The sequence below is a fragment of the Dendrobates tinctorius genome, unplaced genomic scaffold (assembly GCF_039654945.1).
Source record: "Dendrobates tinctorius isolate UK_male_01 unplaced genomic scaffold, ASM3965494v1 ptg000051l, whole genome shotgun sequence".
Taxonomy (NCBI): domain Eukaryota; kingdom Metazoa; phylum Chordata; class Amphibia; order Anura; family Dendrobatidae; genus Dendrobates; species Dendrobates tinctorius.
In genome coordinates, this window is record NW_027361719.1 from 14,256,202 (window position 1) to 14,375,622 (window position 119,421).

A 119,421-nucleotide genomic window follows, 5' to 3' on the forward strand; every position below is an offset into this window, starting at 1 on the left:
GGTTAATGCAATGGAGCGGAGCCAGAAGACCTCAGTGTCTGGTTGTTCCTACTACGCTGAGAAGATGCACTTCTCCAGTGTATTAAAGGTGTTTATTCCAGCAGGAAAGGGGTTAATTGGCCATATTGGAAACTCCTACATTCAGCTGTGCTCGGTTAGCCACTCCTTTTCCCTAGGTATCGAGCCTAAATTTTAAGGTCCTCATCAGAATTAACATTTGCTGCATGAAACTGGAGTGGGAGAAGTTGGTTTTGAGAAGGAGAGCTGGAGTTTATTAGTGACTGTTGTCTGGTTTGTAATTATGCTTGGAAATTCCTTATCCTTCCCGGTTTTGTTCTCTTGCCCCTGCCTACACACCCTGGTGAATACCTCTGCTATATGTGAGAATATTTTGTGTGGGTGTGTGTGGAGTTTTCAGTTTACTCTTGTCTTTGTTAACATGTCTGTCGGGTTGGTGTACTGCGGTGCACAGAGCCTCTCTTCCCTGGGTGGGGGAACGGGACAGGCGAAAGGCTGATGTAGGAGATAAGGCAAGGGCGGAGGCCTCGGCGTCTTTGCTATCTGAAATATCCCGGGGAACAGGGCGAGCTAGGGCCCAGGTCACTCGCCAGTCGAATCGTGACATATATTGTCAAGACTGCAGTATAACTGCTCCTCCCTCATAAGTCTCTGAATGCTACAGCGGTCCTTTTGGTACCATGATTAAGAATAATGGTGCACATTCACTCTTGTATTATTTCTGCTGTTCTGCTCTATTATAGGAGCACAATGGCAAAAAAAGCAGTGTCAGATCTGCCATAAGCTGGGAGTCATTAACTATTAGGCTATGTTCTCATGTTGTGTTTTTCTTAATGCAAAGTTTAAGCTGCTTACAAAAAGCAGGTTTTGCGGTGTTTTTGCTGTGTTTTATCAGGGTACATTTGTCTTTTGTGCATACTGATAAAGTATAGGGCATAAATTTTTTTTTTTTTCCACAGACTTGTACAGACTGATGTTGAGCATGGTGCCTAGCATGCTCACGAGAATCTCATTCATTCCTCGTGACATTACAATTTGCTAGGGACAGGAGGGAGGATGTCAGTGGACATTTATGGTGCATATTACTGATACACAAGCGTCAGAATTTCTCTTTTAATCACTATGTAATAATGAGGATCTACAATTGTCATTAGGAAATATTTAAATTCCACCCAAAATTACCAAATCAGGAGCAAATGTTCTTTGGAAACTTTATTCTACTTTTATTCATAATTTTTTTTTTTTTTTTTTTTTACAATAATGGGAAAATACTGTAACTGGCTGTTACCATTCCACAGGTGGATACAGACAGCACTGACTGTACCTTGTCAGCCTGTTCAGATTCTCTTTTAAGAACACCTAAAACAGGGTGAAAGGGAAAGACTAAAAAACCCAAAAACAGGACATATCACAAAATGTATTTTGTAACATAAAATAGAAATACAACATTTTGTTCCAGTTTTAGCGTTGTGATTTAATTGCACAATTGAATATATTTGTAAAGAAGAAAAGAAACTACTTACAGAACGGCATAAGGCACTTATATAGAGAGAACATTAAGATTGCCACCATAAACACTAACAGCAGGCTGCAGAGACATGTTTCATGGTGCAGTGCATAAAGTCTGGCAAAAAAATGGTAAGAGCACAACAACCTGCTCAACAGAGCAACCAAGGCATATTAGGGAATTACAAAAGGTGAACCAAAAAGTGGATTTACACAGCTGTAACTTAGACCCTATGTAAATATATACTTTTTAAACAAATGATTGAAATCAGAAACCAAATATTTGTGTTTTTTTTGTCATATCTACATAACCTTAAGATTGTTATATTGGCATAACAAGGAGAACTACTTCTCTTTTAGTAGTATTTCATCTCATACAGCCCCATACCTTACATAAAGAACTTCTGGAGTATTCAACAATGTATACTTGACAACATATAGAAATGTTTTGTTCATGCACTGGGACTTCTCCATCCACATGGATGCTTATTAATGATGAGCGAGCGTGCTGGGATAAGGTGTTATGTGAGCACACTCCTGTCTTAATCCAGTATTTTTGGCGTGCTCGAAAAAAAGGCTTCAGTCCTCATGACCGCATGTCTCATGGCTGTTTGACAGCTGCAACACATGCAGGATTTCTAAACAGGCAATCCCAGCATGTGTTACGGCTGTTGAACAGCCGCGGCGACGCAAGCATTTTTTTCGAGCACACTTGGATAACACCTTATCCGAGCACGTTCGCTCATCACTAAGCTTATACATCTCAGGATTTCCTTTTAAATGTGCGCCTTCTCTATTGCCAAATGCATCATAAAAAGGAAACTGCACATTGCCATTTTATTCCTGGTTTATTAAGGCAACCATTCTTAATCTTTGCTTGACTTCACTGAAATTATATTGTGATACACCTTAAACCACCACTTCCCTTGTAGACACATATATACTGTCAGTAGCTGAGGGGTATATAGACTGTATTCATTTGCAATGTATGTCAGGATTGGTAAAACATTTTTACCAGTAGATATGGTAATTAACTCACATCAATTAAAAACAAAGTTAGGTGCCAGCAGTAAGCTGGGAAGTTACGGCTGCATGGCAGGTTTAGACAGATGTGATTTGGCTGCTAAAAGACAAGAAAGTCAGAGCCAGATTGCAAGCAAGTTGCAGTTAACTACAAATTTCCTTGGTCGTCCATGTGGTAAAATTTGCATGCAACTCAAAATGAATGAGGTTTAGAAATTTGGGGATTGTTGCATTTTGCCAACCTCATAATCATTGGATGTGATGTTATATTGGGAGTATCCATATTTGCTGTGTAGCCCTAGCCTTCGTTGTATTGGCTACTAAACTCCCAGGGAGAAACCATGGCCTATAAATGAAAGATTTCAACAAAGAAAAAACATTCTTAATAGTCTTAAATATAAAACCCAGACTCCGCATAAATATAGGTTTTTCTCCTCTAAAATACAGCACAATAAGTCAGCTCCAAGTATTGAACCCAAAACAGGCACACAAAGATAAATTATGAAACATGAATGTGTACATCTATATAAACAATAGTAATAACTAATAACCTATGAAGGAAGAGGATTATGTTTCCTTTTACCAAACCCCAGTGCATGGGCACATAAAAACCCCTGAAAACTATGGGAGCATTCATAGAAGGTAACGATGTGTATACAGCTCTATCTTTGGCCCTTGCTCCCATCCTTTTTATTTTGCCAAAAACAGAACTGCAATCTCAGCAGAGAGAATATGGAAAAGTAAGCGCTCACCCAAAGCAAAATGAATAAAATCAGAGAGGTAGAAACTACCTCCCATTATACTGTAGTGTTTCCAAACACGGTCCCTCGATAGGTCATGTATGTGGCCACTCACTCCAAAACAAAAGAAACTGGATATACCATGTACAAAAATGGCAGATTCAATTCACGCACATTGCTGCCGTCTTGCAAAAAAATGGTGGAAATGTAAGGGAAGTGTGAAAATACTTTAACTGTGTGCATAGTGCATTTCACATGTTCAATGAACATTTTTTTCTCTTGCTCCAACTCTAGTACCCATAACAGCCTCATGTACTGATTTATGGCTATTTTGCCCGTTACTGTGATAACATCCACAAAGCCTCCAGGACAGCATCTAAATTGGGGGTGAGCACAGAGGAGGAATCCATGTTCAATTTCATCAGACCAATAAAATCCACGTGAAAAAAGTCTAGTTTGACATTTTATGCAAAGATGTTTGTGACAAACTCCAAAAACCGCTTTCCATACTGATCTGGATGTACAGTAGAAATCTCAGCACCAGCCTAGACAAAAAAAAAAAAAAAAAAAGACAGGAAAAACTTGTAAGATATTTTACAAAGGCAAAAACAATAATTAAAATAAATAAATGAATACATGTCTAAACTGAAGTGAAACACCGTAAACAGCCTATACCGCAAACTGGAAGCGTTCACAGTCAAAGGATCCCCATAGAAAAACAAAGTTGACTTCAACAAACATACAATTTTTTAAAAATTTTTTTTAAAGAAAAAGTATGGTCTGGTGGGGCATTCCAGCATGAGGCATTTTTCCCCAAACTCTCCAACCCCCTGTGGTGCCCATAACTGCCTCTATGTAAATCTGGTTATCTCGTAATTTTTGTCTCCAGGGATTTATCATTTCTCTAGCAGTTACAAGGGAACATGGACGGTCCAGCACAGCTTGCCATGTGACTACTAATGTTTATTTTGGAAACCACAAGTCCCAAACAGTAGCATGTGTCTCTAGGCAGCAGGAGGCGCCACACTCCACAATCATTCGGTGTCCATGGTGGCCGCAATGGTCTACTCTGTATCCAATAAGGATAACAAGTTCCTTCTTGGCACACTCATGTCGCTCCTCAGAGGGGATTGCATCTCCCTCAATTTGTGAAGTGCTTGTAGCTCTGATGCGGCTAAGCTCTGCTGTACACAATATGGTGCTGCTGCTGCTCTTTCTTTCATATCTGCCCAATAGCACTGCAGGGATACAGGGAGAGAATGACCTTTCCTCTATAACCACTGCTGCGCAATATAAGATGGGTGCTACTAAAAATAGAATTAGTCTTACCGGTAATTCGGTTTCTAGGAACCTTCCACGACAGCCATATCGGAGGATGTCTCCCCGCCATAATGGGGGACAGGAAATGCACAAGAGGTTAAATAACCCTCCCCTTCCTGCTATCTCCAGTGTTTTTTCTGGACACACTAGCATGTATAGTTACCACCAAGGTGTAGGAATCATCCAATAAGAGTATCAGATAGGGAGGGAAATTAGTGCTGTCGTGGAAGGTTCCCAGAAACCAAATCACCGGTAAAACATTCTATTTTCTCTAGTCACCTTCCACAACAGCCATATCTGAGAAATACCAACAACTAATTTCTTAGGGAGGGACAACAGCCTACAGAACATATCTGCCAAACGTTAAATCCCTGTTGAAATTTAGTGTATAGTGTCTGGTGAATGTATGTACAGACGACCAGGTGGCGGCTCTGCATCTCTGCTCAGAAGATGCGTCCCCTCTTCCTGCCCATGATGTTGATACTGACGAGTGGAGTGGGCTTTCAGAGATGTAGGAGGAGGAACGTTCTGTGACGAGTAGGTGAGGCTGATAGCTTGCCTGATCCAATTCGCGATTGTAATTTTTGCCGCCTTTTTGCCTTCATTCCGACCGGAAATTTGAATGAATAAAATCTGGTCAATCCTCCAACTCTCCGTCTGCTGGAGGTAGAAGAAAACTACTCTATAGACGTCGAGGGTGTGAAAGACTTCTTTCGTGTTGGAGGGGTTTGTACAGAAGGAAAGCAATACAATATCCTGGAACCTATGAAAGTTTGAGACTACCTTAGGCATAAAGGAGGGATTTAACCTTAGAAAGATGCTATCCTCTGTGATGGTCAAGTATGGCTCCTGTATTGAAAGGGCCTATAATTCTATGCGCCTTGCGGTAGTAATTGCTACAAAAACACAGTTTTTAGTGTTACGTTTTCCAGAGCCGTGGAAGACAGTGGCTCAAACGGTTCCCTGGTCAAACCTTTGAGAACTAGGTTCAAGTCCCAGGGGGAACCTGACTACGGAGTCTGGGACGGATTCTAGTTGCTGAGGTTATGAATCGCTTGATCCATCGATGGTTTGCCAGATCTTGATTATAAAATGAACTAAGAGCTGACACCTGAACCTTTAGTGTACTAGAAGTGGGCCCTAGAACTAAGCAGTCTTGAAGAAACCCTAAGATCTGTGCGATATTATGATGGAAGGGGTCCAGGGCACTTAGGGAACACCAAGATGAGAACATCTTCCAAACCTTCCAGTAAATGGCGTTAGTCATGCTCAGCCTCGAATGGTCGGTGGCCCTGTAGAGTTTGGATCACTTCCTCGGAAAGGCCATAAGCCTTTAGAATTGTGGCTTCAGTAGCCAGGCCGCAAGGTTCATTCTGTGGGGGTCTGGGTGTAGTAGAGTCTTAGTAAAGGAGACTGGCCCTCTAGGGGCAGAGGTATTGGGCCTTCCTGAGCCATGTTCCGTAGGGCTCCGTACCAGCTTCTCCCTGGCCACAAGGGAGCCACTAGGATTGTAGCAACTTATTCTGCAGTGTTCTCGTTACCATGGGAATCGGAGGGAAGGCGTAAGCCAGACTGAACTGCCACGGATGGGAGAAGGCATCTAATCCCCACGCTCCGTCAGTGAGACAGAGAAAAAAAAGTTTCCATCCTCGCATTTTGACCGCTGGCAAAAAGGGTCCACATCAGGATTTCCCCACCTTGACACCAGAGGCAAAAATACTGTTTGGTCTAGGCTCCATTCCCTGGAATGAACGTCCTTCCTGCTGAGGAAGTTCGCCTGCTGATATGGACAACAGATGTTTCTCTGCCCAAGAAAAAATTCTTGCAGCCACCAATTTTTTGGTTGAAGAATTTCATTCCTCCTTGGGTGTCGGATGTAGGACACTATAGTCGCATTGTCTTGGCAGACACATACATGATGATTTCGACAAGGGATGATGCTGCTTTCATTGCTTCCTCCACAGTTTTCAGGCCTCTCACATTTGAGGAGGTGGCTCTGACGTCTGGGGGCCATACCCCCTGGAAGTGTGATTTCTCCACTATAGCACCCCAGACTCTCTGACTGGAGTCTGTGGTGACGATTTCCAGGGAGAGCTGATCCCAGCTGACGCCCCGCTGGAGGTTCTGGTAGTCCAGCCACCATAGGAGAGACTCCTTCATATGACCAGGAAGAGGGGTTCTCTTGGTCAGAGTATTCCGATACTTCTTCGAACACCGGAGTACATAGGACTGAAGGATCAGAGTATGGGCTTGAGCCCAGAAACAGCTTGGATGCACGTTATAAGCGAACCTAGGATGGATATTGAGTCTCTCAGGGTTGGTGCTCTCTGGTTTCTGAACCTGGAGAACCTCTGAACAAGGTCGAGTTGTCGTTCCCTGGGTAAGAAAGATGTTCGCTTTCCTGAGTCCAGGAGTATCCCTAAGAACTTCTTCCCGGACGAAGGAAGAAGGTCTGATTTCTCTAGGTTGGGGATCCAACCCAAGGACTGCAAAATCTCCAGGAACTTTTCTACGTCCTGGTTCAGGCAAGATATGGATGGAGCCCTTATTAGAAGGTCGTCTAGGTATGGGACAATGCAAATCCCCTGCTGGCAAATGAAGAGCATTGCTTCTGCCATTGTCTTGGTAAACACTCGAGGGGCTGATGACACCTGGAACGGCAGGACATTGAACTGGTAGTGGTGGACCCGGGGACCCTGGGAAATAGCAAACCTGAGGAATTCCCTGTGGTCTGGATGAATCGTGACGTGATATTAAGCGTTTCTCAGGTCTATTGTGGCCAACACCCAATTTGCCCTATGAGGGAAATTGCCAACTTAACTGACTCCATCCTGAATCATCTGTACTTTACCACTTGGTTCAAGGGTTTTAAGTTTATTATAACCTTGCTTTCCTGAGGGTTTTACAATCACGAAGAGGCGAGAATAGTGGCCTCTGCCTATCTCCTGTCGTGGAACTGGGGAGATCGCCTTGCAGAAGTCTCTATGTCTCACAGCAAGGATTTTTGGAGGTACGCCTGCAAGGACGTCACTCTTAGGCATTGAGGGGGAGGACGCTCGAACCTCAATCTCAGTCTATCGTGAAAGGTGCGAATAACCCATTGGTTTGAGGTTATGGATTGCAACAATCTATGAAATTAAAGGATCGGCCCCCGACCGGAGAACCGTGAATTCTGGGAGGACTGGTCAAGGGGAGTGAGACGAAAAAATCGTTTCCTAGGTTTCAGGAGCGACCTCTTTTTATCAGTAATAATAATAATAATAAATCTTTATTTTTATATAGCGCTAACATATTCCGCAGCGCTTTACATTTTTCACACATTTTCACTGTCCCTAATGGGGCTCACAATCTAAATTCCCTATCAGTAGCTTTCTCTAGGATATCATCCAGAACTGGGCCAAATAATAATTCCCCTGAAAGGGAAACGTATAGACGTTTGACATAAAAAGTCTCCTCCCCAAGCTTTCCGCCACAGAGTTCTCCTGGCTGAGTTGGAGAGGTAAATGCATGACCCGTGACCTGCGATAGCTGGCTGGTCCCCCATTTGGGTCCCGGCCCAGGCTCAAGCTGCTTAGCAGCCACTACCTGACAAATGCACTCATGCTCAGCCTAGAAGGGCCGACGGCACCGCAGATTTTGTTGCTACCCGGACGGACTTAGCGGAAGCATCTGCTTGGAACCCTGTCGCTTTTGTAATTGGGAAAGAGAGTCAAGGGTTTCTTCCCTGGAGGTCCCCTGAGTGAGGTAATCCTGAGGTAGTCCCGACGCCACTTCCGGTGTGTGTGAGCGCGCAGCCCCGGATCACATGCAGCCTGGGGAGGAGGACGCTGAGGAGCTCCAGGAGGACCCTGGCCGCACAGCACCGCCCCGCTTTACCTCGCTGAGGGGGCGCAGGAGGGGCGAGCAAGGGTCCCGAGTACCACCAAAGTGGAGACGGGAGCAGCCTTCCTACAGAGGAGAGCAGAGCCCCCGACCGTTGACTGCCCAACGTTACAGGTATCTGATGTTGCAGTGCCTCGGTCGCCGGCCACTGCAGCACTATCAGGAACTCTTCATGCCCCATAGGGGACAGGAAAAACACTGGAGATAGCAGGAAGGGGAGGGTTATTTAACCTCTTGTGCATTTCCTGTCCACCATTATGGCGGGGAGACATCCTCCGATATGGCTGTCGTGGAAGGTTCCTAGAAACCGAATTACCGGTAAGACTAATTCTATTTTTAGTAGCACCCATCTTATATTGCGCAGCAGTGGTTATAGAGGAAAGGTCATTCTCTCCCTGTATCCCTGCAGTGCTATTGGGCAGATATGGATGAAAGAAAGAGCAGCAGCAGCAGCACCATATTGTGTACAGCAGAGCTTAGCCGCATCAGAGCTACAAGCACTTCACAAATTGAGGGAGATGCAATCCCCTCTGAGGAGCGACATGAGTGTGCCAAGAAGGAACTTGTTATCCTTATTGGATACAGAGTAGACCATTGCGGCCACCATGGACACCGAATGATTGTGGAGTGTGGCGCCTCCTGCTGCCGATATGGCTGTCGTGGAAGGTGACTAGAGAAATTATAGCTTTCTCCTCATCATTCTGCATAGGGACAAAGCTGTTAATGAGGGGAAGAAATGCGCATATTGGACTAAGATCACAGCACGCACAGTGTCACAAAATGGCCTGATGCAGCTTTTAGTCACCACAGTACAGTATTTTCTCATCGGACAAGGAACCGTGTTAGCAGTCCACAACTGCACATGTGCTGTTTTTCGGTGTTCGGCAATACAATGAATGGGGAGATTTTGCACTTGGTGGTCCTGCCTAGAACTGATACAGATATAGAGCACATAATGGTGACAGTGTACAAGCACTGGTAAGGATTTTTTTTTCTGGAGGGGGTGCGTTGACTACTGCTGAACACCACAAATTGCCTAATGTTCTTTTCGGTTTTTCGCTTCCCTCCTTCCCAGAGCCGTAACTTTTTTATTTTTACGTCAATATGGCCATGTGAGGGTTTATTATTTGCAGGACAAGTTGTAGTTTTGAACGACACCATTGGTTTTACCATGTCGCATACTAGAAAACGGGAAAAAAATTCCAAGTGTGGTGAAATTGCAAATAAAGTACAATCCCACACTTGTTTTGTTTTTTGCTTTTTTACTAGGTTCACGAAATGCTAAAACTGACCTGCCAATATGATTCTCCAGGTCATTACGAGTTCATAGACACCAAACATGTCTAGGTTCTTTTTTATCTAAATGGTAAAAAAAACAAACTTTGCTAAAAAAAACCCCAAAAACATAAAATTGCGCCATTTTACGATACCCGTAATATCTCCATTTTTCATGATCTCGGGTTGGGTGAGGGCGCATTTTGTGTGCGCAGCGCTGACGATTTTCGTGATACCATTTTGGTGCAGATACGATCTTTTGATCACCCATTATTGCATTTTAATGCAATGTCGCAGCGACCAAAAAACGTAATTCTGGCGTTTTGAATTTTTTCTTTCAAATCAGGTTAATTTTTCTTTTATTGATAGATCGGGTGATTCTGAACGTGGCAATACCAAATACTGGTATGTGTGTTTGATTTTATTTTTGTTTTATTTTGAATGGGGTGAAAGGGGGGATGATTTCAACTCATTTTTTTTTGCTTTTTTATATTTTTAAACACTTTTTTTTTTACTTTTGCCATGCTTCCATAGTCTAGAAGTTACCACAACTAGATCGGCTCAGCTACATAGAGGCGATGGTCAGATCGCCTCTATGTAGCTGAATTACTGACATGCTATGAGCGCCGACCACTGAGTAGCGCTCACAGCAATCTGGTACGGACAACCATAGAGGTCTCCAGGAGACCTCAGGTCATGCCGAAACACCGGTGACACGCGATCATGTGACGCGGGTCACTGGTGTATTTCCGGCCCAATGGCCGGAAGCGCATTTTAAATGCCGCTGTCAGCATTTCACAGTGGCATTTAACTCGTTAATAGCCGCGGGTGAATCGCGATTCCACCCGCAGCTATTGTGGGCACATGTCTGCTGTTCAAAACAGCTGACATGTCTTGGGAAAGATGTGGGCTCATCCCCAGAGCCCACATCAAAGGGAGGGATACTGATATCGGCGTAATTATTTCTCTGATGTCAGTAAGGGGTTAATTTAAGATCTGAGTAAGAAGTGGGCAATACCATTTATGTTAGATATGTAGGAGAGATTTGTTAACATGTGTGAACACTATCAGTATGTGTAGCCTGCTGGCAGGAAAATGACTAACAACAGAAAAGTAACCCAGGTGCGATAGAGGCTTAACTTTGTAATAAGCAAAGTCTCAAACGTCAGCATTTCAATCCTACTCACTTTTCCTGATATTCATATATTAAATTGGAAAAAGTGACAATTGCTTCTTTGTAAATATGGCGCTTACCATAAACCATATATTTTTAAATTTACTAATGCTACACTAGATAACAAGCAGGTAGTGGTTACGGATCTGCCCGTTTTGCCCGATGCGGTTCTTTTCCGGCACAGAGTAGTCACAGACCACTCCTGCCAGCGATTCTGCTCTCTGCTGACAACACGTCGACAGAGTAGCGGATTCTTTTCCACTCTGCTCTGTCGATGGGGTGCAACTGCTGACGTTATGCTGATTGACAGCAGATTCTCCCCAGATGCCTACTGCCTATAAGAATGATGTCGATAGCCCTACCCTGTCAACAGAGCAGAGCCGAAAAGAAGCTACTCGATGTGGTGTCAGCAAAGGCAGCTGAATTACTGGCAGGTAGGTAGCAACTACCTGCCTGTTAGTGCGTAGGCACTTTTTTTTTTTTTTCAAAGGATATCCCCTTTAAGGGGAGCAGCCACATTACTCAAGCAAAAATCACATCACAATCCTCGGACTGGTCGTCTGCTCTCCTGTCCCAAATGTGACAGCTGCATAAAAACACGTGCTGTCGAGCTGAGGTCGGGAGATCCAACGATCAATCTGAGGGTTGGAGATGCGATCCTTGCTCGTGCAATATGGCAGTCTGACAAAGCTCTTAACCCCTTATAGTCAAATGATGGACATAGTCCGTCATTGGACGCCTCCCCGTTTGATGTGGGCACTGGCGATGAGCCCACACCTTTTTCGGGACATGACAGCTGATCTGATCAGCTGACATGTGCCTGGAACAGCCGCGGGTTAAACCGCAATTCATTCGCGGCTGTTAACATGTTAAATGCCGCGGTAAAACTCTGAACGCGGCATTTGACATGCATGCGTAGGAAGCACGTCCTTTCCACCTCCCATTGGCGCCCATGTCACAAGACCACGGGTCGCCGATGGGTTGGTATGACAACCTGGGGTCAGGAGAAGACCCCTGTGGTTGTCATTGCTGGATCGATGAGCGCCGCCTGGTGGTCGGCGCTCATAGCAAGTGAACATTTCTGTTACATAGAGCAGGGCTGCAGAGGCGATCGGACAAGTGCAGCTTCTAATCTCTCATGGAGACTATTGAAGCATGCAAAAAGTAAAAAAAAAAAAAAAAGTTTTAAAATATAAAAATAAAAAAGTCAGCCCCCTTTCGCCCCATTCAAAATAAAAAAATAAAATACACATATTTGGCATCGCCGCGTTCAAAATCACCCGAATATAATAATAAAAAAAAAAAAAAAAAGAAAAAAAAAAGAAGAATTAAATCGGTTAACGGCAAAGCGAGAGAAAAAAATCGAAACGCTAGAACTACGTTTTTGGTCGCTGCAACATTGCAATAAAATGCATTTAACGGGCGATCAAAAAACGCGCTGCCAAACGCATACTGCGCACGGCCTGCGCCCCCAGTGATAAAGATAGGGGACACAGGACGCATGCAGCGTCGAGCGCCGGTAGGCGGAGCTACCGGCGGAGGTGCGGCAGGGGGCAGGGCTTAGGCTGGTTTCACATTTGCGTTTTTTTGCGCTGGAAAAAAACGCATACGTGCGCATGCGTTTTTTCCCCTATATTTAACATGGGTGCGCATACCTGCGCGCTGGTAAGCGCACGTATGCGATTTTCATGCGCTGCGTTTTTTTGGGGTGTGCGTTTGTATTTTCCAGACGCAGCATGTTGCATTTTTTGGCCCTGCAAAAAAGCGCATGCGCACGTATGCGCACGTTTTGCGCTAAAAATGGCCATTATAGCCTATGGATGCGCATACATGCGCACTGGCATGCTCATGTATGCGTTTTTTTGCACATGCGTTTTTTTTTGTTAACCATGGAATTTAGGGGTTAAGGGTTAGGGTCAGGGTTAAGTATGGTTTGGTTAAGGGTTAGGGTCAGGGTTAGGGTCAGGGTTAGGGTTAAGTATGGTTTGGTTAAGGGTTAGGGTCAGGGTTAAGGTCAGGGTTAGGGTTAGTTAGGGTTTAGGGTTTGGGTTAGGGTTAAGTATGGTTTGGTTAAGGGTTAGGGTCAGGGTTAGGGTTAAGTATGGTTTGGTTAAGGGTTAGGGTCAGGGTCAGGGTTAAGTATGGTTTGGTTAAGGGTTAGGGTCAGGGTTAAGTATGGTTTGGTTAAGGGTTAGGGTCAGGGTTAAGGTCAGGGTTAGGGTTAGTTAGGGTTAAGTATGGTTTGGTTAAGGGTTAGGGTCAGGGTTAGGTATGGTTTGGTTAAGGGTTAGGGTCAGGGTTAGGGTCAGGGTTAGTAAAGTCATGGTTTGGGTTAGTGTGAGGGGCCACCTAATGTTGGAAAAAACGCAAACGCGGTAAAAACGCACTAAAAACGCATAAAAACGCTGCGTTTTTTTCATGCATGCTCATAAAAATGCTTGAAAAAAACACAGCAGTTGTATGCTTTTGTATGCGTTTTTTCAATGCGTTTTTTTGCGGGAAAAACGCGCTGCAAAAAAAAGCAAGTGTGAAACTAGCCTTAGCGGCGGCCATCGCTGCGCTCAAAACGCAAATGTGAAACCGGCCTTACATGGCTATTTTGACCAAAAAATAAAAAAGCTATGGCTCTGGGAAGGAGGGGGAGCAAAAAATGAAAATGCAAAACCAAAAATACCCCTGGTCGTTAAGGGGATAAGCTGTAAAGACATCTATAGAAGATTTGTTCTCCTGGTATAGGCTGCAAGAAAACACTGGCTATATACCCTGAAGTGAAAAAAGCAGTGCAGCACTCCTCTCTCTGTAAGCGCCATAGCTGATGCATGGTCTGCTGATTTGAAAATCACTACTATTGAAAACAAACAAGAGCATATGCATTGTTTATTTTTTCATGCAAAAGACCCAATTTGCCTTATTTATTAAAACTGTGTCAGGACAATCAGCATTATCACACATGGCAACCTGTTCCTGTGCAGACTTCATTTTGCCTGATCAGTCATAAGACATGATTGTTTCCTACTGCAACCAAATAAAACCTTCTGGTGAACAATTGTTTGGAGAAATGAAGCCCATTAAGGGAGGTTTCTTTATACTGGTGCACAGGAATGGTCCAGCCTCTGCCCACAGCAACCAGTTTCTAGAACTAGGGTCAGATGGTTTTGGGGCACAATTGCTCTTTTTTTTTTACTCTAGTGTTATACTAGTTTTTCCCAATGTCTTTTGACTTTACATGCAAACTGTCTGCAAAACATCAGATAAACCACGGACATCAGTATGGACCAAAATGGGTAAAGACGACGTGTCCTGGTACAGCACCCCTGGGAAACCATTAGGAGCACAGATTCACTAGTGATCAGCCACATAATTACCCCATGCTTCACGGTTTTGGCTGCATGAGCGGCTTTCTTCTTTGCATCATATTGTGTGAAGATGTCAATCAAACCCATGAAGTAGACTTCTTTTTGTGGAGCACCTGAATAAAGACAGATAAAGTTGATTCAAGGGTTTTTATAAAGAATAAAACTTTACAAAAAACGAAGACTGAATAAGGGAGCTTTTTTCCCCTGAAGAAAAAAAAAAAAATTGTTGCATGGTCTTGCAAATGTACATGTTTAAATTGTAACCATGTACTTTAAAAGGGAATCCGACAGCAGGGTGTTGCTATATAACTTGAGAGCAGCATACTATAGGGCAATAAAGTCTGATTCCAGGGATGCATCACTTACTGGGCTGCTTGGTGTAGTTTTCATAGTATCCCTGTTTTGTCTTCTTTAGATGTAGCAGAGCTAAGACTTCTGGGCTGTGTATAATCCTGTCCACATCTCTGCTAATCAGTAGTGGGGTAAAGGCCCTGTCACACTAAGCGAGATCGCTAGCGATATCGCGTAAGCGTCACCGATTTTGTGACGCAGCAGCGATATTGCTAGCGATATCGCTATGTGTGATACTTACCTCCGACCAGCTCCCCCCCCTCTGGCTATCGCTGAACACGCGAGAACGTCCTGGGCCGTTTCTCGTCGTCCGCTTCCTGCTGGCGCCGACAAGCGACGCGTGGACTCGGGCGGGAGGAAGTCTTCATCGCCGCGTCTGACAGGTAAGTAACGACTGCTGCTGCATCGCTGGTGAGATCTGCATGTTTGGCAGCTCACTAGCAACCATTTAGCAATGCACCAGCGATCCTGACCGGGTTGTATCGTTGTCAGGATCGCTGGTGCATAGCTAAATGTGACGGTATCCTAACAGATCATCACTGCAGGACTACAGCTCACATGCAGACCAGTCAGTCAGGCTAATCTCCTGATAAAATACTGATTGCATTGAAATTACAGCACACAGCCCGATAAGTAACATCCCTGGAATCATGCTTGTCCTACATTATTAGAAGGGCGCGAGAAAGACATTGGCGGAACGTGATTGGACTCACACCAATGAAAATATGCCTTCCACGTTCTATAGTATTTTTTGGAAGATGAAGGCTTCCTAGCCTGGATCAGTGTGAATTACCCGATCTGAAAACCCTGACTTTCAGTACCGCGGTCTCAATAGCCACGCCGTCAAATTGAGCGACCGAGAATTGAGGTGGTAAATCGGACCCCGAGACAGCAGATCTGGTCTGTCTGGAAGTGTCCAAGGAGCGTCCGCGAGAAGGTTAACGATGTCCGTGAACCAAGACCTTCCGGGGCAATCCGGGGAGATGAGGATGACTGGTACCCCTTCTGCCTTGATCTTCAACAGCTTGGGAAGAAGAGGAAGAGGAGGGAACAGATAAGGGAGCGCGAACTGTGACCAAGGATAGGTCAGAGCATCAGCGCCCACCGCGAGGGGATCGCGGGCCCTGGATACGAACCGTGGAACTTTCTTGTTCAGATAGGACGCCATCAGATCCATGTCCGGAGTACCCCAACGAAGGCAAATCTGTTGAACGACTTCCTGATGCAGGGACCATTCCCCTGCCGCGAGGCCTTTGTGGCTGAGAAAATCAGCGGCCTCATTTTCCACACCCGGAATGTGTACGGCGGATATCGCTGGGACTGACATTTGTGCCCAATGAAGTATCTTGGATACGTCGGCCAATGCCGAGGAACTCAGAGTCCCTCCCTGGTGGTTGATATATGCCACTGCTGTGGCATTGTCCGTCTGAATCCCGATTGGCAGACCTTTGAGCAGCTTGTACCAATGAATCAGGGACAGGAAAATAGCCCGTATCTCTAGGACTTTGATCGGAAGAGTCGCTTCCTGCCTTGACCAACGGCCCTGTACTGTGAGATGGCAAAACACTGCACCCCAGCCCATAAGACTGGCATCTGTCATCACCACTTGCCAATGTACTGGAAGGAACGATCGGCCCTGGGCGATGAGGAGATGTTAGCCACCAATTGAGGGACAGCTTGACCTGAAATGAGAGTCGAATTGGAAGATCCAGTGAGAAGACAGACTAGTTCCACTGCGACAGAATGGCCCACTGAAGCGCTCCTGAGTGGAATTGTGCGAAGGGAATCGCCTCCGACGTTGCAACCATCCTCCCTAGAAAGAACTCTCTTGGCTGATCAGAGGGAAATGAGTCGAGGGCCCTGAAGCAAACAAAGTTACTCTCTTGTCGTTGGGAAGGAAGAACTTTGCCTGACGAGTGTCGAAAAGTATGCCTAGAAACACAAGGCGTTGTGTTGGAACTAGGCAGGACTTTTTTGTGTTGATGATCCACCCGAATCGAGCAAGAGTGTCGCAGACAATGGTCAGACTTTCGAGAGCCTGGGGCAAGGATGGAGCTTTGATTAGGATGTCGTCGAGGTAAGGGAGCACGAGACCTCTGATCCTCAAAATGGCCATCAACGCTGCCATGATTTTTGTAAAAACCCTGGGGGCGGTGGCGAGCCCGAACGGCAAGGCGACAAACTGAAAGTGATCCTGATGTATCGCGAAACGCAGGAATTTTTGATGACCCAGGAAGATTGGGACATGTAGATAGGCGTCTTGAATGTCTATGGAGCACAGGAATTCTTGTGCCTCCATGCAAGCGATTACTGAACAAAGGGACTCCATCCTGAAATGTCACAGACGGAACCTTTTATTCAGTAGTTTTAAGTCCAGAATGGGCCGAACCATGCCTCTTTTTTCGGCACTACAAACAGGTTCGAATAGAAACCTGTGAATCGCTCTTTCTGGTACTGGAACAATCACTCCCGACTTGAGAAGAGAGTCGATGGCTGTAAAGAAACCCGGAACCAAGGCGGGGTCTTTAGGGGGTCGGGATTCGAAGAATCGATCCCGAGGACGAGAAACAAATTCTATTTTGTATCCTGAAGATACAACTTCCCTGACCCAAGCGTCTTCCACCGAGGCAAGCCGTACGTCCCTGAAGGCAAGAAGACGGCCGCCCACCTGGGAGTATGCTCCGGTGTTCTGATTCCAGTCATGCGGAGGAAGATCTTCCAGGTCTAGGTCTGGTAGATCTACCCTGGGAAGAATGAGATCGCCAGGAAGGAGTGGGCCTAAAGGAGACTTTTCCTATCTTGGCGTGGTTGAGGCCTCTGCTGGTGGGAAGACGTATCTGCTGTCGTGAAGCGTCGAAAAGGCCGAAAGGGTCGAAACTGACGTTTCGGAGGAGGTCGACAAGATTTTGCAGGGGAAGAAGGGAGCTTGTGCCCCCAGTGGCATCCTTAATGATCTGGTCCAGCCTATCGCCGAAAAGACGCGATCCCTGAAACGGTAAACTGGTGAGGGACTTTTTTGACGATAAGTCCGCTTGCCAAGCCTTAAGCCAAACTGTGCGCCTAATAGCCACCAAGTTGCTCGATGCCTGAGCTGCGCAGGATGCGGCATCCAGGAAGGCAGAGACCAAATATTCGCCTGCATGCGAAATTTGGTCGGCGAGATCCGCCAGCTGCTCTGGCTGGTCTCCAGCCAAAATGCCTTGGCGGAGGTCCTTAGCCCATTTCACTATGGCCTTAGAAGCCCAAGTAGAAGCGAAGGCCGGGCTTAGAACAGAAGACGCCGCTTCGAAGGCTGACTTAGCAAAAGATTCTATGACTCTTTCATTAGTGTCTGCTAGAGATGCTCCCCCAGAAATCGGAAGGACCGTGCTGTTAGATAGTCTTGAAACCAGAGGGTCCACGGTCGGTGAAGCTGACCAGTCTGCAATGAGTTCCAGCGAGAAAGGATATAACACCCCAAGGCGTTTTCCTCTTTGAAAAGACCTGGTCGGATTTTCTCTCTCTGGAAAGAATTTTCTGGAACTCAGAATGATGAGCGAAGACCTTGGAAGGTGGTTTTGACCGTCTGAAAGAAACTTCCTTGTCCGCGGGTTCCGCAGGAGAATCTTTGATATTGAAGGACTGGTTAATCGCTGCAATGAGGCTCTGAACTATATCCCTCATATCAGCGATTTCGTCCGAGTCCAGCTCCAAAACATCCTCGGAGGGTCCATCCGAGAAAGTCTTGCCTGGCTCAGTAGAGGAAGGTCTATGGGGCGATGCGGAACGGGAAGAGAAACCGGACATTTGCTCCAGTCTGGCTCTTTTCCGGCCAATATTAACAGGCTCGACCGGAGCATCCTGTGACCTGCTGGGTCCTGCAGAAGTCTGTAGTGGCAAATTATCCAGTACAGACACCAAGGTCTGGGACACCTTGGTGAGATACGCCACAGATTGAGACAGAGAGGAAGCCCACCCTGGGATAGGGGCCTCAACCTCACTCGGGACAACCGGGGGCTCCTGGGCGGTGGGTTCAGTGGGCTTGCTGCAGTCCTGACAGAGGGGAGAGGACTGACCTGATGGAAACTTGCATTTGCAAGAAGAACATGCAAAATGACTGACTACCAGAGGAAGAAGCAGAGCGAATTGGTTTAGAATTAGACATTATGAGCTAACCCACTAACAGTGCCAGACGGTTAGGGGACGGAGAGCTGAGGAGGGTGTCAGTCTGCAGCGCAGAGCTACTCACGGAACCTGTGTACACAGTACGCTGAAGCGGAGACGAGCAGCTCACAGGCTGAGGAAAAACTGTGAGGTAAATACGCGCTCCTGAATGCTGTGGGCGGAAATCAGCTCACCAGAGAGGGGGGCGGAGCTAACCGCTCTGTTAGGAGCATAAGAAAACTCCACTCCCTCCTATACTGGGAGGAGTGGGCGGGCCCCTGCTACGCCTCTAACCCTCAGAGAAGCGGTGGGCGGCACCAGATGGGCGGGACTGTTCCTCAGAAGAAAAAGCCTGCCTGAAAATAGGGGCGCGGCCTCGCCTCAGAACTAGGCCCGAACTGAAGCCGGGGCCTGGATTAGAAACGGCAGCCGCCGGAGAGCGCGGGGCGGCGCGGAGGTCTAAAGAGAACTGCAGATTCGCGGCGCTGAGAACGCTAAATACAGGTAATGCCACTTAAGGAAGCTTGCCCGTTTCCCACCGCCCAGGGGGAATACTATCATGGGAAGGAGAGAGGGGTTCAGCCTGCTGATACTTACCTCCTGCAGTCCTGACTTACCCCATTTCCAGTTGCAGACCGTGTCTCCATCCACCGACAGGCTCTGGTAGGCGAGTGGGTGAGAGACAGAAGGCGAACACGCATACGTGTTCCAGGCCGGTAGACATGAGGATACGGGGTGGCAGTACAAGCCGTACTCATAGTCTCTTTGTGGGAGTACAGATGTGACTATTCACTCTGTATCCCTCCAGAACCTGTCAAGAAACGAAGCACACTGAGGTAGATAAGGGTCTAATGAAAGACCCGTGTCCACCTCCTACTGACACTAAGCTAAACTGAGTAATTGAGCGCCAGTCGGTGGGGTGTATACTGTGGAGGAGGAGATAACTTTCTTATTTGCATAGTTTCAGCCTCCTAGTGGCAGCAGCATACACCCATGGTTCCTGTGTCCCCCAATGAAGTGATATGAAATACAAACATGTTTTGCCACAGGTAGATTAATTCTTTTTTCTTTTCATCGCCACACAAAATAAAAAAAGAATAGCTCTACCTGTGGCAAAACATTTTTGTATGCCTGATCACAGCAACACGGATATGAAATTACTTGTACTGAAAGGTAACTTCACATCTCAGAGAGACAGAAAAGTTTGGGAGTACAAGCTCATGATGACCTTTGACACTTTCAGTGCAGGAATGAATGTGTCGCATGGATTTATGTCTTTTTACATCAATTAAGGAATTTTCTCCTAAAACCTTGTGGGGGCATCACATTACCAGACCCCAATCAGAGGACACAAACTTTCACTTCTTATCTATGAACTGGTCCAAAATTTATGGCCATAACTGTCTATCACTCCCCCATAATGACAATTCTGCTTCACGTCACGTCTTATCTATTGCATTTTTTCTGTGCTGTGTTGTGCATAAATATGTGACTCTTCAGATTTTGTATTAGTCAATGCCTGATGAAGACACCTGAGTAGTCTCGAAAGCTTGCAATTTGTTACCATCTTTTCAGTTAGCCATTAAAAAGGTATCAACCACTCAGGACTCTTAATTCTAAATATTCTTCTAGTTTGTTTTAATAATTTATCGTACATTTGCAAAACATCTGAAACTGTGTGGCTGGAAAATCTCTAAGACATAATATAAAACAAAATAAAAATGTAATCCATACACTCAGAGCTTTTGATGGCATAAACATCAATGCCGGGTTCAAATTCTCCAGGCCCTAGAGGTCTATGGGAGTTCAGGTAGCCAGCTATTCCTTCAGGAGAGGTCCCATAGGAACCAACTGTTCCATGAATCGCTCCCTCATTGTCAGTTTCTTCCTCCTCAATCTCCTCTTCCTCTTCTTGCTCTGCACGAAGGACATCATGAATTCCCAGCAAAAGGCTATAGTCCATGAGCTTTAACTGCACCAGAAACTAGAATATAAATGCCAACAAGTGATTATTAGCTAGGATCATAGCGCTGACACCACATTAATGTCTTTGTAATGTATATTGGGGTATAACAAGAAAGGACATACAATGCTTCACAATTACTACACGCACACACACACACACATTAACAACAAGAACAGCAAAATAGAGAAGCATAAGAACTAACAAATACCAGTTACTAAAGGTGTCCATGTGAACGAGACTAGAAGAAACAGAAGTATATTGAATAACAGTGTCTACAAATGGAAAAGGTGAAAAAGTAATAAATAAAATAATAATGAATGCTGCTAAACAGGGCTGTGGAGTCAGAGTCCGTATAATATGAACTGACTCCAACAACACATAAATTGGGCACAGTAGTACAATGCAGGATGTTTCCATAATAATTTGGGAGCATTATGAAATGTCCTATAAATGTCTGTTCTGTTCCTGATCTAAGGATCATGGCTTTTAGTGGAGAATAAGTTCAATAGAATCACTGCACACGTTAAATATGCTTAAGGTGAGTATTTATTAATTGACGGCGAAGACGCGACAGCTGACGTTTCGGCCTGATAGCGGCCTTTATCACATAGTCGCCCTTTAAAAGTAAAGGGTCTGTACAGACCCTCTACTTTTAAAGGGCGACTATGTGATAAAGGCCGCAACGTCAGCTGTCGCTTCTTCACCGTCAATTAATAAATACTCACCTTAAGCATATTTTACGTGTGCAGTGATTCTATTGAACTTATGATTAAGGGACCGCTGGTTCCTTTTCACTAGCACCGTATATTCAACCCTTCAGTCGAGTGCTAACATTTCGATTATCTTTAGTGGAGAATAATCTGTGCTGCACTTTATGTACATGCTCAGTAGTGACCAGTGGTGTGGAGTCATAGTGGAGATGAATCTGTGCTGCACTTTATGCACATGCTCAGTAGTGACCAGTGCTGTGGAGTCGTAGTGGAGATGAATCTGTGCTGCACTTTATGTACATGCTCAGTAGTGACCAGTGCTGTGGGGTCATAGATGAGATGAATCTGTGCTGCACATTATGTACATGCTCAGTAGTGACCAGTGCTGTGGGGTCATAGATGAGATGAATCTGTGTTGCACTTTATGTACATGCTCAGTAGTGACCAGTGCTGTGGGGTCGTAGTGGAGATGAATCTGTGCTGCACTTTATGCACATGCTCAGTAGTGACCAGTGCTGTGGAGTCGTAGATGAGATGAATCTGTGCTGCACTTTATGTACATGCTCAGTAGTGAGGCAAGTGCTGTGGGCTCAGAGTCAGGGAAATTGAGGAGTCGGAGGTTTGGCTTACCAACTCCACAGCCTTGGTTGCAAAACTAGATACAGCCTATGGTCAAAAGAGTGGCCATGTTTTCTATTATTCAACCTTCTAAAAAAAAAATAAAAAAAAAATTCCCATGAGAAGACCCCCTGTCCCAGCCAGGCTTTACATGGTAATTCTATATATCTTCTTGCTGTTCCTCTCCTGCTTATAACTTATTGCCAGGGTTAAAAGATAGCAAACCTCTGTCACTGGACCAACTCTTTATTATACGTTGCTTATATAGCGCCATCATATTCCACAGCTAGGTTCTTCAAAGTAGCCACCTTTTGCTTTGATTACTGCTTTGCACACTCTTGGCATTCTCTTGATGAGCTTCAAGAGGTAGTCACCGGAAATGGTCTTCCAACAGTCTTGAAGGCGTTCCCAGAGATGCTTAGCACTTGTTGGCCCTTTTGCCTTCACTCTACGGTCCAGCTCACCCCAAACCATCTCGATTGGGTTCAGGTCTGGTGACTGTGGAGGCCAGGTCATCTGGCGTAGCACCCCATCACTCTCCTTCTTGGTCAAATAGCCCTTACACAGCCTGGAGGTGTGTTTGGGGTCATTGTCCTGTTGAAAAATAAATGATGGTCCAACTAAATGCAAACCGGATGGAATGCCGCTGCAAGATGCTGTGGTAGCCATGCTGGTTCAGTATGCCTTCAATTTTGAATAAATCCCCAACAGTGTCACCAAGTAAAGCACCCCCACACCATCACACCTCCTCCTCCAGGCTTCACGGTGGGAACCAGACATGTAGAGTCCATCCGTTCACCTTTTCTGTGTCGCAAAAAGACACAGTGGTTGGAATCAAAGATCTAAAATTTGGACTCATCAGACCAAAGCACAGATTTCCACTGGTCTAATGTCCATTCCTTGTGTTCTTTAGCCCAAACAAGTCTCTTCTGCTTGTTGCCTGTCCTTAGCAGTGGTTTGCTAGCAGCTATTTTACCGTGAAGGCCTGCTGCACAAAGTCTCCTCTTAACAGTTGTTGTAGAGGTGTGTCTGCTGCTAGAACTCTGTGTGGCATTGACCTGGTCTCTAATCTGAGCTGCTGTTAACCTGCGATTTCTGAGACTGGTGACTCGGATGACCTTATCCTCCGCAGCAGAGGTGACTCTTGGTCTTCCTTTCCTGGGGCGGTCCTCATGTGAGCCAGTTTCTTTGTAGCGCTTGATGGTTTGTGCCACTGCACTTGGGGACACTTTCAAAGTTTTCCCAATTTTTAGGACTGGCTTACCATTTCTTAAAGTAATGATGGCCACTCATTTTTCTTTACTTAGAATTTGTATTATGGCAAGAAAAAAAGCAGTTAACAGTCTATTCGGTAGGACTATCAGCTGCACATCACAACTGACGGTCCCAACCCCATTTATGAAGCACGAAATCCCACTTATTAAACCTGACAGGGCACACCTGTGAAGTGAAAACCATTTCCGGTGACTACCTCTTGAAGCTCATCAAGAGAATGCCAAGAGAGTGTGCAAAGCAGTAATCAAAGCAAAAGGTGGCCCTATCTCTCTCTCTATATATATATATATATATATATATATATATATATATATATATATATCTATATCTATATCTATCTATCTATCTATATATATATATATATATATATATATATATATATATATATACATATACATATACATACACACACACATTCCTCAAGATGAAAGCAGCACACCAAAAGAGTTCTAGTCAAAGTGCTACTCCCTGGATTGAAACGTCGCTGTATGGGCAACAAGCCAGATGGGCTAATAAGTAGCACTTTGACTGGAACTCTTTTGGTGTGCTCCTTTCATCTTGAGGACTATTTTTGAGGTTTGGCATATGCCTGGAAGGCTTGCAACCGTATTGTGTGTTCATTTTTTGTGCCGCTTTTTCACTATAGAGATAAATATAGATCTATCTATAAAAAAAGGCGCTTGTTGCTATAGATTAAGACTACGCTCACGCCATCAGTATTTGCTCAGTTTATTATATCAGTATTTTCAAGTTAAATACAGAAGTGGAACAATCAGAGGAAAAGTTTAATGAAAACGTGTCTAATTTCTGCATTTTTGACCCACTCCACTCCTGGTTTTGGCTTACAAGTAGTGATGTGAAATACTGACCAAATACTGAAAGTATGAAAGTAGCATTAGGCTATGTGCATACATTGCGGAATTGCAGCGAAAATTTCCGCGGGAATTCCATTCCGCGGGAAATGAGAGAGAAAACCGCATTTTAAATTCCCGCCTATTTCCCGCGGAAAAACTAGCAATTTGCAAGCGTAATTAGCTTGCAGAACAATAGCGTTTTCCAAGTGATCTGGAGCATCGCTTGGAAAACTGACAGGTTGGTCACACTCGGCAAGCATTGTGTTTGACTAGTGTGACCAACTTTTTACTATTGAGGCCGCCTATGCAGCATCAGTAGTAAAAAGATCTAATGTTAAAAATTAAAAAAAAATAAAAAATCATGTTTTTCTCACCTTCCGACGTCCCGCGCAGCGTTCCCGATCATCGCGATGCTCCCGGCAGGTCCCGTTCCCAGTGATGCATTGCTCCAATGACCTTTAATGATGTCGTGGTCTTGCGAGACCACGACATCATTAAAGGTCATTGGAGCAATGCATCACTGGGAACGGGACCTGCCGGGAGCATCGCTGAGACCTGGGGACGCTGCGCGGGACATCGGAAGGTGAGAATATGACGATTTTTTTATTTTAATTCTATTTTTTACAGGGATATAGTACCCCCAGCCTGGAGACTCTCCTATCCCCCAGACCGTGGGTACCATCCACAAATGTTCTGCTTACTTTTCGCATGGTGGGCACAGCCACAAGCGCAAAGTAAGCAGAACAATGCATTCCTATGTGTGCGGTTTTCCCACGATTCCGCACAAAGAATGAACATGCTGTGTATTTTTCTGCGATGCAATTCCGCCGCAGAAAAATCCGCATTAGCACAGCATGTGCGGAATGCCATAGGATTGCATGGGATGCTTTTTTTTTTTTTGCGTTTTCGTTGGGATGCTTTTTTTTTTTGCGCTTTTGTTGCGAAATCGCGCGTTTAAAATCGCTGCAAAACGCAAAAAAAGCACTACGTGTGAACACAGCATTACAGCAAGTTTTGGATGAGTTTTTTTTTTTATAAACTATTGACTATGTAAATGCCTATATGGACAAGTGGGTCATGAGAAATGCCAAATGACAAGACCTTACAATCTTTAAATTGCAAGGATATAAAAACCTAAAAGAAAAAGACTGCAGATACGCATATGACATCCATTTCCCCAAGGGCAGAATTGACGCATCAGCATCACAGGACTCGATAATCCAGACTGTTGTATATTAAGAACATTTTACTTGAAGGATAAAATGTCATGTATAGAAACAAATTAGCCAGAGGACATTGAAAAAGAACAACGTAAATAAGCAATGTTGTCTTTCACTGCGAGAAAAATCCACTTGTAGCATTAATGCAGAAAATATAAATGACTATCTGTGCTGCAACAAGAGATCTAACCTTCATCTCTGTACTTTAGCAATTATGTACCGAGGCACTTTAGACCACGAGTTATTACCAGCCACGTGGTATAGACAGAACTCGAAGTGTTCACACACATCCAAAACAGCTGCAGGTTATTAAACATTATATCGCCTAAATTATAATTAAAGCTCTGCAAATAGCTTCTTTACAGAGAGGAAGAGGACCAGAACTCTAGCACCACCTATTGGAAGTAGCAACCCTAAAAGTCAATAACCCTTTAAGAAGCCTTGCCACATAATTTAGGACAAGAAGCAAACTAAACTCCATTTTCAAACACGTTTCAGTGTGTTTTCCCCTCACCAGTGCAAAGCAGGAGAAGTGATTTGACTGAGTGTTTGTTTTTTTTAATATTTCTGTGTTTTCAAAGTTCTGAATCTTTGTGATGTAATCAATTACCTTATCTTGCTTCCTGTTCTCGCAAACTATGCTGAAAGGGCAATATGAACTGCTTTGTTCATTCATTTAGTGTAGATGGTTTGAACTGTAGGTCTAGCAAAGTTGGTACCCCAGTGTCAGCTTCCATGCTCAATTGCCTCATGCTCAGACAACTTACAAGACTCGATGGTCACAGTCTGGGTTTACTTTAAGTTTCTCCTTGTGTAGAGCGCCAGATAGTTGTAGGGAAACTTATAGACCATGCAATGTTCCCCTGGGAACTTAAATATGCAAATACTCTTCAGAAAGGGAGAAGACTAAATCTAGTGTCACCTATAGGAGTTAACAACCCTAACGATCAATACGGATACTTTAAAAAGGGCCTTACTATATGACTTGGGATAAAAAGCCAAATTGGGACCTCCATTTGCAGATAAATGTTTTGTGGCATTTGTCCCCCTTAGAAGCAAAGCATAAGAACCGATTTGGCTGGATGAGAGGTGTGTAACAGGGGTTCCAAACGGTTTAGTTTTTCATTGTGGCAAGTGCCAGGTTCATTAAAGCTCAGGACATACTGACACCATTGCTCCATTTCATATGGTCTTCATTGCTCCTCAAGGGCAGAACGGTGTAGTCTGCGGCACTACACTGCCCATTTCCAATGTCACAGATCTTATGTGAATTGCAATGGGTAAAATTGATGGATTTGAAAATGTGCCCAGGTTTTAAAAAAAAAAAAAAAAAAATTCCTACACAAAATGTGCCATAGTACTGCAGGTTTTTGGTTTACCAATCATGTGACCATGGCCCAACACAAATATACTGTATATACAAAAACTGCATTGAGCGCAGATTCACACTACCTCAACATCCCGCTTCAGTTTCTCCATGAAGACTTTCTTTTGTTCCTCATCCACGTACACTTTCTGGCTCTTGTTTAGGAAATCCATGTCCTTCAGAGTAGGGAGTTCCTTTATCTGATGACAAAGTGAACAATGAGCACCCAATAAATAGTGAGGTGACCAAACAACCTAAAAAGTCCTAACAAGCAACACTCGCATGCAAATCAGCTCTCACCTCTGCTAAACAGACCTACATTACATCCCTTGTATCTTCCTTAACCCACAACCCCAAACAATTGTTCAACACTTAACTCCCTCCTCCGCCCACCACTGCCACCTCAGATGCCCCTAATTTTGTCTGAGGACTTTGCCACGCACTTCAAAAATAAGATAGACCAAACAAGGCAAGTCCTTGTTGTCCGACCACCACAACCGCTTTGTATACCAGACCAATGCCTCAACCCCATAACTCCCATCTCCAAAATCACTAAAGGAGAGCTTGCTCAGCTCTCCAAATCACACTTCACCCCATCCCACCTCCTCCCCACTACACTTATACTATCCCTAACCTATCTCTTCAATCTATTTCTAACTTCTGGTACCTTCCCCACTGCTGTCAAACATGCCAAAAATCACACATATCCTCAAAAAGCCATCCCTTGACCTAAGCTTTATGTCCAGCTATCGACCCATATCTTTGCTCCCATTTGCTTCCAAACTCCTTGAGCAGCACGTCCACGCTGAACTTTCCTCTCACTTTGCATCTAAGTCGCTCTGCGAAAGTCTACAATCTGGCTTCCATTCCACTCAGACTGCCCAGACCAAAATTACTAATGACTTACTTACAGCCAAAGCTAGCAGACAATTCTCTATACTCCTTCCGGACCTGTCCTCTGCCTTCGACACAGGTGACCACTTCCTCCTACTACAGATCCTCTCTTCCTTTGGTGTCAAAGACCTTGCCCTATTCTGGATCTCCTCATACCTTACCAACCACACATTTAGCGTTTCCTACTCCACGCTACCTCCTCATCTCACCCTCTCTGTTCGTGTCCCTCAGGGCTCTGTCCTGGGACCCCTTCTCTTCTCAATCTATACCCTTGGCCTGGGACAACTCAAAGTCCTATGGCTTCTAGTTCCATCTATATGCGGATGACACTCCGATCTACCTCTCTGGCCCAGATGTCACCTCTCCGCTGTCCAGAATCCCAGAGTGTCCATCAGCCATATCCTTCTCCTCTCGCTTCCTCAAGCTCAATGTGGACAAATCTGAACCAAATATCTTTCCTCCATCTGGTATACCTTCCCTACCTGATCTATCATAATAAATGACACACTTTCCTCTGTCCCGGAAATCCGCTGCAAAGGAGCAACCCTTGACTCTGCCCTGTCCTTCAAACCGCACATCCAAGCTCTCGGCACCTCCTGTTGCCTCCAGATCAAAAATATTTTCAGAATCCGTCCCTTATTCAACTCTCAATTTTACCAAAATACTTGTGAATGCCCTAATCATCTCCCGCCTCGACTACTGCAACATCCTCCTCTGTGGCCTACCTTCTAACACTTTTGCATCCCTCCAGTCCATCCTTAGATCTGCTGCCTGACTAATCTCTCTCCTCGCTACACTCCTGCTTCTTCTCTTTGCAAATCCCTTCAGTGGCTCCCAATTTCACAGCATATCCAGTTTAAACTACTAACACTGACCTACAAAGCCATCCATAACCTTTCTCCTCCGTATATTTCAGAAATAATCTCTCAATATCTTCCTTCATGTAATATCCGGCCCTCCCAAGACCTCCTCTCCTCCACGCTTATTCGCTTCTCACCCAATCGCCTCCAAGATTTCTCCCGAATATCCTCCATCCTCTGGAATTCTGTGCCCCAACACGTCCGGCTATCCACAACATTTGGATCCTTCAAACGGGACCTGAAAACCCATCTCTTCAAAAAAGCTTACAACCTTTAATGACGACGCAGCCACCTCAACACCATCGGAGCTACTGCAACCCCCCAACCTAATATAGCCTTCTCATCATCCTGTAGAATGTAAGCCCGCAAGGGCAGGGTCCTCTCCCCTCTGTATCAGTCTGTCATTGTTAGTTTGTTTACTGTAAGTGACATTTGTATTTTGATGTAACCCCATCTCATGTACAGCACCATGGAATTAATAGTACTATATAAAATAATAATAATAATAATAATAATAATAATAATAATAATATTATTAAATGTGGGTGTCCAGATAAACCCATGATAGAGCACAGATCCATTAACCTAATAGTGGTGGCGGCTGGATGCTGCCAATCCCCCCTCCATTTTAATCAATAAAGGTAGGATGTGCAGTACCCAGCTGCAGCCACTATGTAGTTGACGTAGCTGTGTGGTGCAGCTCAGCCAACGCCAGGAACAGCGGATCGTCAGGGGTGCAGAGTGTCACACCCTAACAATAACATATTAATGACATGGTAATAATAGGACATCAACATAAAAGTCCCAGAAAACCTTTTTAAGGTGAATTTGCTGCATTTAAAGATGTTACAATATTGTCGATGATTTCATGGGCAAAATAAAATTGAAAGAGCTCTAAGGATGGGGAAATTGTCAGGTTCGCTATAACATCTAATAACTATAGCTCTCATCTTGTAGAATTTAAATCAAAATTTTTCTAAGGAAAAAAGAAATTCTGATAACAGACACAAGGGAACTGGAATATAAAGAATCTTATCAGAGAACGGAGGCAGTGTTTTCACAACATAGAAACGCTGCAAAAGGGATTTCTGGAATTTCTGCAATGTTACATTTATAGCGGAGTGTCCTCAACCTCAAACTGAGATCCAAATAAGGCTCCAGGTCACTTACTCCAAGATCAGATAAATAGGAATAGCATGCCCAGAACTGAGCGAGCAAAGAAATACTGGCCTGACATAATCATAACACAAACAAAAGAAAGGCTGCATTTTATGCAAGAAATGCATCAAGCAGGCTACAGCTGAAAAAACATTTATTGTGAATTTACACCAGTAGTTAATCGTCAAATGAACATTCGTAAAAACATCAGTTCCCGATTATCAGTCCGCTGTAAACATCTCGACGATCACCCGGCCTCAACTAAAACGCTCCTTATCAGGATAGTCAAATCATTGATGCCGGCAAAAAGAAAAATGGTTACAGCAGGAAATTGCCCCATCTAAACAGGGGATGTGCTGCTGATCAAATTATATATTTTGTAGGAGCACAGAACGATCAGATCAGCAATGATACTGTCATCATTATTCGCTGGCCTGTGTAAACAAAAAAAAAACCCATTTTGCAGGGAAAAATAAAAATGGCCAAATTAAAATAATGTGGATGCAGAAGTGTGAGCGCTGAGCGACTGGTGTTTAGTTGATCGGCACACTTTAATAGTGCATTGATGGGCCGAAGTTGCACGTCTTAATGAAAAGTGTATTTTCAATCTAGTTATTTTGGATTTTTATAGAACCTCTTTATGGTGCTGGATTTTACCATTTATATTCTGGGGGAAAAAAATGCTTGTACGAATGACCTTCACTGGATATAAAAAGCAAGTTTCAACCCAATAGTTATGTACAAATGGAAGGAAGACTAAAGAAAATGGTTCTAGAAATGCATAGCTTGATCTCAAGTGGAAAGGAAAAGAAATGTACCTTCTCTTTATCACTAGCCTCTCGAGAAACCAAAGATCCCTGTGAATGATAAAGAAATAAAATCAGAATGGTACAATGCTCAAATAACATAGTGATATCGGAAGTCAAATACAGTGCAAAACTTTAAATAAAAAAAGGCATTACCGGAGGTCACACTGCATATTTTACAGTAGGGTAAAAACAGTCCTGTTGGCATTTTTGAGGAGTTATGTTTTTAAGCCAAATCAAATCCAGGTGCTGTGTATTTTCCAAAGTGCTTTTGGCTGGCCTAGAAAGACACAGACAGGGCAGGGAACAACAAGTATATATAGACCATGCACGTGACATCAGCTCCTTGACTTGATATGGCCTAAAAGAGGTTGTCTGTGCACAGGAGTTGTACTGCAGTACTTGGTAGCGGATTCCACATATTGAAGAGCTGCAGAGCGCAGCTACAATTAATATGTTTACGGTACATTGAGGGGGTGCTGGGCCCTCCCCAATCTGATGCTGGCAATATAGCATAAGGATTTATCATATCAATTCCCGGACAAACCATCCTATAGGCTGAGTACATACGCTAACCGTACTGCACTGTACACTAACTGCAGCCTCTTCTATACGGAGCTCGAGTGCTTCACCTCCTTGCAGGGAGGTGGGAAGGGGTTGGAACCACTTTTGCCTTAAGTCTGGAAAAGAGGACAATAGATCGCTGTGCAGCAAATCACATCCCGGCACTACCACCTCCTCAGGGATCATGACCCTCTTGTTCGCCGTCACTGTCTGCTATCCTAATAGTTTTATTAGCTCCCATTGATCTCCCAGTAGATCCTCCGCTGAATGTCTGCTCTTCATTCACTTTTTAGCTCAGACACAATCTGCAACAACATGGAGGACATTTTACAGCAGAGCTGAGCTGTGTTGACCTGAATCAATGTGAGGTAAAACACTTGTTACAGAGCTCTGCACAACTGTTTTCTGTCTGTGATCAAGACCAGGGCCATTTACCTCAGTGATGACCAGGCACATTTTCAGATCTTTTTGTACATACGGTATAAAGACAAATAAAAATTTTTTTTCCAGATACTCAAGTATTTTATTCATCTTTTTGGATACATGGGGCTTTATTTTTGAGTCACTGTCATGTATATTTTTTATGCCCACAAAGAATTACTATAATACATTTAAAAATGTGTTTCCCATTCTATAACAACTTTTTTTTTATATGTAGGACTCTGTTTTGAAGGAGCTCTGAACAGTGATGTGGATTGACAGTGGCATAATATTTTTTTACATTTATTTTGTAACCTTACTTGTACTATTATTCTTTATGTATTCATTAATTTGTTTTTCATTTATTATCCAGAGAAAACGGACTCCAAAACTTATTATGCAGTTTCTCCTGAGCATGCAGATACCTTATTTGTGGGAGAAATCTACTGTTTAGGCGCATGGCAGAGCTCAGAAGGGAAGGAGCACCATTTGACTTTTTGAATGTAAAATTTGCTGGAATAATTAGCAGATGCCTTGTCGCGTTTGGAGAGCCCCCGATGTACCTAATCAGTAGAAACCCCCACAAGTGACGCCATTTTGGAAACCACATACCTCAAGGATTTTATCCAGGGATATAGTGAGCATTTTGAACCCAGAGGTACGACACAGAATTTGCTAACATTAGGTCGTCATAATGAAAGTTGTAATTAGTGTTGAGCGCAAGTGCTCGCTACTCCATTTTGCGCTGGGTGTTCGGATAAGCACCGAATATCGCAGGTGATCGAGTGACATGCTCGAGTCCCTGCCCTGCATGTTTAGCGGCTGTTAAACCCCCCCCCCCCAAAAAAAAAAAAAAAATAAAAATCAGGGATCGGCAATACTCCATGCATACTCGAGCACCCAATGCAAACTTGAGTATCGAGCACTTGCACTCAACACTAGCCATTATATCGTCTTTTTGTTTTTGAAAAAACCCGAACCCTAATACCAACCCTAACTCCAACCCCAACTGAAAAGAACGGAAAAAACAATTTTAGAATTTTGTCTAAGAGGGTGACGAAAGGGGATTTGATTTACTGTTTTTTTTTTTTCTTTTGATCACTGTGATATGATCCAGCACAGTGATCAAAAGGAACCAATAGGAGAAATATCCTATTGATGCCAGGTACCGGCCCGGTAGATTACGGCAGATGCACTGCACATGCCATTTCTTTTCAAAAGGAAGATGACGCCAGGCTGGGGGACAGACCAGGAAAGCCGGGGATGGCAGAGGTATCAGGGGGTCTCATTTCTCTATCCTCTTACATGTATGTTATGTCAGAAGAGAGAGATCATTGAAACAGCGGGCATACTTTTTTTGTGAAAATCGGGCCCTGACCATGTTGTTCTCCAGAGACTTTCCGACTCTGGGGGACGCTACAGCCCTATTACCGATCAGTTTTAAAACGGCAATGAGGGAATAACTACCCCTAGCGGCTGCCGTTTTAATGCGTATCGGCGGTTGTTAAGGGGTTAAAGAAAAATAAAAAAAATATACCTAAAGAGTATTGGATATTTTAAGAAAAGTTTAACCCCCTTTAACACCGTTTTTTTTGAGATTATGTTTTTCACTCCCCTTCTTCCCATAGCCATACGGGTTGTACTTTTGAGTGACACCATTGGTTTTGCCATATAGTGTACTGGAAAAAAATTTAAAAGTGCAGTGATCTTGGAAAAAAAAAAAAAATCAATTGCACAATTGTTTTTTGTTTTGCTTTTGTTTTTTTTCCCCCATGTTCACTAAATGCTAAAACTGACCTGCCATTATGATTTTCCAGGTCATTACGAGCTTGAATATACCAAACATGCATACTGTAGATTCTTTTTTATTTAAATGGTAATATATATATATATATATATATATATATATATATATATATATATATATATATATATATATATATATATATCGTGACCTGGGGATGGGTGAGGGCTTATTTTTTTGCCGAACTGACGTTTTTCTTGATACCAGTTTGGTGTAAATACGATCTTTTGATCACCCGTTATTGCATTTTAAGGCAACATTGTGAAGACCAACTAACTAACGACCCTTGGAAGCAATGGCAACGGGGAAAACAGGTATGGAAGGCGAAACTGGTTCCATGGTAGGACCAACGCATCCACATCGAACGCTCGTGGGTCTCGTGACCGAGCGACAAACACAGGCACCTTGGCGTTCATCCTGGACGCCATCAGATCCACATCCGGTGTTCCCCACCGTTGGCAAATTTGCTGGAAGACCTCGGGGTGCAGGGCCCATTCCCCAGCCATGACCTCTTGTCGACTGAGGAAGTCCGCTGCCCAATTTTCTATGCCTGGGATGTAGACTGCCGAAATTACCGACTGGTTCTTTTCGGCCAAATGAAGCACATGTGCTATCTCGCGCATGGTTGCCCTGCTGCGCGTGCCCCCTTGATGATGATTTACATAAGCCACCGCCTCGGTGTTGTCTGACTGTACCTGAATGGGCCGTCCTCCTAGGAGGTGCTGGAAATGCTGCAGCGCCTGCCAGATCGCTCGTATTTCCAACAAGTTGATCGGGAGACGAGCTTCCTGTTGCGACCACCGGCCCTGGGCCGTGTGGTGGCGAAAAACTGCTCCCTCTGAGGAGACTGGCGTCGGTCGTGACCACTAGCCAGTGGTCTGGGGGAAACGGTTGCCCCTGAAGAAGGGAGGATCTGGTCGTCCACCACTCTAGTGATTGCCTGACCTGAGAGGATAGCCGGCACCGCTGATCGAGAGTGAACGGGTTCTTGTCCCATGCTGACAAGAGAGCGTGCTGTAGGGGTCGAAGATGAAATTGAGCAAACGGAATTGCTTCCATTGCTGCCACCATCTTCCCTAGTATCCTTGTCCCAAACCGAATGGTGTGAGGGACCGGCTGCTGGAGCTTCTGGACTCCTTGTTGGAGCGCTAGGGCTTTGTTTTGAGGGAGAATTACCAACCCTTGGGAGGTATCGAAGACCATTACTAGAAAAAAAATCCTCCGAGCTGGGACCAGAGATGATTTCTTCCTGTTGACCAACCAACCTAAGCGGGAGAGTGTATCCAGTGTAATGCGGACACTCTCCTTGCATGCCCGAAATGAGGGACCCTTCACCAAGAGGTCGTCTAAGTATGGCAAGACGACTATGCCCCGCGAGTGTAAGACGGCCATCACGACTGCCATTACCTTTGTGAACACTCTGGGTGCGGTGGCTATCCTGAAAGGGAGTGCTGCGAATTGAAAGTGTCGGCCATTGATGGCGAACTGAAGAAACTTTTGATGCGGAGGAAAAATGGGAACGTGCAGGTAGGCATCCTGGATGTCGATCGAGGTTAAGTACTCTCCCTGGTCTATGGCTGATAACAGAACGGAGAGATTCCATCCTGAAATGTTTGACTCTGAAGAACCTGTTTAGGAGCATCAGGTCCAAATCCAGTCTGACTGTCCCGTCCTTTTTGGGGACCGTGAACAGATTGGAATAAAAACCCTGAGCTTTTTCGTGCTCTGGTACAGGAACAATGACTCCATTGTTTTGGAGAGAATTGATGGCTCCTAGCAGCGCTTTCGCCCGGGGCTCCACCTTGGGAAGTCGGGAGAGAAAAAACAATGTTGGAGGGTACCTGATGAACTCTATTTTGTACCCTGACGTCACCAGTTCTACTCCCCATAAGTTGTGTGCTACCTCGGCTCAGATATGGCAAAAAAGGAGCAGGCGGCCGCTCACCCTGCTGCTGTCGCCTACCAAGGGCTCCGAGTCATTTGGCTGAGGGTCTCTGGGCCCTGGCTCCTCTCGACTTGGGCTGGCGAGCGCGCATCCTTCCCACCGGAATAGGTCTATATGAGACCTGTCGCTCCCTATCCTGGTTGGAGCGAGGTGGGCCAGCCGAACTGGCTGCTGCCATCTATCCGGTGTTGCGGAAGGCTCGAATACGTGTCGGGACCTGGCGAAAAGGCTGTTTCGCCTTTTGCTGCGGGAGGAAGCTGCTTTTCCCTCCTGTTGCATCGGAGAGGAGCCGATCCAACTTCTCCCCGAACAGGCGGCCTCCCTGATAGGGCAAGGAAGTCAAGGACTTGTTAGAAATTGAATCGGCTCGCCAAGTTCTCAACCAGAGGGCTCTCCTAATGGCTACCGCGTTAGCGGCTGCAAATGCCGCACAATTAGCCGCATCCAAAGAAGCATTAAGTAGTCTCCAGCCATAGCAATCTGACTTGCGACCTCAGACACCTCCGCAGGTAGGCCTCTATCCTGCAAGGCGTTATTCAAAGACTCTTACCATGACACCATGGCCTTCGCTACCCACTTCGCCGCGAACGAAGGGGCGAGCGCCGAACCTGATGCCTCAAAAACTGATCGCGCCAAGCCCTCTATGAGCCAATCTGTGGGGTCCTTAATGGACGAGCCGCTAGGCACCGACAACAAGGACTTTGAGGCCAGGCGCAAGACTGGCGGGTCCACCACTGGGGATTCCGCTCATTTCATACAGAGTTCCGGGGCAAATGAGTATCTTGCCTCTATAGACTTCTGGCCCAAGAAGCGCTTGTCTGGGCGTTCTCGGTGGCGCTGCAATATATCCTCAAATTCTGGGTGAGTGCCAAATACTCTATGCGGGTGCTTGGCCCACTTAAAGGCTACCTTATGGCTCGCGGCCAAGGTAGCATCATCTTCAATCCCCAGGGTTGGATTGACAGCTTCAATGAGGCTGTCCACTGTCTACCGGCATCCCGGGGTATCTAGATCAAGTCGCTCGTCTGAGTCACGATCTAAACTCTGCCCGCTCCCTGGTGAAGGGGAGCGTGATGCTGGTCTCCCCGATGGCGAAGCACCGGATAGGCCAGGAGACCTCGTACGGGTTTGTTTCCTTCGCCTCTGTCTGGCATGGGAACGGCCCCTGCAGGCCGAAGGTTCCTGTGAGGTGGAGGACCCTTCCCAGATAAGCGAGCCACTATCCTTGCCTCCCTTTGGGGCGTGAAGGGACTCGATCGCCTTTGTAAGCGAGGCCATAGACTGGGACAATGATAGCGCCCATTCCGGAGGATTCGGCTCTCTGGATTCAGTCGCTGAGGGGGCTCCTGGGCGCATTCGGAGTCACAGGCCTCGCACACTTTGGCGCTCTGCGCTCGTGGAAACTGGGCCTTACAAGAAGTGCATGCAGCGTAGAGAAAAGTGTGCGTCTTCCCTTTCCCGGCCGTATTGTGCCTGCCAGGCGTTTTATATATCCAAAAAAAATAATTTTTTCTTTTTTTTTTCTTCTGCCTCAATGCGAGGGAGGGGTGGGGGAGGGGAGGCCCCCTTGCTGTTTTAGCAGCCTCCGCAGCGAAGCTGCACTCACCCGACCTGCGTCCCCCGACTGCACGCCCGACCTCCTGCACCTCCGTGGGGCAAACCGACCTCTTTCCTGGTTGCGGCCTACCCTGCACTGAAGCCGTAGCCTGGATTTATCCGGCGCCCGCCCAGGCTTCAAGGGGCGGGCCGCCGGAAGTGACGCCGCGCGCCGAAGGCGGTACTTTTGCCGCGGCTTAACACCGGCCAAAAGCCGGGGGCTATATTTTTCTCCACCACCAGCGGCGCTGTGCGACGCAGCGGCGATGGTGGCGCACCGCGGCCTAACACCGGCCAAAAGCCGGGGGCTAAATTTTTCTCCACCGCCCGCGGCGGCAACAGTGCCGCGCAGCGGCGGTGATGACGGCAAAAAAACGCAGCTACTCTTCCTACTATGGACATGAGGAGGGCCTTAGGGAGATGCACACCCCTGCCTGCCGCTGCTGCCCAGGAGCCCCCCGCACGCCTGTACCTTAAATGCGGCTGTCCACTTCACTCCAGGTAGGCCCTTCAGGGTGAACAAACCAGGGAGCGGGGGGTGGTGTGGGGATCCTGGACGGTGCAGGCACCCTAACTCCTTCCTGCTTCAGCCGAGGAGAGGGACCGTCCGCCTCCTTGCAGCACCTTCGTCTTGCGTTGGTGGAGCAGTGGGGGCCGCTAGGACCGTCTTGTGCCTCTGAATAGCCCATAGTTTCTCTACCTAGGGGTGGTCAGGGCTAGGTCCGGCATCATGTCCCATGTCGCGGGAAAGGATACGTGGAGGGACACTCGCATGTGCTCGCCCGTTGTTGGTTTGGGGAAATCGGACCCTTTCAATAGGATCCGTTGCCCCTGTCTCATCTTCTTAGAAAAAATAAAGAAAAGAAAAAAAACAAACTAAAATAAAAAAGTCTTAGTTACTCACCGGTTAACGGTATTTTTCGGAGTCCATGACAGCACCACCTGAGAGAGGGGATCCGCCCTTCAGGAACAGGAAACCTACAGATACAAAAGGGCGGCACCTCTCCCACGCATCAGTTGGATTACAGAGCTCAGAGGACCACAATGGTTAATAGCATAACTTATATACAATACTATACACGACTATTTAAATTACCCGTGTACGTATAAGAGGAAGGAGTGCACACCCAAAATAGACTAAAAGGGAGGGAATATACGGGTGCTGTCATGGACTCCGAAAAATACCGTTAACCGGTGAGTAACTAAGACTTTATCGGTCGTCCATGACAGCACCACCTGAGAGAATTACAGAGAGTAATAACTATTTAGGGAGGGACTACAGCCTGCAGCACCCTTATACCAAAAGAGAGGTCTGTGGAAGCACCCAGGTCTAGCCTATAATGACTATAAAAGGTGCTCGGAGAGGACCAAGTAGCCGCCTTACATATCTGGTCGATGGAGACTTCTGATCTCTCGGCTCACGAGGTCGCCATGGCTCTGGTGGAATGCGCCCTCAGCTTCCCAGGTGGCGACCTGCCTTTTGAAGTGTATGCTACAGAAATTGCTTCTCTAATCCACCTGGCTAGTGTATTTTTTGACACTCTACAACCTTTCCTAGGGCCTTGGTGGGAAATAAATAGGGCATTATCTTTCTTCCAAGGATCGGTAGCTGCCAGATATTCTATGAGGCATTTCCTAACATCCAGGGTATGTAGTTTTTCTTCCTTCTCATTAGCTGGATTAGGGAGGAAGGATGGAAGGACTATTTCCTGAGTCCTATGAAAGTTAGAAACCACTTTAGGTAAGTACGCCGGATCAGGTCTGAGTATTACCAGTCCTAACCTGTATATAAGGAGGACGCCTAAATAATGCCTGGATGTCGCTTACTCTGCGAGCTGAGGTTAGAGCTACCAGGAAGGCTACTTTGAGGGACAGGTTTTTAATGGAAGCTGATGAAATAGGTTCGAATGGAGCTTCCGTCATGGCCGTAAGGACTAGATTCAAGTCCCATGGCATGAATCTATCCTTCACTACTGGCCTGGACCTACCTGCTGCCTTAATGAACCTACTGATCCAGTAATTACCTGCGATGTTGCAGCTAAAGAGAGCCCCCAAAGCTGATACTTGTACTTTAAGAGTACTAGTGGAAAGTCCCATATCCAGACCTTTCTGAAGAAACTCTAAGATCTGATTTATTGGAGTTGAACCCCCAGCAACTATTTCAGAGCGCTGCAGGAACTTCTTCCAAATTCTAGCATAGATCTTGGTAGTAATGGCCTTCCTATTCTTAAGTAGGGTGTTAATCAAGTCTGGGGAGAAGTCTTTTTCTTTTAAGAGTGCCCGCTCAAACTCCACGCCGTCAGATGTAGGCCAGCCACCTGAGGGTGGAAGACTGGGCCGTGGGATAGGAGATCCGGGATGTCCGGAAGAACCCAAGGATCGGACACCGACATGGTCCTGAGGCATGAGAACCATGCCCTCCTGGGCAAAAATGGAGCAATGACTATGACCCTTGCTCTGTCTCTCTTGATTTTTCTCAACACCAAGGGTAGTAGCGATAGGGGAGGGAAGGCGTATGCTAGCCTGAAGTCCCGCTTTTTCAGAAAGGCATCTACCGCCAGGGGGTTCTCTCTGGGATTTAGGGAGCAGAAGAGTCTTAATTTCCTGTTTTCCTTGGTGGCGAAGAGATCTACCTCTGGCTGTCTCCATTTTTGTATAATCAGGTCGAAGATCGAATTGTTTAGGGACCATTCTCCTTGTTTTAGTAGGTTGCGGCATTTATGTCAACAGGACAAGGGATTCCCAGCCAGTCTCCCATGCCGGTACTGGCCCGGCCTCAAGCTGCTTAATGGCTGCGCTCTGACGAGGGCATGCACATTCAGCTTAGAATGGCTGTTCTGCTAGTTGGAACAACCGTTCTGCCACATTCCTCAGGGGTTTGGAACGAGTCCCACCTTGGTGGTTGACATAAGCCACTGTGACCTGATTGTCGGAGAACACTCACACATGATGGCCCTGCAGATACATAAGTAACTTCTTAGCTGTCTGCTCTACTGCTGTCAGTTCTTTTCAAATTAGATGACATTTTTATCTGGTGATGGTCCCATAGGCCCTGGACTAGGACTTCACCCATATGAACCCCCCAACCGGAAGGGCTAGCATCCATAGTGACTATGGGGGATATGTCACACTCCCAGGGAACCCCTCTGGACAAATTATCCTTTTCTAGCCACCACTCTAGGGACTCCCTTGTGCTTCGGGACAAGGTTAGCTGGCCCTCCAAGTAACCTCCAAGGATTTTTTGATGCATTAAGACCTCTCCTGTAGTGTTCTTAAATGAAACTGGGCCCACTGGACCGCCAGATACAGGAGGAAAGGGAACCCAGAAGGGACATGGCTTTCCTGAGGGACATGGTGGGGTTATTGGCAGCGTTTAGGATCTGATAGTGTAGGCGAACAAGCTTCTCCGGAGGCAGCCTGTTTCTCAGAATCTAGAATCAGGCCTAAAAATTGCTGAATTCTGATCGGCTGTAACCGAGATTTTTTGATATTAAGCAGCCAACCTAACCGCTCTAGGGCCGACATTGCCCTCTGTAGCTGTTCCTTACAATGTTTTGCCGTTTTCCCTATAATCAGGAAGTCATCTAAGTAGGGGACTACTAGAATGTTAGATTCACGTAGATGGGCCATAACTTCCGCCACCACTTTAGTAAACACCCGGGGAGCGACTGCCACCCCAAAGGGGGGGGGGGGCCGCATATTGGAAATGTTCAACTGACCCATTTAACTGAACCGCTACTCTGAGGAAGCGCTGATGGGCTGTATGAATGGGTATATGGTAGTATGCATCTTTTAAATCTAATACCACCATAAAGCAGTTTTGAAACAACAACTTTATTGTTGAATTGATTGTTTCCATTTTGAACGGCCGTATAACCAAGAAATCGTTTGAGGGACTTGAGATTAATTATAGTCCTAAAGGAGCCGTCTGGCTTGCGGACCAGGAACAGAGGGGAGTAGAAACCTTTCCCCCTTTCTCCCTCTGGAACCATAGTCAGGACTTTCTTGTGGCAAAGCTCATGAACCTCGGCCTCCAGGGCAGCTTGTTCTGATGTGGAAGACCTGAGAGGGGTGACCTTAAATCGATCTAGGGGAACCCGGGTGAACTCTAGTCGTAAACCCGCAGCTATCACCCCCAGTATCCAGTTGCTGCTAGAGATCAGCGACCAGGCTGGGTAGAAGGCAGCTAGTCTCCCCCCACAGCATCTAGTCATTGGGGCGGTTTTTTAGTGTCACGTGATGGACATTCCTGGCGCCCCCCTCCTCCGAACATGAAACCTGTACCTCTCCTTTTGTCGTCCCATCTGCCCTGATCTCTGGACGGCCTTCTATGGAAATATCCTTTCCTGGTGAAGGGGCGTCTATAAGAAGGATTCAGGAGGCTGGGGAACTTCTTTTTATCGTTCCCGGCTTTCTCTAAAAGTTCGTCCAGGACGGGGCCAAACAGATATTCCCCTCATATGGAATGGAGCAGAGTCGTGACCTGGCCTGGATATCTCCTGGCCAGCATTTTAACCAGAGGGCCCTTCGAGCTGCGTTTGATAACCCAGCTGATCTAGCCGCTATCCTTGCTGAGTCTGCTGAGGCATCAGCCAAGAAAGCCGCAGCACTCTGGATGATCGGTAGAGTTTTCCGACTGGATGCTCTTGGGGCTCCGTCCTTCAGATGGGAATCTAGTTGATTTAGCCAGACCATCACGGATCTGGCTATACAAGTGGCAGCTATCGCTGGTCTTAGGGCGCCTGCTGACATCTCCCATGTTCCCTTTAGAAAGGAATCCGCTTTTTTATCCAGCGGGTCTTTTAAGGAGGCCATATCATCGAACGGTATAGAGGACTTTTTGGAGGCTTTGGCTACTGCCGCGTCCAGCTTAGGGGCCTTATCCCATCTGTTTACCACTGGGTCATCAAATGGGTACCTCCGTTTGAAGGCAGGTGGTAAGGAGCCCCTTTTTTCGGGTCTCTTCCATTCCCTTTCTATCAGGCTCTGGACCTTATCATTTAATGGAAAAGCTTTGCGTTTCCTGGGATCTAGACCTCCGAACATTACCTGTGCCGAAAGCTCTGGCTTTGAGACTGCTACTGCCATGGTGGACCTTATTGCTTTAACTAGCTTGTCCATCTGGTCTAATGGGAAGCAGAATCAGCTTGAGTCTTCATCCGAAGAGGATGAAGTGGAGGCCGGGGAATCCGAGGAGTAATTGTTCCTAGGGGCAGCTGAGGACTCCGACCCTGAGAAACTAAATTCTCTCCCCCTAGAAGAGTCCCTTTTAGATAGGGCTTTCATCTCTGTCCCTGTAAGGATGGGGGAGAGTGCAAGGGCCTGTCAGTCTATGCCTGGGCCCCCGTCCCCTTCCAACCCCTACCGTCTGTCGCACACATGGCTGACATAGTCTTTTGGGGTGGCCGTCTGGTAAGGGGCAACTACAGAGCGCACATTCCCTGTGCTTCTGTTTTACCGTAGCTTTCCTCCCCTGCGAAACCAGCATAAGGGAACACTGCATCAGGGTACATTCACGGAGATCTCTTACCCATGCAGATGAGGCAGGTACCGGATCACGGAGGGAGGCAGGGGGAATCCTTTAGACTGGAGGAACTTCTGCGGCTCTGCTCACTCGTCCGCTTCCACTCGTATGAGGCTTCACCGAGGCCTCCTTCTGTGGGTGCTCCTGCACGTCCTGCTGCTCTATGGGGGGTTCTGTCATCCATCGCTGGGCCTTCAGAAGCACCCCGGCAGCATCACCTCCTGCCCTTTAAGGCCTCCCAGTATCCGGTCAGCAGGGCACTGGCGCGGCACCTCCCCCAGGAACCCTCCCGCGACCTTCCCCCGCATGAACCGTCCCCCCCCACCGCCTCGGGTACCGCGCGTCCCCCCGGATCGCCGCGCACACGCGGCGCACACTAGGAAGGCGGCCGGCACCCGACTTCCGGTTTTGGCGTTCCCGGCCCCGCCCCTTCCACCGCGTCACTTCCGCCGCGCGTCAGAGGCCGCGGGAGCGCGCGGAAAGGAGCCGGCACGGCGCCCCCGGCTCCGGTATGCCCGCCGCCCCCACGTGCGCCAGCCTGCGCTCGGCGACCGGACGCAACCGCCGACCCGGCCGGAGGGGGTTTGAGACCGGACCCCGGGGGAAAACGCATCAGGAGGGGCCTGCATACATACCTGGTGCCCGCATTCTGGAGACGGCTGTCCACCGGACCCTTTGCTCCGCCTGCTCTAACCACTGCCGTGGCGACCTACCCGGCCCCACCGTGGCGCTTCCAGGTACCCCGAGCTTGACCGAGGTAGGAGATCCCCCCGCTACCTGAGTCGGTCAGCCGGCCTGGGAATCCCTCGACGACTCCATGATGGACGATCTGAAGGAAGTCCCGTCCTCTAGGAACAGGAAACCAACTGATGCGTGGGAGAGGTGCCGCCCTTTTGTATCTGTAGGTTTCCTGTTCCTGAAGGGCGGATCCCCTCTCTCAGGTGGCGCTGTCATGGACGACCGATAAATTCTGGGAAAATTGCCCAGATTTGTCCCACGGTGCGGGAAAGGATACGTGGAGACGATACTCGACACGTGCTCGCCCGTTGATGGTTTGGGGAAATCGGACCCTTTCAATAGGATCCGTTGCCCCGGTCTAATCTTCATGGACAAAAAAAGTCTAGAGAAAAAGGACCAGACGTGTGCCTCCATAGACACTAAGCAAAAAACTGGCTTCCGCCCGCAATCAGGGCGAGGGTGTGTATGGCGGGGGAGGAGCTAACCTTGTGTTGTTGCCTAGTGTCAGCCTCCAGATGGCGGTAGCATACACCCACAGTACCTGTGTCCCCCAATGAGACGAAGGAGAAATCTGGCCAGTGTCACTTTATGTGGTAATAACTCTGGAACACTTCAACAGATCCCACGGATTCTGAGATTGTTTCATATTACATATTGTACTTCACGATAGTGGTACAATTTGTTTGATATCATTTGTGTAAATATCGCAATGTGTGAAACCATGGAAACAAATAAATTGCAGTTTTCAAACTTTCAATCTATCTTTTTGCCTTTAAACCAGTCATCCTGTACAAGATAATTAATAAATAACATTTTCCATATATTTACTTTACCCCTGCATAATTTTTCAAATGTCATTTTATTTTATTTAAAAAGGGTTATAAGTTTAGCAGCAATTTCTCATTTTTTCAACAAATTTACAAAACCTGTTTCTTCGTGGACCTATTCAGATTTATGTGGACCTTGAAGAGCCGATATAATGGAAACCACCCAAAAGTGATACCATTTTAAAAATTGCACCCCTGAAAATTCGTAAACTGTTGTCAGAAATGTTTTAACTCCTCATATACTACACAGGAATTAATTCAAAGCAGAATGAAAAAAAAAATAAATTAAAATTTATATCTCAAATGTTGCTTTAGCCCTAATTTTTTCCCTTTTGCAAGAGGTAACACCAAAAAGTGGACCCCACAGTTTATTACCTTCTTTCAAGTGCGGAGACGCCCTACATGTAGTCAAAAAGTTCTGTTCGGACAAACAGCAGAGCTTGGAACGGAAGGAGCACCATTTGAATTTTGGAACACAAACGGGCCAAGATAGATTGCAGAAAGCCCCCACAAATTACCCCATTTTGGAAACTACAGCCCTCAAGGGATATCGTGAGGATTCTGAACCCAAAAGGTACTACACAGAATTTGATAACATTAGGTCATCATATTGAATATGCCATCAGTACCGGAACACAAGTGCTCAAATACAGAGTATTGCGGAGGCTCAAGAGACAATAACTAGTCCCATGGCCGCATGTTTTTGCAGCGGTTAGACAATAAAACAAAATAAAAATAAAAAAACATGCAATGGATTGCCTGTATAAGGCAGGCAATCCCTGCATGTCTTATGTGTCCAACAGCCGTGAAACATGCCTGGCCTCGAGCATCCATAATAGTGACTGCACACAAAAAGAACCCGATGCAAACTTAAGTAGCGAGCACTTGCGCTCAACATTTGTAGTCATATCATCTTTTTTGCTTTTTTTTAACTTCTGAAAATACCCATCAACCCAACCTTAATAGTAAAGAATGGAATAAATAAAAAAAATATATATTTTTTTTATCTAACGGGATGATTTACTGATTATTGGGCTTTTGGTCACTGCGATGGGGTCTATGAGACTGATCAAAAGTTTGGAACCGATGCTGATCAGCAGATCTCAAAGATGGACAGCGGTGTTTAAATGGTGAATAACCATGCTTGGATCTCTGCTTTAGTTGTGGCGGATAGAGACAGACGATGGCTATGTAATAAGGACGGCATCAGCCGTGTGTGGAGAGCGCTCATCTTCTGAGCCCCCTCCACACATGTGGACCACTTCCCAGGATTTTAATTCACATGTAATGTGGGAAGGAGTTAAACTGGGTAGAGGTGCGGGCCCTGCACACCTAGAATCAGTCTAAGGGCTGGCATTTACATGGATCCAGAGACACAAAACCTTGCTGAAAAAAACAAAACAAAAAAAAAAAAAACAAAAACACACTAATGAAGAAAATAAGGCTTCAGAAATGATCTGAAGGCCGTTAAACACAAGCTCACAAGCTCACCTTAAGATCATACTTCCTGTGAACAGTAAGGCGATGGCTGAACATATTTCTCATTACCAGCATATAGGAGTCTTCATTGTCTACACTCAGACGATACATCCCCAAAAACTGAGGAAGAAGTGTGCTGCCGTGACATTTCACAATATGCTAGAAGACAGAGAAATAAAAACCTCATATTTACGTACTATTTTATCTACAGGTTAACACTCATACTAATATATTGCGCCAACATTCTCTAGCACTTAATTATATGTATTTATATTAGTTAATATACATAACACTGGTGACTAAGAAATTCTGATACAGTAGCATTATTTCATGGTAGTCTCTCAAAAGTTTAGTGAACAACAAAACAAAACAAAAAAAAAAAAAAAAATACACTAAGCAACCTGGGAATAACACTGGAAATCGTGTAAGATGCCACAAGAATAAGAAAGCTTTCAGGTTTCAACAACCCTCAATACGTTGAATTTTTGATCTAGTTAAAAGGGTACCCCGCTTAAACAGGTGATAATAGATCCATGCGAGTCCTACACTATGAATCATGATTGTGAGAACTGGGGACTACTCTCCACTGTTCTCTGTTGGCAGCACCATCACAGATAAGAGTTGTCCAGTGCAGTAAAGTGATCCTATGACCTGCCTTTCCATTCAATGCCAACAGACACCTATATATAAAGAATAAAGCTGAAAGAAACCATAGATATCAGCTTGCGGACTAATGTGTATGGAGCATCCCAAAAAATGTCGGGGAAGGATCCAGCATGCCAAAATTCAGCATCTGATCCTTTTGCTCTCCCTAGACAGAAGCGACTGGCCATAGACCTCTCAGAACAAAGGAGCGCTCAGCTGAACCAAGAATACCTTGTGTATGTAGGAGTTGAGAGAAACAATTGTTGGTTGACAGCTGTCTAATTTGTACACGCCCTTAACGGGGTTGTCTCATGACTATTCTCCAGGAACACACCCCTCCTCTGCCTCCCAGCTTGGCTGGCATGTACTGTGCGCTCTCCAGTGCGGCTAGCCTTAGCAGCTCTGCCTCTGCATTATCGGAAGAGCACAGGGCTGCCAGTGTGTGCAAGAGCGTACTCCTTGCCTATGAAACTGGCCATTGTGCGGGTGACCAATAACCTACAAAAGAAACTAACAAATTTAAAATCCCTTCATTATTGAGAACGGAGAGGATTTTAAATAAAAAGTAAATAGGTAAGTTGCTCATTTTTACAAACACTTTACAATTTCAACAATTTACTAACCTAAGACAACTCCTTTAGGCTGTGTGCCCACGTTGCGTTTTTTTGAAGCGTTTTTGAAGCGTTTGTGTCGGATCAGATGCTTCAGAAACCGTAAAGGGAATCTGTCACCCTTTTTTTTGGCCTATTAGCTGCCGGCATAGACATCAGGGGCTTATCTACAGCATTCTGTAATGCTGTAGATAAGCCCCCGATGTAACCTGAATGAGAAGAAAAACACGTTATATTATACTCAGCGAGGTGGGCGGTCCGGTCCAATGAGTGTTGCGTTCCGGCGCCTCCCTTCTTCATGCGATGACGCCCTCTTCTCCCGTCCTGAAATGGCTCCAGCGCATTGCTCTGCCCTATTGAGGGCAGAGCATAAATCTGCAGTGCGCAGGCGCCAGACCTCTCCCGACGCCTGCGCACTGGAGGACTCTGCTCTGCCCTCGACAGGGCAGAGCAATGTGCCTGCGCCGGAGCCATTTCTGGACGGGAGAAGAGGGCGTCATCACATGAAGAAGGGAGGTGCCGGACCGGACCACCCTCCTCGGTGAGTATAATATAACATGTTTTTTTTCCGCTTTCAGGTTACATCGGGGGCTTATCTACCGCATTACAGAATGCGGTAGATAAGCCCCCGATGCCTATGCCGGCAACTAATAGGACAAAAAAAGGGTGACAGATTCCCTTTAAAAGAAGCTTCCCATTCAATTTAATGCATTTTTGGCTTTTTGTGCCAATGCATGCATTTTTTTTTCCGCTCAGAAAACACTTAGCGTCACGCAGCATGCTCATTTTCCGCATAGGTCTACGTTTTTAGCTATTTCCAATGTTTCCAGAAACCGCGCGGAAAAAAACGCATCAGAAACATGGGGTTTTTGTGCAAAAATTGCGGAAATAAAAACGTGCTGTTTCTGGGAAGAAGTCTGGTTTTCTGAGCGTTTAAAAACGCTAACATGGGCACATAGCCTTAAAGACAGTGAAGATAACCAAGTGCTGCAGGGCTCTCTGCTATCTTGTTCAGTGTCAGAGACTTGAATGGAGATGTCGGACATATGCCACTGACATCAATTAATCTAAGTTATTACTTACCCTCTAGATAGATTTGCTTTCAAGGGTTATTCCAACCTAAAGAAGTAATCACCTCTCTCCTATGGTATCTCTACTTCAGCAGCAAAAAGGAAAAAACAAACAAACAAAAAAAAAAAAACTTGGCGGCCCCCAGATTTTAGCAGCAATTCATATATTATTTACATGCAAACAACTGTGATGACTCCGAGAAAGAGTGATTGACAGCTATCAATCTGCAATGAGGTGGGAAGTAGCAATACCATGTCTGTATGAAATCATGAATCCTACATATACCCCCTCTACCTTATGCGGACATCAAATATAAATTAGAAAACGGACAGCAGCATGAAACGCCACTATGTTCTTCCATTTTAGCGTTACTTACTTGGTGGTAGTCAGAGAGGATACTGTGCATATTTGCCACATCTTCACTGGAGATTTCCTTAACTGCCAGTGTCCTGTCATAAGCCAGAAGAAATCGTCCATCATGAGCTTCACTTTCAGTGTATGGAGAACTACGTGTCAGAGACACCTAAAAAAAAAAAAAAAAGATTAGAGATCAGATGTCAGGCACATGTAATTAATGAATGAAGATAAGGCTACTTTCACATTTCCGTTTTGAAGCATCAGGCGCGATGCTGTGAAAAATGTAAAAACCGGATCCAGCGCCGGTTGACACCGGATCCGGCTTTTTTCCCCATAGACTTGCATTATCGTCGTATTGCGCCTGATGGCCATGCGACGTGTCAGGCAAAAAATGCCTGTCCGGCGTCTGCAAAAAACGTTCCCTGCAACGTTTTTTGACAGCGCCAGACCGCTTATTTCCACAGCGCATGCCCGAAGACTCTCTCTCCCTCTCCTGCACCGTCTCCGGCCTAAACAGATTTTTTCAATATCATGAACATTCACAATTCCAAGGCGATGTGAGAATTATACAGCGGGTGATACTGAACAAGTTGTAAATCTATTCCTAAAGGTGCTATGAACATGAAATTCTCACCAGATGTTGGTCACAGCCCATTGAATCCTCACAGGCAAAAAAAACAAAAACAAGCCATAAATGTCAATAAATTAAGTTATGCGTAATAATGAGACATGACACAAGAAAAAAATTTGAACACATGAAGAAAACGGTGCAAAATGGCATGGAAAATCATGACACTAGCTGAAATCTATCAGTAATTAGAAAGCAATCCTGACACTTAGTGAAAAATAATATCAGCTGGTTCAACTAATGGCCAATAACAAGGTGTATCAAAAGTAGAAAAGAAGTACAGAAAAACATGCACTCACAGCATGAATCAGTATCAAAAAAGGCTTTTATTAGACATACATATACCAAACAGGCAAATGTGCACAATAAAACATCATTAAAAACAAGTGAAAAGACATGCAGACTAGTGGATACATAGACATGATGAAATGCAAATTTATGCTCAAATGAATAAAAACTAATACATGAAAGTGATAAATCACTACTCAGCAGGAGAAGAAAACATGTGCAATGGGCGCACTCACAACGATAGAAATATATCAGAGCTGAAGAGTACTAACAGCTAATAAAGGAGTGCTCCCTATTGGACTGAATAGGGTTAATCCATAATACCCAGATAATAGGGACACTCACAAAAATATACCAATGTATCAAAGCTGAAAAATACTGACAGCTAGTAATAAAGGAGTGCTCCCTATCCCCTTGCTTGTGTTTTGCTAGGAGCATGAGACTTTGCTCCACTAATGTTTGGTTCCTGTTTTGTTTTCTTTTTTCACAACAGGTTTGATTGTTACTTAGGTAAAAGTCGCAGCCAATGGCAATTCAATCTCTATGTGGTGCCTCTAAATTCTGCTCGGGTAGTACTGTATGCCATATTCAATGGAGTAAACATGGGGTCTGAGATATGTATGACATGGAACGTGTGAGGTATTAACGCCCCTCGGAAAAAGATCAAGGTTTTTTCGCAGATCAGACATTATCGTCCTCACATTGTGGCCTTGGTGGAGACGCATCTGACCAGAGATACAGCTTGGTGCGTGCAGGAATCTTGGGTACAATGGTCTGTCCATGCATTTCACACTAGTTATTCGAGAGGAGTTTCACGGCTGGCACATAGAGATGTTAGATGGGAAGCCAGGGAGACCCGGAAGGATCCTGAAGGTCGCTTTGTTTTTGTACATGCATTGATAAATACCAGGAAATATGTAATCCTATGTGTTTATAACCCCCCCCGGCCAATACATCCATTCTTCAAAAAGCAATGTGCTTTGCCTTAAATTATCCAGACACGGATGTTATCTGTATGGGAGACTTCAATATGGTCATGAATACCAACCTGGACAAATTGAGATTAGAGGGAGACACGTCTGGGGGAGTCTCTTCGCTGAATGTGACCCAACTGTCACTATTTATGGAGGGTAGCGGGTGGCTAGATTTATAGAGGATGCGCCACCCTGAATCAAGGGAGTATACCTGCCGCTCATCCACTAAGCGATCTCTATCACGCATAGACTATATATTCGGATCCAGCGGTCTGGTGATGAGGGGAGACAATATAGAACATGGCACTAGGGGGATTTCAGACCATAGCAATGTATCAAAGCTGAAAAATACTCACAGCTAGTAAAGGAATGCTCACCATTCGAGTATATAGGGTTAATCCATAATGCCCAAGTTTTACAGGGCATTATGGATTAGGGATTCGTCAGGGGAAGCTGCTGACGCAGCAACACGCGGTGGGCGTTGTGGACAGTGTGATCTCTAGGTAATTATATGTGATTGTATACTGCATGTTTTTTCTTTCCATCTGAACAGCACAGAGTAAAACTTGGGCATTCTAGATTAACCCTATATACTCGAATGGGGAGTATTCCTTTATTATTAGCTGTCAGTTTTTTTCAGCTTTGATACATTGCTATTTTTCGTGAGTGTGCCCATTATCTGGGTATTATGGATTAACCCTATTCAGTCCAATAGGGAGCACTCCTTTATTATTAGCTGCAGGTACTCTTCAGCTCTGATATATTTCTATCTTTGTGAGTGCGCCCATTGCACATGTTTTCTTCTCCTGCTGAGTAGTGATTTATCACTTTCATGTATTAGCCTTTATTCATTTGAGCATAAATTTGCATTTCATTATGTCTATGTATCCACTAGTCTGCATGTCTTTTCACTTGTTTTTAATGATGTTTTATTGTGCACATTTGCCTGTTTGGTATATGTATGTCTAATAAAAGCCTTTTTTGATACCGATTCATGCTGTGAGTGCACGTTTTTCTATACTTCTTTTCTACTTTTGATTTTCTGTTCTCTTTGTACAGAGTTGCACCCAGCATCAATATTGTTTGTTACACTGTGTCATTACAATAACAAGGTGTCTCATTACCAAGGTGCCACACAAGAAACATCTCGATGGGTAAAACCAGTGATGTCTCTACACAATTTCCTTATTGTTGCACAATATCAAAATATACTGATGGCATTGGTTACTGAAGGATTTCTACTACTACTGAACGTTCCATTGAGCATTGTCGGGGCCATAATCCAGAAGTAGAAAGAACATTTCATCATAACCTGGCTCATTTCAGACAAACGAGTGACAATTATCAGAAGATTTGTCCAAGAACCAAAGTCCACCTTTGGAGAGCTACAGAAAGACCTGTAATCAGCAGGAACAGTTGTTTCAAAGAAAACTACAAGTAATGCACTCAAACCCCCAAGCCCAACAGACTCCGCTGCTGAATAAAAAGCATATTCAAGTATGTTTAAAGTTTGTGCAACAACATATAGACATGTCTGCGAACAACTGGAAGAATACAGCCTGGTCAGATGAGACCAAAATTAAACTCTTAGGGTGTCATCATACACACCCATGTCTGGAGGCCAAAATGCACTATATATATATATATATATATATATATATATCCCACCAAGGACAACATCTGCAAGGAGTTTGTATGTTCTCCCCGTGTTTGCGTGGGTTTCCTCCAGGCACTCCGGTTTCCTCCCACACTCCAAAGACATACTGATAGGGAATTTAGATTGTGAGCCCCATCAGGGACAGTGATGAAAATATGTGCAAACTGTAAAGCGCTGCGGAATATGTTAGCGCTATATAAAAATAAAGATATATATATATATATATATATATATATATATATATATATATATATATATATATATATATATATATATATATATATATATATATATATATATATATATATCTCTATTTCACAAAAACAAAGCACCACACCAACAGAAGTTTTGAAGAGGGAACATCATGGTATGAGGTTGGTTTTCTTTAGCATACGCTAAATGACTGAAGGAAAAAAAAAATCTGCTGTCATCTACCAAGAATGATGAAGAAACAAAGGTGAACATTTCAGCAAGGTAACGCAATTGGTTTCATAGAAAGAAAAAGCTGCTTGAATGGCCCAGCCAATCACCTCACCTGAATGTAATAGAAAAAATATGGAAGGAAATAAAGCTCAGATTTCAGAGAAGAAGCCCACGGAACTTTCAATATTTGAAGAGTGTTTATGTTGAAGAATTGGACAAAATCACACCTGAGCAATGCATGCGACTAGTTTCTCCATACTGGAGGAGTCTTGAAGCTGTTGAGGTTTTTGCATGAAGTATTAAGCTTCAGTAAGAGTGTTCAATCCTTTTTCTTTGTGTTACTTCTCATTATTACACATAACTTAATATATGGACAGCTATAGATTGATTTGTCTGTGTGGATTGGATGGGTTGTTACAGACACCTTGGGAGAATTTCATGTCAATAGGATCTTTATAAATATATTTACTTAGAAAACTAGTAATGTGTTCAACACTTATTTCACAGGCTGTATGCAGGTATGCTACCCTGGAAGAAGGAGATGTGATGCAGTCAGTGTGTCTGAGTCACCATCACTGGACACTATACAACTAATAGATAAATATAGAAAGACAAACTATTGCTTTCCTAGCAGTACATTGTGGGAAATAAATTAATTAAAAGTAGTCCAAAAGCCTTGCTCATATATTACCCTTCACAGCTCGTCATGAAATGGGTGGGTGTAAGGTACACCACTCCATTGAATGGGTTACTGTTTGTTACCTGGAATGCAGTGACAAAGGGTCATCTTACAAGGACCGACAGGAGTCACGACTGGCGGTTGATAAAAGTCCATTTACTCATGCAGACCAAAGGAAATGATGAGCAGTGAGTAATCTGTAGTAGACCGCTCTGTGTGCACAGAATGACATGGTTCTCGGCAGTGCTTTTTAAACAGGAAAATGTGAAGCAGAGAGCGATGATTTTTTTGCGCTGCACAAAATATCGTTTTGAAACCTGTTAACACTGCAAGATAATAGCGAAAAAGGCCTTTTTAAAGAACACTTCTTTCTGAGTATCTTTCAATAAAAATTCAGCTTAACTCTCCAGCTGACCGCTCACACTGCTTTCTTCCTTAATTATGGAGATCAGAGAGTGAGCAGAACAGTCACACGGAGTTTTATGAGCATTAACTGGGGATCACACACTGTGCCAAAGCAGCGTTTTGCTGAGTGAGGGGATCATTTACGGTAGGCAGTAATGCTGTTAATAAGGCATAAACGCATGAGACACTGACTAAGAGTCAGATTCTGAAAAATATCTATACTATTATATTAACCAAGAGTAACACATGTAACTAGGGCAAGAAGATTAGAAGGAGAAAGGGAAGCTGTTACTAGAGTCATGCTGCCCGTAACACAGGCAGCAGGAATCAGAGCCTGAGTAGCATCGCTGCCAACCATGTTTTACCATGAAAAGCTATGGCTTCTTAGAGAACACAATCGGGAAAAAACAGCCAGGGACTATAGGCTAAGATGTAGAAATACTTGGCACTCGTGTGTATTCAAGAACAAATTTACTGAATGTAGAAATTCCAGAAAATTAAGGGACATTTTGTTCAATACCAAATCTTCATCAGTCTAAAAACCAAAAATGCAGAAAGCCATAAACAAAAAGAAACTATAGAAAAAAAAACCACAATCACTATAGGGACTATAGGCTGAGACCTGACTAGTCCGCGCTGCCCTCGGCCATGTTCTCCCCACTCAGTTTTGAAGCTTTAGCTAATTAATAGGTCTCTCTCCATGTACAAACATGGGTCAGACCTGTCAATCAACTGGAGTGGGGGAGACGCCAGCTGAGGGCTGAATGGACTAGTCAGGGGTGTCTACCTAAAAGGTTGGCTTTTCAAACTGTTTTCTGAAAAACATCAGTGTTTCAGAGCATATCATACCTGATATATAGCAAGAATTTAGGGACAGGTTCCTTTTAATTAATGCTGCCAAAAACAGTTTAATACCTTCTTGACTATCAGGTCCTGAAGAACAACCAAGATTCCCCTGTTGCAATTGACTGCAGTATCTAAGTAAAGTGGTGGAAGTTTGGCCCCTCTGTAACTACATTTGTTTTGGTATCTGTATACACACTTGTTTTTTTTTCCCATGTATCTATGAAACCTACATGAAATACAAGCCACAACTATAGCATGCAGTATTTTTTGAGAGGTGAGGGGGGAAATAAAAAAAAAATAAAAAATCCCCACTAAGAGTGTTAAAAATACCACGAAAAATGCACCGCTTGCAGTGGATGTAATATTTTCCTACTGACTTAAAGCTAAAATCTGGCCATGAAAATGCTACATAAAAAGCCTCGAGTCTCTAGACTCATCCTTGCAGCCTAATAGGCACATAGGAGGCTGTAAGCTCCGGACAGGAGGCCTATCATCAGTCCGGGCATTGTGGTCGGGTAAGAACCACGATATAGCATTTGCCTGCATTTAACTTCCCATTATGGTAAAATAAAAGTAAAATGGATTTGTTCTACATTATAACATGCCTACATAAAACCATCTCTTCCTATTGCCGCTCTCATAGTGGAGCCTTTAGAATTTCAAAGACATTTCATTGTACCGCGATAAGCAGATTTGCCTTAATAAGAGGATTTTATGGATTCTTTTCTAAAGTAGTAAGACTCATGAATATAAAGTACTTGGCACTCAACTTCAGTAACATTAGATTGTAAAGCCCAGCACCAAATTACAACCAGGCATTTCCATCTCGTGCAGGAAACTCTTCTTCGGTTCTAAAAGCTGCTAATTATGGGGGGTGTTTTTTTTTTAGATTTTCACATTTTACAACATTTCCTGGAGAAAAAAATTTGCAAAAAATATATGCGACGCCAATTTTAAAATTATTAAGTCCCAATAGAAGGCATCACTGAAATGCGTTTGGCAACTAGAACCGTCTACTGAAAAATTATAGTTTTGCCTTGATTTTTACTTGATCGGAGCAGTTATCCTGCCAGCATGGATAATCAGATTTGGTTTGCACCAAATCAACAACAAAAAAAAAATAATCGAAACCTCGGACAGAAATGCATTGACTTCTATGAAACTGAAAGAAGCATTTGCATTGCCAGCACTTAAGACTCCTATGTAAAAGAGGTTTTTAATAAGCCACCAACAGGATGCAAATACTTTGTGACAATTTTAATAAAACCGTGACGTTTTATTGAATCCAAGAGGGACAAGCGACTAGTAGTGCAATGGGAGTTGTACATAGTAGTTCTGGAGCACAACAAATCAAAGTGCTCCTCTCACATGTGCTAGTCAACTACGTAGGCCTTATTCACATGAGGTAACGGATCAGTTCGTCACCCATCTCAGACCATGTGTCATCATATTTTTCAATGATCTCATCACTTGAAGTGACAATATTAAGTGACATGTTGGTTTTGTTGTGCTTTTTTCTTCTGCAGATCAACAGTAAGCCCCCTCCCCCAAAAACAAAACCTGGCATGGATTTAGATTAGTTGATTTGCAGCATTAAACAACCACTGATTGGTAAATAGTTTCCGATCTTCACTCATTTAAAAGGGACCGTCAGTGCAAAATAACTGTTCAAACCAAGTAGCGGCACTAGGTGCGTCGTAGCAGGGCCCGTCATTTATATACACCTTCCCACCCGCTTGTTTTCCCTCCATCTGCCTCTCTTTTTTGATTGACAGCTCTGGCTTCATAGAGCCAGAGAAGGGAGGAGATAGATGGAAAACAAGCAGGTGGGAAGATGTATATAAATGATTGGCCCCGCCATGAAGCACCAAGCGCCTGTATTTGGTTTAACAATCATTCAGTGCCGACAGTCCCTTTAAAAGCCTGTTTAGACAGACAGACTGAATACTAATATGTGCACAGAAAAATCAGTTATAGATTGTTCTGTGTGCCTAGGATGCCATTGTTCTCAGCGATGCAGGCTCTGTTTAGACAGAACAATGTGGAACAATGTGGCCCCAAGGACAATGCAAACCAAAAGATCATTTCACCTAACGAACGAGCTTTATGCTTGTTCACCGGGTGACACTGCAGGATTATCAAAAATCCATCCAAAAAGTCATCATAATGCTCAAAAAGAGATTATATATATATATATATATATATATATATATATATATATATATATATCCCCATCCATACACACACACACACACACACTTATTTACTAGCTACAAAGGATAAAAAAAAACAACTACTACTGTATATATCATTGCTCAGCTGCCAGTAGTACCAGCATATGATTACCGTGACCATTGATCGGCCGCAGCAAACATGAACTGACCAATTGTAAAACACAAGGAAAGTCTAGAAGACGAGGGTTGGATTGCAGGAAAAAAAAATAAATAACAGGCAAGTAGGGGTTTGGCTTTTTTCATGTCACTTGTAGCGGTTTCATTCTCTCTTTTTAAAATATGGTAGGGCATTTACTGGCAAATCTCTATATGTTCCAAACAGAGCAGGAATACTCAATTATTTGTGCTGCAAAACAATTGCAAGGAAAAAAAAGGAGTGTAACAAATTCCTTGGTTTACATTAATAAGTATAAGCTTACCTGATAATCATTGTCATCTATTCCAAAACGCTCACGGAGATTTCGGAAAACTTGCGGACAGTACTCTTTAAACTTAAAGTGACTAGGCAAATTCTCCCTAAAATATATAAATGGAAAAAAAATACATATTTTTTAAACAGAAAAAAATTAGAAGGAGCAAATAATCACAACTAACTTGCCCATATCTGCAGAAACAGATTAGGCTGCATTCACACTGCACTTTGTCCCATGTTAATTGACCCCATCAGGGCTTACATCCGAAGCCCCCCTGTAAAACGGGATTCGGGCATATGCATTGACCGGGCCACTGACTACTTATTAGCTCTGTAGAAATGCCATTAGCTATAAGATGTAAATATTCACAGAACTTACAGAAGTGGATACAATGCCAAATGTTACTGTACTGGGTGGTATAGCTCAGCCACAGTATAAATCAGCACAACAGTAATGTCATGTTATTACACAAACCAGGATATGTTGCTTTAGTGACCTCTTTAAAAACCAAACCATTTTCGGGCTTCATGACCACCGATCTTTTTGTCCCAGCCTAGATGTATTCCCTTATCGACACTGTATCTATTCTTGTGCTGCCACATCTGTGGACTTCTGATTGTGAGACAAGCTGCTGATAAAAAGCTGCAATACTCTGTGTAACGCTCGGCAATAAAGCAGTGGAATATTTCATATTCCTGTCAGTGCAGGGATATCATGACAAGTGGTGTCACCGTATAGAGTTGTAAACTCTGCAGTGTATTACAGTAGAAAAGTAGACTACATTTTACCAGTCTCGTCCACAAGCTGTGAAAAAAAATAAATAGCGACAATTTTAAAAAGGTTCTCCACATTATCGGTCCATGCATCTAAACATTTTCTAAGCTTGCCGATTTTTACTGTTTTTAAGCCCCCTCATCTTTGCAGCAGCACCATAAATTTGTCAGATTGTTAGGGCATCTGCTGTGTACAGCACCCTCTTCAGGTCAACACAGATTTTCAATTGGATTCAGGTCTGAGCCATTTCAACACTTTGATCTTTTCTGGTGAAACCATTCTCTTGTTGATTTCTATGCTAGAGGTTGTTGTCATGCTGAAAGGTGAATTCCTTTTCAACTTTTTAGCAAATGCAAGTTACAGCTATCGAAAAACAAACCCAAAGAAAATTGCCGTCTCCATCACGATTCACTGTGGGTATAGTGTTCTTTTGGTGATACGTAGTGCTGGCTTTGAATACATATTCCTTTTGGAATTATGGCCAAAAAGTTCCACCTTGGCCTCATCAGACCCAACACATTTTCCCATATGATTTGGTCAGACGATCTAGATTGTGACAAAACATAGCCGGCTAGGAGGTTTTTCTTTGTAAGAAATGGCTTAGTTCTTGCCAAACTACCATATAGGTTAGACTTATGAAAAACACGGGGGATTGCTGTCACATGCAGCACATAAAAAGCAGCGAGTTAACAAAAGAGAAACCTAAATCAAAACCAATATTTGGGGTGACAACATTTATGCCTTTTTTTTAAAAAAGCATTCATTTTTCTAGGTTCACTTGTACACAGCTTTTGAAGTAACTAGGCAGGGAGATTGATCCAAACATCTTGGAGAATTAACCACAGATCTTCTGTTGGCATGTGCAAATCCATCTGTTTCTTCATGTAATGCAGGAACAGACTAGATGTTGAAATGACGACTCTTTGGGGGGGCTATAGCACCACTTCCAGGACTTCTTTATGCTTAAGATAGTTCTTAAACTGGTTGCCCAGTCTTCTGATGAAAGTCTGCATTCACTCTCCGACTGCAGATTTCTGAATTCTTACAGTGTGCAAACTGCAAGCCATCAGTATTCTCCGATGTAGCCAGTGAAAGTGGGTGGTCATGTGACCAGAAGCATGCGATTTTCATACTTCCAGCCACATTCTGACAGATGCTTGGCAACGCTAAATTGTATTGCAAGAGACTGAGTTTGTCTATTCAGCAAGTGACCACATGCTTCCATTGGCAACACTGGAAAAAAAGGAGATTGCGGTGCACATGCTTTAAAGCTTCAGAAGACTATGGGCACAGTATGACTGCAGTCTTTCATCCCAAGCCAGGATAACCCCTTAATGACAATGGCTGTTATGTTTGGGGTCGTGGTCCTGCTGAAGAATAAACTTGGAGGCAATTACATGGCTGCCTAATGGTACAGCATGACTGATAAGTATCTGCCTGTATTTCTCAGCATTGAGGACACCATTAATCCTGATCAAATCCACAACTCCATTTGCTGAAATACAACCCAAACTAGCAAGGAAGCTCCATTTTGCTTCACTGTTGCCTGCAGATGCTCATTATTGTACCGATTTACAGCCCGTCGGCAAACAAAAAGCTTTCCGTTAGAGAAATATTTTCCAATTTGACTTATCAGTGTGGAGCACCTGACAACATTTCTCTACACCTTATTCCCAATGTTTTCGTGCATAGTTGAGTCATTTGAACGTCATACCTTGATATGGAAATGTTTTTTGGCCACAACTGCTCCAAGAAAACTACTTGTGACCAGATTTTGTCAAACTGTAGATGGGTGTAGCTGGGTCCAACAGGTTGATACCAGTTCTGAGCTGATGGCTCTGCTGGACATATGTAGTTTTTCCGTAGGGAAGCAAGCATGATGTGCCTCTTCTGCTTCATTAAGTTTCCTTGGCTGACAACTGCCTCTAAGGTCCTCAATATTGCCCATTTCTTGTTGTCCGCAATGCCTAGAACTATAGGCAGACTTTATCCATCATGCAATACATCAAACCGAATGTCAGTACACGTTATCTTCACTTCCAGGACACCTTGTTTTCACAAGGATATGGCCCCCCTCACGCAAAGCCATGGTGATATCATCATGTATGTCTGGGATTACATGGAGACAGAAAGATCTGCACAAGCCTAAATCCACAGAATATCTGTGATTAATTGTCCAAGATGACTGGAACAACCTCCTTGTCGAGATCTTCAAAAACTTTGTACATCTGTACATAGAAGAATTGATGCAGTTTTCAAGGCAAAGGGTGATCACACCAAATATTGATTTAATTTTTCTTTTATTCATTAATTTTGCATCTTGTTAATTGACAAAAATAAACTATTTAGGCTATGTGCACACGTAGTTGGAAGTGCTGCGGATTTTGAAAAATCCGCAGGTCAAAAATACCTGTGGTTTACCTGCGGATTAGCCTGCAGTTTCACACCTCACAATGGTGAAGGTGTGAAACCGCAGCGGAATCTGCACAAAGAATTGACATGCTGCGGATAGTAACCCACAGAAAATCCGCGCAGAAATATCCGCAGCATGTGCACTGCATTTTTGGTTTTACCATTGCAAAGAACGGTAATGTACAACGCAGCAGAAACTGCTGCGGACTCGCAGGGCCAGAAACACTGCAGGTCCGCAGCGGAATCCGCACCGTGTGCACATTCCCTAACACTATTTTTAGTGCATTCTTACTTTGCAGCTTATTTTCCACACCTGCCTAAAACGTTTGTATAGTACTGTATATATGGACTGTTGGCACAATCAAAAAATATGTGCCTCAGATATACAACATGCATATACAGTACTGATCAAAAGTTTGGACACACCGGTTCATGCATTGGTTTTCCTTGTACTTATTGGAATGTGCACATTGTAGATTCAGACGGAAGCAAAACCACAAAGGGACGCATCTGAAAACAGTGTGCCAAGGGTGTACACAGCAGTCATCAGACTAAAAGGGAAGTATGTTGAGGAATACAAGGCTTAGCAGTCAACTGGTTTGTTTCACATTTGTTTCTTTACTCTGTGTTTTCATGTGTGTCCCTTCATGGTTTTTGACCGTTCAGTTATTAGAAACAAGTTCCTGATGCTAGGTTACCTCTGAACATTATGTTAGTGTATATATACAGTACAGTCCAAAAGTTTGGACACACCTCATTCAAAGAGTTTTCTTTATTTTCATGACTATGAAAATTGTAGATTCACTCTGAAGGCATCAAAACTATGAATTAACACATGTGGAATTATATAATTAACAAAAAAGTGTGAAACAACTGAAAATATGTCTTATATTCTAGGTTCTTCAAAGTAGCCACCTTTTGCTTTGATTACTGCTTTGCACACTCTTAGCATTCTCCTGATGAGCTTCAAGAGGTAGTCACCAGAAATGGTTTTCACTTCACAGGTGTGCCCTGTCAGGTTTAATAAGTGGGATTTCTTGCCTTGTAAATGAGGTTGAGACCATCAGTTGTGTTGTGCAGAAATCTGGTGGATACACAGCTGATAGTCCTACTGAATAGACTGTTAGAATTTGTATTATGGCAAGAAAAAAGCAGCTAAGTAAAGAAAAACGAGTGGCCATCATTACTTTAAAGGGAAGGTGCCATGTTTTTTCATAATCTAATGTAAAAGAGAAAATAGTATAAAAAGATATTATCCCCTAAGCTTGTCTCAGTGGTGTGTATGGGTTTTTTTTTTTTTTTTTTTTTACTGCATTAATGCAGCCACTGGGGGCTGCCATCTTACCTTTCTGGCTGCTGAACGACACTTTCCATGCTCATTTACGGCAGTCCCTGGGCATAAGAGACAATAGTCGGCTCCCAACCCTATCTCTTTCATTGCAGCTGCATCAGGAGTGAACTGGGCACGCCTCTGTGGGCAGCTCAATTCACAGCTGTAGGTGTGGCCAGGCGCCACCTTATTAGAGCCCAGTGCTTTCCTTTTAGCTCCATTTACACTCTATTGAAAGCCCTGTTATCACTGATGCTGTACTGTTCCACCATAACAGGGCTTGGATGTTCACTCTGCACATACCAGCTGCAGGAGAGGATACAGGACGAGCTCATGGAGACGAGCTGCTCTTTCCAAAACACCCGACCAGCTGCTGCCCCTGCTCTTGCAAAACATAGGAGGAGCTGCTCCCTGCTGTTTCAAAACACTTGGCAATCTACTGGACATCTAATCCTCTCCTGTGTGATACTGACTGCTGAGCCCTGTATCTAATCCTCTCCTGTGTGATACTGACTGCTGAGCCGTGTATCTAATCCTATCCTGTGTGATACTGTCTACTGAGCCGTGTATCTAATCCTCTCCTGTGTGATACTGACTGCTGAGCCGTGTATCTAATCCTCTCCTGTGTGATAATGACTGCTGAGCCGTGTATCTAATCCTATCCTGTGTGATACTGACTGCTGGGCCGTGTATCTAATCCTATCCTGTGATACTGACTGTTGAGCCGTGTATCTAATCCTATCCTGTGTGATACTGTCTGCTGAGCTGTGTATCTAATCCTATCCTGTGTGATACTGACTGCTGAGCCATGTGTCTAATCTTCTGTGTTCTACTGACTGCTGAGCCGTGTATCTAATCCTATCCTGTGTGATACTGACTGCTGAGCCGTGTATCTAATCCTAACCCGTGTGATACTGCTCTCGTGAAATACTCTGTGCTGCTGTCACCCTGCTCCTCCACCATATATCTCCCTCTGTGCCCCCCATAGACCAGCACACTGCTCTCCTGAAATACTCTGTGTTGCTGTCACCCTACTCCCAGAATCCTTGCTGCCTGCCATCCTCGGTGACCGAAGACCCCATTCCTCTCCTCAGATCCCGTCCTGGCGATGTGTGAAAGCGAGGCGACAGGGGCCTGATATATGGTGGAAGGAGCAGGGCGACAGCAGCACAGAGTATTTCAGGAGAGCAGTGTGCTGGTCTATGGGGGGCGCCCCGTTCGGTGCCAGGGATTGTACATAGAGCGCTGTGTTTTATACACATGGATGGACCATCTGCTTGTCTGCTCCACAGAAATCCAGGAAATTTTCTGCTGATTGGTGACCTGTCCTGATCCAGACTTTGCATGCAAAGACAGTCAGTAACTTTGCAGGCCCCATCAAAATGGCTGCTCACTGTGTTCCTAGATGTCATCCTCTCTTTTCACTTAGCAGACACCCAGAAGGGGAGGAGAGGAGTGACATCACACCCATGTCAGCAGATTCTGCCCATAATTACTGCAGTGCAGTAATGTGAGCTAGTACACTAGGTTTTTGTGCCAAATTTCAGTAGCTGCTCCCCCTAGTGTTAACAGGTGGAAATGCCAAACTTTTTAAAATTATTTTTCATTTTTTACAAAATTAAAAACATGATAATATTTTTTAAGAAAATGTAAACATTAATTCACATTTTTTCAATTGCTGAAAAAAGATTTTTTGGATGGCACCTTCCCTTTAAGAGATCGTCCAGGTATGGAACTATCAGAATGTTTTGCTCTCTTATGTGGGCCATTACCTCTGACATTACCTTTGTAAATACCCTTGGAGCAATGGCTAGCCCGAAGGGGAGGGCTCTGAACTGATAATGTTTTAACTCCCCCTGAATCGTCACCGCCACTCTGAGGTATTTCCTGTGGTCTCTGTGGATAGGCACATGATAATATGCGTCCCTCAAGTCTAATACGGCCATGAAGCAAGCTGGGGGAAGCATTTTTATACAAGATTTTATCGTCTCCATTTTGAAGTGCTGAATTTCTAGAAATTTGTTCAGCCATTTCAGATTTATGATCACCCTGTATGAACCGTCTGGTTTCTTGCGAAGGAAAAGAGGGGAGTAGAAGCCTTTGCCCGTGTCTTGGTAGGGGACTTCTTGTAACACATTTTTATCCCTTAGGTTCGCTATTTCTTGCTGTAGAGCAAGCTGCTCTTGTGATGTCCTTTGAGGGGTTATTACGAAAGAGCAGTTTGGGAGGCAAATGAATTTTAGCCTCAGACCTTCTTTTATTATGTCCAGTATCCAAGAACTCGCGGATATTTTCTCCCAGGCCTGGAGAAAGTATGATAATCTTCCCCCGACCCGGGGAGTACCTTCATTGTGGCTTCTTGTTGTCGGGGGGGTTTGTTAAACATAAAGCCTTTACTCTTGTTCCTTCTGTCCTCCCAACCTTCTTTGTTCCCTTTTGGGGGCTTCCGCCGCATAAACCTTCTATTCCGAAAGGGTCGTTTGTATGACTGGCTGGGGAACCCGGGAAAGGATTTTTTCTTGTCCCCGGCCTTGTCTAAGATGTCGTCCAGTATTAGGCCAAACAAGAATTCCCCTTCGCACGGGATTGCGCACAATTTGGCTTTTGTCTGCAAATCTCCCGGCCAGCATTTCAGCCATAAGGCGCGTCTTGCGGCATTTGAAAAGGCTGATGTCCTGGCTGCCAGTCTGGTTGAGTCTACCGACGCATCCGCCAGAAACGCTGCTGCCCCTTCATTACGGAAACTGACCTCTATCGTTTCCCTCGGGACCTTCTCCTTTATTTGAGAATCTAAATGGCCCAACCATACCATCAGGGCCCGTGCCACACATGTGGCTGCTATGGCTGGTTTTAGCCCCCCTCCTGCTGCTTTCCCAAGCGCTTTTTAAAAAAGTTTCAGCCTTCTTATCCATTGGGTCCTTCAGGGTGCCCATGTCTTCGAAGGGCAGGGCAAACTTTTTAGAGGCTTTTGTGACCGCTACATCTAAATTTAGGAGCTTTGTTCCAAAAGGAGCAGGCCGGGTCGTCAAAGGGGTATTTTCTCTTTGGTGTTAGGAGGACTTTTTTGTCTGGCTATTTCCACTCTCGCTTGATGAGGGAGTGGATTTTCTCATTAAATCGGGAAAGCCCTCCGTTTCTTTTGCTCTAGCCCTCCGAACATTATATCTTGGGCTGTTTTCTTTGGGCATTCGTCTACCAGCCCCATAGTTGTCCTCACGGCCTTTACCAGGGCGTCCGTTTCCTCAATGGGAAAGCAGCTGCATCCCCCTTCTGAGGATGACGAAGAGGATTGGGAGGATGATGAATCACTTGAGTCGGATAGTTCGCTTCCCGACTCACTGATGCTCGACTCTGGGGATCTATGCCTGGACCTGCGTTTCTTCTTTGAGGTCCTGGCGCCCTTAAGGGCGTCTTTGATCTGAGTTTTTATTAATGCTTTGAGGTCTAAGGCAAACCCCGGGGATTCCTCTTGTATTGTCTGCTCTATGCAAGCCGCACAGAGCTTTTACTCCCATTTAGGGGGTAGATCCTCCGTGCATACAGCACATACCACGTGTTTAGATTTGGTAGTGCATTTACGCCCTTGAAAGAGAAAAATTAAATAGTCGCAAATTAGCAGACGGCATTCACGGAGATCACTCACCCTCCTGTGGAACGAACGATACCGTCTCGGGCGTAGGGATTATTTCCACTGCTGAATCCACTTCTGGCTGTGCTGCCATGGTGGAGCTTTGGCTGTTCCGCGATCTCGTGTGACCACTGCTGCTGCGCTGCTGGGAAGAGTCGCGCTGGCGCTGTTGGTGTTGACGATGCTCCTGCGTTTGCTGTGGTCCCTGCTTTGGGGGCCGCCTCCGTGTCTCCTTCTGCAGTTTCCCACTCATGGTGACCGCTTCCTTCTCTTTCAGCGTGCTTTTTAAAGCCTCATCATTTTTCTTCTTTTTTTTTTTTTTTTTTTTTAAATTTCGCACCGCCCCCTTCCCAGGGATCCCTGCGCCCCGCCGGAAGACTCGCGCATACGCACCGCGCGATCACCCAGCGGTGCACCGCGCGCCCCCATCCTCCGGTGTACCGCACGTCCGGCGCCGGTTTCATGCAGCTTCCCGGCGCTGCACACCTGGCTCCAGTGACCGCCGCCGCCCCCGCTGTGTGCTGCAGAGGCCTGCCCGCTTCCCGGCTCTCGGTGGCCCCCCTCCGTACTGGGTATGGCAGGCTCTGCTGTATGGCCCTTGGTGACTGCTGCCAGCTGTCCGGCCCCTTATCAGATCGGCTGGGCTCTCCTGTAGTGACCGCCGTCACTATACTGCAGGAGGCCCCTTTTTTTTCCCGGGATCGGCAGACTTCCTGGATTCTTCACTGCCTCTCCCCACTCACCCTCAAGGCCCGCCGACCCAGATGGTGTGCTTCGGGGGGGAGCCTGTTCAAGGCCTCGACCCAGCCGAGGCAGGGAGCCCCTCTGCCTTATTGCCGGTCTGGATCGGTCCCCGGAATCCTGCGACGACTTCCAGGTACGTGCTGTAGGTTCCCCGTCAGGGACAGGAAACCAACTGATGTGGGAGAGAGGTACCGCCTTTTTCATCTGTAGGTTTCCTGTCCCTGAGGGCGGATCCCTCTCTCTCCATGGTGCCGTCATGGGGGAAAGAGAAAATAAAGAAAACTCTTTGAATGAGAAGGGGTGTCCAAACTTTTGGTCTGTACTGTACATATATGTATTAGTGTTCTGTTTTTTGACATTTCACGTTGGTACAGTCCTTGGCATTGTCACTCAAAGAAAGTCCAAGAAATGCGTACAATCCTCAGTAATGGTATTGCTGCACACACAGTATATTATAGGGAATGCAACTAGGGATCACAGAACAGGCGCCTAAGGAATGAAAAAGCGGTCATGGAAATCTCCTGAGACTCTCGTGCATCCACTTGTCAGTATGACTGGCATTGCAGATAACGAGACTCGCACGCGGATTCCAAACACTGCTGGGAGAGTCAACGTGGCAGAGAACGAAACAATATGTAAAGTATTGTGATATAATGAGCCTGAAGAGCCCAGTCTATTAGGGTTGTGTTAGATCTGTTTGCCAGACCCACAAAGCTGCCAAATACACATACATGAGGGAGCAGAGAATTGGAAGCCGTGGGACAGTGCGTGTGTGATATATATATATATATATATATATATATATATATATATATATATATATATATATATATATATATATATATATATATATATATACACACACACAAACACACACACACGCGCTATGAACCCGTTCTACGCCCGGGTGGCGAGCATTTTAATTGGTATATGGTCTCCTGGTATGTGCTGCCACCCTCCTATCCTGGTACGCATGGCACCCCTTATTCCTATCCTGGTGTGCATGGTACCCTCACCCCCCCCCCTCAATCCTGGTATGCATGGCACCCCATTCTTCATCCCGGTATGCACGGCCCTCTCACCCCCAATCCCGGTATGCATGGCCCCCTCACCCCCAATCCTGTGATGCATGGTCCTCTCACCCCCCAATCTTGGTATGCATGGTCCCCCAGCCCCTATCCTGGTATGTATGACCCCCTATCCTGGTATGCATGGTACTCCCTCATCTCTATCCTGGTATGTATGACCTCCAATCCCGGTATGCACGGCCCCCTCACCCCCAACCCCGGTATGCATGGTACCCCTCATCCCCCAATCCTGGTATGCATGGTACCCCTCATCCCCCAATCCTGGTATGCATGGTACCCCTCATCCCCCAATCCTGGTATGCATGGTACCCCTCATCCCCCAATCCTGGTATGCATGGTACCCCTCATCCCCCAATCCTGGTATGCATGGTACCCCTCATCCCCCAATCCTGGTATGCATGGTACCCCTCATCCCCCAATCCTGGTATGCATGGTACCCCTCATCCCCCAATCCTGGTATGCATGGTACCCCTCATCCCCCAATCCTGGTATGCATGGTACCCCTCATCCCCCAATCCTGGTATGCATGGTACCCCTCATCCCCCAATCCTGGTATGCATGGTACCCCTCATCCCCCAATCCTGGTATGCATGGTACCCCTCATCCCCCAATCCTGGTATGCATGGTACCCCTCATCCCCCAATCCTGGTATGCATGGTACCCCTCATCCCCCAATCCTGGTATGCATGGTACCCCTCATCCCCCAATCCTGGTATGCATGGTACCCCTCATCCCCCAATCCTGGTATGCATGGTACCCCTCATCCCCCAATCCTGGTATGCATGGTACCCCTCATCCCCCAATCCTGGTATGCATGGTACCCCTCATCCCCCAATCCTGGTATGCATGGTACCCCTCATCCCCCAATCCTGGTATGCATGGTACCCCTCATCCCCCAATCCTGGTATGCATGGTACCCCTCATCCCCCAATCCTGGTATGCATGGTACCCCTCATCCCCCAATCCTGGTATGCATGGTACCCCTCATCCCCCAATCCTGGTATGCATGGTACCCCTCATCCCCCAATCCTGGTATGCATGGTACCCCTCATCCCCCAATCCTGGTATGCATGGTACCCCTCATCCCCCAATCCTGGTATGCATGGTACCCCTCATCCCCCAATCCTGGTATGCATGGTACCCCTCATCCCCCAATCCTGGTATGCATGGTACCCCTCATCCCCCAATCCTGGTATGCATGGTACCCCTCATCCCCCAATCCTGGTATGCATGGTACCCCTCATCCCCCAATCCTGGTATGCATGGTACCCCTCATCCCCCAATCCTGGTATGCATGGTACCCCTCATCCCCCAATCCTGGTATGCATGGTACCCCTCATCCCCCAATCCTGGTATGCATGGTACCCCTCATCCCCCAATCCTGGTATGCATGGTACCCCTCATCCCCCAATCCTGGTATGCATGGTACCCCTCATCCCCCAATCCTGGTATGCATGGTACCCCTCATCCCCCAATCCTGGTATGCATGGTACCCCTCATCCCCCAATCCTGGTATGCATGGTACCCCTCATCCCCCAATCCTGGTATGCATGGTACCCCTCATCCCCCAATCCTGGTATGCATGGTACCCCTCATCCCCCAATCCTGGTATGCATGGTACCCCTCATCCCCCAATCCTGGTATGCATGGTACCCCTCATCCCCCAATCCTGGTATGCATGGTACCCCTCATCCCCCAATCCTGGTATGCATGGTACCCCTCATCCCCCAATCCTGGTATGCATGGTACCCCTCATCCCCCAATCCTGGTATGCATGGTACCCCTCATCCCCCAATCCTGGTATGCATGGTACCCCTCATCCCCCAATCCTGGTATGCATGGTACCCCTCATCCCCCAATCCTGGTATGCATGGTACCCCTCATCCCCCAATCCTGGTATGCATGGTACCCCTCATCCCCCAATCCTGGTATGCATGGTACCCCTCATCCCCCAATCCTGGTATGCATGGTACCCCTCATCCCCCAATCCTGGTATGCATGGTACCCCTCATCCCCCAATCCTGGTATGCATGGTACCCCTCATTCCCCAATCCTGGTATGCATGGTCCTCTCACCCCCCAATCTTGGTATGCATGGTCCCCCAGCCCCTATCCTGGTATGTATGACCCCCTATCCTGGTATACATGGTACCCCTCATCCCCCAATCCTGGTATGCATGGTACCCCTCATCCCTCAATCCTGGTATGCATGGTCCCCTCAATCCTAATAAAACTACACATATACAAAAAAAACAAAAAAACAAAACATTTATACTCACCCTTCTTTCTTGTGCTATAGCGCTGTCACCACGTTCTGCTGGAGGCCGGGGGAGGAGTCTGGCACCGGAGTACGTGCATGTCCATAGCGCTGTCCAGTGCCATAATGCTGAAGACACACTGCAAGTGTCGGAGATGGCGGTATGCAGTGTGTACGGTACCGCCATCTCCAGCGCCATACACACTCCTCACCGCTGGCTGCCTCATTCTGTCTGGAGTCAGACGGCGCAGGCGCGTCGCACTTGCGCAGTCTATAAAGGCTTCGGACAGAGTGACGATTACAGCGTTATATTATAGATACACACACATCGCTCTACCTACTTAAATGGGTATTTGGGCTCCAATCACTCCGGTATCTGCTGGGTAATGCACTTGCCCTAATCGCTAGAATAGGACAGGTAAATGTTACCTGCTGCCGAAACACACATGCCGATATGTATCGGTACAGGTGACATTATTGGGCCCGCTCACCTTGGGAGCCAGATTAACTACAGAGTAACTCTACTGGGGTAAAGAAACATGCCTATTGTCTCCTAAATGTAGAGTGTACTGGGATCTACACAAACAATTGGTTGACCATGTAATCCACAGCCATAGCGAGCGCATATCCCCCACAGAGCTAAAGGGAGGTGTCTACTTTGGCCCCTCTGCATCATTGGAGAGAAGACAATACAGTTTACATTAATTGGCTGTGATGAACGAACCTATATAGATAATCTTTGCTCTGGTTAATATAGGAGGGTCCTGAACAAGGGGCACTTTTCTAGGAATTCTTTTAGGCTAACTTTCATCTGGACATTCGTATTGTCTGCTCCACTTAGAACAGGGGTGGGGACCGTCCATGCGGCCGCAGCCACTTTGCCCGTTTTTTTGGCCGCGGACCCATAAATTCTAATAGTGGCACTGCACGCGGCCGCTTTGTGGCCCGGCATCGCCCCATCGCTCATTCAACTTATCGGCATCGTAGATGCCGATACAGTTGAAAGCAGTGATGGAGGAGAGAGCTTCAGACGCTTCCTCTCCCATCACCCCCCTTCTGCTTGCGGCTCAGTAGGCGTGGAATGATGCCACTTCATCTTAACATAGTAACATAGTAAGGGTGGTTTCACATTAGCGCTTTTTAAGCGCACGCACGGCCGGGGGTAGCTCCGCTCCCGAGCCGGCTCTCTGCCCGGCGTGCCCGCCCCTTGCTTGTAGCGCCGCCTCCTAGCGCACAGCGGCGCCTGCGATCGGCGCACCCTATCTTTAGCATAGGGTGCGCAGATCGTGCGCAGGCCGTGCGCTAGTTGCGCTTTGACCTGCGCTGCGCACTTCTGACGGTGCGCCGTGCGCGCCAAAATCCGAAAAGTTTGATTTTGGCGCGCACCGTCAAAAGTGCGCAGCGCAGGTCAAAGCGCAACTAGCGCACGGCCTGCGCACGATCTGCGCACCCTATGCTAAAGATAGGGTGCGCCGATCGCAGGCGCCGCTGTGCACTAGGAGGCGGCGCTACAAGCAAGGGGCGGGCACGCCGGGCAGAGAGCCGGCTCGGGGGCGGAGCTACCCCCGGCCGTGCGTGCGCTTAAAAAGCGCTAATGTGAAACCACCCTTAGTAAGGCCGAAAAAAGACATTAGTCCATCCAGTTCAGCCTATAAAATTCTGTCAGAATAAATCCCAAGATCTACGTCCTTCTAAAGAACCTAACAATAACTGTAAGATACAATATTGTTACGCTCCAGGAAGACATCCAGGCCTCTCTTGAACCCTTCTTGCACCACGCTGTACCAGCAGTGAACCCAATGAGACCGGAGCAGAGCGGGGAACAAGGAATAGGGGTGAGTGTTGGGGGGGGGGGGGGGGGGAGCTGCACTATACTGTGTGTGGGGGGGAGCTGCACTATACTGTGTGTGGGGGGGAGCTGCACTATACTGTGTGTGGGGGGGAGCTGCACTATACTGTGTGTGTGGGGGGGAGCTGCACTACACTGTGTGTGGGGGGGGAGCTGCACTACACTGTGTGTGGGGGGGGAGATGCACTATACTGTGTGTGGGGGGGAGCTGCACTATACTGTGTGTGGGGGGGGGAGCTGCACTATACTGTGTGTGGGGGGGGGAGCTGCACTATACTGTGTGTGGGGGGGGGGAGCTGCACTATACTGTGTGTGGGGGGGGAGCTGCACTATACTGTGCGTGGGGGGGGGGAGCTGCACTATACTGTGCGTGGGGGGGGGAGCTGCACTATACTGTGCGTGGGGGGGGGAGCTGCACTATACTGTGCGTGGGGGGGGAGCTGCACTATACTGTGCGTGGGGGGGGGAGCTGCACTATACTGTGTGGGGGGGGAGCTGCACTATACTGTGTGTGGGGGGGGAGCTGCACTATACTGTGTGTGGGGGGGGAGCTGCACTATACTGTGTGTGGGGGGGGAGCTGCACTATACTGTGTGTGGGGGGGGAGCTGCACTATACTGTGTGTGGGGGGGGGAGCTGCACTATACTGTGCGTGGGGGGGGGAGCTGCACTATACTGTGCGTGGGGGGGGGAGCTGCACTATACTGTGCGTGGGGGGGGGAGCTGCACTATACTGTGTGGGGGGGGAGCTGCACTATACTGTGTGTGGGGGGGGGAGCTGCACTATACTGTGTGTGGGGGGGGAGCTGCACTATACTGTGTGTGGGGGGAGCTGCACTACACTGTGTGTGGGGGGGGAGCTGCACTATACTGTGTGTGGGGGGGGGAGCTGCACTATACTGTGTGTGGGGGGGGAGCTGCACTATACTGTGTGTGGGGGGGGGAGCTGCACTATACTGTGTGGTGGGGGGGGAGCTGCACTATACTGTGTGGGGGGGGAGCTGCACTACACTGTGTGGGGGGGGAGCTGCACTACACTGTGTGTGGGGGGGGAGCTGCACTATACTGTGTGTGGGGGGGGGAGCTGCACTATACTGTGTGTGGGGGGGGGGAGCTGCACTATACTGTGTGTGGGGGGGGAGCTGCACTATACTGTGCGTGGGGGGGAGCTGCACTATACTGTGCGTGGGGGGGGGAGCTGCACTATACTGTGCGGGGGGGGGGCTGCACTATACTGTGTGGGGGGGGAGCTGCACTATACTGTGTGTGGGGGGGGAGCTGCACTATACTGTGTGTGGGGGGGGGAGCTGCACTATACTGTGTGGTGGGGGGGGAGCTGCACTATACTGTGTGGGGGGGGAGCTGCACTACACTGTGTGGGGGGGGAGCTGCACTACACTGTGTGTGGGGGGGGAGCTGCACTATACTGTGTGTGGGGGGGGAGCTGCACTATACTGTGTGTGGGGGGGGAGCTGCACTATACTGTGTGTGGGGGGGAGCTGCACTATACTGTGCGTGGGGGGGGGAGCTGCACTATACTGTGCGGGGGGGGGCTGCACTATACTGTGTGGGGGGGGAGCTGCACTATACTGTGTGTGGGGGGGGAGCTGCACTATACTGTGTGTGGGGGGGGGAGCTGCACTATACTGTGTGGTGGGGGGGGAGCTGCACTATACTGTGTGGGGGGGGAGCTGCACTACACTGTGTGGGGGGGGAGCTGCACTACACTGTGTGTGGGGGGGGAGCTGCACTATACTGTGTGTGGGGGGGGGAGCTGCACTATACTGTGTGTGGGGGGGGAGCTGCACTATACTGTGTGTGGGGGGGAGCTGCACTATACTGTGCGTGGGGGGGGGAGCTGCACTATACTGTGCGGGGGGGGGGGCTGCACTATACTGTGTGGGGGGGGAGCTGCACTATACTGTGTGTGGGGGGGGAGCTGCACTATACTGTGTGTGGGGGGGGGAGCTGCACTATACTGTGTGGTGGGGGGGGAGCTGCACTATACTGTGTGGGGGGGGAGCTGCACTACACTGTGTGGGGGGGGAGCTGCACTACACTGTGTGTGGGGGGGGAGCTGCACTATACTGTGTGTGGGGGGGGGAGCTGCACTATACTGTGTGTGGGGGGGGGGAGCTGCACTATACTGTGTGTGGGGGGGGAGCTGCACTATACTGTGTGTGGGGGGGAGCTGCACTATACTGTGCGTGGGGGGGGGAGCTGCACTATACTGTGCGGGGGGGGGGCTGCACTATACTGTGTGGGGGGGGAGCTGCACTATACTGTGTGTGGGGGGGGAGCTGCACTATACTGTGTGTGGGGGGGGAGCTGCACTATACTGTGTGGGGGGGGAGCTGCACTATACTGTGTGTGGGGGGGGGAGCTGCACTATACTGTGTGTGGGGGGGGGAGCTGCACTATACTGTGTGTGGGGGGGGGGAGCTGCACTATACTGTGTGTGGGGGGGGGGGAGCTGCACTATACTGTGTGTGGGGGGGAGCTGCACTATACTGTGTGTGGGGGGGAGCTGCACTATACTGTGTGTGGGGGGGAGCTGCACTATACTGTGTGTGGGGGGGGAGCTGCACTATACTGTGTGTGGGGGGGGAGCTGCACTATACTGTGTGTGGGGGGGGGAGCTGCACTATACTGTGTGTGGGGGGGGAGCTGCACTATACTGTGCGTGGGGGGGGAGCTGCACTATACTGTGTGTGGGGGGGGGAGCTGCACTATACTGTGTGTGGGGGGGAGCTGCACTATATACTGTGTGGGGGGGGAGCTGCACTATATACTGTGTGTGGGGGGGACCTGCACTATACTGTGTGTGGGGGGGACCTGCACTATACTGTGTGTGTGTGGGGGGCTGCACTATACTGTGTGTAGGGAAAGTTATTTAAATGCTATTATAAAGTTCCAAGTGGCCCTTGGCAAAATGAAAAAAAAAAAAAAACCCCAAATGTTTCATAACTGAAAGGCAGAAGCAGAGGTACCGCATTTGCTTATTATTTGGTTCTCTTGGGCTCCATTGTGTATTTAGAATGGAAGAAAAAAGTTCAGTTTAAAAACCATACCTATAACGGAATGCAGGACGGTCCCATAAAAATTTATACCGTATATTTGTTTGTTCCATCAACCAAAAAACCCCTTTAAGAGGGATTAGGAGACCACGGAGGCCAGTGAATGGCTGCAGCTGTTATGTGGGCATGTTCAGCACATTATCATTGCAGGAGAAAGAAAAAAAAAACAGCTGGGGTCTCTGGATTGTTAGGAGAAGGAAATCAATATACTTTTTTTTTATTTTATAACATTTCCTGCTTATATTACATTTTTAGGATCTGGATAGTCCCTTTAAGGCTACAAAAATCAGGAAGATGCAATGTTACTGGAAAAAAAAAAAACTAAATATTTGCACATCTAGAAATAGTAGTCATGCTTGGGAAAAAAAAAAAAGGTTTTTCTTCTCAACATATTCGTTATGGCTGAACGGGTCAAGCAGATGTGGCAGAGCAAACCTCAGCAATCCAGGATCCACTGCCATTAGATGAGAAATGTGACAACGCTTCTGGCCGTGGCGATCGTCCTACAGCACAGATGAAAAACAAATCGTTTACTGATAACTATGTGACAACTAACCTGTTAAAGAGGTGATTAGTGACCTTAATTTTGGAGTTAGCCTTAAAATCATCTGGTAAAAGCATAACCGGAACAGGAACTTGATTGAGCTCATTGACCTAAAAAACAAACACACAACATAAACATACATCAGCAGAAATTAAATGTCTTAAATGCAGTAGCTTGTGTGTTCAGTTTTTGTTTGATTAGTGGGGTTATCCAGGACTTTTATTTTTCTCTTATTGGCTAGTACTTACAGGCAGGTACCCAGCACCGATCTCTGCCGGCTCAGACCAGTTTCAGACCGCCGATTCAGTGGCTTTTAGTGACATCACGTCGACAGTGCAGCAGCTTCTCTTCAGCTCTGTTGATGGGGCGTGGCTAGCGAGCTGTTAGCCAATCAGCATCACGTCAGCAGCCATGCCCTGTGGACAGAGCAGACTGGAAGAGGAAGAGCTGCTCTGTTCCAAAGCAGCAGAATCGTCAGCAGGAGTGGTCAGTGCTCGCTCACAGCCAGAGTCTGGAGGCTACCTGCCTGTCAGCGCTTAAAAAAATAAACCGTTCCAGATAACCCCTCCTTTAAGGCTAAGTGCACACATTGCAGAAAATTTCTGCACAAAAACCTGAATCCCTTCCCAGAAACCGCACCTATTTTTCCGCGTTTTTTGCGCGGTTTTGATGCGTTTTTTACCGCAGCGGTTTCTAAAAGCATGGGAGAAGCCTAAACCGCGGAAAAAACCGCAAAATTAATGTGCATGCTGCGGTTTTTACCGCGATGCGTTTTTTTCGCGGTAAAAAACGCATCAATGTGCACAAAAAGTGCAAAATGCATAGAAATGACTGTGCACCTTATTTTTAGCGGTTTTATAGCGGTTTTATAGTGAAAACCGCGGTAAAAACCGCTAAAAAAAACACGCTGTGTGTGAACACAGCCTAAAGGGAGTCGGTCAACTCAAAACCACTAAATGAAACTCATTGTTAAAACATGGAACAATTACTTTAAAGGGAGTTTTCACATCAAAAACATTAGATGTAAAACCAGTAAAAAAAAAGTTTAGTTTCTATTTTCATAAATCTCCCTGGGGCATTTTCTATGCAAATCACTGGCCACAGCAAGAAGGTTTGTGGAGGAGAAAATAGACTACTATATTTGATTGTTCCTCTCCTGGTTTTGGTTTGCATATACTGAGGCAAAATACTGAATGTCTGAACGTGGCCTTAAGCTCACATAAAAAAAAGTGTTTGGGTGGATAAAATAATGCCATGCTAAGGAGGCAGAAGGAAGTTACAAGGAGCTAGGAAAGATAAGAACAGCCAAGTGAAAACTCCCTAAAGTTACACATCAGCCGCTTTTATTTAGGCACATTGGCAAGATTATTTCTGGGACCCATCCAGGAATTGGTGAGGCTTCAGATTCATCTGCTCGGAGATCTCTGTCCCCGTGGTAGTGACGTACAGATGGTAAGTACACGTTAAAGTGCCAGCAAACTACTAACTGCTTACACGGATGATAAACCACAATTACAGACACCAAGTCAAACAAAACCGTTGTTTGAGCAGCTGGCACGGGCTATACGTAACCAGCCAAGGATTAAACGCCAACTAGAAGGACAATCGGAATTTCCTCTTGTAATTATGTGTACTCCATGAAAAGGAGTCTGTCAACGAGATTCTGGCACCTATTCTGAGAGCAGCTTTATGTAGGGACAGAGAAGCCGATTCCAGCGATGTGTTAAGTACTAGATACCTGCTACAGTTTTCATATCAGTTTTATCAACAGGTCATCACTAGAGAATTATCAAAGAACTCTGTATAACCCAACCCCATCACTGACTGGCTGCTTTCTGCCTATGAACAGTGTACACAGGAAGCTGCCTGGCAGCAATCAAAAAAATATGTTTTTGGCCGGCAACAGCTGTAGTTTTAAATGACAGAATTCAATCTATCATAGAAAGTGATGTAAAGAACAAAAAAAAATTATATGTGCAGTGAAAGAGAAAATCCAAATTCGACAGTTTTTTGGGTTTGGTTTTTATTGTGTGTAGGATGGTGAAACTGACCCGCAAACATGTTTCACAAGTCAGTATGATTATAGAAGTGTGAGGCAGTGACCCATGTCACAGGTAGGGGTTGCTGTTTGTGCTCCCCAGGATGCGCAAGGAGGCGTAGTGACGCCAGGGGGTATTACAGTCGCAGGTGTAGCTGTGATTGCAATGTTGAAGCAGTGACCGATGTCACAGGTAGGAGTCACTGTGTGTTCTCCCCAGGTTATGCACGGAGGAGTATGAAAGCAATAGGAGTGCATGGTAGTCACAGGCGTAGCGGTGGATGCAATGCAGACTAGAAACAATAAAAGTAAGTGTTGGTCTTGGATAACCTCAAAGTGACAGTGGTCAAAATTGTAAAAATTGGCTTGGTCATCAAGTACCAAGTTAGCTCTGTCACTAAGGGGTTAAAATAACTTCACAGGAAGACCAAGACGGCAGCCATGGAGGCCTTCAGCAGCCAACCAACTACCATAACAAACCAATCGGAACTGTATCACAAAGGTGGGTGCGTGTGTGAGGAGGGCGAGGGGAGCCAATAAACGTGCACGGGGCAATCAGTTCATTTACTGCTGTCAGATATTCACAATGACATGTACTGACTTCCGGCTTTACAAAATATATATGTGCTGTTATTAATGAATACGTTTATATTTTTCAAAGGAATTTCTAAAAGTTGAGAAGCATTAATATAATTATACTATGTTATTCAGTCTAATGTCTCTATAAAAGATTTAAAAAAAATAGAGGAGTTGGAACTTTGGCTTGCAGACTGCACAGCGCTGCCTGTACATTGCGTTCCTGACCTTGGCATCAGGACTGCACACATAACAGCACTGTAACCTTATAAAGCAGTGATCCAAGCTCATCTCAGACAGAATACTGCAAAACTATCCATAGCTCATTAATCTAATTTAGCATGGGCTCATAACTGTGTAGAGGGACAGACCTGGTTCGGTTCTGTTTGTACTGGGGCCTCATTCACACTTACAGGGGTTGGACAAAATAATGGAAACATAAACAAAGGTTAGTTTAACCCCTTAGCGACAGAGCCAGTTTGAAGCTTAATGACTGGGCCAATTTTTACAATTCTGACCACTGTCCCTTTATGAGGTTATAACTCTGGAACGCTTTAATGGATCCCACTGATTCTGAGATTGTTTTTTCGTGGCACATTATACTTCATGTTAGTGGTAAAATTTCTTCGATAAGTCTTGTGTTTATTTATGAAAAAAACGGAAATATGGGGAAAATTTTGAAATTTTTGCAATTTTAAAAACTTTAAATTTTATGCCCATAAATCAGAGATGTGTCACACAAATTTCTTAATAAATATCATTTCCCACATGTCTACTCTACATCACCACAATTTTGGAAGCAAAATTTTTTTTTTTTGTTAGGAAGTTATAAGGGTTAAAAGTTGACTAGCGATTTCTCATTTTTACAACAAAATTTACAAAACCATTTTTTTTTTTTTTTTTTTTTTAGGGACCACATCATATAAAGTCATTTTGAGGGGTGTACATGACAGAAAATACCCACAAGTGGCACCATTTTAAAAACTAGACCCCTCAAGGTGCTCAAAACCACATTCAAGAAGTTTATTAACCCTTTAAGTGCTTCACAGGAACTAAAGCAATGTGGAAGGAAAAAATTAACATTTAACTTTTTTTTTTTGCAAAAAATTTACTTCAGAACCAATTTTTTTTTTATTTTCACAAGTGTTAAAAGAGAAAATCAACCACAAAATTTGTTGTACAATTTCTCCTGAATACGCAGATACCCCATATGTGGGGGTAAACCACTTTTTCAGCACACGGCAGAGCTCGCAAGGGATGGAGCGCCGTTTGACTTTTTCAACGCAGAATTGGCTGGAATTGAGATCGGATGCCATGTTGCGTTTGGAGAGCCCCTGATGTTCCTAAATAGTGGAAACCCCCAACAAGTGACCCCATTTTGGAAACTAGACCCATTAAGGAACTTATCTAGATGTGTGGTGAGCACTTTGAACCTTCAAGTGCTTCACAGAAGTTTATAACGTAGAGCCGTGAAAATAAGAAATCCATTTTTTTTCCACAAAAATTATCTTTTCGCCCCCAAATTTTTATTTTTACAAGGGTAACAGGAGAAATCATACCCCCACAGTTGTTGTGCGATTTGTCCTGAGTACGTCGATACCCCATATGTGGGGGAGAAACCACTGTTTGGGCGCATGGGAGAGCTCGGAAGGGAAGGAGTGCCATTTTGGAATACAGACTTTGATGGAATGGTCTGCGGGCGTCATGTTGCGTTTGCAGAGCCCTTGATGTGCCTAAACAGTGGAAACCCCCCACAAGTGACCCCATTTTGGAAATTAGACCCCCTAAGGAACTTATCTAGATGTGTGGTGAGCACTTTGAACCCCCAAGCGCTTCACAGAAGTTTATAAATGCAGAGCCGTGAAAATAAAGTATTTTTTATTTCCACAGAAGTGATTTTTTAGACCCAATTTTTAGACCCCCAAAGTTGGTAAATAGCGGAAACCCCTCAATTCTTGCTCCAACCCTAACCCCAACACACCCCTAACCCCAACCCTAATCTTAGTTCGCCCTAACCCTAATTCTAACCCTAGCACAAAACCGAGCCCTAACCCTAGCCCAACCCTAACCCTACCCCTAGCCCAACCTTAACCCTAGCCCTAATGGAAAACTGAAAAAAAAATACATATTTTCTTTATTTCGTTATGTTGGCCTAACTAAGGGGGTGATAAACGAGGGGATTATGTACTATTTTGCTTATTTTGATCACGATGATAGTTTATCATCGTGATCAAAATGAAAGAATGGAATCTGCCAGCCGGAGCCTGCAGATTCCCGGCGGGCGCACTGCGCATGCGCCTGCCATTTTCTCCGGATCCAAGATGGCGGCGCCCACCGGAAGACGCCGGCGGGACGCGGGACCACCGGGAGGGGACCCTGGACCACAGAGAGGTAACAGGGGGGGAAATCGGGGACCCTAGTTCTCTCTCCTCTGATGTGCGATCACATCAGAGGAAAGAAATTTAATGCACAGTCGCGGCTTCTTTTTTTTTTGCGGTTGCCGTTATAAGGTTAATAACGGCGATCGTAAAAGCGGGGTCGGTAAAAAACGAACGATTCATGTTCCCTGGTGTCTCTGCTACCCCCGGCAGCCGAGACCCTGGAGAAAATCCGACACTGGGGGGGGGGGGGCGGCACTATTCACTTTCTCCACAGCGCCGTGAATTAGCAGCGCTGTGGTTTTAGTGCAGTTAAATACCGCCATTAAACGGCGTATCGGCGGTCGCTAAGGGGTTAATATGGTGAAGGTCCACCTTTTGCGGCGATTACAGCCTCAATTCTCAGAGGTATGGATTCATACAAGGTGTGAATTGTTTCCAAAGGAATTTTAGCCCATTCTTCAGTTAAAACACCCTCCAGTTCTTTGAGCGACGATGGCGGCGGAAATCGACGTCTAACTTGAATCTCTAAACTCGACCATAAATGCTCAATAATGTTGAGGTCTGGGGATTGTGGAGGCCAGATGAGCTACTCAACTTCATTAGAATGTTCCTCGTGCCATGCTTTAATGATGCTAGCTGTATGAATTGGTGCATTATCATCCTGAAAGATGTCGCTCCCCTCCGGGAACAGTGCTTGAACCATATAGGATGCACTTGGTCGCCCAAAATGCCCAAATAATCGCAGCTGTTAATTCTTCCATGAAGGGATATCATTGGCCCGGCGGATCTCCACAAAATAGCACCCCAGATCATCACAGAACCTCCGCCATGTTTTACGGCTGGGAGAAGGCAGTCTGGATGGAATGCTTCTTTCGGCTGTCTCCAAATGTACACTCGGCCGGAGGTCGGAAATAGGGTAAACAATGATTTGTCTAAGAATATCACATGTTTCCACTGCTCGAAGGACCAATTCTGGAGGTTTCTACACCACTCTAAACGCTTGGAAACATTTGTCATTGAGAGCAGCGGTTTTCGAATAGCAGCTCTTCTGTGGAATCCAGATTTGTGCAGCTCCCGACGAACAGTTTTCGTGGAAACTGGGTTCTGTAGGTGTTCATTGAGCTCAGCAGTGATTTTCAGAGCCGTGGTCTTGCGATCCTCTCTCATAATTCGCTTTAGAGTCCGACAGTCTCTCTCAATCAACTTCGACTTTCGTCCGGACCTGTGCTTTGCTGCAGACGTTTTTCCTTCTCTTTCAAACGCAGTCATTACTTTGGAGATAGTACCTCTTGACACGTCAAGCATTCGGGCACTTTCTGCTACACTAGCGCCTGCCATACGAGCACCAACAATTTGGCCTCTTTGAAAATCCGAGAGGTCTGCCATTGGTATCAGGTTCTCATCAATGTTCTTACAATTCTGCAAAACAAACAGGTAATACACATATCACATAACACAAATAATCAACTACAAAACATTACCATATATCACGGTTTGCATGTTTATAACATGTTCGAAGATTATGATGCCAAAACGGGCGTTTCCATTATTTTGTCCAACCCCTGTACATATTTGATCAGTATTTCCCCCCTCCCCCCAAAAAAAATAAAAACAAAAAAAAAAAAAAGGAGTGAAGGATGCACACATGTAGACATGTATTGCATATTAGTTTTTCTGTGTTTCAAAAGAACTTCTGGTTCTAAGGATGCAAAATACTGATCAAATAGGAAATTGGGAATGAGACACTTGATGTTCTCAGGTCTACATGTTCTTCATGGTTAACCAAGGAAGACTTTCGCAAAACAACCTTTTAAGGCAAGACCAACTGTATGAGAGTTATTCCTTATCCATTGCATGAGGAACATCTAGATCCCTGGGGGTCTAAACGATCAGACCCCCACTAATGCAGAGAAGAGAGACTGTGAATACAGCAGTGTTCGATCATGCGCACTTTACCTCCATTCATTCTTAAGGACACTGCTGGAGATAAGATAGAGTGCAGCAGTCAGCTGGTATTCAGCATTCCCATAAGAATAAATGGAGCAGCAGCATGCTTTATTTATATACAGCTTGTCAGAATCCCAGTTCTCTGGATTGGTGGGGATCCCAGCAGTAGATCCCCCAGCGATCAGGTGGTTATCCCTTATCCAATAGATAGGAGATAACTTCCTTACAAACTTGAAAGTACCCCTTTAACAGTTAAAGCGGATATGCTTCAATTAGTTAAAATGGGAGTTCATATCAGTTAATTAAAAGTTTTTTATTTTTTTTATTTTTTTAAAGTTTAGATAGTATGAAAAACATTACTGTGTAAAATGGAACCTATCACCAGCAAAAAGGCTAGCAACCTACAGATATGGGCTTAATCTGCAGATTAATAGCGTTATTAAGCTGAATGGCGCCTGAATGATGCTGGGAGAAAATGATCTTTATTCTCCCTGGCAGCATTCGGTTTCCGCCACTGGGGTGGAGCTGGTTCAGTAACCAGTCTGAGTATACAGAGCGGCCGCTGTAACCGCACTCCCGACCCTGACTATGCATTAGGGCCAGCTGTCAGTCAGGAATGGGGGTGCGGTTACAGCGGTCGCTCTGTATACGCAGGGCGGTGAATGAACGGGTGCCTGTGCCGCCCCGGTATCTGAAACCAAATGCTGCCAAGGAGAAAGAATTCATAATCTCACCGCAGTGTTAGGCTACATGTAGGGCAGCATAATAATGCTATTAACCCCATATCTGCAGGCTAATAGTGTTTTTTGCTTGTGACAGGTTCCCTTTAAAAAGGATTTCACCACTGACAGTGATCGTTGACTTCGATTGCCCCCCCCAAAAATTAATATTGGAGATCGGGATAATATTTGGTACACCGTACACTGACTCATAAGAATGTAGTAAAGCCCATGCACATGATGCTCACAGAAAACACATTGTGTCATTGGTACACGAGATGGAGTGCACGTTGTTTGTTTGTTTGTTTTATATTTTTCAGCATTTGATTACATAAGTAACAGAAAGAGAATCAATGATTTGACTAAAGGAGTAGTTGCATGAAGTGCTATTCTTCCCATGTGGCCTCACTCACACTAACGTATAACACTACCGAGCGATATGCAATACGATATCGGATAGCCCTCAGCCCAGTGTTATTCTATGGAGCAGCTCACATCTGGGGATTATTTTTCTCATGCCAATGCTATAAGTCGTGTGACTCCAGCTTTAAACTAGGGGAACGAGGATGGACACTGCTGGAGGTCTATCAGGTGTCATACTACGATACAGCAGAGCATTGCGGCCTCAGATATACACATAAGCCACCATGCAGATGTGAATGGAAGCCAACAAGTAAATTTTCCAACTAAAGCTCAATAATACGGGCAAACATATAGCAGTTACCAAAGTTGTGACACTGACAGGTGCCCCTAATGGTAACAACTTTCATATTCACCACTGACATCCCGTACAGGATTATCAGTCTGTGTCTGGAGTATTGCGTGAGGGGGAAAACTCCCCTTTATGGAAAGTGGACTCCAAACGCTTACCGTATTTTTCGCTTTATAAGACGCTCCGGATTATAAGACGCACCACAATTTTTGAGGAGAAAAATAAGAAAAAAATATTTTTTAATAAAATGGTGGTGCCTCTTATAATCCTTGCATCTTATTGCTTACCGGGGTTGGTGGCTGCGGTGTAGAGGGGTCCCAGGCTCGCTGCTGGAGGAGGCAGGCGTGGAGTGATGCTGCAGGCCGCATTCAGGGATGAGGGGGGGCTCCGATGTGTGCTGTTGCTGCTGCAGAGTCTTGTGCTGGTGTCAGGTTTCTCCACTTGTCCGGCGGTTGGAGGCCGGTGCTGCAGGTGCTCCGGTGCGGCGTTGTGTGTCCATCGATGCCCGGGGCTCTGCCGACATTGTTTGCCAGACCAGAGCCCCAGCATTTCCTTGGTTCCCTGTATATGTGCGCTGAAGTGCCGGTAAAAAAAAAATGGCCGCCGGCGCGTGCGCAGATGGGATCTCGGGACCAGTTCTCGAGAGATGAGATCTGAAATCTCATCTCTCGAGAGCTGGGTCCCGAGATCCCATCTGCGCACGCGCGGCGGCCATTTTTTTTGCAGGCACCACCGCGCGCACACAGGGAACCCAGGGAAAATGGCCGCCGGCGCGTGCGCAGATGGGATCTCGGGACCCACCTCTCGAGAGATGAGATTTCAAATCTCATCTCTCGAAAACTGGGTCCCGAGATCCCATCTGCGCACGCGCCGGCGGCCATCTTTTTACCGGCACACAGGGAACTGAGGAAATGCCGGGGCTCTGGCCTGTCGCACAATGTTGGCAGAGCCCCGGGCATCGACGGGCACACAACGCGGCACCGGACACACCCGCAGCAGCGGCCAGCAACCGCCGGACGCCCCCGATCACAGCCTAGGTAAGGCATGTCCGCTTTGTAAGACGCACCCCTGTTTTCCCCCCAAATTTTGGGGAAAAAAAGTGCGTCTTAGGCTGGTTTCACATTAGCGCATTTTCAGCGCGCGCACGGCCGGGGGTAGCTCCGCCCCCGAGCCGGCTCTCTGCCCGGCGTGCCCGCCCCTTCCTTGTAGCGCCGCCTCCTAGCGGACAGCGGCGCCTGCGATCGGCGCACCCTATCTTTAGCATAGGGTGCGCCGATCGTGCGCAGGCCGTGCGCTAGTTGCGCTTTGACCTGCGCTGCGCACTTTTGACGGTGCGCCGTGCGCGCCAAAATCCGAAAAGTTTGATTTTGGCGCGCACGGCGCACCGTCAAAAGTGCGCAGCGCAGGTCAAAGCGCAACTAGCGCACGGCCTGCGCACGATCGGCGCACCCTATGCTAAAGATAGGGTGCGCCGATCGCAGGCGCCGCTGTCCGCTAGGAGGCGGCGCTACAAGGAAGGGGCGGGCACGCCGGGCAGAGAGCCGGATCGGGGGCGGAGCTACCCCCGGCCGTGCACGCGCTGAAAATGCGCTAGTGTGAAACCGGCCTTACAAAGCGGAAAATACGGTATATACCTAATAGAACGAGTAAAGCAGGTACTCAACCCTCCCCAGGTCCACCTCTGGCTCAGGTTTCTGAGTTTTGGTTGCAGAGGTGATGTCACATTGACAGCTGGCATCACTGAGCTCAGTGGCTGTGTCGACAGACAGTAAGCTGCTGAGCTCAGCGATTGACTGAAGTGGTAACGTGCACACTGTCGACCTGACATCGCCAATGCAGCCGAAACACCAAAATCCAAGAACAGGGAGACAACACTGGACTCGAGGAGGGCAAGTAACTGCTCTGTTATTTTAGGCATGCAAGAGAGTTTTGAGCCCATTTTATTTGAAAGGCGTTAACCCTTTTATGACAATCCATGAGATTTGTAAGGTCTCATGGGTGTCAGCATGGCATTAAGAAACACTACTTGGTGTGACATCACTGTGCTGCCCTAAGCAGAAAATTTTTACAAATGACACTGGAGACATCAGAAACAAGTGTACAACTTATCGCAGGAAGGGAACAGCTCTGCATCATTGACTTCAAGCTATGTACCCCCTCTGCCCCCACCAATTACATCCTTGCTGAATTGTGAAGCTGGAAAACAAAGTGATTATTTCTGATGGATATTCAGGATTGAGAGTCCTCAGTGGTTAATACCATCTTTTCAGTTAGCCATTAAAAGGTAACAATTTGCAAGCTTTCGAGACTACTGGGGTCTCTTCATCAGGCATTGACTCAGGCATTGACAATGCCTGATGAAGAGACCTGAGTAGTCTCGAAAGCTTGCAATGTGTTACCATCTTTTCAGTTAGCCATTAAAAGGTATCAACCACTGATGACTCAAGTCTGAATATTTTTCTATCTACTGGCTAACACTGTGCAAAGATATACATCTTTCCTGATTACATTTTTCCAGTAGCTGTTTCTCTGTTAATCGCTGACCCCAGAAACCAGCATTTCACCTTGAGTAACAGAAGGCCTGCACACGGGCTACAAAAAACATGAAAAAGAGAAAGCCGTGCAACAATGGGACAAAAATATCAACGAAAAGGGGCACAGGCCAAGTTTGGTGCATAAGGGTACCGTTACACTTAGCGACGCACCAGCGATCGCGACAACGATATGACCTAGTAAGGATCATTGGTGCGTCGCTAAATGATCGCTAGTAAGCTGTCAAACAGTTAGATTTACCCAATGACGCAGCAACGATCCAGCGATCCGTATAACTACCTCGGCGGTCGTTGGGACCTTGTCACACAGCAGCGATTCTGATGACTCCTGCCTGCAGCCATGATTTCTAAGTCTCTAACGAGGTCGCTCACAAAATCGGTGATGCTTCAGCGATCTCACTATGTGAGACGGGGCCTTTAGACAGATGCATACCTTGAACAATAACAGTATGGTCCCTGCCTAGAAGGTCACATTACACAATATGGTGTGTAGTCTGGGACTCCTGGTCTTATCAGAGGTTCAATTATCATCCAAGAGAGGATTCTATGTTCACATTACAGACTATAACCAGATATAGATATAGATATAGATATATATATATATATATATATATATATATAAAAACTGAGAGCCCCAGGGGAACAACCAGCCGCAGAAGAGGCCCGGGAGCCAGCCGGGGAACAACCAGCCGCAGCAGAGGCCCGGGAACCAGCCGGGGAACAACCAGCCGCAGCAGAGGCCCGGGAACCAGCCGGGGAACAACCAGCCACAACAGAAGCCCGGGAGCCACCCGGGGAAAAACCAGCCGCAACAGAGGCCTGGGAGCCCCAGGGGAACAGCCAGCCACAACAGAAGCCCGGGAGCCACCTGGGAAAAAAAACCCAGACACAGTAGAGGCCTGGGAGCCACCCGGTGAACAACCAGCCACAGCAGAGGCCCGGGAGCCCACCAACATCTTATTAATAACCTATCCTTTGAATAAGTCATCAACGTGTGTGATTGGACAACCCCTTAAATACAATTGTTCTCACCCCATATGACACGTTGACAGCACATTACCGGGATAAATGGAGCAATGTGCTGCCGATAATGATCATTATGCTGGCATAAACAATTCGATTAGTTTGTTAATTGATCATGGGCTATGTGTTGACAAAGCATGTCACTCAAGTCTACTCCAGTTCAGTTTTTTTGTTTTTCTTCAGTATTTTTGTATTCAGTATAAATAGGGTGTGGCCTCCTTTCTACTGAACAGTGTAGTTCACTTATAGTCCCTCTCAAGCTGGGTGTCCGTTTGGGACCCAGAGACTCTCTGCCACTATTCACACTAGGTACTCCTTGCCGTGGTGGGACAACTTTATACATTTTTGATCAAAACAGTGTTTACCAAGTACCCCATGTTAATTTAATGCACTTGCTTTTTTACTTATTTATTTTCATTAGGGTATATACACGTTTTTTTCCTTTGGTTTTGCTTGCTTTTATGGCCAGTGTGAACATGCTTCTACATCATGCATGTCACTCAAGTCTACTCCAGTTTTTTTTGTTTTACATTACCGGGATAAATGGAGCAATGTGCTGCTGATAATTTTCATTATGCTGGCATAAACAATTCTATCAGTCTGTTCATTGATCATGGGCTATGTGTCGACAGAGGCAGATGACAGAGGAAAATAAAATGCTCTTTTCCCAATTATCGGCTCCTGTAAATGCTTGCAGTATAAAGCAACCTACATACCATTACAGTAATATCAGAAAACAGGTGTAGATTACACAGTGCACCATACAAGTGTTAAGATATACAGTGCTGTGCAAAAAGTTGTAGGCAGGTGTAGAAAAAAAATACACAAAGAATGCTTTAAAAAATAGAAGTATTAATTGCATTTTGTTAATTGGCAAAAAAAAAAAAATCCAAGTGAATGAACAAGAGAAAACTAAATCAACTCAATATCTGGTGTGATCACACTCAACCTTCGTAACAGCATCACTTCTTCTAGGTACACTTGTACAAAGCTAGAGATTTTGAAGAATAAGTCCGATGTAGAAGTATCCAATTATACCAAACCGATAATGATCATAATTTTAATATGTTGGTTCAAGCACAGTCACTAACTGAAACAAACCCCTGTGTAGGAGGCTTACCACTGGGTGTGGTACAGTCAAAACTGTGCTGAAAAGGTGAGGTTGTGGAAGACAGCTTCAGGTTACAGGTCATAAGACTTAGACAGGAAACAGTGCAGCAGATGAAAGACGCGTCATGCTTACTTCCATTGAAGTTCGGAAGAAGTCCAGCAGTTTCATCAGTTCAGAAATGGCAACAACCAGCAAGACCCAGCTATACCCATCTACTGTTTGGAGAAGTCTGGTCAAAAGTGGTCTTCAGGGGAGAATTGCCCACAAAAAGCCATATCTTCCAAATGAAACAAAAGGTTAAAGGCTCAACTACACATAAAAACAGAAGAATTTGGGTGCACAAAAATGGCAGCAAGTGCTGAGTGGCTGGAGTCAAAAGATCAAATATTTGGCTTGAACAGAAGGCTGTTTGTTCACTGAAGGTTTGGAAAGCACTCCCCAGTCCTGCCTCACTACTGAGCATGTCCATAAAGTGCAGCACAGATTCATCTCATCTACGACCCCACAGCACTGGTCACTACTGAGCATGTACATAAAGTGCAGCACAGATTCATCTCATCTACGACCCCACAGCCCTGGTCACTACTGAGCATGTACATAAAGTGCAGCACAGATTCATCTCATCTACGACCCCACAGCCCTGGTCACTACTGAGCATGTGCATAAAGTGCAGCACAGATTCATCTCATCTATGACTCCACAGCACTGGTCACTACTGAGCATGTACATAAAGTGAAGCACAGATTCATCTCATCTATGACTCCATAGCACTGGTCACTACTGAGCATGTACATAAAGTGCAGCACAGATTCATCTCATCTATGACCCCACAGCACTGGTCACTACCGAGCATGGACATAAAGTGCAGCACAGATTCATCTCAACTAAAAGCTGAGATCCTTAGCTCAGAAACAGAACATTTCATAATATTCCCAAATTATGAAAAACATTCACAGCACATCCTGCGCTGAACTACAGTGCATTATGTATTATATATTTTATGAGTTGAAGTAGACAGATGCCACCAAAACGGACACCGACTGACTGACTCCATAGCCCTGCATTTCAGCAAAAAGAAATTGCAAATCTGGTCAGGATTAATGGTGTCCTCAATACTGAGAAACACAGGCAGATACATATCTAAAGACCCCAAACATGCAGCCAGTATAATGAAGACATAGTGAGCTTAAAGGGAACCTGTCACCCCCTCCAGGCGATTTTAAGTAAAAGAGCCACTTTGTGCAGCACTAATGCTGCATTCTGTCAAGGTGGCTCTTTTATTTAGGGTACCTTCCACCGCAGAAATAATCTTTAAAACTGGTCAGACATACCTGATATTTGACAGGGGGGCAAGGTCTTCCCCCATCTGACCGAGACGCCTCACATCCGTCACTCATGTCTTCTTGCGTTGTTTGCTCCGCCTCTTCATTTTTCTTTTCAAATCCTGGCGCCTGCACTGTACTATATATTCTGGGGCATGCGCAGTGACCTCTGCCCGTCCTCTCTCGTGACTTCCTGGCCTTCCTATCGCGCCTGGGTGGACGCGCGGCCAGAGATCCCGCCCCGCAGTCGCTTATGATTTATTCACACTGCGGGGCTGGGAATCTTGGGCATGAGAGCTGCAGATAACTACTGCGCATGCCCAAGATTCCCAGCCCCACAGTGTGAATAAATCATAAGCGACTGCAGGGCGGGATCTCTGGCCGCGCATTAGGATGTCCAGGAAGTCATGAGAGAGGACATGCAGCGGTCACTGCGCATACCCCAGAATACATACTACAGCGCTGGTGCCAGGATTTGAAAAGAAAAATGAAGAGGCGGAGCAAACAACGCAAGAAGACATGAGTGACGGATGTGAGGCGTCTCGGTCAGATGGGGGAAGACCTTGCCCCCCTGTCAAATATCAGGTATGTCTGACCAATTTTTTTAAAAAAAGATTATTTCTGTGGTGGAAGGTACCCCAAATAAAAGAGCCACCTTGACAGAATGCAGCATTAGGGCTGCACAAGGTGGCTCTTTTACTTAAAATCACCTGGAGGGGGTGACAGGTTCACTTTAAAGAGAACCGGTCAGCAGTATTGTGCACAGTAACCTACGGACAGCGTCAGGCCATTATACTGATTAAAGTGAGATCTTGGTTGACGAAATCCATCTTGTAGTTGTTGTTTAATCTTTATTTTCAGTTTTGTGTTAATGATTTTCTCATGCCCTGGGGCAGCCTGTGGGGGGGGGGGGGGGGGGGGGGTCTTCATGCGGTGCTCTGATTAGGTATTCATAATGCAGCCTGCTGACAGGTCACTGATCCCTCACTGACCTGCCCCCTAGTTTACATAATGTTTATATACCGTAGTTAAGCCGAGATTTTCAGCCCATTTTTTGGGGCTGAAAGTCCCCCTCTCGGCTTATATTCGAGTCATATACACCAGGGAGTCGGAGGGGGAGGGGGGGGCAGCGGTGTCAGGTCATGCGCATATTCATGAGTTTAATGAGCGGTACCACGTGACCGCTGAAGGCAGGGAGGGAGATCACGGAGAAGCTAGGGGCTGCAGAGACCATGCCAGGACGGGTAAGTATAGCAATATTCACCTGTCCGGAGTCCATCGCCGCAGTCTGGCACGTCATCTGTCAGTGACGTTCAGACAGCAGAGGGCACGGTGACATGGTTAGTGCGCGCCGCGCCCCCTGCAGTCTGAACGTCACTGACAGATGATGTGCCAGACAGCAGCAAGCAGCGATGGACCGGGGGACAGGTGAATATCTCAGGTGCTGGCAGCGACACCGGCTCCTGGCCCCCAGCGACGGAGAGGTGAGTATGTCATTTTTTTTATTTTTAAATGCAGCAGCAGCAATGGCAGCACATGGGGGCATAATCTATGGAGTATCTTATGGGGGCAGCATAAGGTGGCATAATCTATGGAGCATCTTATGGAGGCAGCATATAGGGGCATAATCTATGGAGCATCTTATGGGAAAGTACATGGGGCATAATTATGGAGCAGCATATGGGGGCAGCATATGGTGGCATAATCTATGGAGCATCTTATGGAGGCAGCATATAGGGGCATAATCTATGGAGCATCGTATGGGAAAGCATATGGGGCATAATTATGGAGCAGCATATGGGGAATAATCTATGGAGCATCTTATGGGGGCAGCATATGGGGCATAATCTATGGAGCATCTTATGGGGCATAATCTATGGAGCATCTTATGGGGGCAGCATATGGGGGCATAATCTATGGAGCATCTTATGGGGGCAGCATATGGGGGCATAATCTATGGAGCATCTTATGGGGGCAGCATATGGGGGCACAATCTATGGGGCATAATCTATGGAGCATTTTATGGGGCCATAACCTTAATGGAGCAGCATATGGGGCATATTATTCTATGGAGCATCTTATGGGGCCCATCATGAACTGTATGGAGCATTATTTGGGGCTCCTGATTGAACGTGCATATAATTATTATAGTTGCGGTTATCCCGACATTTAAAAATAAATAAAAAATTGAAAATGTCGCCCACCACTCCTGTGCAAGAGCAGCTATCGGTGTATATAGGTGATCCAATCTACCTCTGTGCATGCGCCCGTGGCACCATCTTGCTTGAGAAAAAAAAACCTGTTCCTCCAAGATGGCGATGCCAGCACATGCGCAATTGCAGCTATCGGATCACCTCTATATACACCAATAGCTTCTACTGTGCAGGCGCCATTTTCAAATATCAGGTAATCTCAACCATAATTACGATATATGCACATTTCACATGCAATTGTGCTGCAGCGCAGGTGCCACGGCTGCAGAAGGTGTAAACTATGGAGCCAACCTGACACTGTGTGCAGGTTACTGAAAACAATTTTGCTGACAGGTTCCCTTTAAAGAAAAACAAGAAGTCCTGGAAGTGATATAACCTGTATATGGGGTGCGCTATAATATCTGAAGATATACATCGGAGTGCGCTATATTATGTGAACGAGACAATAAACAATATCAGGTGCACTATACTACGTAAAGGAGATAGCATAGTGCACCCCAATATTATGTCCTTCATATAGTATAGTGCACCTCGATATTATGACCTTAATGTTGTATACTCTGATATTACTTATCTCCTTCATATAGCGTAGTTCTTCCCAATATTATATATGTACTCGTATAGCTCTCCTTCACATAGAATAGTTCACTCCGATATTATATAATATATCCTTTATAAATAGTGCACCCCAATATTATATATTATTGCCCTCATATAGTGCACCCAGATATTATATATGCTCTCATTCACATAGTATTGTGCACCCCAATATTATATATATTTCTATATAAGTACTCTGAATTAGACTAGAATTGGACTGGAATTGACTGTAAGGTAACGTACTATAACACCACAACAATGTTTCACCTTTTTACTATCACCCCCATACTACTCTATTTCTCCCTAACTCCTGCAATCCCTCCACCCAGTAAGGAACTAGTCATTTCCCCCTCCATCCTTCCCAGCCATCTCACCTCTTCATCACAACTGTTCCTCCACATCCAATCCTTTTTCTCCAGACACACACGGCCACATCATGTCCTATCCTGCTCCCACCTTCTAATGCTCTGTCTACTACTCCTCATTGCTGGCGACGTATCCCCAAATCCTGGCACTCCTCAACACATTCCCACACTCATTTCTAACATCCTGCCATGATCCTCTACACTTTTTTGCAACCATGACAACCTCATACCTATTCTTCCAGCCCCCACTCCCCCGAACCCCCTACCTGGAGCACTATGGAACACACGCTCTGTCTGCAACAAGCTATCGTTTATCCATGACCTCTTTATCACCAACAAACTCTCCTTCCTTGCCATCACTGAAACCTGGCTCACTCCCTCTGACACAACCTCTCCAGCTGCGCTTTCCTATGGCGGATTCCATCTCTCTCACACCCCTCGCCCAGCAACAAACGTGGTGGAGGAGTTGGCTTGCTCCTCTCCGATACCTGCTCCTTTACCCCAATTCCTTTGCCACCCTCTGCTACTCTTCCCTCGTTCGAGGTGCACTCCGTCCGCATCTATTCCCCCTCCAACCGGCTGTCATCTACCGTCCCCCCCCAGAACTAGCCATCTCCACTTTTCTCGACCACTTCACCACCTGGCTACTCCATTTCCTCTCTGCTGACATCCCCACCATCATCATGGGCGACTTCAACATCCCCATTGACACTTCCACCCCAGCTGCCTCTAAACTTCTATCGGTCACGCCTTCCCTTGGCCTCACTCAATGGTCCTCTGCGGCCACTCACAAAGATGGTCACACGCTGGACCTTATCTTCACCCGTCTCTGTTCCCTCACTAATCTCAATAACTCACCCCTCCCCCTGTCTGACCACAACCTACTGACATTCTCTTCCCTCTCCTCTCCTACTGCGCAACCCCCGCTCCATAAACTTGCTCACCCTCGCAGGAATCTCAAACACCTCAATTTACAATCACTCTTTGAGTCCCTTCTCCCTCTTACAGACATAGCTTCCCTTCATGACACAGATGCTGCTGCCACTTTTTATAACACCACAATAACAGCAACACTTGATTTGGCTGACCCCCTCACGCAGAGCAAAACTCGTACAATCAACTGGCAACCCTGGCTGACCAGCCTGACCAAAGAACTGAGACGGGTTTCCAGGGCCGCTGAGCGGAAATGGAAGAGAACCCATTCTACTGAGCACTTCAGCGCATACAAGCAGTCCCTTGCCAGCTTTAAGTCCACGCTCTCTGCCGCTAAACAAACTTACTTCGCATCTCTCATCTCCTCCCTGTCTCACAACCCTAAACAACTCTTCAACACTTTCAATTCTCTACTCCGTTCCACAGCACCTCCTCCCCCTCCTCTCATTTCTGCTGAAGACTTTGCATCCTTTAAGCAGAAGATCGACAAGATCAGACAAAACTTTGGCCCACAGCCCCCAATGCCCCTCTTAGCCGCTCAGCCCTGTTCTGCAAAAGCCAGCTTCTCCACCATGACAGAAGATCAGCTCGCCACCCTTCTGTTAAGATCACACCTCACCACTTGTGCCCTCGACCCTCTCCCGTCTCACCTTATCCCTAACTTGGCCACAGTCTTCATCCCATCTCTAACAAACCTCTTCAACCTTTCACTTACAAATGGTGTCTTTCCCTCATCCTTCAAACATGCCTCAATCACACCCATCTTCAAAAAGCCCTCCCTTAACCCATCCTCTGTGTCCAACTATCGCTCGATATCTCTTCTTCCTTACGCCTCAAAACTACTGGAACAGCATGTATATCTTGAACTGTCCTCCCACCTCTCCTCCTGTTCCCTCTTTGACCGGTTACAATCTGGCTTCCGACCGCATCACTCAACTGAAACTGCCCTAAAGTCACTAACGACTTACTAACCGCCAAGAGCAAGCGACACTACTCTGTCCTTCTCCTGGATATGTCCTCTGCCCTCGACACCGTAGACCATTCCCTCCTGCTACAGACTCATCTCTTGGCATCACAGACTTGGCCCTATCCTGGATCTCATCATACCTAGCAGACCGAACATTTAGTGTCTCCCTCTCACACACCACCTCCTCACCTCGCCCCCTGTCTGTTGGTGTTCGTCAAGGCTCTGTCCTAGGACCCCTACTATTCTCCATCTACACCTTTGGCTTGGGACGGCTCATAGAAACCTACGGTTTGCAGTATCACCTCTATGCCGATGACACGCAGATCAACCTATCTGGAACCAACCTCGCCTCCTTACTGACTGAAATCCCACAATGTCTGTCTGGTATCTCAGCCTTCTTCTCTGCTCGCTTTCTCAAACTGAACATGGACAAAACAGAATTCATCATCCTTCCCCCATCTCACTCTACCCCTCCACCAGACCTATCCATCAATGTCAAAGTCTGCTTTCTTTCCCCAGTCCTGCACGCTCAGTGTCTTGGGGTGATCCTCAACTCTGCGCTCTCTTTCAAACCATATATCCAAGCCCTCGCCTCCTCCTGTCGCCTCAAACTCAAAAATATTTCCCGGATCCACTCATTCCTCAAACACGAAACCACAAAAACACTAGTGCATGCTCTTATCTCCCGCCTCGACTACTGCAACCTCCTACTCTTTGGCCTCCCCTCTAGCACTCTGGCTCCGCTCCAGTCCATCCTACACTCTGCTGCCCGACTAATCCACTTGTCTCCCCGCTATTCCCCAGCCTCCCCCCTATGCCAGGCCCTTCACTGGCTTCCTAATGCCTAGAGGCTCCAATTCAAAACCCTAACCATGACATACAAAGCCATCCACAACCTGTCTCCTCCACACATCTGTGACATGGTCTCTAGGTACCTACCCGCACGCAACCTTCGATCATCTCAAGATCTCCTTCCCCACTCATAACTTATCTCTTCTTCCCACAACCACATACAAGACTTCTCCCGTGCTTCCCCCATACTCTGGAACTCTGCCGCAACACATCAGACTCTCACCATCAACGGAAACCTTCAAGAAGAACCTGAAGACCCACCTGTTCCAACAAGCCTACAGCCTGCAATGATCCTCGGTCTACTGAACAACAGCATGACCTGCTCTACCCTCTCCTACTGTATCCTCACCCATGCCTGTAGACTGTGAGCCCTCCCGGCAGGTTCCCCTCTCCTTATGTACTTGTGTGTCCCTTGTCTTACACATGTTTATTATACTTGTCTATATTTCCCCTTTTCACATGTAAAGCGCCATGGAATAAATGGCGCTATATAAATGCATAATAATAATAATAATAATATTGGGGTGCACTATACTATGCGAAGGAAATATATATAGATATATACAGGTGCTTCTCACAAAATTAGATCATCAAAAAGTTAATTTACCGTATTTCAGTTCTTCAATACAGAAAGTGAAACTCATTATATAGAGTCATTATAAACAGAGTGATCTATTTCAAGTGTATTTCTGTTAATGTTGACGATTATGGCTTACAGCCAATGAAAACCCAAAAGTCATTATCTCAGTAAATTAGAATACTTTATAACACCAATTTGAAAAATAATTTTAAAATCCAAAATGTTGGCCTACTGAAATGTATGTTCAGTAAATGCACTCAATACTTGGTCGGGGCTCCTTTGGCATCAATTACTGTATCAATGTGGCGTGGCATGGAGGCGATCAGCCTGTGGCACTGCTGAGGGGTTATGGAAGCCCAGGTCGCTTTGATAGCAGCCTTCAGCTCATCTGCATTGTTGGGTCTGGTGTCTCATCTTCCTCTTGACAATACCCCATAGATTCTCTATGGGGTTAAGGTGAGGAGAGTTTGCTGGCCAATCAAGCACAGTGATACAGTTGTTTTTACACCAGGTATTGGTACTTTTGGCAGTGTGGACAGGGGCCAAGTCCTGCTGGAGAATGAAATTTCCATCTCCAAAAAGATTGTCAGCAGAGGGAAACATGAAGTGCTCTAGAATTTCCTGGTAGATGACTGTGCTGACTTTGGTCTTGATAAACCACAGTGGACCTACACCAGCAGATGACATGGCTCCCCAAACCATCACTGATTGTGGAAACTTCACACTAGACCTTGGAAATCAAGGTCCCAGAGTCTGGAGGAAGAGTGGAGAGACAGACAATTCAAGCTGCTTGAGGTCTAGTGTCAACCAATCAACGCTCAGTTTTCACTTCTCTGGTAAAGCGAAAGCTGCACTCATTGGTTGTTATGTGCAGCTCAGCCAGTTTTGCTATTAGGCAGTCTTTTATTATCTCCCTCAGTTTTTTATTATCTCCCACAATGGGTCGAAAGAAGCTTAAAATGGAAGAGAAATCCCGTGCCTTGACTCTGCTCGAGAAGGGGGTTTTCGGTGATTGCTGTAGCTAGAGATCTGGGAGTGTCAAGAGAAGCAATTTATCAACTGAAGCGGTCGGCGGCATCATTGCCTCCTGGGATGGTACCGCAGAGGAAGTCAGGCTCTGGCGCACCTAAGAAGACTTCACCAAGGACTGATAAGCTTCTGAGGCGTGAAGTGATGTCACATCCTTCTATAACTGCTGTTGAACTAAAAAACAAGTACCCTATGCTCCTCCAGAACATCGCAACTAGGACAATTCGTCACCGCCTGCAGAAGGACCTGGGTCTACCAAGTTGCCGTGCCGCAAAGAAGCCCCTGCTCACAGCAGCAATGAAGAAGAAAAGGCTTGCCTTGTGTAAGAAATATCAAGACTGGACATCTGAAGAGTGGAAGAAAGTGATGTTTCGTGATGAGAGCACTTTCAGGCTGGTCAGGGGAGGCTCAAAGGTTGTGCGTCGTCCGAGTACCGTGTCTCGGTATGACCCAAAATATACAGTTAAGGCTACTTTCACACATCAGTTTTTTGCGGTCAGGCAGGATCCGGCTATTTTTTGAAAAAACGGATCCGGCATAAATTTTGGAGAACTGTAGAAACGGATCCGTTTTTCTGCCGGATCCGTCTAGCAGGTTATATCTGTTCCTGGGGTCTGGCCAATTGGATCTGAGCATGCGCAGACTTAAAAAAACCGGATCCGGTGGCTGGATCCGTCTTTTTCTGGATCCGGCGCATTCCGGCGCCCATAGACTTTCAGTGTAGCAAAAAGCTGGAAGCGTCGGATCCGGCGCTTCCGGCTTTTTCGCCGGAGACAAAAAACGTTACAGTAGCCGTTTTTTCCAGACGCCGGAATGAGACAAGTTGCCGGATCCGGCAAAAAACGGATGAAACGCAATGCCATCCGGCACGATCCGGCGCTAATGCAAGTCAATGGGGAAAAACTGGATCCGGCATTGCATTTTGCCGGATCCGGTTTTACAAAAAAAAGCCGGATCGCGCCTGAAGGCAAAAAACTGATGTGTGAAAGAGGCCTAAGACTGTTAAACACCCTGACAGTGTGAAGGTGTGGGGTGCATTCAGTGGAAGCATGGGCAGGGCAGGTTTGTACTTCCTTCAAGAATGTAACTATGAAAGCAAGCAATTACATTACTGTTTTGGAAGAACACAAGCTTACTTTTTGGGTCATACATCAGTGTGATTACTTTATGCATGATGGAGCCCCTGTCCACAAAGCCAAGGCCGGGAGAAAGTTTCTCAGTGACCATAACATTAACATTTTAGAGTGGCCAGGTAATTCCCCTGACCTTAACCCCATAGAAAATGCCTGGAATTTAATGAAAAACAAGGTTCAAGAGACACAACCCAGCAACATCAACAATCTAAAGGAGGTGCTGAAGACACTGTGGGTAAACATGGACTCCACATACTTAGCCAGCCTTGCTGAATCCATGCCTAAACGACTGCAGATGGTGATAAAATGTAAGGGTGACTGACAAAATACTAATTATAATAAAATATCCACAATAAAACACTTGAATCCACTTGAATATTAAGATTTTGGGTTTCATTGAACTTGTAAAGCTTTTTTTTGCCGGCACTGTAGTATCGGGGTGCACTGTACTGTGTAGGGCATTTATATAACATCGGGATATTTGTATTGTCCCCTTATATATGGTTATTAGATCGCCCCTCAGTCGATAACGCAGCATTATCCGCAGGCTGTACGCCTCCTGGGACTTGTAGTTCTCTATGTAGTGTAGAGCTACAGGTGGTGTCATGTGTCTGTGAGCACGATGGGTCCTGACAGCCCCTGCTGCGCCTGACGCCCCCGCCCGGGCACCATGTCAGGGACCCCCCTCCGGGCACCGTCCCGCTCGCTCTCCCCTCCAGGTGCCCCGTCGGCGCAGGCCGGGCCTCACCGAGTGATTGACTCCCCACATGAAGACACTGACGAGCGGGTCGCTGGCCCGGAACACCTTCACTTTCTGCTGCACGAAGTGTTTCTTCTTGGTCTTCGTCTTGGCTGTCGTGGTTGGCAGAATGCTGACAGCTGCCGAGGAAGTAACGGGCACCGCGCTGGAAGACATGTCAGCACCACGGGCCCGCCAGCCGCCACGACCCCCGAGCCGCCTCCTCTTTTTCTTCTTCTGTCCCAAGCCGGTGGTCCCCCGCCCGCTGGGGCTGTTGGTTCTCTCCGCCCCTTGCAACTCACCTGAGCGCCGGACGCGCCTGCGCAGCAGCACCCTACCTCCACCCAGCCGGCTCATGGGTCACGTGACTGGACGCCAGGCGCGCCCTCGTCGCCATGGAGATTTTATTCCGAGAAGCTGGAATGTCATACAGCAGCAGCCATTTTGATTAGTGGCAGAGACAGGGAGGGTCACAGATAATGTGAGGTGTTCCCCGGGGATATGTCACTTAATGTCTACAATGATGTGTGCACATACGCTCACCCAACTCCTTCTGTCTCTTCTTGCTCCTGAATTATCCCACGCTGGCTGTGCTCATATATGCTGGATTTGTAGTCATATCATTGTTAAAGAAAGTATAAAAATCCTGCTAAATAACAATAAATGTCTGCTAGGTGAGGCACTCCGGGACCCTCGCCTTTGGGAGAATGGGGTCCCACAATTCTAATCTGATGCCAGCAGCTGCCTCTAAGACTTAAAGATAACCTGTCACATGAAAACCGCTATTTGCCAGCAGATATGGGGTTAATCTGCAGGTTAATAGCATTCTGGCCTTGCCCAGCACCTGCACTGATACCCTCTGCCAGGAAATTAACTTTATTCTCCCCAGTACCCGTTCAGCCATGGGGGCGGCACCGATGTGAGTTCAGCCATGGGGGCGGCACCGATGCGAGTTCAGCCATGGGGGCGGCACCGATGCGAGTTCAGCCATGGGGGCGGCACCGATGATAGTTCAGCCATGGGGGCGGCACCGATGATAGTTCAGCCATGGGGGCGGCACCGATGCGAGTTCAGCCATGGGGGCGGCACCGATGCGAGTTAAGCCATGGGGGCGGCACCGATGCGAGTTCAGCCATGGGGGCGGCACCGATGCGAGTTCAGCCATGGGGGCGGCACCGATGCGAGTTAAGCATGGGGGCGGCACCGATGCGAGTTCAGCCATGGGGGCGGCACCGATGCGAGTTCAGCCATGGGGGCGGCACCGATGATAGTTCAGCCATGGGGGCGGCATCGATGCGAGTTCAGCCATGGGGGCGGCACCGATGCGAGTTCAGCCATGGGGGCGGCACCGATGCGAGTTAAGCCATGGGGGCGGCACCGATGCGAGTTCAGCCATGGGGGCGGCACCGAAGCGAGTTCAGCCATGGGGGCGGCACCGATGCGAGTTCAGCCATGGGGGCGGCACCGATGCGAGTTCAGCCATGGGGGCGGCACCGATGAGAGTTCAGCCATGGGGGCGGCACCGATGATAGTTCAGCCATGGGGGCGGCACCGATGCGAGTTCAGCCATGGGGGCGGCACCGATGCGAGTTCAGCCATGGGGGCGGCACCGATGCGAGTTCAGCCATGGGGGCGGCACCGATGCGAGTTCAGCCATGGGGGCGGCACCGATGCGAGTTCAGCCATGGGGGCGGCACCGATGCGAGTTCAGCCATGGGGGCGGCACCGATGCGAGTTCAGCCATGGGGGCGGCACCGATGCGAGTTCAGCCATGGGGGTAGCACCGATGCGAGTTCAGCCATGGGGGTGGCATCAGCGCGGGTTCAGTCACTGCCCTGTGTATAGAGCGAGGCAGCTGTCACCAACCCCTGGCAATGAGCGACAGCAGCTCAGCATTCGGGACAGCTGTCAGTTAGTGCCGGGGGCCGGTGCCAGCTGCCGTGCTCTGTACACAGAGCGGTGACTAAACCTGCGCCGTTCTCACTGCCATTGCTAAGAGCCAAATGCCACCGGAGAGAGTTAATTCCCTTTTGGCAGCGGGGCCTAAATACGGGCGCCAGGCAGGTCTAGAAGAACACAATTAACCTGAAGAATAACCCCATATCTGCAGTGCATGTAAGAATAGGATCGCAGTCGCCAATGTAAGTCAACGGGTGCGAGAAAGAAAGTGGATGGCACACAGGCCATAGACAAGACTTAATGACTCTTATGAACCATGCAGTTACTGATGTCACCACTGCTCAGAGATGCTGGGTCTAGGGGGAGCTGGCAATTTTGAATCACTACTGCAACCTATAGAGGGTTGTTCTGAGAACGATGCTTCATCGGTCACTCCAGGTTACAGTATGTCTCACAAGCGATGACATTACCGAGTAACTGATGTCCTCAAGCGGGAGACATGATCAAGAGTGACCTATGAAGCGTCCATCTCTGATCGACGTTCCATAGGTTGCAGTGCTGAATTGGTGGACATCATCGGAACGTCATGGATTATGTCGGAGCCGTGGGGATTTTTTTTATTAATAAATTAATGAATGAGGGAGTGGCTCTTGTTTTTATTTCTTTGCTTCTCACTTTTTATGTCTTTCAGATTCCGATTTTTGGACTACTTCAGCTTTGGCGGACTAAGTCGGATCTTCATTTTTTTAGATAAATTAGTGAATGAGGTGTAGGCAGTTTCGGCGGACTACGTCGGATCTTCAATTAGTGAATGAGGTGTGGGGGAGTATTTTTTAAAATAACATTTTTGTGTTTTTTTTTGTCTTGAACTTAGTAACAAAGGTGTCTGATAGATGCCTCTCCATTACTAACTCTTGTGCGTGATGCCAGCTGACATTAAAAAGCTGACATCTACCCCATAAATCATTACCCCAATTGCCACCACACCAAGATGCCAAGCACCAGAATTGGTGTACCTCATGTGAGGCGCCAATTCTTTGGCGGCTGCGGGCTTATGTTTTTAGGCTGGTAAGGGTGCAAATATCCAGGGACATTCCCAGCTTGATAATATAAGCCCACGGCTATCTGCTTTACCTTGACAGGTTATGAATAGGGAGGACCCCATGTCTTTTTTTATTATTAGTATTATTATTATGCATTTATTAGGCTAAATAAGGCTAAACACCCTTTAGTGTCACATGAAATTCACTAAAGGGTGAAAGTTTATTATATGTAGGGGTCTTGTCTATGGGATATCTATCTATTAGCTATCTATTTATTCTGTTCTAACTTCTCTATCTATACCTGTATATAAGATTGCTTTATTACCGTAGTTTGAAAAATAACTTTAAAAACTGATGTTAAAAATACAGATGCTAGCCGAGAAAAAACGCATTGTACTTGCCCTACTTTTCTGGATCAAGATCGGACCAATTTTTAACACGCTAGTTTGACTCCAGCCTTTTTGTAAGGCAACTGTCTGCAGCAGAAGCCCCCCTCTGCCCTGTCTGCAGTGAAATGCTAAGTCCCCCCCCTCAAACTCCCAAAAACCCCAAATTAAAGTAATCAGCTCATGTAATAATTGCTGTAATATATGGCATTGGTGATAACAGCTGATTAGTTTCATAATTTAAGTTGAAAGAAAACTCCAGTGTGTTTAACTTATAACCTAACATGTTGATCCAGAGGAAGTCAAAAACCCCATAAGGCGAATGCTAATTGTCCCATATTAGGGGTAAAATTCCTTCCTGACTCCACATACAGCAATTATACTGTAGTTTCCTGGATCACTGCCCCATCACAGAATCTAGATTCTAGTGCCCATGACATAATATTTTTCCAGAAAAGCATCCAGACCCTCAACTTTTGTAGTGACCCAACAATTACAATTTCATGCGGCAGAGACTTCCATAGCCTCAATACTCTTACAGTAAAGAATTGGTGCCTGTGATGATAAAGAATTCTTCTATCCTAGGAGTGCACATCCTGTTTTACTATGAGAATGAACACTAGGGTGACCGGATCTCATATGGGGGGGAAAAAATGTTGGAATCTTGTCCGTCTGGACCCCACAAAACGATTCCCCTTTCCAGATATTGAGATAGCCAAAATTTGAGCTCGATCAAACGACGTTAACCCGTGCCGCTCGTCGCTCAAAGTTTGAAAAAATCCAAATTGAGGCATTTTAAGATTTAGGTATTTTGCATAGTCTGTTAGACTATAAAGAATGTGACAACAACATTGCAGAAATAGCCCTGACCAAATTTTCGAACCATTTGTGGTATTTGAATGCAGAGTTGGTGGGATTATCGTTTTTTGATCCCACCATTACAGACAATGAAAAGTTGTTAATGGCTAATAAATTGCTCAGTAGCACAGATGAACCATCAGAGCACGCTAACCTACATGAGTTGATAATTTTACATAGTTATCTAATCTATTCTAGAGCTTTTGCTAAAGTAGTTTTTGAAACGTCAGAATATAATGCTCGGCATTTGCTTACAACTTGCAGGACATATTGCTTTTGTTCTTCATCTTTTGTCAGAAGGTCGTTAAAGTCGGTTACTTCCTACCTCTTTTAATTTTTCTTTCCTAACTTTTGGCTTTACAACCCTAGCGTGCTCTGATGGTTCATCTGTGCTACTGAGCAATTTATTAGCCATTAACAACTTTTCATTGTCTGTAATGGTGGGATCAAAAAACGATAATCCCACCAACTCTGCATTCAAATACCACAAATGGTTCGAAAATTTGGTCAGGGCTATTTCTGCACTGTTGTTGTCACATTCTTTATAGTCTAACAGACTATGCAAAATACCTAAATCTTAAAAAACCTCAATTTGGATTTTTTCAAACTTTGAGCGATGAGCAGCACGGGTTAACGTCGTTTGATCGAGCTCAAATTTTGGCTATCTCAATATCTGGAAAGGGGAATCGTTTTGTGGGGTCCAGACGGACAAAATTCCGACATCGATTTTTTGCGGTCACCCTAATGAACACTCATCTTGAGTGTGCTTGTGCATTTCAGTGGGGAGGAGAACAGGCAGGTATGGACTGGGGCAGAAATTCAGCCTTGACATTTGAAATCACATAGGTCCATGCTGTGCACGTCCCCAAGCACCAGATGGGCTATATTACTACTAATATTACTGTGGATGGAGGAAAGCAATATTTACTACAAGACCAAAATTTCTAATGATACCCGTGGCCTGTTGGGGTAAGTGATGGATTCAGTGACTTTGTGCTCCGTCACAACTCTTAACAGTATGGGTGTCTTGAGAACACCGATTCTGCTAACAACGTCGTAGACAAGGTGGCCCACGACCAGACAGGCCCTTCTGGCATTTGCCACATGGCCATTCCGGCCCTGAGAACAGGTCACTATCAGATCCAATAACAGTAGCTTACATTGGGTACATTAAACTGAGCCATTTTCGTACATTAAATTTGAGAAAAATCCTTCTTACCCATAACAACCAAATTGTATCTGAAAAATTAACATGTCAGGGTAAGGAAAAGGAAACCTTTAGGAATCACTTTCTGGAAGGTCCTAAGTCTGGTCAGCCAGTGACTATGATGTGCGCCATAATGGGTTCTGTTGTCATCAAAGGGGTTGTCCACTGCTAGGAAAACCCCGTCTTAAACGAAATGTTCAGCTCCGAAAAATAATGCCTATACTCACCTCCCGTGCCGGCACTCGCTCACCCCAGGCTATATTGCAGTGTTGTGACACTGGCGCCCAATCAGCGCTGGCGTCACTGCCTCTGCCTTCGGACAAACTGAACATAGAGAGGAAGTCCAGGATCAGCTGTAGCGGAAACTACCGAAGGCAGAGACAGTGACGTGAGCGCTGATAGGGTGCCGGCGTACAATGTCATTCAAATTGCATCACAGCCCCGGGACAGCGACTGTCGACACCGCTGGAATGGAGCCAGCACGGGAGGTGAGTATAGGCAATATTATTTTATGGGGGCCGAACATATAGTTTAAGAAGGGTTTTTTTGCTAGCAGTGGACAATCCCTTTAATGAAACTTGTGCAAAGGTAAAGGTCCATAATGCCCAGCTGAAACCCTAAGAAACGGTCACCGGGTTTTATCTTGACAATATTGATGTAGTGCAATTTGCGTATGTATGTATAATATCCCCTTCCCCTCCAGGAACAGTTTGGAGCGGGCTTGCCAACTTCACTTTTTTATTTTTTCTGGACAGCTTATCAAAAAATCACGGACAGAAAATATTTTTTATGGACACATTGGAAAACCATATTAGGCTATGTGCCCACGTTAGCGTTTTTAAACGCTCAGGAAAAGGATCCCCTTCCCAGAAATCGCGCGTCTTTTTCCGCGATTTATGACGCGTTTTTGACACGTTTTTTGACACGCGATTTCTGGGATCATTGGGGATGGCTAAAAACGCTCAGCAATGCGGGAATTAATGAGCATGCTGCGTTTTTAGCCGCTAAGCGATTCCTGAGCGGTTAAAAACAAAACGAATGCATTGGCACAAAAAGCCAAAAACGCATGCTAATTTATTTGATGCATCTTTTAAGCATTTCTGCAGCGTCAGAGCCGGCTCAAACGCTGCGGAAACGCTTAAAAAAAAACACATCGTGGGCACACAGCCTTAAAATCATTTGATCAGGGATACATGTCTACAGCCCATAATTCTGATATGAAGACATTCACTGTCACTGTGAAATAATGATAATTACAGTCAAAATAATCTGTACAAGTTTCTTCAGCTTCAAAAAAATCTTGAATGCCTTAAATTTTTTTTCCGGCAGGTCAAAAATCGCCCTATTTTTATGGACTGTCCTGGAATTTCTGGATGGTTGGCAAGTCAGGCTTGGAGTTACATTCATTTGGTGGTGGAACTGATGATACGTGCATTTCTCCAGTGTTGCAGGAGATGTTTTTCAAAAACACAATGACAGGCAGCATCTTGCTCGTGCTACTGTGCACAGCCGGCGTATCCTAAAGGTGCTACCATGCCTGCCTCGTCTCTGGACTCGTCTCCTATTAAGCACATCTGGGACGTCATCAGTCGGTAATTGCAAATGGAGCCGCCAGCAGTGACCCTTGAAGATTTGCCCAAATGTCTTCCGTGTGGCAGAAAAATCCATAGACAACAATTAATAACCTCATCGATAGCCAAGGTGTGTAAGTGCCAGTATTTCTGCATGTGGCGCTCATACTCGACACTGGAAAAATCCAGATGTTTAAACATTTTGTTTCCATATTTTCATCATTAGTATATAATTATCATTATCTTGTCTATCCATCCTGTGATTTCGATAATTCTACAACTTTTACTTTTCATTGTTTCAACAACAAGCCAGGATAGGGATGAAGGAGCCATGCATACAAGGATGGGGATGAGGAGCCATGCATACAAGGATAGGGATGAGGAGCCATGCATATCATGATAGGGATGAGATGGCCATGCATACAAGGTCGACTTTTAGTCAAGTATATACGGTATTTATTTCCCGATCAGCTTCCGTTTTACTGTGCTCCCAAATGCAGAAGAGGCAAAGTTTTCTCGTATAGCAGCAATGGGTGCGCACAGCAGCAGGACCATGCAGTTGGCCTGAACTGTCAATCAATCAGGAGCTTCCATCCCCTAATAATTAGGAGGTTTGGAGGCTAGCGAGCGATGAGCACTTGAAGACAGAAGTTGGGATTAACTCTTTAATACATACTGTATGTCTGCCCAATCTATACCAATTATGTATTTTCAGCAAACCTCTTTAACCCATTCACCCCCAAGGGTGGTTTGCACGTTCATGACCGGGCAAATTTTTACAATTCTGACCACTGTACCTTTATGAGGTCATAACTCTGGAACGCTTCTATGGATCCCGGTGATTCTGACATTGTTTTCTTGTGACATATTGTACTTCATGTTAGTGGTAAAATTTCATTCAAATAACTTGCGTTTATTTGTGAAAAAAACGGAAATTTGGCAAAAATTTTGAAAATTTCGCAATTTTCCAACTTTTAATTTTTATGCCCTTAAATCACAGAGATACGGCACACAAAAAACTTGATAACTAACATTTCCCACATGTTTACTTTACATCAGCACAATTTTGGAACCAAATTTTTTTTTTGTTAGGAAGTTATAAGGGTTAAAAGTTGACCAGCGATTTCTCATTTTTACAACACCATTTTATTTTTAGGACCACATCACATTTGAAGCCACTTTGAGGGGTCTATATGATAGAAAATACCCAAAAGTGACACCATTCTAAAAACTGCACCCCTTAAGGTGCTCAAAACCACATTCAAGAAGTTTATTAACCCTTTAGGTGCGTCACAGGAATTTTTTTGAATATTTAAAAAAAAAATGAACATCTAACTTTTTTTCACAAAAAAAATACTTCAGGTTCAATTTTTTTTATTTTACCAAGGGTAACAGGAGAAATTGGACTGCGAAAGTTATTGTGCAATTTGTCCTGAGTACGCTGATACCTGATTTGTGGGGGGGAACGACTGTTTCGGCGCATGGGAGAGCTCAGAATGGAAGGAGCGCCGTTTGACTTTTTCAATGCAAAATTGGCTGGAATTCAGATCGGACGCCATGTCACATTTGGAGAGTCCCTGATGTACCTAAACAGTGGAAACCCCCTACAAGTGACCCCATTTTGGAAACTAGACCCCCCAAGGAACTTATCTAGATATGTGGTGAGAACTTTGAACCCACAAGGGATTTACAGAAGTTTATAACGTACAGCGGTACAATTAAAAAATCATATTTTTTCCACAAAAATGATCTTTTCACCCCAATTTTTATTTTCCCAAGGGTAACAGGACCCTAAAAGTTATTGTGCAATTTGTCCTGAGTATGCTGATACCCCACATGTGGGGGTAAACCACTATTTGGGCGCATTGGCAGAGCTCGGAAGGGAAGCAGCGCCATTTGACGTTTTTGGCTGGAATTGAGATCGGACATCATGTCGCGATTGGAAAACCCCTGATGTACCAAAACAGTGGAAACCCCCCACAAATGACACCATTTTGGAAACTAGACCCCCTAAGGAACTTATCTAGATGTGTGGTGAGAACTTTGAACCCCCAAGGGCTTCACAGAAGTTTATAACATAAAGCCGTACAATTAAAAAATCATATTTTTTCCACAAAAATGATCTTTTCACCCTCAATTCTTATTTTTCCAAGGGTAACAGCACCCTAAAAGTTATTGTGCAATTTGTCCTGAGTACGCTGATACCCCACATGTGGGGGTAAACCACTATTTGGGCGCATGGCAGAGCTCGGAAAGGGAAGCAGCGCCATTTGACGTTTTTGGCTGGAATTGAGATCGGACACCATGTCGCGATTGGAAAACCCCTGATGTACCTAAACAGTGGAAACCCCCCACAAATGACACCATTTTGTAAACTAGACCCCCCAAGGAACTTATCTAGATGTGTGGTGAGCACTTTGAACCCCCCATTGCTTCACAGAAGTTTATAACGCCCGGGCGTGAAAATAAAAAAATCGTATTTTTTCCACAAACATGATCATTTAGTCACCATTTTTTTTATTTTCCCAAGGGTAACAGGAGAAATTGGACCCCAAAAGTTGTTGTCCAATTTGTCCTGAGTAAGCTGACACCCCATATGTGGGAGAAAACTACTGTATGGACACACGTCAGGGCTCGGAAGGGAAGTAGTGACGTTTTGGAATGCAAACTTTGATGGAATGGTCTGCGGGTGTCATGTTGCCTTTGGAGAGCCCCTAATGTACCTAAACAGTGGAAACACCCACAAATGACCCCATTTTGGAAACGAGAACCCCTAAGGAACATATCTAGATGTGTGGTGAGCACTTTGAACCCCCAAGGGCTTCACAGAAGTTTATAATGCCCGGGCATGAAAATAAAAAAATCGTATTTTTTCCACAAACATGATCAATTAGTCCCCAATTTTTTCATTTTCCCAAGGGTAACAGGAGAAATTGGACCTCAAAAGTTGTTGTCCAATTTGTCATGAGTACGCTGACACCCCATATGTGGGAGAAAACTACTGTATGGACACACGTCGGGGCTCGGAAGGGAAGCAGTGCCATTTTGGAATGCAGACTTTGATGGAATGCTCTGCGGGTGTCATGTGCGTTTGGAGAGCCCCTGATGTACCTAAACTATTGAAACTCCCCACAAGTGACCCCATTTTGGAAACTAGACCCCCCACGGAAGTTATCTAGATGTGTGGTGAGCACTTTGAACCCCCAAGTGCTTCACAGAAGTTTATAACGCTCGGACGTGAAAATAAAAAAATCATTTTTTTCCACAAAAATGATATTTTTGCCCCCAATTTTTTATTTTCCTATGGGTAACAGGAGAAATTGGACCCCAAAAATTGTTTTGCAATTTGTCCTGAGTAGGCTGATACCCTACATGTGGGGGTAAAACACTGTTTGGGCGCATGGCAGAGCTTGGAAGGGAAGGAGCACCATTTGACTTTTTCAACTCAGAATTGGCTGGAATTGAGATCAGACGCAATGCTGCATTTGGAGAGCCCCTGATGTGCCCAAACAGTGGAAACCCCCAATTCTAACTCCAACCCAAACCCCAACACACCCCTAACCCTAATCTCAGCCCTAACCCTAGCCCTAACCCAAGCCCTAACCCTAGCCCTAACCCTAATGGAAAAATGGAAATAAATACATTTTTTAAATTTTATTATTTTTCCCTAACTAAGGGGGTGATAACGGGGGGTTTGATTTACTATTTATGGCGGTTTTTATGTTTGGCAGCTGTCGCACGCTAAAAGACGCTTTTTATTGTAAAAATAGTTTTTGCATCACCACATATTGAGAGCTATAATTTTTCCGTATTTTGACCCACCGAGTCATGTGAGATCTTATTTTTTGCGGGACGAGTTGACGTTTTTATTGGTACCATTTTCGGGCACGTGACATTTTTTGATCGCTTTTTATTCCGATTTTTGGGACGCAGAATGAACAAAAACCAGCGTTTCATGAATTTCTTTTGGGGGAGTGCGTTTACACCGTTCCGCGTGCGGTAAAATTGATAAAGCGGTTTTATTCTTCGGGTCAGTACGGTTACAGCGATACCTCATTTAGGTTGTTTTTTTATGTTTTGTCGGTTTTATGCAATGAAAACTATTTTATATAAAAAATTATTTTTGCATCACTTTATTCTGCGAGCTATAACTTTTTTATTTTTTCGCTGATGATGCCGTGTGGCGGCTCGTTTTTTGCAGGACAAGATGTCGTTTTCAGCGGTACCATGGATATTTATATGCGTCTTTTTGATCGCGCGTTATTACACTTTTTGTTTGGCGGTATGATAACACAGGTCAACGAAAAAAATTTTTTTTTCTGGTGTCCAAAATATTTTAATGAATTTGGGGTATTTTTGGGGTGCTGATTCTGAATATGTCATCAGTTTTGCCAGATTGGCTCAAGTTTTTGAGATTTTTGGTATCTTATTTATAGCACTTGTTGGTAAATGCGACGCATCATCTCATTAATTTCTTTGGATTAGTACTTGAACTGAGCAGTTCTCAATATAGTTTTGTGTTAATTAGTGTTCTAAAAGTTTGTTCATAGCTTGATTTTTGCACTAACTTTATGTTGTTGTCTGTTTTCCAGTGAAAAGCATGAACTCATCATGAAGAAGTTGTCTTAACGATCCAGACTCATTCTGTTACATTTGTGGTGAATATACACTGCCAAAACATAGAAGAAACATAACAGACTTCGTAAAAAAAGTGTATTTTGCCTATTTTGGGGTTATGCTTGGGGACCAAGACAAGTTTTGGGCACCACACATAGTGTGCAAAGCATGTATCGAATTATTACGAAAATGGAGCAAAGGACAAAGAAAAAGCTTCAAATTTGGTGTTCCAATGGTGTGGAGAGAGCCAAAAAATCATCATGATGACTGTTATTTCTGTGCAGTGCAAGTGCAAGGATTCAATAAGCATAAGAAACGAAAATGGGAGTAACATGGAATCTGCAAGAAGGCCTGTCCCTCATTGTGAAGATGTGCCTGTACCTGTGTTTACCATAAATAACAGTCATCATGATGATTTTTTGGCTCTCTCCACACCATTGGAACACCAAATTTGAAGCTTTTTCTTTGTCCTTTGCTCCATTTTCGTAATAATTCGATACATGCTTTGCACACTATGTGTGGTGCCCAAAACTTGTCTTGGTCCCCAAGCATAACCCCAAAATAGGCAAAATACACTTTTTTTACGAAGTCTGTTATGTTTCTTCTATGTTTTGGCAGTGTGTATTCACCACAAATGTAACAGAATGAGTCTGGATCGTTAAGACAACTTCTTCTTGATGAGTTCATGCTTTTCACTGGAAAACAGACAACAACATAAAGTTAGTGCAAAAATCAAGCTATGAACAAACTTTTAGAACACTAATTAACACAAAACTATATTGAGAACTGCTCAGTTCAAGTACTAATCCAAAGAAATTAATGAGATGATGCGTCGCATTTACCAACAAGTGCTATAAATAAGATACCAAAAATCTCAAAAACTTGAGCCAATCTGGCAAAACTGATGACATATTCAGAATCAGCACCCCAAAAATACCCTAAATTCGATGAAATATCTTTGGCACCAAAAATGCTGTTGACCAGTGTAATAAATCATTATTTTTTGCTTCGTTTTTTATTTTTTAAGGGGTTCGCTAAAGGGGTTAACTAATGGGACAGTTTTATAGGGCGGGTCGTTACGGACGCGGCGATACCTAATATGTGTACTTTTATTGTTTTGGGATTTTTTTATTTTCAAAAAATGAATTTATTGGGGAATATTTTTTTTTTTTTTTACTAATTTATTTGGTGATTTTTTTTAAATTATTTTTACACCTTTTTTTTTAATTTTTTTTTACTTTATTACATAGTCCCAGGTGGGACATCACTGTCCTGTGACAGATCGCTGATCTGTCACATCACAGATCACTGTGACAGATCAGCAATCTGTCACAGGCATTGAAGACTTCCTCTTGCCTGCGCTTTGCAGGCACTGAGGAAGCCAGCTTCCTGCAGGCCCCCGAAGGCCCCCGTCGCCATCTTGGATTCGGGGGCCTGGAGGAAAGGAGTTCCCCGCAGCAGCGCTGCACATTGCGCTGCCGTGGGGGGCTCAGGGAAGCAAGGAGGGAGCCCCCTCCCTGCCGATGCTTCCCTTTAACTCCCGGTACACCGCGATCATGTTTGATCGCGGTGTGCAAGGGGTTAACGTGTCGGGGGCGGTCCGTGACCGCCCCTGACACATTGTGCCGGGTGTCAGCTGTGATAATCAGCTGACACCCGGCCGCGATCAGCGGCGCTCACCACGTGGGCGCCGCTGATCGCGGTAGACGTACTATCCCGTCCATGGGCATAGGGGCCCGGGTCCCATGGACGGGATAGTACGTCGGATGTCAGGAAGGGGTTAAAGTGTCATCATACACACTGTGTTAGGCTGGCGGAACACACCAAATAATAAAAATGACAATGAGGTGCGTTCGCAGCCTGGGGTCCACCGTGCAGAGGTGTAGAACTGCTGCTCGGTAATGGCGGAGATTATGCGTCAGACAATGAACACACGTGGGTTAGCGTCACCCAGTGTGTACAGACGCGAGTTCTGTTACTTCACAGAACCATGGTGCCGCACAAAGTAAATGCCGAAGCCTATTAAGCTCACAGGACTCGTCCAGATGTGCGCTATAGTATGGACAAGGGATTCTAGTCCTTCTAGTCCACTAGCGCTCGGCGCCGCTGCAGTGGTGCCATCACGGGATAATAATCACACATATGCGTACAGGTATGCACAGAGCCGCTCAGGCAGACGCCTCTAATTGCCCAGGGTGGAGCCAAATAAGCGCACAGGTTGCGCAAGGCACTGCATAGGGGGTAGCTGCCACTTGCCGCGGTACGATAGTGCCCTGCAGTGGGAAACACCATCGGACGCTAGTGTGTGCAGAGTACTAGGAGGACAGTGGCGTGAGTATAGCCACCCATTGGCACTGGCTCTAACTCTGAATCCCTAACCAACATGTGTATCCAAGGGAGGGGAGTTTTAATGAGTCAGTCACCAGATACATGCATCCATCATCATACACACAAATAAGCATATGAGCTTATACTAGTGCATGGCCGTGTGGCCATGTGACTCCTTTATAGCAGCGTCCTTCCGGGACCTTCCTAGTGGTCCAATGGGAGCAGCAATAGGACCTGAGCATGTGACCTCAGACCTCCAATGAGAGGACTTCCCACGGGCATGCTCAATGGACCGAAAGGACTTAGTCCCAGGAGCTGCTCGCTGCTGGCTATTGCAGGTTACTATAGCTGAACCCTGATTAGCAGCAGTAACCAAGCCAACAGTAGTAGACTGAGCAAGATGCCAGGAACGACGCCTTTGCTGAGCATGCTCCTCTGCGGCTGGAGAGGAATGAGAGACCGCAGACAGCAAGGCTCGGCATTCCTCCTGTGCAGAGGCAGGAACCCGACGCCTAACATTACCCCGCTTCCCCCTGTGCCTCGCTATGCTCAAAGGCTGCAATGAGCAAGGGAGCACGAATGTTCTCCACAGGCTCCCAGGTCCTATCCTCTGGGCCATGACCCTTCCAATCCACTAGGTAGTATTTTTTTTCAATGTACCACCTTACACCCCACGATGGCGTTCACCTCGTACTCATCCGAGGACAAACTTGATGTCCCGGTAGGTGACTCCGAAAACCGGGACATGTGAACGGCCTTAAGGAGGGACACGTGGAAGGTGTCAGTGATACCCAGGTGTGGAGGAAGGGCCAGACGGTAGACCACAGGGTTGACCTGTTCGAGGACCTTGAAGGGACCAATGTAACGAGGTGCGAACTTAGTGGACTCGACCCGCAGCCTGATATTACGGGCGGAGAGCAACACTAAGTTGCCGGGAGCGAAGGTCGGAGCGGGGCGCCAATGTGCGTCCGTGGAGACCCTCATTCTCTCCTTGGAGGCCCGGATGGCATCCTGGGTGCGGTCCCAAATATCACATGCCTCCACCGCCCAGTCTGCCACCCTAGAGTCGGTGGAAGACACGGGCATGGGCACAGAAACGCGCAGATGCTGGCTGTAATTAAGGAGGAATGGGGTCTGACCAGTTGAGTCGGCCACAGCATTGTTCAGGGCGAACTCCGCCCAAAGCAGCAAGGATGCCCAGTCATCCTGCCTGGCCGAGACAAAATGTCGTAGATATGTGACAAGGGTCTGGTTGGCCCTCTCTACCAACCTGTTCGTCTCTGGATGATAGGCCAAGGAGAGATTCAGCTCAATGCTGAGCAAGCGACAGAGCTCTCTCCAGAACCGAGACGCAAACTGGGAGCTCCGGTCACTGACAATTTTGTCTGGCATGCCGTGCAAGCGAAAAACGTGCTTGATGAACAATGCTGCCAGGCCCCGTGCAGAAGATAGCCGTGAGAGAGGCACCAGGTGCACCATTTTAGAGAAATGGTCGGTGACGACCCAGATGACCGTGCTGCCACTGGACTTGGGTAGGCCCACCACAAAGTCTATACCGACCATCACCCAGGGCCTGTCCGCCACCGGCAGGGGGTAAAGCGGCTCAGCAGGCCATTGCCAAGGAGACCTATTCTTGGCACTGCACGCCTGAATGTAGTCTCCGACGTCACAGGCCATATGCGGCCACCAGTGCGTCCTCGCCAGGAGCTCAGATGTCCGCTTTGCCCCAAAGTGTCCACCCACCCTGGACGCGTGAGCCCAAGAGAGGACCTCCTGTCACAAACGGGCAGGGACAAAGGTGTTGCCTGGAGGCACCAACTTGAGGGAGACCGGAGCCACGGTCCTCAGTCTCTCAGATGGAACAATCAGACAAGGCTGTCTCCTCCTCCTCCGATGACACCACGGAGCGAGAGAGAGCATCGGCTCAGACATTCTTCTCCCTGGAGAGAAAGTGGAACTGGGAGAAGCACAGGGACCATCTGGCCTGGCAAGAGTTTAGTCGTTGGGCTATCTGTAGATACACCAAGTTTTTGTGGTCGGTAAACACCTGGAAGGGGAATCGGGCCCCATCCAAGAGGTGTCTTCACTCCGAAAAGGCCAACTTCATAGCTAGCAACTCCCTGTCCCCGATGGAATAATTCCTCTCTGCCGGTGAAAAGGTTTTGGAGAAGAAGAAGCAAAGCTGCTTCCAACCATGAGCGTCCTTCTGGAAGAGGACCGCTCCAGCACCGACGGAGGAGGCATCCACCTCCAAGATGGCTTATCTACATCGGGGCAATGCAGAATGGGAGATTCTTGCAAAGTGGGTCTTGATGGAGGAGAAGGCCTTGGAGACCTGTTCCGACCACAACTTTGGGTTTGCTCCCTTCTTGGTGAGGGCCACCAAGGGAGCTACCAAGGTGGAGAAGTGGGGAATGAACTGGCAACAGTAATTAACGAACCCCAAAAAGTGCACCGCTTTGAGAAAGTGGGGTTCCTGCCAGTCCATTACCGCCTGCAGCTTGGCAGGATCCATAACCAAACCCGGGGTAGAGATGATATAGCCCAGGAAAGGCAAGGACTCCTGCTCAAACAGGCACTTCTCCAACTTGGCATAGAGGGAGTTAGCTCGTAAGCGGGCAAAGACTTTACTAACCTCTCTTCGGTGGGAGTCCATATCTGGGGAGATGAGAATGTCATCCAGATAGACAACTGAGGTGGATAGCATATCTCGACAGATATCATTGACAAAGTCATGGAAGATGGCCGGAGCATTACAGAGACCAAAGGGCATGACCAGGTCCTCATAATGGCCATCCCTGGTGTTAAATGCCGTCTTCCATTCGTACCCCTCATGGATGCGTATCAGGTTATAGGCCCCGCCGCAAATCTAATTTGGTGAAAACTATTGCTCCCCATAATCTATCAAACAGTTCCGATATCAGGGGCAAAGGATACTTGTTCTTAACGGTGATGGCATTAAGACCCCTGTAATCGATGCACGGACGTAGTTCTCCATTCTTCTTCTGGACGAAGAAGAATCCCGCCCCCGCTGGTGACACTGACTTCTTAATGAATCCTCTTGACAGATTCTCCCTGATGTATTGAGGCATGGCCTCTGTCTCCGGGAGAGATAAGGGGTAGACTCGACCCCGGGGAGGCTCAGCACCAGGCAAGAGGTCAATAGGACAGTCATAGGGACGATGCGGTGGAAGGGTTTCCGCCGCCTTTTAGGAGAACACGTTCGCATACTGTTGATAGTGTTTGGGGAGCGAGGAAAGATCTGCGGGGACCTCAGTGGAGGCAACCTGGACGCACTCCCTTAGACATCTACCCTCACATGATTTACTCTAACCGAGAATTTTCCCCGAGGACTACTCTATATGGGGGAATGTTACTGCAACCAGGGGACTCCTAGAAGGACCTGGTCGATACCCTCTGGCATGACGAGAAGGGATATCGTCTCCTGATGAGATGGAGACACTGAGAGTATCAAAGGGGCGGTCTGGTGGGTAATCTGTTAGGGCAGAGTCGCGCCGTTCACCACTCTGACGGTGACTGGCTTCGATTTCATAACCAGAGGTATTGCGTGCCGTTGTGCGAAGGCAGATGACATAAAGTTGCCCTCCGCTCCGGAATCCACGCAAACTTCCACCGCCAGAGTGGAAGAACCAAACTCAAGCGTCCCCTTAAAGGACAACTTGGAGGAAAACGCCGTTGATTCTAGTGAGCCGCCTCCTACGGCTACTAGACGCGAGCGTTTTCCTGGCCGCTGTGGGCACCGGTTGGCAAGGTGACCAGACTGCCGGCAAACATGACTAGTCACAGGAGCTCGAGCGAACCGGTGCATAGATCCCGCACGGGAAGCGCCCGGAGGCTCGGACGCCCGAACAGGAGATTCTAGAAGTTTAGTAAAACTAGGTGCCGACCTAAACCTTTGCCTACACTGGGACCGCTCCAACCTTCGTAGGTCTATGCGGGTGGAGATGGTGATAAGCTCCTCCAGTGTGGCAGGAGCCTCCCTAGTGGCCAGGGCGTCCTTCATATGGTCAGCTAGACCTCTCACGAAAGCCAGAACGAGGACCTTATCTGGCCACTCCAACTCTAAGGCCAGAGTCCGGAACTAGATGGCGAAGTGGCTGACCAAGGACGAGCCCTGTGATAATGCCAGCAGCTGGAGCGCGGTGTCATGGGTGGCTCGCAGTCCCAAGAAGACCTGTTTCAGAGTGGCCAAGAACTGAGAAACACTCTGCACCACTTGATCACCACGCTCCCACAGCGGTGTGGCCCACTCCAAAGCCCTGCACAACAAGAGGGAAACGACAAATCCCACCTTAGCCCGCTCGGAAGGGAATCGTGCCGCCAGCAGCTCTAGCTGTATAGAGCACTGGCTCACGAAGCCCCTACATGAAGCAGTATCACCCGAGAAATTCTCGGGCAGCGGGAGACAGGACAAAGTCGGGGCAGGGATGGCAGTGGTCACACGGGAGACAGCCTCCGTGGCTGCCTGAACAGCGACCACAGTAACATCCGCAGCTGAGGCTGAAGACTCAAGAGCCGCCAACCTGCCCTCCAGCTGCCGAATATTCTGCAGCAGTCACTGTTCGTCCGCCATTACTAGCCAGACCCTGGCGCTAGTATAATGTTAGGCTGGCGGAACGCACCAAATAATAAAAATAACAATAAGGTGCGTTCGTAGCCTGGGGTCCACCGTGCAGAGCTGTAGAACTGCTGCTCGGTAATGGCGGAGGTTATACGGCAGACAATAAATGAACACACGCAGGTTAGCGTCACCCGGTGTGAACAGACGCGAGTTCTGTTACTTCACAGAACCGCGGAGCCGCACAAAGTAAATGCCGAAGCCTGTTAAGCTCACAGAACTCGGCCAGATGAGCGCTAGAGTACGGACACAGGACTCTGTCCCAAGGACACGGGATTAGTCTTTCTAGTCTACTAGCGCTCAGCGCCGCTGCAACGGTGCAAGCACGGGATAATAATCCCAGATAAGCGTGCAGGTGTGCACAGAGCCGCTCAGGCAGACGCCTCTAATTGCCCAGGGTTGGGCCAGATAAGCTCACAGGTTGTGCAAGGCGCTGCACAGGCGGTAGCTGCAACTTGCCGCGGCACGATAGTGCCCTGCAGTGGGCGACACCATCGGACGCTAGTGTGTGCAGAGTACTAGGAGCACAGTGGTGTGAGCATAGCCACCCATTGGCGCTGGCTCTATCTCTGAATCCCTAACCAACATGCGTATCCAAGGGAGGGGAGTTTTAGTGAGTCAGTCACCAGATACATGCATCCATCATCATACACACAAATAAGCATAAGAGTCTATAGTAGCGCATGGCCGTGCGGCCATGCTACTTTTTTATAGAAGCCAATGGGAGCAGCAATAGGAACTGAACATGTGACCTCAGACCTCCAACGAGAGGACTTCCCACGGGCATGCTCAGTGGACCGAAAGAAAGACAGTCCCAGGAGCTGCTCGCTGCTGGCTATTGCAGGTTACTATAGCTGAACTCAGATTAGCAACAGTAACCAAGCCAACAGTAGTTGACTGAGCAAGATGCCAGGAACGACACCATTGCTGAGCATGCTCCTCTGTGGCCGGAGAGGAATGGGAGACCGCTGACGGCAAGGCTCGGGATTCCTCCTGTGCAGAGGCAGGAACCCGACGCCTAACACACTGCTTCCATTAATGAGATCTTAGACCTGATGAGTCTGGTGTGCTTACTTTGAACTTACATGTCAGAATGGCTGAAAAATCATCGCATTGAAATGAGCTGGATATATTTTGGCACAAAATACTCATTTTATTATTAATGAGGGAGAATTTCAAAACGAATCATGCAGCCATCCTGACATCAATTCTAAAAGTAACTACAACAGCCTCATTAGAAAATAAAGAGATATCTAGCAATGTATGCTATTTGTAGTGTGAAATCACACAGATCAGCTATGCATTAAACTAATAGCAAAGCCACAAAAGAAGACTAAAGCCTCCAAAAATTTAAATTACACAGCAGAAAAAAAGGCAGCACTGCTTACCTGCCCAGATCTAAGAGCAAATGCACTACAGCAGGGTTCCCCAACTCCAGTCCTCAAGGCCCACCAACAGGTCATGTTTTCAGGATTTCCTTTGTATTGCACAGGTGATCCAATTATCACTTGAGCAATACTAAGGAAATCCTGAAAACATGATCTGTTGGTGGGTTTTGAGGACTGGAGTTGGGTAACCCTGCACTACAGGGTGCAGCCAGCCCATATAGCAAGATGTTAGCAACACAGTTGCAAATACCAAATTAACAGCCACTCTCCACCTACCCTTTCCTGGAGGGGGCGACTGCTTAGTATACATTTGCACAATGAAGGCCCGCATAGGGCGCTGTTCACATAATATTGCTAACATCTTGCTATGTGGGTTGGCTGCACCCTGTAGTGCATTTGTTCTAAGATCTGGGCAGGTAAGCAGTGCTGTCTTTTTTCTGATGTTGTAATTCAGCTATGCATTAAACCTACAGTATAATACAAAAGTCCATATTAGAAAAGAGTCACATACATGGAGGTAAACACTGTGGAAATTCTCAGAATTGGAGATATATGATATAAAAGAGAAATCATGGGACAGGCATTTTTTCTGGACTTCATAACAGTAGTCCATTGAAGATATTACAGTCATCCTCTCAGTGGTCACTAGCTAAGTGATGACAACAATGGGTTCCATTTAAGAGCCTAGCAAAGGATCAAGGTTCAGTGTCCTTAGGGCTTCCTTAGGATAGGCCCTCAATGTTTAATTGGTGGAGCCTTGACCTTTGAAATCCCACCAATCAGCACTTAGGAGGCTTTTTTTTGTTAGGTTTAAAGATATGTAACACTTTGAGTAGGGTGAAAAAAATCATAAAATGTAATGCCTTTGTATTTTTGCACACTTGAACTGACCACATAAAATGTGCACCTTACATTTTTTGTCAGTTAATAATGCTTATGAGGACACCAGATACCCAGGTTTATTGGTAGGCCACACCTATACATACATCAGCATAGCTGCTAACATTTCTGGGGACGCTTAAATCCTGCCCCAAACCTTTCCAGGGAAGCCTCAGGCCCACTCATGGTTTATAAGAACATGGCCCCTTTTAGGCCCAGAAGGCCTGGGAAATCTTGAACAGTTGGCAACTATGCATTTACATTTACTTATAAAATATTATTGGAATTTACCAACTACCGAGACTTGGATTGGGCCACATGGCAACATGTAGATGACATCTAGTGAGTGTAAGAGACGTTGAATTTCAACCGGCTAACTTTGCAAAAATAAATTCCAAATCTGCTGATTTTTTGGGCACAAGTTGAGAACTTGAGTGAGACCTGCCAGTTGCATTAAACCTGTCTGCAA

The 119,421-nt window shown here is 46.2% G+C and overlaps 1 protein-coding gene across 2 annotated transcripts; it reads right to left on the bottom strand.

Moving 5' to 3' along the window:
• Positions 1-1,215: 1,215 nt before the first annotated feature.
• PIP4K2C (phosphatidylinositol-5-phosphate 4-kinase type 2 gamma) lies at positions 1,216-98,521 on the bottom strand. Of its 2 annotated transcripts, none has more exons than XM_073576813.1 (10): positions 98,147-98,521; positions 74,358-74,455; positions 56,650-56,746; positions 48,116-48,262; positions 45,425-45,571; positions 30,528-30,566; positions 26,884-26,997; positions 20,523-20,772; positions 14,304-14,407; positions 1,216-3,832 (listed from the first exon to the last, which is right to left on the bottom strand). In XM_073576813.1, exons 1-10 carry the CDS (start codon positions 98,492-98,494, stop codon positions 3,752-3,754), a joined length of 1,425 nt encoding a protein of 474 aa, XP_073432914.1. In that variant the 5' UTR covers positions 98,495-98,521; the 3' UTR covers positions 1,216-3,751. The 2 variants fall into 2 exon arrangements, with proteins under 2 accessions (XP_073432914.1, XP_073432915.1); XM_073576814.1 differs by lacking the exon at positions 98,147-98,521 and adding an exon at positions 87,537-87,655.
• Between the last annotated feature and the right edge of the window lie 20,900 nt (positions 98,522-119,421).

What these genes read in the sequence shown, in the direction of transcription:
- PIP4K2C (XM_073576813.1), bottom strand. Translation starts at nt 98,494, where the DNA reads ATGAGCCGGCTGGGTGGAGGTAGGGTGCTGCTGCGCAGGCGCGTCCGG. An exon ending in TGTGGGGAGTCAATCACTCG is followed by an intron (nt 74,456 to 98,146) that starts GTGAGGCCCGGC and finishes TTTGTTTTTTAG; the next exon opens with GTCAATGAGCTCAATCAAGT. An exon ending in ACTAATCACCTCTTTAACAG is followed by an intron (nt 56,747 to 74,357) that starts GTTAGTTGTCAC and finishes TATATATTTTAG; the next exon opens with GGAGAATTTGCCTAGTCACT.